Here is a 143,309-nt window from a genome sequence, read left to right on the forward strand (position 1 = left end):
CCAGGTATTTACTTGGTAATTACCTGGTATTTACCCAGTAATTATATATTACAGATTGTAAATATCCACTATCACCCATCAATTTGTCTAAATGTGACCGTGTTAGTGTGACAATAACTCAGATATTTACAAGGTAATTACCAGGTATATATATACTCGACAATGGACAGGTATTTACCCGGTAACTACCAGGTATTTACCTGGTAATTAGAAGTATCTCCTGGGTAATAACCTGGTAATTACCAGGTAAATACCCGGTAATGACTAGATATTGTCTTGACAACGTATTTACCTGATAATTACCTGGCATTTACCCAGTAATTATAAACTTGTACCACATACATTTCCAAAACGTTATCAAGTAAAACCTCACAAGTTACCCGCTAAGTAAGGTGGAACTGTACTGTAAAAGGAAGCATGGTTTGTTTCCCTGGTATTACCTTGTACTTTCCCGGTAATTGTAGATTACAATCCTCCACTATTACCCATCAGGTTGTGTAGTTTTGACCGTGTTACCTGGCAATAACTCAGATATTTCCCCTGTAATTACCAGGTATTTACCCAGTATTTACTAGGTACTTACCAGATAACTCCCAGGTATTTATCTGGTAATTACCTGGTATTTACCCAGTATTTACTTGATATTTACCCTTTAACTCCCATGTATTTACCTGGTATTTACCCAGTAATTAGAAACTTGTACCACATTTTTTTCCAAAATGTTATCAAGTAAAACCTCACGAGTTACCCACTAAGTAAGGTGGAACTGTACTGTAAAAGGAAGCGTGGTTTGTTTCCCTGGTATTACCATGTACGTTCCCAGTAATTGTAGATTATTACCAGGTAAATATCAAGTAAATGCTGGGTAAATACCAGGTAATTACCGGGTAAATACCTGGGAGTTATCTGGTGAGTACCTAGTAAATACTGGGTAAATACCTGGTAATTACAGGGGAAATATCTGAGTTATTGCCAGGTAACACGGTCAAAACTACACAACCTGATGGGTAATAGTGGAGGAGTGTAATCTACAATTACCGGGAAAGTACATGGTAATACCAGGGAAACAAACCACGCTTCCTTTTACAGTACAGTTCCACCTTACTTACAGGGTAACTTGCAAGGTTTTACTTGATAATGTTTTGGAGTGTACGTGGTACAAGTTTCTAATTACTGGGTAATTACCAGGTAAATACCGAGTTACTGGGTAAACATCGATTAAAGGCTGTGTAAATACCAGGTAATTAGCTGGTAGTTACCGGGTAAATACCAGTCCATTGTCAAGTATATAACTGGTAATTACCTTGTACATATCTGAGTTATTGTCACACTAACACGGTCACATTTAGACAAATTGATGGGTAATAGTGGAAGGTCTATATTCTGTAATCTATAATTACTGGGTAAATACCAGGTAATTACCAAGTAAATACCTGGTAGTTTTCAGAAAAATATCTAGTAATTACCAGGTAATTACCGGACTGTAAAAGGAAGGGTTACCGTGTTTTTTGTGTGAGGTTATAGACCAGTGCATTGTAAACTAGGCGACTATGTCTTAATTCAAGTTAATGATGAAGCCTTCAAAAATTGTCTGGTGGCATGGTCTTATATATTATATTCATGAGTCACAACTCAAAATAATTTAGGAGGCGTCCCTGGTGGCTCACCCGGTAGAATGCATACCAAAGGCTTAGTCCCCTGCCCGGCCGACCCGGGCTCGAATCCGACCCGTGGTCCCCCGGTGCACGCCATCCACCCACCCCCTCCCTCAAGTCAAGTCAAGTCAAGTTTATTTATATAGCCCTAATTCACAAGCATGTCTCAGAGGGCTTCACAGAAAGTATGTCTAGCTGATTCTAGCTAACACACAGTAACAAGAATATACAGAATAAAGATAACATTTGAACATTTGAAGAAAGCAGGAGAGTGGAGGAGGGAGGGAGAGGGAGGAGGGAGGAGAGGGGGGAGGTGGGGAGAAAATAGGAAATGTGGAGAGGTGGGAGGGCGCAGGGGAAGGAGAGCAGTGGGAATGTGAGAGAGGGGAGAGGACAGAGAGGAGGAGAGAACAGAGAAGGAGAGGTGGAAGGGTACAGGGGAGGTAGAGTAGAGGTAGGGTCTAGGGTGGAGGGAGGGAGGGAGGAGAGGGGGGAGGTGGGGAGAAAATAGGAAATGTGGAGGAGGAGAGAACAGGGGAGGAGAGATGAGGGTGCAGGGGAGGGAGAGCCAGGGTAGGGGTAGGGTCTAGGGTTGGGGAGGGGAGGAGAGAACAGGGGAGGAGAGATGAGGGTGCAGGGGAGGGAGAGCCAGGGTAGGGGTAGGGTCTAGGGTTGGGGGAGGGGAGGGAGTAGGATACGGGCCCGGATTAGGGCGAGGGTGGGGAGAAATGGGAAATGTGGAGGAGGAGAGAACAGAGAAGGAGAGGGTGCAGGGGAGGGAGAGCAGGGGGAATGTGAGAGGGAGGAGAGGGCAGAGAGGAGGAGAGAACAGAGAAGGAGAGGTGGGAGGGCGCAGGGGAAGAAGAGCAGTGGGAATGTGAGAGAGGGGAGAGGACAGAGAGGAGGAGAGAACAGAGAAGGAGAGGTGGAAGGGTACAGGGGAGGTAGAGTAGAGGTAGGGTCTAGGGTGGAGGGAGGGAGTAGGATACGGGCCCGGATTAGGGCGAGGGTGGGGAGAAAATGGGAAATGTGGAGGAGGAGAGAACAGAGAAGGAGAGGTGGGAGGGTGCAGGGGAAGGAGAGCAGGGGGAATGTGAGAGAGGGGGGAGGACAGAGAGTAGAGGTGCAGGGGAAGGAGAGCAGGGGAAGAAGAGCAGGGGGAATGTGAGAGAGGGGGGAGGACAGAGAGTAGAGGTAGGGTCTAGGGTGGAGGGAGGGAGTAGGATACGGGCCCGGATTAGGGCGAGGGTGGGGGGAAAATGGGAAATGTGGAGGAGGAGAGGACAGAGAAGGAGAGGTGGGAGGGTGCAGGGGAAGGAGAGCAGGGGGAATGTGAGAGAGGGAGGAGGACAGAGAGGCAGAGAAGGAGAGGTGGGAGGGTGCAGGGGAAGGAGAGCAGGGGGAATGTGAGAGAAGGGAGAGCAGGAAGTGGCAGGGATTCAGGAAAATAGGGGAGAAGAGGAGAAGGAGCAGAGGGGGGGGAGAATGAGGAGAGAGCAGGAGAAGGGAGGGGGGGGCGGTGGGATGTGGGGGAGGAAAGAGCATGGAAAGAGAGGAGAACAAGAAGGGGGAAGAAGGGAAGAAGCGGGGAAAGGGGGAAAGAGAGGGGGGGGGAGAAGATCAGACAACTGACTACTCTAAGCATTAACCAGAGCTAACTGGGACATAGTATCTAGCTAATCTACAGCCTAATCTGGCCTATCCTACCCTGCTCTAGTCTGATTTTAGCCTGAACACTAACAGGTCAGCCTTAGGCTGTAGCTAATCTATCGCCTACCTAAGCTGTTCTAAACCAACCGGCAGCCCTCGACCAGTGATGAAGAGCACCGATGCCCCCCGACCCGGCCCCCGCCCACATATGGCGTGGGAGGGAAGGCCAGGCCGGGACACAGCGGCACCCCCTCACCCCCAGTGAACGCAAGAAAACCTTTCCACCATATGGATCGCCGCATGGATTGCCCCAGTGACTTGGCTGAGGAGGAACCTTGTGAGGTCGTTGTGCTAGGGGCCAATTGCTGCGGCCCAGGCGGACCCAGCCCCCACGCGACCCGCCCCCCCAGCCCCCAGCCACCAGCATAGTGACTGAGAGCGTGAGAGCAGGCCACGCGGGGGACGGGCCCACCCACCAGGCCACAGCAGCGGACCCCCATCTGGGGACTCCCCTCCGAGACAGGCCGAGAGATGCCGGGCTAAACCATGCACAGAGTTTCCGATAATGAAACTCTGTGAATGGTTTATTATGGAAATAAAATGTACAAGAGAACAGAAAATTGAAAATGTAAAAAAGAGTCCAACAGAAGGGATATAAAAATGTAATTTTTAAATTATCCTAAGATCAGGGAAGGGAGTTGAAAATCTAAAAAGTAGAGTCCAAAAAGAAATAGAAAATGCAGTCTTTAAGTGTTCGTAGGTTTAGAGAATACTAGTTAATTAGCTAGGTGACAAAAAGGGTAACAAGATTGGGAGTTCCATGAGGATGATCTGAGGAATCCATGAGTCCGCGTTGGTGACATGGATTAAGAGGAGGGGAGGGGAGGATAGGAGTCGGAGGTGATGATTAAGAGGAGGGGAGGATAGGAGTTGGAGGTGATGATGAGGCGGCGGGGGGGGGGCTGGGGGGGCGCCCCCCCCTTCCCTTAGGCAAGCAGGTGACCAGGATGATGAGGATAGGAGTCGGTGATGGTGATGAGCCCGGGGTGTCAGACAGTAGAAGGAGTAGTGGGTAGATGGCCTAGAATGACGACAGGTGGCTAGGACGATGACGGCCGGACCTAGGGCTGCAGCGGTGGGGTGTACGTCAGGCCAATGAGGACACCTGAGGGGGAGAGAGAGAAGAGAGCGGGGGAATCTGCGCAGAGGTGGAACTAACTCTATAGACAGCAATAAAAATTAGGTCAAATCAAAATTTATTAGGATTATTTAGGATGACTAATATTATACTGCTAATTCAGGTCTAGGTAGTCTAGGTCTAAGTTTATACTGATATAAATACCAGTATACCCTCCCCTGCCCAACCATCACCCCACCAACAAAGGCCATTTCTGAAGAAAAAAATTGCATGGCATTTGATAAAGTTCTGGATATGAGTCATGAATGTGTTGTAATAAAAAGCTGTACAATTCAAATTGTGTGAATTTTGTTGAGTGCTAGAATTGGGCTTCAACTGCCTCTTACTGTAGCTTCTGCCTTGACATGGAGTTCCTCCTTCACAAAACAATATTGTAAGAGCAGTCACACTATTTCCAGTGTTGGGGAGTAGTGAACTACATGTAGTTGAACTACATTTTGCAGTAGCCTAGCTTGTTGGTAGTTCAACTACATTCATATTTGCCTAGTGAGTCAACTATTAAACTACTTTTTAGTCATTTTTGTGTAGTTCAACTACTCAAACTACAATTTTGGGCAATAAAATGAAAGGAACAGGCACGGCTCCAGGATTTTCTCTAAAAGGGGCGGCTCGGGGGAGGCTATTGATAAAAAGATAGTATACAACTGCCCAGCAGGAATACATACAGTACATTTAAAAAATCATCGAGGTTGAGAACACAAGATAACACTGGTCACAGATTAAGGTTTAAAGCTACAATATGAAAATGTCACATGAGGAGGTAGGGTATAGCTCACTCAGATAAACCTGTGGCTGTTGTGTGATGTTCAAAGGTTGATTGTTCAATCCCTGCCTCAGGCAGCACCAGTGATCCTATTTTTTTTAATCATCATCAGTAGTTTGAACACTGATAGAAATAAGCTGATGTAGGAGTCTAGTCAGTTTCTGACTCAGATAAACAGCTGCTCAGTCGTTGAATCCCAACCTGTCTCACTCTTTATGCTCTCTGTGTTGTTCAATGTGAACACAGTGTAGAATTCAGAAGGTGAACTCAAAACAGCTCATAGCTCAGCAGGATTAGTAGCTGTATTGGTTCGATTCCCGATGGAGATTTATCACAGCACCGCCCTGTCTTTAATGCCACCAGGTGAGACTTCTTAAGAGTGGTTTTCACTCTTTCCTCTGGCTGTTTCCATTCAAAGGTGACTGAGGCTTGGGCTTGGGCGGGCTGACTGTCTGTAGGAGGTGCTCTGTCAGCCGGTGTTTCCAGCCATGTTAAAGAGATGGGAGAACGGTTTGAGGAACATTTCTCCTCCATCGGGAATCAAACAGACACTCAGCCCATCACCCATCACGCAGAGACAGAGAACCTGCCGCTCATCCCGCTGAGCTATTCCTCAGTGCAGGTGTTAGCACCTGACTTCTACAAGTCTTCATACTGACAACAACATGGAAGGTATAAAGTGTTTGACAAGTGGGTTTTGAACCAATGAACAACTACATGACAAGCAGCAGTTTATCTCACTGAGCTAGAGTCAGAGAGACTTGTTTATCAGCTTATTTGCTTACAGTGTTCAAACTACTGATGATAAAGAAGCATCACAGGTGGAATCCTACAATCTGATGCAAGGATTGAACCAACAACTGGCCCACGTCCTCCAGAATAGGGCAGGGTGATATGGCCCAAAAATCATATCTCTGGATTTTTAGGCTGAATGATGATACACAATACAATTTATATCTATATTTTCTATTCTTTTAGCCACATGTGAGATATCACAGGTAGGGCTGGGCAATATGGACAAAATCAAATATCACAACTTTTTTGTATCCCCCCCCCCCCCGATTTTTATCCCCCGTTAATGCTATTTTTTATTTTTATCCTGGTTGTTGCTCCACCCTCTGCCAATCTGGGGAGAGCTGAAACCGGCTCCATGCTTCCTCCGAGACATGGGCAGTAGCCAGCCGCTTCTTTTCACCTGACAGGTGAAGCTTCACCGGTAGGACATAGCACGTGGGAGGATCACGCTATTCCAATGAGTTCCACTCCCTCCGAACAGGTGCCCCTAACGACCAGAGGAGGCACCACATCAGCGACCAGGATATTGCATGTTTTGGTGTGGGGTTCCTATATGAAGGAAACCCCCAGGGGGCATGGGGAGAACATGCAAACTCCACACAGAAAGGCCCTTTTTGACGACCCCACCCCACCATTACTGAAAGGCCATTCAGTAGGCTACAGCAACATTACTTTTAACATCCTGTTGGGTATCTCTATTTTACATTTGGATTGGTCAGTGGAATACTACTTTTTCTAGACAATATAAGAAGTGAAGACAGATGCCCACAATAATGTACTCCGATTGACTTAGGGAGGAACAAATCATCAGAAGATGAGCTAGTGTCTTTATTTCAACAGCCTAGAAGTTATGTAGCAATGTCAAGCAACACAAAATAAATCAAATATGCATTCAGTTTTATTTTCCTGAAAAAGTTGATGTACAATAGTGAACTGAAATGATATGGTACCACCTTATTTGTACATAAATGTACATATTTGTTTTAAATAGAATATTGAAGTAGTGCTTTACTTGTTAAATTCAATTTGTGTATAGAGTATATTAAGCAGCTATGAGGCTGTTTCTGGATGTGATGCATCCAAGCATAAGTAAAATGCTATATGCATGGTGAAATGTGGCTATAATAATTCATGTCTGACAGTGGTCCCTTAAATAATTTTTAAAGACATTACTCACGTAAACATTCGATTAATTTATCTGGCTGGCCTAATGGGGGATTTAATGAGGCCAACACACAATGTCATACATAGATGTACAGATGTTTTTAAAACCATTTCTGTTTCAGTTGAAGCTCAGCGAGCAAATGGAACCATGATGGAAAAACATGTGGCCCTCTGGTGCCAAAATGCTAGCCTAGGTAAACCCAGCCCCCACGTGACCTGCTCTCTCAGTTCCCAGTCATAGCAGGGTGAGCCTGAGAGCAGGTCACTGGGGGCTGGGTTTACCCAGGCTACCAAAATGCCTCTATGCACTAAACAAGCTGTACCGCTCTTACAGTAAAGTACTGAATTATCTCTGAATATAACTTTGAAAATTAAGTATTGTTCCAATATATATAATTGAACAAGTCATGACATGTGGCTCTGCCATTTGGACCGTCTAACAAATGCACAGAAATCATCTGCCAAGTCCAAAACAGCAGAATTCAAGCTCATATAACTTATGTCAAATAATTTCTAACACACAAAAGAGAGAATGGAGAAAATTCACAGCATTACCTAGGAAGGACCTCGCATACATAAGCTGATAACGGAAACATGTTGGTGTGTATCTGATGTTTGTCTTTATTTGAATGAGCCTCTTTGGAAATAATATTACTCGGGGAGAAACTTATTCTCACAGCAGACAATCAAAATAAAACAAGGCGACTTGGGTTTATTCTTCATTATTCCTCGACTGCCCCGGCCATCTCAAATCCAGCAGGGGGTTTCATGGGGGGAGCGGCATTGGCTGCTCAGGGCTCCTTCAATCACGGATTGAAGGGCTGGCTGTGTGTGTGTGTGTGTGTGTGTGTGTGTGTGTGTGTGTGTGTGTGTGTGCGTGTGTGCGTGCGCGCATCAGGAGCATGGCAGCAGGCTCTATGGCTGTGCCCTTCATGCCACGACTAGGCCAATCATCACAACATCTGCCACTCAAAGGCATACATGACGTTGACCACCTCCAGGCTGCGGGCGATCTCCTCCAGGATGCAGTGCTGCTGCCACAGCTGGTTCAGCTTCCTGTAGCGCTCTGGACACAGGTGCAGCGGGTTGCCCCTCCTGCGGGTTCAAACACAGGCAACGTTACATGAAGGCCCCGAATGATTATTCACTACACATTTAATATGACAACATTAGAACGTTACCCTATTCAATTCAAGAGCAATGAGAGGAACATATAACAACACTGTGTCTGTAACACTTCACAATATCTACTACCTGAATTGTGCTGTGGTGAAAATGTGATCCTTTGAAAGGTAGCGATGACTCAAAGAAACTGATCACTCTGACTCTAGTGCATCTTCTCAGAAAGGATTGCTGCCAGAAAACTAAATTGTTGCCAGCAAGTCAGACAAGTAAGGGAGACTCCAAGAAAATCTCCTTTCCAACATGCAGAAGCAGGACTCATTCAGAAATAAGGATGAATGGTTCTTCAGTCTGGGCATAGTATGATGATATCAAACCCTGCCAGGCCTTTGGTGGATTAGCCTAGCGTCACCGTGTCCTGCATCGGACACCTCCTTGCCTGTTTCGTCACGTCCGGGTCAGAGGTCTCTCGACGTGGTTTCCGGTACTTTAGCGGGCATTGCAGATGCTGGATCGCCGCTTTGTGAAAGTGGAACTAATTTATACATCTATATGTGTCAATATGTGGAATTTCATATGAATATGTGCATGGTAACATGTCAAATTACTTTAGGAAAGTGACTTTGATGACAGAAAGCCATAAGACGTGCTTGGGCGACGAGAGTTACTGATCTTTAAAGTTGCTAGCTTGCTAGCTAGCTAACGCTAGCTTTGTCTAAAACACAACAAGGCCAGCTAGGTGGCAATAATGCAGCAAAATGGGACTCAGCGACCACTACAAGCCACTCTCTTTGTTGACTATTACTGGCTTGCTAACCACTGGCTTGCTAACCAGCAGAGCCGCAGAGTGAGCTGTCCGTAACAGGACAAGAGCAGCTTCCAGTTAAGACGCCAGCGGTAGCGTCCTTTCCCCGACTCTGGTAAATCAAAGACACAACTAAAATAAATTATTTCAACGGTATGTTGCCAGAAAGAAGTTCGACTTAACGTTTTCGCCGTTAAACTACACGGAAACATGACATGATCATTGTAGCAGTGTTTGAAGCACAATTTTAACAGAAGTTTTGTAAAAAGATTGTCCGATGCAGGACACGCTTCCGTTAGGAATTAAGGACCATGTGGGCTTAATTGCTGTTCTGCTCCACTTTTTGATCTGCATACATTTCTTAAATTAATATTCACCCCCCCTCCCCCACCCCAAAAAACAACAACAAAAAAACAACACGCTTTGCCCATGCAGTGTAATCTCAGTGGATCAGGAGACTTTCAAAAGGTTAGGCATTTTCACTTGCAGGGCTTCACTTGCACCGATGTCTACTGGTCCTACTTATAGCTTCAGCAGATGACATCACTAATGATGTAATTGACTTAACTTATGACATCATCAAGGTTTTGTCTCTGATGATGTATCGGATATTTTGGCAGCTAATGGAGATATGGGGGTGGGACTCCTGTGAAATTAGGTGGAAGGCCAGTATGGTGGGTCTTTGGAACAGGCTGCTGGGTTTACCACCCAACAGGGTGGCTAGCCATATTTTCTTTTGGGATTTGTTTGTTGATGGGGAATGGGTCTCTGAACTGTATGACTTACTACAGGAATGTGGTCTGGAAGACCATTATTTTCAAAGAAAATCTGTGAATGTGGAGGAGTTTAAAAATCGAATCCGGGTTAAATGTCTACAATCCTGGGCTGAAGAAATTTGGCAAAAGCCAAAATTAAGAACATATTGTTTATTTAAAAAATATTATAAATGTGAAAAATATGTTTTGTATAATTTGTCAAAAAGTCAGAGATCGCTCTGTGCACAGATAAGATGTGGCATCCTACCATTACATATTGAAACAGGAAGATACAGAGGGGTAGCTGAGGAGGATAGAATATGTGAATATTGTGAGTTGAATGAGGTGGAAAATGAAATTCATTTCATTTTATATTGTCCTTTGTATCATGACTTGAGAGAAACAATGTTTAAAAGAGTCCATACTCCTGAGCTAAATATGATAGATAGTGAGAATGGAGTAATACTCGAATTTCTTTTTGATAATATTTTTGCATTCTCTGAATTTCTTTCTAAAGCATGGGACAGGAGGAGAAGGTTGACGTATAACTGATAAAGTAGAGTTTTTTTTTTTTTTTTTTTTTTTCCCCCCCCCCGTTTTTTTTCCGTATTCAGTGCAGGTATGTATGAATGTATATGTATGTATATGTATAGGCATATTATATCTGCATGTATATATACTCTCTAATTTGGGCTGCACTGAAAGCTTCTGGTTGGGTAACATACCAGAATGTTATGTTTTGTTAAATATTGAATGTTGATGTGTCTGATAATCCCATGTGGGATGGGTCATGTAATTGTCCTGACACGAAAATAAAATATTCATTCATTCATTCATTCATTCATTCGATACTTTTTGCTCTGATCTTTGACGATGACATCATCAGATACTTGTCGCTAATGTCCCTCCGGCCGATCCATTCTAGCATCGACAATTTGTCCTCAGGATTGTGAGTCAGGCAACTTCTAGTCTCGCTGGCCAGCCTCCGTGCCCTTGGAACATAGTTTCCAACAATCCAACTTGCAATTTTCAGCGTGTAGCAACGAGTTAGCATGTAGGTTTCTTCCGTTAGCTTGCTAGCCAGTTAGCGTTGTTGTTTTCCCTTCGGTGGCCGGGAACATTTACAGCGACACACAGGGAGGAGGGAGCGGAAGCCGCTCTGAGTGACATGGTCGGAGCCAATGACAGAGCTTGTTGACATGGTTGGAGCCAATGACAGAAGCTTGTAAGCGGGGAGCAGAAACCCAGCGGCGACTGAAATGGACGCCTCCAATGGGAGAGCAGCTGTAGAGCTTATGCCAGCAGCCTGTTTCCATGCAGCCAGACTCCTCTCATGGAAGGGAGGGGAGGCTGCCAAGCGAGACTAGGCAGCTTCAGACAGAGCTAGATTTAGGCTGGCAGCTAGGTGCCTTTCAAAAAGAGTATAGAAGACATGAACATTACAGCAGCACACAGAAGAGAAGTCAAGAAGAGCCTCACGTGAGCTGAGGGTCAGTCTCCCCGTAGTCATCAAGGTAAGGAGCAGGGTAGGTGCTTCCTCGAGTCTTACTGGCCATTAGCACGATTTCACACTCCCTTATCCTGTCAACATAGAGAAATGAATATGAATTTGATGTTTGCAGATATTTCAAGGATGTGATCAGGAACACAAGAAGGACAAAGGGAATTAACAAATGCATGTTCAAGAATACCGTAAATTCCGGACTATAAGCCGCGGCTTTTTTCCCGTTTTTTGGCCCCTGCGGCTTATATAACGGTGCGTCTTATCTATGGATTTTTTCAGAAAAAAAAAAAAAAAAAAAAAAAATCTCTCTTTTTTAGCACTCTTTCTAACTATAAATCCACTTCTGTTTTAATTTCCTCTCTTGCCCTCTTTTCACCACACCGCGGACACTGTGTGCACTGTAAAAATAAACAACGGTGGTGTTGTGTTATGTTGTTTTGTTGAAATGTTACGGTAATACGGTAAATGGGAGCTTCCTCAAACAGCCATCTCTTTCCCGACAATCCCCTCTGTGCGTGACCACTTACATATGGTAATTACGGTAAGCAAACGGCCACAAGCCCATCAACTCCCTCCCCCGACTACCAGGAGAAAATCACAAACTTCGGCGAATTCACACAAAGGAAGATCAAGGAATATTCCATCGAACCGGAGCAGATCATAAATATGGATGAAGTGCCTTTGACGTTCGACCTGCCACTCACTCGGACTGTTAACAAGAAGCGCCCTGGAGGATTCTTTCACCAAAAAAAAGCTTTGCTCGTTCTCGACAGCATGAGAACGAGCAGTAGATGATCATGAGGTGGTTTTTCAGACGTGTCGATATAGCAGTTTATCGCAAAAGTGTAATGGAAACACATTTTTCGCATTTGCACGTCATGTGACCCATATTATCCCTTGGAAAAGGAGCGGAAAATAAGTTTGGTAAGTAAGGTTCGATAGCCGTGTCAAAACCTCCGCAGCAAGTGGAAAACTTTGAAGCAATGCTACCTAGCAGAAAGACGAGTGTTGTGCAAAAGCGTAGCCGGGCAAATTAGATAATGTTTAATGGCAGAAATCGGTCCATGGTGACAGCAGGCTGCCTGTGTGCGCGCATTTGGCACAGCGGCGAGATGAGAGGATGAAAAGCACACACTGGTGCGGTGGTGCTGTCTGAAGTGAATACAGTGACTGTGAGTAGGCTAATACATTGCACACGTTTCAGGTGCAATTATAGAACCAAATCAGCCTTTTCCCCCCTCCATCTCTAAATCGGACCAGTTGTAGGCTATTAGGCTACCTTTTTTCCTCTGCCTGTCGCGCTGACTGCATTCACGCAGCCAGCAACATTTTGCGACTCATTTTCTTTTGAATTGATAATCAGGCTCGTTTATATGCATTGTAACTTCATGTTGGGATTTCCATTGACCATTGGTTGGATTTGAGCATGCAGGGGACGGGATATGGGGCAGATCCCCGTGCGTAATCACTGTGGCAGCTGCTGCAACGGGGAATCACTCAAACGCAACTTCAATGGAAACGCCTACAAGTCGCAATTGTACATTGTCGAAGTTGTAGAAATATCGCAATTCTTTTGCGAAAAACTGTAATGGAAACACAGCTATAGATGAAGAGGAGTTCGTTGGTTTTGAGTGACAATGAAGGAGAGAGGAGAGTGGTTGACGAAGCCACCCTGAACCTGTTCGTTTCCGACACTGAAGATGAGGACTTTGGTGGTTTCAGTACGCAGGAAGAAGAGGAAGACGAGCATTAGTGACTTGACTTCTCTGGTTACAGGTTTGCTGCACATATAGCCTATTGTTGTGTGATTTTGTCTGGGGATTAGTGACCTGACTTTTGTTTTGTTTTGTTGAAATGTTAATAAATGGGAGCTTCCCCAAACAGCCATCGCTTTCCCGACATTCCTCTCTGTGCACGAACCCTTTCATATGGTAATTAAACATCAAAACACCCGCGGCTTATAGACCGGTGCGGCTTATAGAAGAAAAAAATAGTCAATTTTGGTCCCGCGGCTTATACACCGGTGCGTCTTATAGTCCGGAATTTACGGTAAATAAATCCAAAAGCATGGAAAAAATGCTTAAAACCACTCCCTTGATACTGAAGCTACAGAGCCTTAGTCCCTGACCCACCTGAGGAACATGCCTACTCCGGCACCACAGGTGGCAGCGTGGGCGGTGCAAGCTCCCACATCCTCCCCGTCCAGCTGGCTCTGACAGCAGTTGCTCTGAGAGCACAGCATGGTCCCACAGAACAGGCAGAGGGTGGGGTGCTTCCGCTCGTCGTCTGTAGACTTGGGACACCTGAGGACAGAGACCAGAAGAGACAGGCAGAGGCTCAATGTCAATGGCAGATTCTCCAATGAAAGATGGCAGATGAAACAAATTAAATCCCCCACTCACTGAAAATGACTGGCTTGATTGAGAAGGGCACTGTAATCCTCAGGAAGCTCAATCAAATGATTCCTTCTCCTGGGATGTCTGCAGAATTATTATATAACATTTACTATATGGCGTATTTATTTATTATTGCATAACAAAAGTAGTACTGAATGGAAACAATGCAAGTGTACCTGATTGTCTGGATTTCGCCTTTCAGCACTTTGGTTATAACCGGGCCACCACACCACCTAAGGAACAGAAACCATAATTACTCTCCTGTCCAACAAATACCAAAACATGAAAAATCCAATACATCTGCCTTGTCAATATATATATCACTTAACATACAGACATTAACAGTCAGGCCTACCTCTCTAGCAGCGGAGTAACAGTCAGGCCTACCTCTCTAGCAGCGGAGTAACAGTAACAGTCAGGCCTACCTCTCTAGCAGTGGAGTAACAGTCAGGCCTACCTCTCTAGCAGCAGAGTAACAGTCAGGCCTACCTCTCTAGCAGCGGAGTAACAGTAACAGTCAGACCTACCTCTCTAGCAGCGGAGTAACAGTAACAGTCAGACCTACCTCTCTAGCAGCGGAGTAACAGTAACAGTCAGGCCTACCTCTCTAGCAGCGGAGTAACAGTAACAGTCAGACCTACCTCTCTAGCAGCGGAGTAACAGTCAGGCCTACCTCTCTAGCAGCGGAGTAACAGTAACAGTCAGGCCTACCTCTCTAGCAGCGGAGTAACAGTCAGGCCTACCTCTCTAGCAGCAGAGTAACAGTCAGGCCTACCTCTCTAGCAGTGGAGTAACAGTCAGGCCTACCTCTCTAGCAGCGGAGTAACAGTCAGGCCTACCTCTCTAGCAGCGGAGTAACAGTCAGGCCTACCTCTCTAGCAGCGGAGTAACAGTCAGGCCTACCTCTCTAGCAGCGGAGTAACAGTCAGGCCTACCTCTCTAGCAGCGGAGTAACAGTCAGGCCTACCTCTCTAGCAGCGGAGTAACAGTCAGGCCTACCTCTCTAGCAGCGGAGTAACAGTCAGGCCTACCTCTCTAGCAGCGGAGTAACAGTCAGGCCTACCTCTCTAGCAGCGGAGTAACAGTCAGGCCTACCTCTCTAGCAGCGGAGTAACAGTCAGGCCTACCTCTCTAGCAGCGGAGTAACAGTCTCTCGGTGCTCCTGGAATAGTTGGAACACATTGGATGGCAATGCCAAGTAACTGCACAGGGCCTCCATCTGTCCTTGAGAGGTACCTGCAATAGAGGACCCAGAGCATGTCACTGAAACTCACACATCACCAGCATGAATTCATGAATCATCATACACTGTCTGTGACAATGATATGATCCTAAAGCTACCAGCAGTAGTGGAGAGCTCCTCTGGGGGCGGTACTCCTGTAAGGCCATTGAAAAATAGAACAGCACATCGCAGGAAAGGCGTGATCCCCCTCTTCACTCTTTCTGCCACAGAGCTGCCCGACACATCCGAATTCAGCCTGATGAAGAAGCCACAGAACAAGCTGTCAAACAAAACTGATCTGAATTCAGCCTGATGAATAAGCCACAGAACAAGCTGTCAAACAAAACTGATCTGAATTCAGCCTGATGAACAAGCCACAGAACAAGCTGTCAAACAAAACTGATCTGAATTCAGCCTGATGAACAAGCCACAGAACAAGCTGTCAAACAAAACTGATCTGAATTCAGCCTGATGAACAAGCCACAGAACAAGCTGTCAAACAAAACTGATCTGAATTCATGCCTGATGAACAAGCCACAGAACAAGCTGTCAAACAAAACTGAAGACAGGTTGGATTATAATGTACACACTACACAGCGCTGAACACACAACACCATGGAGTCAAGCTGGTTTCTTAACTTTTAGGCTACCGCCAATACTGACTGAAATTTAAATCTACAAGTAATGCATTATACTCAAAGATTTAGTCCTTGGGGACTTTTTGCAACCCAGTACAAATTTCAATTTAAACAAGAGTAGTTTTCTCCACTGTTTCTACACATAGCTAATAAGAGGATGAGAGGTACTTGTACCCGGCAATGTGTCGTGACACTGTAGAATAAACCTGGGCTGCCGCTCTGGCCTCCTCCCCCTCCTCTCCACCTGCCACTGCAGGGAAATCTGCACAGAAGGGAGACACTTCTTTGAGCACCATAATCATCCATTTTATACAGTTCTATTATACATTATACATTATACATATTATGCTTGTTGAGGTTGTTTAGGGATTGGTGCACCTAGAAACAGTGTCAGCAGACGTGTTAAGATGGATTGTATTGTTGGGGCTGTTACCTGTAGAAGAGAGGAACACCTGCAGCATTGGCATTTCCCAATAAGCTATAATTGCATACACATAATGAATGCTATAAGTTAACGATGACATGACATACACATTATGACATGACATCTGACATATAGATTCACCCATGACATCTCACAAATGCATATTTGCACTATGCAGAGACACATAACTAGCTTATCAAGCAGGAGATTTCTCCCCTTTGCTCTGGCCTTCAGAAACTCAGCATGACAATGGCCATGAGACAGGAACACTTGCTGATACAGACAGGCAGCCCTGTAGGCTCCAAGTCAAGTCATCACCCCCTCCTCTCTGCCTTTTCCTCCTCTCTGCTCTGCCTACCTTTGCCTATAAAGCATATGTTCACTGTCGGCCATTGGCTGAATATTTGACTCTGTATGACATATCAGAATTGTGTACATTGAGGTTCAGCCCTCTGTCAATATACATGTATTGCAGAGAATGTAAAGCTATTAAATATACTTTTATGTTAAATATTCCAAGACTCATGGCTAAATTCATTTGGTAGATAAGCTGTTACAAATAATCACATTTAGCGGATGAAATAGAATTTATTCTCTATCAGGGCTGTTACCTGTAGAAGAGAGGAGCACCTGCAGCAGGTGAGCCATGGTGACCAGATGCAAGATGTGGAGGTGGTTGTAAGCAGAGCTCACAGCAGATGGCTGTAGGTCTACTGCCTCCTCCTGGTACAGCGATGGAACAGACAACACCAACCCCACCTGACACACACACACACACACACACACAAATCAGGGGCCTCATTTACAAAAGGTTCTCAAACACAAATTTTGGCCAGTTACGAAATCCAAATAAAACTTCTGATTTAGAGAAAAGAAATTGATGGCAAAATTATTTTCTCTTCAATTTTCTCCAGTGACGTATCGAAATATAGAACTAGTTCCATTCATGATCCAAAACATTTATTTGTTTTTGATTATATTCTTTGAAATGACAGAATCAAGAATAAAGTCAAAGAACTTGTTCAGAGAAGAAGCCCAAGAAAGGTGGGTGTCCTCCACTCTCAACAGAGCTGTCAGCATTATGAGAGACCTACCAGCAGATGGAAGAAGTCCACCTCGAGAAGCGAAGGGGTGTTCTCTCTGCTCATGGCCGGTAGCAAGACTGGGTAGAGAGATGAAGGTCATAACCAAAGAAGACAACTACACAACCAGGCCCATTAGTGAAATAAATAGGAGACATTTTAAGTACACTTGGATGGAGCATGTACCTCCCAACATGTCGGCGAAGTGCCTTTGGACGACCGCCTGGGAGCTCTTCAGTCTCTGGGCTGCTGAAAACTGAACAACTGCCTTCAGTCCTGCCAGCTGAAACAGAGAATAATCACATTGGTAAAATCCAATATAAATGAAAGGGATAGGCCAACTTTTGGGGAGTTTAGAACGTACATGGCTTTATTTTCAATCTGCGTGCAGTACAAACTGTGGTAGAGCCCTCACTGCTAATAGCTTAGTGCTACAATGGCAGTTTATGGGATTTTGGCCTACTCCCATTCAGTCGCCCAAAATGCACATTCCAACAGCGCTAAAACACTCACATGTACATGGTGTGACTCGTGTACTCACCACGTGATGAAATAATAATCCAAAGTTATGTTAAACGGTCATTTTCATAGTAAATCCACACACCGAGACCTAAACAAAGAGTAACAGAACTAACAGGAGTATAACCGAAGTTACTTCCTTGTTTGCCATGTGGGGCATGTGCTGTGTGCAGTCATCAGTATAGCGCATGCCATGCGCTGTGTGCAGTCATCAGTATAGCGCATAACATGCGCTGTGTGCAGTCCGAAAATAAAGCCATGTACAGTCTAGTTTTAATATAGGCAATATGGCAAATCGCCTAAACTCCCAAAAAGTTGGCCTATCCCTTTAAAGGATGGGTTTTCCGTGGGGAATATGAATATATATTAAATCTCACGCCCCTAAGGTTTTCGAATCCGTTGAAATTTTTGAAATTGGAGGTTTACTCACAGAGATATCAACCGAAATCCACTCTGTGTGTGGGGGGGGGGGGGGGGGTGGTGGGGGGGAGGTGCGGGGACTCGAAATACTACATTTCCCACAATGCACTGGGCTCGCGTGGCCTTCGTTTCCATGCCCACCCCTCAGCCAGGCTGATATCAAACTCCAGTAGGTGGCGGTAATGCACATATATGTTTGCCAACCGCCATAAAACTCAAAGAAGAAGAAGAAGAAGGCTTCGACAATAATAAATGGAGAAGAAGAAGAAATAAATCGAAAATAAATTGCCTCCAAATTGCACCAAATTTAAACTGAAGTATATATGTCGGGAGATGTCTTCATAAAAAAAAATTCATGCATTTTAAGGCATTTTCGTAGGAGTTACGCGCATCTGATGTTGTAACTATTTTCTGTAAAAATGTGTAAAAACGGGTACATTGCTCAGCGTTGATTTCGTTACTTCAACCCACCTACTACTAGATGTAAAATTTGACGAGCTTTCCAATGCCGCCAGTCCCGTGTCGCTACGTGCTTCCGTTCCCGAGATCGGGTTAGTTTGCAAGGAACTATGGAAAGCTAATATTAGCTACAGGAGGCTATGCGGTTGAAAAAGATGGCTGCCTTTTTGTTTTTCTTCAGACCTCTGAAGGGGCGTGGAGGACCTCTAGAGGCGGGACCATGGCTCACAACAGTTGTAGTTCATAGGTGCACGACTTCCGCAAGGCGGGGGGTGTCGCTCTGACGCGTTTTGCGTCAGAGCGACATGGAAATAATGTGATAGATGCTTGATAGGCATGGCAGTTAATAACCAATTTCAAAAATTTCAACGGATTCGAAAACCTTAGGGGCGTGAGATTTAATATATATTCATATTGCCCACGGAAAACCCATCCTTTAAACACTGCTAAAAATGATATCACTAACTTGTAACAGCTGTATGCTAGTTAGTATTTGGCATACAACCTGTCTGTTTTGCAAGGACCCAAAGAGTGGCTTGTCCTCTCCTTGCAGTATGTTTTCTGTTGAGACACAGAAATATATTCTAATGAGAATTCTAAAAACATGGACAGAAACACAAAAAACAAACCCGTACTGTACCTATGGCCTGGATGGTGAAGGCACAGGTGTTCCAGGCCATAACGGGCACAAATGGGCACAGCTCATTGGGTGCCGTCTGTAGTCCCACCCTGTGCACCGTGGTGGCACAGACCACCAGCATCTCCGCTATGCTGTCTGAGAACTTCCTCCTGAAATCAACCGGCAGTAGAGAGTTCAGAGCCCTGCGCTCCAGGAAAGGTAATAATGACTAATTGTGAACTAGCTGACAGTGTCACTCACGGCTCTTGCACTCCAAAGCTGAGAATGGATCTAAAGTCTGGCTGGCCCTCTCCACAAAGCCCTGACTCCATGTCATCACTGTTGCTCTCTGCGTTGCAGTCGGCAAGGGAATTAAAAAGAAATCTCTCACATCATATCATCACTGATTACCAATAATTAGACACAATGATATCAAATATCACAGTGGTCTTCTTTGATTAATCAGTAAGCAACTATGGAATTAGATGAACGAATTGAACAAAATAATTCAGTATCTATTCTTACCAGTGTCCTGAGTGACTGACTTGAGTCCTTTAATTCGGGCAGAGAGGATCTGGATCCAGCGAGGCAGGGTCAGATGCTGTCCAACTATCTCTGCATTCTCACTACACAGAGGAATCAGGCATTCAAATAACCAAATAACCTCTACACATCTGCACACATGATAGCCCATGACAGACTGGCCTGAAGAAAGTGGAGAGGACTTACTAGTTGAGTGTGAGTGGTTCCAGTGGGATGAGAGGGACCACAGTATTGCACAGAGACTTGCAGAGGGGACATAGGTACTCCCCGTTTTCCAGGTCAATGATCAGCTCAGCGTGGAGCCGATTCCTGGTGGTATTCTGGATCGCCTCAAAATACCTACAAAACAGGAGGATGATGCCTCAAAGTGAAATTTAAACTGACCAAAAGGCGACAGACCACAAACACATGACAGGCACTATAAGAAGAAGAATTTGAAAAATTGGCTCCTGTAGTAACTCACTTCTGCCAGCAGGTGGCATGCATGACGTGTCCACAGCTGCCAGTGTGGGTCCCCACTGCCAGCTCAGGTGGCATCAATAGGGGGTATGATGTTCCTGCCCCTTCAAGAGATACATATTATGAATATGGGATGCATGGGTGAGATTTGCCCCCCAAATAAATTGTATTCATCAGTAATGTAGAGGAAATAATCTGCGAATGGAGACTGACCATCTGCTTTGTTGGGAGGTATCTTTCCCCTGCACTGCGTCAGCACTGTGGAGCGCTGGACGCAGGCGGTCAGTACCATGGCTGGAGCCTGGGCTGCCACTTCCTGCTCCTCCTGGCAAAGAATGCAGGTCAGCACCTCCCTGTCGGACGGGGTGGACCCGCGGTGAGGCCCGACCGCGACACATTGCTCCTTCTGCTCCATGGCACAGCTGGAATAGAGAAATAAAACAGAACTTCAACTGTTACACAGCTGTACACTTGGGATCAACAGTCATTTTGCAATAGTCCTTTTAATGCAGAGGTGCCCAAATTCTTTCCTATGAAGGGCCAAAATAAATGTTGCCGTTATGTGAAATTTATAAATAATTTACATTCTAAATGTAAAATAATTTTTAAAAATAATAAAAACACTAATCGTTTATCTGTTTAACAGTAATTTTATTAGTTCGATTTAGAGTTGATTGAAAGGTCAAGGGACCCCTTTTAAAATAGACATGCCAGTTTTTCCCTCGCCAAAATGTAGCCTAACTTTGGAGCGTTATTTAGTCACCTTCCCGACACGCTAGTTTGACATGGTTGGTAACTTGGTATCAATGGATTCCATAGGTCTTCTAGTTTCCTATGGTATAAGCATCATCATGCTACCTTTAAACAATCACACCCAGGTGTTGAAGTAAGCTGTGCAGATTTGCAGGTCCGACCTTTCTGCTCCACTTCCCTCCCCTCTCTCTGACACTGTGCGTGCGCATGTGTTTCGGGCCGATCTGTCCATAGCGTGCCAAAGTCTTGCCAATGTGGAAATTAATTTTCCATTCATTTCCAGACATTTTTCAAATTGCTTGTGCGTGCGCATGTGTGCATGTTTTACCAGCTTTAAATCGCTATCGACCTTGAGACAAAAGGCGTACTCTCTCTCTCTATGCTGAATCTGCCGACCAGGGAGCTGAGGGAGTGGCCTAAGCAAAATCTCTTCCACACACATCTCGTGCTCACATCCCGTGCTTTAACACACATAGTCACTTATAGAAACGGCTGCACCGCTTAAAAATGAGCCTGTCACAGCCTCTGAAAGACAATAACATATCGTCTCCCTCCCCCCCCCGGGCTGAAACAAACTGGCCCGCAGGCCCCAAATTGGTCAGCCATGTTTTTCTCCCCAATTGTATTTGGCCAATTTTTCCGCCTGCTGCCCTGGTCGCTGCTCCACCCTCTGTCGATCTGGGGAGAGCTGAGACTAGCACCATGCTTCCTCCGACACATGCGCAGTAGCCAGCTGCTTCTTTTCACCCGACAGTGGGAGCCTCACCAGTAGGACGTAGCACGTGGGAGGATCACGCTATTCCCACCAGTTCACTTCCCCCTCAAACAGGCGCCCCGACTGATCAGAGGGGGCGCTAGTGCAGTGACCAGGACAAATACCGTCGATCCGGCTTCCCTCCCACAGACAGCAGCCAATAGTGCCTGTATGGACGGCCGACCAAGCCGGAGGTAACATGAGTATGCGAACCTTGCGTTGGTAGGCAGGGAATCTACCGCTACACTACTACTACCAGACACCCGGTCAGCCATGTTTTAATGTAATCAAAGGAACACACTATGAAAAAGGACGTTCTTGCTCTTGGTTCTCCTTCTCACCTCTCGATAGATATAATGGTCTCTCCGTGTGCCCCGCTCTCTGGCATGTTCTCATACAGCATCTTGTTGGACTCTATGAAGTTCTTCTGCATCGCAGACATCTGTGCCATGATCTTCTGCCGGTGGAGTTTGGCTGCCTCCGCCTTCCTCTTCCGCTCAGCTTTATCTTTGTCCTGGACACTCTGGGCCAATAACAAGTCAGAGGGAAAGAAAGAACCACAATGTGATTGCCATTCTGAATTGCCAAGATTGCTGCTTCAATCAATCAATTGAGACCAGTGATTGAGACCAATAATGAGGTTAGAAATGATCTTCATAGTTAGCCCTCTGGACCTAATTCAATAGCACATATGTGCCAACCTGATAACCCCAGCATCATACTCGCATCCCTTGTTCCTCTGACACCCAAGCTATGTTTTCACGCAGGTGCTCACTCAAAATAGCACAAGGGATAGTTACATCAGATCCAGTGGACTTGTAAATGTTTCACAATCATTCTCTGGTTTTACTTTACCTCTTCAGGTTTCGTTGTCTCCATGCTCACTGAGGCTGTTGGGCTTGACTTCTCTCTAAGGCACTTGACCACCTCAAACATCTAGCAGAAATAGATATTAACATTAATGGGTGATCGTGACTGGAAGATAATTGTATGTCTAGAAATGTGATAATGACTGTAGTCTATGACAGAAATGTAGAATGACAGTCAAATGCATGAACAGCGCACCTGCAGAATCCACTTGATCATGTCTTTCTGGGCTTCGAGGGAAGGAAGCGCCTTGACCTTGGACAACAAGTGGAACACAGATTTGCCGTGTTCTGACCCGATTTCTAAAAGAGCAGAAGAAGAGAGATTTATGCCACAAACTGTAAAAAAAGACTCTCTGATCTGCATGAGATCAAGCCATGACAAGGAACTAAATTGGTTCAATGGGAGAGAACTTGTGCACATCCAGAGCGGGAGGTGCTGGTCACAGTAAGAAAGGAACGTTGCTAAATAAATGAACTTTTTTTATTATTATTATAATTCTTTCTGATTTTCACACACCATTTTCTCCCCAATTGTACTTGGCCAATAGGTTGAGCCGATGTCTCGTCATAAACGCTGGGGTAGCTGGTTGGGGGCGTGGTCAGGGTGGGGTAAATCCTCCCGTTCTCCCCATTCAGCATAGTTAGCATTTTAGCTGCTAGCCCAGCCCAGGCAGACACGATCGGGGATTTAACCTCCACAGTACTTCTACTCAAGTAAAGAAAAGAGTGTGTGTACTTAAACATTTCCGCGCGCACGCACGCACGCACGCACACACACACACACACACACACACACACACACACACACACACACACACACACACACACACACACACACACACACACACACACACACACACACACACACACACACACACCTACCTACAGGCTCTTTCACACCGGCCTTGAAAGCCGAAAAATGCACGGAAAATAGGATTAGCGCCTCCGATGTGAAAGTCGTGAACGGGCTTTGGTGGACAATTGTTTTACGCCTTTTGTCCCGCGACGGGAGGTAGTAACAGCGCCGGGTTACCTGGCAACCCGCCTCCACTTGAAAGGTCGTCGCAGCCAGCCGGAAAAGGTGCGAATGGTCTGCTCATTCATAAAAAAAATTACAGGGGAAATCACCTCATGTATCAAGAAAGTGCACGAGTGAAAGTAAAAAAAGTAGCCTATACAATCATGACTGCAGGGACGCCAGGAGGAATGCTCCGTGCGGTTAGGCTTTATGCTCAAACGATGTTGACATTAGTAGGTAGGCTACAATTAACGGATATAATAATAAGCTTCAGAGGGCTATAGCTGTCTGTGGCGAGTTGGTCTGAGGTTATTCCCTCTCGAAATCAGCTCTGTGCATTCCCTTACAAAACTACTAACATGTGCATTTATAGCCTATACTATTCCCCCGACGAACGTTATGCAGACTGCAGCTGTTTGATATGCGGGCGGTCGTGTATCGTTCCAATTTTAGTAGGACACCATATCGATCTGCCCGCCCACCATGCGAGTGCACTATCCTCCCTGCTCAGCGGACTAGGAGGGAAGTCTTGTTGAATGAATTCGTTCATCATACAGTAGCCTAGGCTACACTAACCTATGAAAATATTCATTTGGGCTAGGAGGAGCAGGAAATCCGCTCCGTTCGCCTTTCAATCCGGGAGCAGGGGATTTCACCTGAAAGTACACAGCAGCACGGTAATGTGGCCGTGCTGCTTGGCTCTGTGTGAAAGCAATTTCTGTGGCGAGGCGGCTGGCTTTACGGGACTCCTAAACGGCAATTTTTGCGCGATCTGTGTGTGAAAGAGCCTTTTCTTTCAAGCCCTTCAGCTCTTGATTTCTTTTCCTCTCTCTCTCCTTGTTCTCACCTTGTTTGTGTGCGCGCGCGCGCGTGCGTGTGTGTGCGTGCGTGCCTTTCTACTCTCTCCTCTCTCTCTAGTCCCTCTCTCCTCTCTCCCTCTCTACTCTCTACTGCCTCTCTCCTCTCTCCCTCTCTACTCTCTCTCTCTCTACTGCCTCTCTCCTCTCCTCTCACCCTCTCTACTCTCTCCTCTCTCTCTACTGCCTCTCTCTCCCTCTCTACTGCCTCTCTCTCCCTCTCTATTGCCTCTCTCTCTCTCAAGACCAGGAAGACCGCTTCAGAAGTCAGATAAATGAGCAGTGTTGGTGGACCCCTCTGGAGCACGCAGCGACAGGCGGCTCCATGATGCCATCTGTTTGTGACATCTTCAGTGATGTCATTAATCAGGGATTGTGATGTCATCAGTGATGTCACTTGCGCAATTGTGATGTCATCAGTGATGTCACTTGAGAATTGTGATGTCATCAGTGATGTCACTTGAGCAATTGTGATGTCTTCAGTGTCATAAATCCTTCCTGTCTGCATGAGGCTATATAAGTGGTGGAAGTCATCCAGTCTGCCGGAAATAATAACGATAATTCAACATTTCCCACCTGGCAACACTGATACTGCCTTCTGTGTGAGACACAGCTACAAGTCAGTGTGGTACAGTGACACATCTGAAGGAATGGCTGTTCGAGCAGAGCATGGTGACAGGCAGCAGCTTCATGATGCCGTCACGGCAGAAGACCTGGACACACTGAGGAGCGTGCTGCAGAGAGACCACTTCAGAAGGCTGATCAATGAGCAGTATCTTTATGGGAGGAGGACTCCTCTGTGGCACGCAGCCTGGTGGGGTCATGCTGCCTGTGTGGACTACCTGATCACACAGGGAGCACAGGTAGACCTAGCTGATGAGGGTAACTGGACACCTCTCGACTGGGCCGTGTACAACGGTCACCTGGACTGTGTCCGGATCCTCCTGGAAGCCGGGGCCGACCCTAACAGAATCATACACGGCTCATACACCCCTCTCTAGTACAGTGCTGTACTCAACCACCTGGACTGCTTCCACCTGCTGCTCCAGGCTGCTGGCGTTCTGACCCGTGATGTGGCTTCTCGCCTGCTGCAGGTGGTGCTGCTTAAAAGGTGCAACACGGCCTCCGTCCAGCTGCTGCTGGACCACGGTGCTGACCCGGCCCTGGTGACCACAAAGCAGGCACAGCTGGAGAAGAGGGCGGATCCTGAGGCTCTCAGGGTCTTTCTGGAGGCCAAGAGATGTCCTCGCAGTCTGGCCCACGTGTGTCGGATCCGGATCCGCCAAGTGCTGGGCACACATCGCCTGAACCAAGTCCACTCCCTACCACTAACACAAGTGATGAAGGACTTTGTGCTCCACCAAAACTGACTTGAAGGGAGTCAGTTTATTTCATTTAATTTCCTAGATTTAGTTCTTCAATGACTGTGTTTCAAACAACTCCAGGAGCAGAGATGATATACCATCAGCATACACCTCCTGTAGCCAATATTAATATGATGTGAGGTTCAGTTCAGCTTTGCACAGAAACAATTGGGAGAAATACTTTTTAATTTTAGACTTGATTACATTTCAGAGCCTGTAATTATTTTACTTTTACTTGATTAAACAAGTTGAATCAGTACTTCTACTTTTACCAGAGTCTTTATTTAGACAAGTAACTGTACTTCTACTCAAAGAAAAGAGTGTGTGTACTGTTGAAATAGGCCGCAGATGAAGCACTGTGTACGGCCTAAATGTTACGGCTCAGCATGAGTCACCCAGAGCTGTGGGGCCAAGCTGCCCGTTTGCGCCGTAGAAATGCACAGTCCAGCCAAAAGCAGAAGTGTGGAACTCACAGAGATGAGATCTTAGTCATGTATAATGATTGATTATAATTAACAAGCTAAGCGATGCATAATGATTTGTTATAATTAATAGGAATGATAGCCTCCATATCATGTCATATAATTTAATCTTATCATGTATCACCTAATGTAATAATATTATAATTAGGGATGCACGATATATCGGCAATCATATCGGTATCGGCCAGTATCGGCCGATTTTTTAACATATCGGTCATATCGGTATCGGTCAGATGTTGCAATGTTAATATCGGTTATCATTATCAGCCAAATTCTTCACATTGATATGAAATAATGCAGTAAATCTATGATTTATGGGCTTTTCCAAAGGCTTTGCAAATAAAGAAATGCATAACTTTTTCAAATTCAGTGTTAACATGTGTTTTTCAGTATGTACAAAATGTGATGATCATAAAAATGTGGTTTTATACAGATCATATCGACATCGGTAAATATCGGTTATCGGCCATAACAGCAATGTTAATATCGGTTATCGGCATCGGCCAAAATTTTCATATCGGTGCATCCCTAATTATAATTGTAATAATCATCATGATAATAATTATAATGAAATGTATCAGTGTAATCAAGAAATGTGATAATGAACTATATTACGAGTGATTCGATGCAGTGAATGATTAAGGGAAGTATTCTGAAGCACTGTGTTAAAGGTCAAGCCGTGATACCTAGTAATGAAATATAGGTCACGAGGGATTAAATGATTGGAAGATGTGTTGATTAATTGTGACGACAATCGATCAATACATATTACAATCAATAATGAGCCATTATTACAATCAATAATGATGATTATTATTATTAATGATAAGCCATTATTGATAATTGAGCCATTGTTAATTGTTAGTTATTGAGAGATGTATTGACTGACTAACATGAGTATTGACACCGAGGTATTAAATACTAAAAGATGTTGAATGATCAATAATCAAAAGTGAATAGAGATGCATCTAGTTTTGTGAGGCTATTACACAAGAGACACCAGTCTTGTGACTTTTCGGACTTGTAATGCTGACACAGCGTGTCAACCGAATACGGGAATTTCCATTAGTTGCGAAATCAAGACAACGCGATAACCATATATGGAATGAAGCGATGTTGAATGGCCAGCACCCCAGGCCACTGTGTATAGGGGGGATGGACTCACACAAACATTATAAAAGTAATTGTCTCAAAGATATCGGGGCCAGTCTGCACATAGAGGATTCCCACACAGAAGAGGGCTTCACTCTGGACCCTGTAATGGATTAAGGATTGCGAGCATTTACCATCGGAGTACACACAGAGGATTATTTCAAAGTTATGTACAAGGACAGAGCATGAATCGCGGACTGGACCATTTCCCCTTAAAGACTTTGGAATACTTTTGGACTCTGTGCGTCACTCTCTGCTCGCCTCCAAGTTAGCGTGGAAGTCGGGAACCCAACGAGGTGGCCACCTCAACGGGTCTTGAGCAAGGGGCTTTCCAAAAGGACACTCGCTGCTCGGAGGAGACGGGCCCCGGCTGGGGACCCTGCTCTCATCCTCTCTCCACCCAAAGTAACTTGATGAGTATACCACCAATAGCATTAGTTAATTAGTCTCTATAAAATGACATTGTATGTAACTGTATTACTGGATGAAATCAGTTGTATAATCAATGCTAATGCTGTACCCTGCTAAAGCTTTAAAATAAAACAAATCAATTGGATTTAAAGTAATGAAGTGGACATTGAATTATGTATATTTTCCCTTGATGGTAATCATATGGCTAAAGGTGCGTGTAACATACTAAAGGCTCTTAAGGGTTATCCTGGCTCAAACAAAATAGCAATGCCCCTATGACTTTACCTAGTCATTAAACATTTCCTAGTCGGTAACAAGTGCAAGATTCAAATAGGGAACGAGCTGCCATAAGAAACAGACTCGACTGTTCTAGTTATGCCCGGCTCCAGGCTATTCAGCCGAGGCCGCTAGTCAGTGGAAGAGGGGTAAGGAGTTTGGAATGAACACCCGGCAGTTAGAGCTAGGCTAATCGTTTCCCGCCCTACAGCTTAATTAAAGTAGCAGAAGCTAGGTGGAGTTATACACATCAAGCTGTTACTTTCGGACCCGTTGATTGGAGAGCTGTACTTCCAGTATCAGGATCGGTCTTAACTATACTGAGGATATTGGCAGAGAATCGCGACAGTACTTAAACATTTCCCATCTCTGCTCCCTTTACCCCCGCGTGCACGTGCACGCACACGCGTGTGTGTGTGTGTGTGTGTGTGTGTGTGAGACGTGTAGATAAGATGCTGTTGGTGAGAGAGTGTAACATGTCCAGGCTGTGGTACAGGCCTACAGCCGGTGTGTGTTTAGCCACATTTAGTTCAATGTGTGTGTGTGTGTGTGTGTGTGTGTGTGAGTTGATGTTCAAAATGAGAGGCGGAGCCATGTCCTCTGTGTCGAAGGCCCAATTCCAATCCGCCTAAAGACTCAAGCCCTGAACCCTCAGTCCCTCTAATGGCCGCCATCTGAAAGTGGTTGAGTCATCAAGTGTGGGAGGGATCCACATTGGATAAATAGGAGGATTGGGACAGCAGAGCCCTTTGCACTTGACAAGATGATGTTGACTTTGGCAGGTTTGGGGTTCGCTATATATTGTTTATTGTCAAGACGCTTTGAGGGATAGACTCCCTGATGAGTCTGTTCTCATCCAGGCTCTGGCTCTACAGAGTGGACAACAGGTCATTTAAAAATAATAAATATAGCCTACTGCAAAATCTGCAATCTGCAACATGTGTAATTATAATTAAAATAAGCATAATAATGACATGTCACCCAACATTATACACAATGTCAATACTGTACAATACAGATTCGGTAAAACTATTTCTCATTCATCAAAAAAGTTGTGGATTGCAATTGTAATAGAAATGATCGATGATTATTCTAGGATTGTGTAAAATAACTACTTGCATTCCTCTGATATAATATTTTTGTCTAATCTGAAATCCCTATTAATGTAATGTTTCATTGTCAATTAAGGCATTCCAGCGCACTCGCAAACACCGCGTTCGTTTCGCGCGTGTTTTTTTTTGTTTTTTTGACAGATATTTGCAGCCTTCCCTGTTTTATACGTCACAACGCTATGCATTGTGGGCAATTCCCTTTCCGTAAGTGGCCACAGCTTCTCCCTTACGGTAAGGAGGCAGATAGGGCTCACTCCGAGCCATCATTCACTTTGCGATTTCACCGTGGGACATCCCTAAGCCCTCACTCCCTTCACGTGAACGCGCCTCTAAGGGCTTGAGTCAGTAAGGGGGCGGATTGGAATTGGGCCATAGTTTCACCATCATCTCTCTCCCAAAGTGAACGTCACTTCCTGCTTCAGCACTGTACCAGAGATTTTCATCCGCCATTTATTTTCCCATAGACATTTCATAAAATGCTTATAAAAAGAGTTTTACTTGTTCAAACCAAACGGTTCAGATATATTTAGAAACAGGAGAGACAACATAACATTTTACAAAATGTCTATGGGAAAATAAATGGCGGATGAAAATCTCTGGTACAGTGCTGGAGCAGGAAGTGACGTTCACTTTGCCTCTCTATACTACAAAGATAGTAACGGAATTCTGGACAAAATCCGATCTGCCAAAAAAACTATAATCTTGCATTTTTTGGTCTGAGAGACAAAAGTGTCTAGCGGTCCTTGATATGGAAAAGGTGAATGAGAATCACTGATTTTGATCTAACTACTAGAGGAGTGCACAGGGATCACACACACACACATACAAACACACACCTACAAACACACACACACACACACACTTACAAACACACACACACACACACTCGACCATTCATTAAAGCGATTACAGTGCGCACGGCCGCACGCCTAATCCAGTTGAGCTCCAGACGACGCTGACCGCCGGCAGGGCCACTCGATTGGCTAATGCGGAGTAGAGCTGCAACTATCGATTCTTTTAGTAATCGAGTATTCTACCGAATAATCCATCGATTAATCGAGTAATCGGATAAGAACCCTTTTTTGTGTTTTCAAAGGCTTATCGTAACTATACACCAAAAAATAAGATAAATCTCTTCAAATAAACAACTACATTAGTTTCTTTCTTAGAAAAAACAACATTTTTATTTTTAAATTGCATAGAACTGGCAGTGTCATCTTTTCAACCTGACGTTTGAGTTCTTCCAGTGTACAGCAACCGTTAAATATTATGAATGAATGGCTTACTAGCTAGTTTACATCGTTCATTTACCTTACAGCTGCATGAGGCAACTTCACACATTGCTGCTTCCAAATGGCAGCGGGAGATAACTAAAACATTTGAACTTTAAGACCCAGAAATCCTGTAATGTGATGTCAGTAAACTGTGCACAAGCACGCTGGTCGCTGTATGATAGCTTCACAACAAAGGAAAATGGAAGAGTACACACATTAGTGGTTTATATTGGAACACTTTCAAACTTGCATGCAAAAAGGGGGAAACCACAACCAAGTTAAATTGTAGAAAACTGTATTTATTAACTCAAGGTAATTGCACATATTTACTGCTTTAGTTTTAACATGAACCCAACCAGTGCTTTTTTTTCTTTTTTCTGTCATTATTGAACGAGGTGACGTAATCTGGGCCTTGCCTTGCTAAGCAGTGCCTAAAAAATAAAATAAATAAAAATAAATGTCTCTACACATACTGGTGTGTATTAAACTAGTGTCTTCTTCAGCTCAAGTCCAAGTCAAGTCCCAAGACTTTGAGGGCTGATTTTTTTATATATAAAATATTGAAGAAAAAAAAATCCAAGTCCCTCACAACACTCTCTCTCCTTCACTGCCTACTTCCTTTAGCCCTTCACCACCTCACTTCCTCTCTCCTTCACTGCCTACTTCCTTTAACCCTTCACCACTTCACTTCCTCTCTCCTTCACTGCCTACTTCCTTTAGCCCTTCACCACTTCACTTCCTCTCTCCTTCACTGCCTACTTCCTTTAACCCTTCACCACTTCACTTCCTCTCTCCTTCACTGCCTACTTCCTTTAACCCTTCACCACTTCACTTCCTCTCTCCTTCACTGCCTACATAACCTCTTCAATCCACTCTGCAATATGTGCACCCGTGTGTCTCTCTTCAAGGGGCATGGTTGTAAGGCAGTGGGACTCCATTTCCCAATCCTCTCTCAGAAAGTGACACGTCACCCCCATATAGGCCTCTGTCGCTACACTTGTCCAAATGTCAGTAGTGAGTGCCATCATGTTTGGCGTCTTAAGCCTCTCGATCAACTTGCCTTTGACCTCCTCATACTTTTTCTCCATCTTATTCGTGAAGAAGGTCCTTGAGGGAAGTGTGTAGTTCGGGTTGAAACTCGAAATCATCTTTCTGAATCCTTTATCTTCCACCATGGACAGAGGGCGCATGTCTGTCACAATCATATTCAAAATGCTATTGCTGAACTCAGCTGCTTGTTCACTTGAACATGATGGACCCGTCCTTATAAAGCTGTCCATTGTACGCTGTGATCCGCTGAAAAAGAGGTGAAATAATAATTAATATTGATATTTATTAGGTAAGTTCATAACAAAACTGGAGAATGCGCATTTACACACCCTAGACCTGTTGCCTATTATTGACACAAATATCAGAATAGCAAGATAACAGGTCAGGTGGTGTAATAATTGGAGCCTAAAATGCACCAATTAAATAGTTGTTTGCAATCATCATGAGAAGAGTCGACCGGTCTAGGGTGTGTAAATGTACATTCTCCACATACACACTCTTTCTCTCTCTCTCACACACACACACTCACTCTCACACACCAACAGGCTAGTGTGATCACACACACACACACACACACACACACACACACACACACACACACACACACACACACACACAACGCTGTTAAATTAGCCGCTAACGTTAGGTTAACGTTAGGTTGAGCTTTGTATTTCTCACAGAAAACGGCAAGCCACATCAAAGAAATGCAGCGTGAATGCAGTTACTAATAGTCATATTGGCAACGTGGCAAGCCAGCAGCACAACTACTACTAGTCTTAATATCAAGTAGCAATCATTAGCATACATTTACATTAGCGTTGTGTATAGTTAACGTTACGTTACCTTGCTCCGCTCGACGTAGATGCGCTGGTGGATGCGTAGACTGGATGTTTACGGTTCAGGTGCTGAAGCATTGACGAGGTACTGTTGTGATATGCAAGGATCGTCTTACAGTACTTGCACACCACTGAGTTCGTGTCCTTTTTCAGCGTGAAATGATCCCACACTTTAGACAGTTTCGGTCGCTTTTTCGGCCCTGGTTCTTCCCTTCCCGGCTCCTCCTGTCTGCTTTCTCCGCCGCCTCGTTCCATTTTGCGGGGTCCGCTCGCTATAGCTCTGCCTCTCTGGTCTGTCTGCGATCATGTGTCCTCACGTGTTTACACCGGAAGAGCGCTGTGCCACACCAGTAAGCGTCCGTGAGAAACAGTCTCTCTAAATGCCGTGTCGAGGCGAATCATTTTGGCCTCGATCAATTTAATTATTCGAGTTATTCGAGGTACTCGAGGAATCGCGACAGCTCTAATGCGGAGCAGGACACCTCTATCTCAATAGCCGATCGCATTAGCTTCCTGGTTATCGACCAATCAGAAGTGCCCCGGCCACCATCCGGCCATCATAATGGGCTGAGAGTATTCAGACTGACAGGGGGAGTCAAGTTGTGGAGCAACAGCTGAACCAAAGAGGCCACTTATGATGAGAGGCATCATTTCACCAGATCAAATCTCCTGATTTGATCAGTACTTTGATTCATACATACACTGCTAAACATCCATTTTGATCAAAACAATCATTACCTGGAGTCAGTGGATATCTGTACGCCTGTAGGTAGGGATGCACGATAATTATCGGACCGATAAATTATCGGCCGATATGGCCATTTTGCGTTATTATTTATTATTCCGATAATGGCCTTTTTCCGATAAATTATCCGATAATAATCCTGCTTTATTTTTTGCCTCGGAAGCCGAGCTTTTGTTGTCGCACACTTGTGACATCACAGCTGCGACGCAAACATGGCTGCTGCCAGTGTGTTGCTGTTTTTCAGTTTCAGAATGATCAGAAAGCTACTGTAATTTGCAATCCATGTCCCACACAGGTTCCGAGAGGAGGAGAAACCTCTAAGCTGGCGATGATGCAGCTGATATGTTTGTTGTTTTTGTTAGCGAGTTTTGTTAGCATTAGCTCGTAGCGTGGCCTACCCTGCAGGCTCGTCCGCTTGGCAGACAAACTGCTTGTGACATTTACAGTCTGTGGCTTGTGATTAAACAGCCCCGCAAAGCACTTAATACACAGAGCTGGCGTAAACTTATAGAAACTAATGGAAACCCCTTTACCCGAAATGAAACATCCAGGGATTGTGTATTTACATGTAACTCCAAAAAACCTCTCGCTAACGTTAAGCTAACCGCGCTAGTTAGCGTTAGCTGCTGGACAGAGCCATCTAACAGAGCCAATAATGAAAACAAAGGCGCAGTCGCGCACATTAGGCTACATAAAAAGCATCAGTCAACATCACATAGTGTCTTTTCTTTTCTCTTTCTACTCTCTCCCTCTCTACTCTCTCCTTCTCTCTACTGCCTCTCTCCCCTCTCTACTCTCTCCCTCTCTCTACTGCCTCTCTCCCCTCCTCTCTCCCTTTCTACTCTCTCCCTCTCTCCTCTCCTCTCTACTCTCTCCCTCTCTACTCTCTCTACTCTCTCCCTCTCTACTCTCTCTCCCTCTCTACTGCCTCTCTCTCTACTGCCTCTCTCCTCTCCTCTCTCCCTCTCTACTCTCTCCCTCCTCTCCTCTCTCTACTCTCTCTCTCTCTCAAGACCAGGAAGACCGCTTCAGAAGTCAGATAAATGAGCAGTGTTGGTGGACCCCTCTGGGGCACGCAGCGACAGGCATGATGCCATCTGTTTGTGACATCTTCAGTGATGTCATTAATCAGGGATTGTGATGTCATCAGTGATGTCACTTGCGCAATTGTGATGTCATCAGTGATGTCACTTGAGAATTGTGATGTCATCAGTGATGTCACTTGAGCAATTGTGATGTCATCAGTGATGTCATAAATCCTTCCTGTCTGCATGAGGCTATACAAGTGGTGGAAGTCATCCAGTCTGCCGGAAATAATAACGATAAATTCAACATTTCCCACCTGGCAACACTGATAATACCTTCTGTTTGAGACACAGCTACAAGTCAGTGTGGTACAGTGACACATCTGAAGGAATGGCTGTTCGAGGATGTCATTGCTACAGGCAGCTTCATGATGCCGCCTGTGCAGGAGACCTGGACACACTGAGGAGCCTGCTGCAGAGAGACCACTTCAGAAGGCTGATCAATGCGCAGATTCTTTATGGGTGGAGGAGGACCCCTCTGTGGAGCGCAGCCTGGAGGGGTCATGCTGCCTGTGTGGACTACCTGATCACACAGGGAGCACAGGTAGACCTAGCTGATGAGTATAACTGGACGCCTCTCTACTGTGCTGTGTTCAACGGTCACCTGGACTGTGTCCGGATCCTCCTGGAAGCCGGGGCCGACCCTAACAGAATCATATACGGCTCATACACCCCTCTCTACATCAGTGCTGCATTCAACCGCCTGGACTGCTTCCACCTGCTGCTCCAGGCTGCTGGCGTTCTGACCCGTGATGTGGCTTCTCGCCTGCTGGATGTGGTGCTGCTTAAAAGGTGCAACATGGCCTTCGTCCAGCTGCTGCTGGACCACGGTGCTGACCCGGCCCTGGTGACCACAGAGCAGGCACAGCTGGAGGAGAGGGCAGATCCTGAGGCTCTCAGGGTCTTTCTGGAGGCCAAGAGATGTCCTCGCAGTCTGGCCCACGTGTGTCGGATCCGGATCCGCCAAGTGCTGGGCACACATCGCCTGAACCAAGTCCACTCCCTACCACTAACACAAGTGATGAAGGACTTTGTGCTCGACCAAAACTGACTTGAAACTTGAAGGGAGTCAGTTTATTTCATTTAATTTCCTAGATTTAGTTCTTCAATGACTGTGTTTCAAACAACTCCAGGAGCAGAGATGATATACCATCAGCATACACCTCCTGTAGCCAATATTAATATGATGTGAGGTTCAGTTAGCTTTGCACAGAAACAGCCGGGAGAAATACTTTTTACTTTTAGACTTGATTACATTTCAGAGCCTGTAATTATTTTACTTTGACTTGATTAAACAAGTTGAATCAGTACTTCTACTTTTACCAGAGTCTTTATTTAGACAAGTACGCACATCTGAACAGACATCTATGTACCTGCTCTAGAATCCTCAATCCTGTAGTGTAGAACCGCAGCACCATCCTTTGGTGAGTCAGCCCATCCCCCTGCTGCCCCGGTCGCTGCCCCACCCCCTTTACTCTGCCGATCTGGGGAGAGCCGTAGACACACACATGCTTCCTCCGATACATGTGCAGTTGCCAGCTGCTTTTCACCTGACAGCGGGGAGCTTCACCGGCAGGACATAGCATGTGGGAGGATCACACTATTCCCACCAGGTCCCTTCCACCCCGAAGAGGCACGCTGACCGACCAGAGGAGGCGCTAGGACACATACCCTCATTCCGGCTTCCCACCCGCAGACACAGCCAATCGGGCCTGTATGTAAGTGTGTGCACCTTAAATCTCTACTGTGCACTTTAGATCGCTGCTACGGTTGTCATATTTGCACTTAACTGTTGTGCTGCACTTTAAGCTGCTGCTCTAGACTGTTTTTATAATGTTTTTATGTGTCTTATCTGTTATTATGTATGTACTCGTATTATGCTTTTTGCAACCCAAATTGCCCTTTTGGGACACTTAATAAACTTGAATCTTGATCTTGAATCTTGGACACCCGACCAAGGATGCATCGAACCTGCGACACTCGTGTTGGTAGGCAGGGAATCTACCGCTACATTACCCGGACGCCCAGCTAAATAAACCTTTGAAGTTGGTCTTCCTGCACATTTGTGGAGTTGGCGCTATGGATCTGTATGCTGAAAAGTTTTTATCCAGTATATTTTAAACCTAAATTGGTCTCCACTTACTGCGAGCCTTGAGGCTGAAATCAAAGGTCACTTCCTCCATGGTACTGTCCTCAAGCTGAATCTTCTCCTCCAGCAGTGCTTGACCTATCAAGTGCAGGGCCTGGATGGGAAAGGCATACCGTACATTTAGTTACTACAGGTGGTGAGAGCAGGGATCAAAGCAAAGCAAACAAAAACTGAGTGAAAGGTTTTCCAGGCTTATTTGAGCTATTTCAGGCTTTTTAACTCATTGAGTGCCATGGACGAGTATGTTCGTCATTTCGTTTAGTAACGTAGAGTGCCAAGGACGAGTATGTTCGTCAATTGCGTTTTTTGACGGTGGGACGTGGATCAAAGCCTCAGGCATCTCCTGTACAAATATGGGAGCTATTGAAGGTGTATAACCTATTTTACGGACTCATCGGTGGCGACAGTGCTCTCCAGATTAGAGAAATGTCCGAAATATAGCCTGAAAAAGCCCCGTGATCAAAGAGAAACCGCTCATGCTGCAGCCCAGAGCCATGTAGATTGCTCTGGCTGCAACTGACGGTGCCTGGCAACAGCAGTCAATCCGCGCACACAACTGAGCTCCTCTGCCTCTGTCTGTCTGTCTGCATAGTTTCTTCACACGATTAGCCGCCAGAAAGGCAGCACCCGACGCCGAAGTGCCAACCCTTTCCCTGCAGTCCGGCTTGGCATTTCCTTGTCGCGCTGCCTGGGAGGCGGCGCACAAAAAGCACTCCGAAAATAGACGCTGGGTGCGTGAGGCTGTGTGTTACTAGTGTGGGGAGGAGTTTGTAGCTGTGGGGGGGAGAGGGGGGTGGGGCACCCAGGGCAGCACACAACTACACCACGTCACTACATCAGAAAATATTAGCTAGAGTCAGTGAATGTGCTTGAAATGCTGCATTTCACAAAAGGCTGAATATCTCAGCTTCTAGATAGAAATGCCTGTATTTGCTGTTTTTGACCTATCTTCTCCGGCTGATAACTAAAGAACGGAAAATGGTATCAATAAACTTTTTTTTGCTGATGATACAATAGAGTCTCCTTGTTCTTTTTGCGTGTTCGGTGTTTACATAGTAATATCAAACAATATTCTGTGGGCCTCGAGAAATCACTGAAAACGCTCTGCAACTCTGGCACTGGGAGCGTCCGTTCTCCAAAAGTGGCTGGCACTCAATGAGTTAAAGTGGCCGTTCCCCCCCCCGCGCTGTGCGGTCGCTTCCCATCGGTTTTCATGTAAAAAAAAAAATAAAAAAAAAGAAAGCACTCATTTCACTGTAAAGTCCCCAAACACCCAGTAATTATGCATGAATTGTGTTCCAGGCTGAATCAGTATGTTATAGGTTCCAACACAGACATATGCAAATTAGGGGCTATAGTGAATCACAATTAATATCTGTTGTTGTTGTTGTTGTTGTTTTTATAAGGTCAAAATGATTTTTTTGTAAATAAAAGCTTTCATTCAAACTCAATTCAATACACAAATTGAAATAAAATAATATACATTGGGGCTTTAATTTTTGTACTTTTCACATTTCATATCTGACTCCAATTGACTGAAATCCGTCATAGCTATTGAGAACTTTAATCCTTGGGTGAGAGTAAGAATAGGGAAAAAAGAAAGAGTAATGTAAGGTGTTACCCTCTGGATCATGGCCTCTGTCCACTGTGTGGCCCGGTACTCCACAGCTCTCTGCAGGACTCGTCTCAGGACGTGGATGAGGACATCACAGCAGAGAAGGTGCACTATGCTGGAGAAACGCGGGCAGAAAGGTGGGGGCACCGGAGGGGGCAGAGCTGAGCGTGGTGGTGGGGGGGGGTGGGGGGGGGGGGTCAGATAGAGAATTCATTCATTAGAAATGGGGAAAACAAAGTTCTCGCATGTTGGGACAGTGCAGAGGGTAGACATGTTGGGACAGTGCAGAGGGTAGACATGTTGGGACAGTGCAGAGGGTAGACATCAGTCACCTTTGTCATTGCCATCCTGAGCTCTCCTCTTCTTCTGAGAATCTTCTGCCTAAACAAGTAGGATAAAAACTGATCTGAGCAGACGATCGAGAGAAGCTGTTTCGAATAGAGAACAATGAAATGCAAAAGTGTTGTTAGGCCTTTGTTCTACCTTGCTATGCTGGGATTTAGAGTAGTGGTAGAAGAAAGGGTTGAATTCTGCCATACACTCTTTTTTTACTTCATACAAGCCATGTCCTGATACGCCCGGTTTCCTGAGAAGGGAAGCAGAACAGCCATATTAAACCTCTTCACATTCATCAGCAAGATAAAACTCATGTGTTGTTTCTCTGTCTTCACATACTTGAAGGTGGCAACTTTGGGCATCACAGTCTCCAGGCCTGTTTCATGGCTCTCCTACAAGAAAACATTTGACAGTAGTTTAGTTTTAAATATTTCTTCACTTGTGAATGTGAAGAGCTTAAGGCTATAGAGATGTTGCATTATATATCTCACATTCTCTGGCAGGCCTTTGACCAGGCTGCTATGAGCCATGGGCTCAATGCACAGCAGGTGGATAACCTCCCTCATCGTCACATCCTCTTTGGTCACCTGACTGATCCCTGGGACATAACGCTCACCTGGACACACAACAGACATCAGTCTGACATCAGTACAGCAGGGAAAGTAATGGGGCAGCCCCCACCCCCTAGCCCCCACCCCCTGCCCCCCAGCCCCACCCCCTGCCCCCCAGGACTTATTATGTCCAGTCTACTATTCGGCAGGCCAACGACATCTTAGATGACCCCTTGCATGTGCTGAATTCCTAATTTGAGATCTTAAACTCAGGAAGGAGGTACAGGGTCCCTCTCTGCAAACACAATCGCTATAAAAACTTGTTTATCCATCAATCAATCAAGCTTATTAATGATCAGCTAGGGGAGGGCAGACGGACACGTAGGACCTGAGAGTTCCTTGAATAGCGTGATTTGGGCATAGCCTACGAGATACACATTCATGTATCTATAATATGATGTGTCTGAAATGCAACTCAAATTGGAGTATGAGTGGGAGTGTGCGTGGGTTGTAAGGATGTGTGAGGTATACTTTGTACTGTATATGAAATAGTAGATGTGCTGCTGCCCATGGTGTTGGGCTGGTTTTGCTCATTATGTTCACATTATGTCTTCTTGCACTATCTTTGTATTGTTGTTTGGTCCGCTGCAGCATGGGCTTGTCCTCCAAGACAATTTTCTCCTAAGGGAGACCAAATAAAATAATCTAATCTAATCTAATCAGTCAAATACTGTAGGTTCATATCCAACAAACTAACTATCCAAGATTGAGTTTAAAATGTACACAGTGCATTCCTTATTTTGAAAATGGAGAGAGATGAAGCTACCGACGATGACGATTAGAAGGAAGAGCATTTCTTCTGTCAGCCGATTCCACTGTTTCAAGACTTCCTGCAAATTGAGTTTGATTCCATGAGTTAGTATAACAGTATACACGTCATCATGTTTATTAGTATATACAGTGCTGCAATGACTTTTTCCTGAATTATTCTTGATTTTTTTCCTCACCTGGTCTTTGCTTGAACAACTTCCATTGAAAATATCAAAGAGCTCAAATCTCAACAAGATCAGCATGAGAAAGTGGTTGGGGTCCATTTTGGAAGCAGCTATCTGTAAATAAAGGGGGGGGGAATCACATAATGTCACCACACTCTGTACAAAGGGAAGATTTGAGAGCACGAGGAAAATGCTGTGACTGATGGACACTAACCTGAAGCATGAGAATGTCCTTATCATACATCTCGTCCCTGCATTTCGCATCCTGATAGTAATAAACCTGATCATGTGAAACAAAATTTAATTCAGTTACAATTGATCTTAAAAAATAATAATACAAATAACAAAATGGAGATGATTATAGAATGAAAATGATGCCTAAAACGCCTGAAGAATGTTGTCCCATACCTGGCTGACCAAGGAGAGGCCGTTCCTGCGCCACATCTCAGCTGAGACCTGGGCAGCTAGAACCACACAGCGTAGAGGATGCTCTACGAACTGGGTGTAGTTAAAACTCTCCTGTAACAGACAGAATGTTTTATTCATTGATAAAAGTACAACACAGCACACATTGACCACTTGCTTGCATGGACTAACGGTAGTAGCTTACTCAAACTTTCTCAATGAGGATGACTGAATGAGTGACTGTAGGCAGAATTAAAGTTTATTTTCATGTCACTTACAGGATCAGCAGATTCGTGCAGATGTTCAACTGCTCCTGTTCTACACAGGTGTACATACAGGCCTAGGAATCACAATGTACAAAATATTAAGTTCACAAATGACAGAAAGAATACTGAAGGATCAGAAACGTCCATCATCTCAAATAGCAAATCACTGAGAGACTCATATTCTAGTTCTCTTACCAGCAAGCAGCCTGGAGATGGGCAGATGTATGCTGACAGGCTCTGAAGACACTTTGTATGGACGGACATGGAGGATTTGCTTGCACATGTAGTAGTCAGTGGCTTCGTAGTAGAAGGGCTGGTTATTGCAGCGCATCAAGGCTTTGTGGCACTCCTTAAATGCAAGGAGCAAGACCTTTTCCTGAGGGGAGCAGACATAAGCAAGTGTCAGTCAGGTACAGGTGGGTACTCCCTCCTTTTAACCAGTACTGGTTTGGAGATGGACTAGTTGCAGGATGACTCACATCTGATGAGCACCAGTCCTGAAACATGGCAAGAATGTGGCGGAGCTGGATCTGGATAGAAAAGCCAGCCTCCCATTCTGGCTCGACCTCAATGTGTTGACCAAACTGCCGCTTCACCTCTTCCATACCCTGATAAGGAAAGGTGAAGATTCATCCAAGTTGCCAAAGACCATAACTCACTTAATAGTCACGCACGAATATACATTACAAGCCATGGAAGAATGGATGAGGGCTGAGATGTTTGGTACTGTACCTGCATGCAGTTGAGGAGCCCAAGGAAGATTTTTAAGCCTTCTAGGAACTCAGTCCTCAGCTCGTCAGTCCACAGTGAGGGCTTACTGATCAGAATATACCTGAGAGAGACAAAAGTTACATCTTGGATAAGGACCAAATGTATTGATTAATACCAGAAACCTCTGTTAAATCAGAGGGTTGTCCTAATCACCTGAGGTCGTGAAAGATGATCTGAATGCGGAAGAACTTGTCAGAGTTGTAGCCTTGGAAGTGGAAGCGGTTGTTGGCATCCAGGTGTTCACACAGCAGTTCCATGACTGTGTCAACTATCACCTTAATGACATTGCACTCCTCGATCAGCTGCCTGGCCTAGTGGAGGGACAGGCATGTGAGAACAAAGATGGATGATGGGTTTTTTTCTGTTTTATTTATTTGCAAATATCAAAATCAGAAACAGACAAAGGAAAACAACAGACGATTGTGCCGGTAGAGACAGGAAACCCTAATTGAGCTTATTCTGGGTCTCTACCTAAGAAATTACACCAATATTGATAATAATCTGGAAAAATTATAAGTAAAGACATGGGAACATATGGTCTTCATGAAGAAGCACAAGTGTGACACATGTACTCAAACTCTGATAGAATATCTAGATGCTGCTATAGACCTTATTCGCTAACCCCGGACAGCGCCATATTGTTGACATACCGTCCTGCAGCTGACAACTATAGTAACAGCCTTATTGTCGTTTCTGTTCCATTACAAAATAGGGATAGTGATGACAGCAATAAAAACCCCAGAGTTGTTGTTTGTATGCTGCCGTTAATGCCTGTAATAATAAACAAAAGAAAAAACGAGGTGAACAGACTTTGCTGTGAGGAGCTGTCAGAAAGTTTCACCTGTCTCTCCTAACTATCCACACATCTCCTGTGCTGCTGAGGTATCCTCCGTCTCGCTCCCTTCACGTCTGTGGACGGTAGAGATAGAAACAAACCACGGGGACTTTATTGCTGTCGTTACTACAGCCGTGTGTAACGCAGGTCACCATCCGAACACAATTGGAACGATACAGGTAACGCTAACGGCGGCTAGCTTCCTATAAACTCTGCTCTTACATAGGCTGTCACTTAAAGCGGCTGCGCTATGTCAACAACATGGTGGCAGTGGGCGTGCCCGTACGTGAGTGACGTCAATCGAATAAGGTCTATAACGAACAATACGTACCAGTGGGTACAGTGAAGATCTGATATCTAGATGGTGCTATAACAAACAATACGTACCAATGTGGGTACAGTGAAGATCTGGACAGACAGAGCAGTGATGGATATACTTCTTTCATGGTCATCATTGATGAAGTCCTTTTGCAGCTGCTTGTAGTGCTGAAAAGACAAAGTAGCAGCATGTAGGTCATTCATAGAACAGAACAGATGATAAGAACATGAAAACATTTCAATTTTTTTTTTACCTTTGTAAACTCAATTGCAAACAGTCTCTTGAACTCTGTCTCCATTAGCAGACTGCAGAAAATCAATTCATGCACTATCTTGCGAGCCCCTTGTGGAAATAAGAGAGAAAAAAACGTCATGTTAGTGTCACAAAACATGGAGTTGACAAGATCAAGCTGTTAATCAGTATTAAAAATCAATCCCAGATCCACTTGCCTTTGTACATCCTGGCATCGTGCAGCATGAGCCTGCTGATGAGGCATGGGTGGTCTGGCTCTGCACTGGGCTCTAGTGCCACATGGCAGAAGGCCTGCCTGAAGCCCGCTGGATCACACACACACACACACACACACACACACACACGTCACATGACATGAGATTATAAAGGTCCAACTGGGGAAGCTGTGCAGGCCTGGGACTCCCTGTTGTCACGCCAATTCAGTCAGGAGTAGTGCCTTACATCTTACAGAACACTAAGTGCCATGTGCACGATCCATGTGCTGCACATTCTCACATTCAAAACTACAGCATACTAGACTACTCAAGTTAATGAGGTTATCAAATATGAGGTTCTTGATTGTTACTGTTGTTGTATGCCCGTCGCAACAAATGATAATATATATATATATATATTTGTTTCCCTTTCTTTTTTCTTTTCTGAAAAATTTCCCCATTTTCTCCCAAATTGTAGTTGGCCAATTTCTCCCCCCCTGCTGCCCCGGTCGCTGCTCCACCCCCTCTCTCTGGGGAGAGCCATAGACTAGCACCATGCTTCCTCCGACACATGCGCAGTTGCCAGCCGCTTCTTTTCACCTGACAGTGGGGAGCTTCACCGGCAGGACGTAGCACGTGGGAGGATCATGCTATTCCCACCAGTTCCCTTCCCCCCGAACAGGCACCCAGAGACAAATGATAAAATATTTAAAATTTTTCTTTTCTACTAGTCAGAACAATGTCTATTTGAACTGAGTATAGCCTTTCCAATATCTGAACTGATGTGGCTTAATGCGCAAAAAGGTCACACCTGGTAGTACTTGACTTCAGGCCTTTTGCAAATCTTTACCAACCACTTTTCTAATGGCATGAAAATGGGGAGTCCCACTTTGGCCTGGCACACTGCCAACAACAATGTCTGGATGGTAAACAAGCAATAGGGAACAACGGGCTGGGAGATTTGTGTGGTGTGTGAGTGTATACAGAGATCCTGAGCCAATTGTAAGAAATGGTACTAGCATGGTACTAGTCTCCTAAATGGTCACGTGGTCACCTCTCCCCTGAAGTGTTGTGAGAGAGAGAGAGCCTGGTATGACGCGGGGTTAGTGCTGACCTAGCAAGTTAACTTGAACTTGAGATTGTGAGTTCCCAAACTCCGCACAAACCACACATAAACACAAAGCTGCCCCTTGTTAGCTCAATATAGTTGTAACTAAGCTATTGGATTAAAAAATATTTTTTCCAACCACAGATTTAGCTACTACATCAACAAACTTCACATGTAGCTTTAGCTAATCGCTCCCTGCTAACATGAGTTCGTGTTGCTAAATCTCGCGTTTGTGTTGTGTTGCTGAGACAGAGACAGGTCTTGAACAATTACAATTTTCTCCGGTCTGCCTGAAAAATGCCATTTTAGTGTCAGAATGTTCAGAAGATATGTGGCTTCGGAACTTTGATGACTATGGGGTCATAATCTGAGATCACGTTCACTCCTCCCATTGACTCCAATAGACTCAGGACCTGCCACAAGTCTCCTAAATGAACGTGGCTGTGGAAAACCATGGGTAAAACCCATGTGACACAAATCCAGGAAGTGACTCAAAGATGGGGTGTCTCGCTTTGATATCCCATTGTCTCTGGTGTGTAGTGACGGTGGCTGCAGTACCTGAGTAACCTATGATCTGCTGGAACCAGGAGCCCAGGCGCAGGGAGAAACTCTGATGAGCCATTACTGCTGACTGGAGGATCTCCACACGCAGTGGCTGCAGGGAGATGTGTTCCGAGTTGGACTGGAACACACAGCAGTGCAAGAGACATACAACACTGAACGACAATGGTTTCAGGTGCAAAAATATTAAATGATTCTACATGTCATATGGCAGAGTAAATGTATAATGTATAATTTACCCTGATAAGGTCTTTCGCTTGCTGGCAGGAACGAAGGGTGCCTCGCTTCACGGCCCGTCGTCCCTGTGCATCAGATAATAACACTTTTATATAATCTGAAAATCTAGATACATGTATATCGGAATCGGCCAATATGTTGGCCGATATTGCGCATATATATATATATATATATATATAAGGTATAGACAGCATGTTGTGTATATTTGATCCTTTTTCTTAACTCAAGTTATATATATTTGTTATATTTGTGTTTTTGTATTTCTACTTATTTATAATTGTAAAAATTCCCAGTGAAGTTTACAGTTTCATTGCATTGATGTCATTTTAGACAATGAAGTTCATTGTTAAACTGTAAAATATCCTGCATACATTACATATCTCAAGTCATATCTTTGTAAAGTGTTTAATATTTGAGGAATCATTGAGAAGAAATTGTGTAATATAATGTGTATATATAATATGAGAATATCGGCCGATATATCGATATCAGATTTTTTTTTACTCCCCAATATCGGTATCGGCCCCAAAAATCCAGTATCGGTCGGGCTCTAGCTGTGAGTGTGGTTTGGGACTAGGGATGTTCATTTTGAAAAATTTCCATAATCGAAAGTCGGGAAAATTAACGATCAATTATCGATCATATTAATAATAATATTTTTTAATATATTTTCACAAAATGAATGCCTATGGCAGAAAATACGAAAGACAACGTGTTCTCCTCAATGAACTCTTTATTTCAATGTGTCTCCTCTCCAACACTCTGCTGTCCCCGGCGCATGCCGGTGTGAATTCCCCATGTTTAAAACAGTTTTGTTGGCACAAAGGCCCGTGCCCAGCCAGAAAACTAGAGACTATATGAAGCTCCACCTCACGTTAGTCGACGACTGTGCAATGGAGTGGGGCGAGGAGGAACGAATTCCACCCAAACCTAGTCCACAAGTTTTTTTTTTTTTTTTTTTTTTTTAATAATAACAATAATCGATAAAGATTCCACATGATAGATTCAATTCCTTAACGATCAATTATCGATTTTCGATAATTGATGAACATCCCTATTTGGGACATCATAGCTAATTAGCTTCCCTTCTTCATGACTGTAAAGTGAATGAAACCAAAAAACATACCTCTTTGTCAATGAGGGCTGTCTGCGTCTGTGCTTCAGCATGATCGCAGTGAACAGAACGCTGCAGGGTGTAGATCACATGGTCGTACGAGTGGTGCTCATCATTGTACAGCACACAGTAGTGTGCGTTCTCTTTCACCCTGCATGTGTGGGGAAAATTCATTGTCCGGCTGTCTAAAAGTAACAAGGGTGCTGTGCGTGTAACTGTGTATGTGTTCAGACTGGCAGTACCTTGGCTGGAGTTCTGCTGGTAGATCAAAATTCTCCTCCCAGACCAAGAGATCTGTGGCATAGTGCAGCAGTACCTGGAACAGCTTCTCAGCTCGCTCATATAAGCCGGGCTCCAACACACACTCATCCTGCAAATTGATGAGGGAATCACACCAGTCAGATTTGAAGAACACATCCCTAGTGTCCCCCCCACTTTGAAAATGTCTGTGAAATGCTGTCAGATTTGTCAGAAACGTCCTCAAACATTGCAATTCCCTTCCGTTACTGAATCTGGTGTGATCAAATAGAAATGTCACTTGGATACGAGTGAAAGTTTCTTTCTTGCTATTGATAATGTTATTTGCCAAGACAGGAAGGACAGAGAAACAAATAATCAAGATTCAACACAATGTGTAACTTGGGAGAAATCTGAGCTAGTGACACGGTCAACTTTGTTGAAATAACTTTTACTAATCCCCTGCTTCCTATTTCAGCAAAAGCTACAATGTGACAAGGAATTTGTCCACATATTTTACCTTATAAGAGCAAAACAGGCTGGTTAATATCAAATCCCTTGAGAGCACACATCCCACACAGCAGCAAAGCATTTCATACAGATGTCTGACATTTAACACTTCAACCAAGCAGTGAGTCTGTGTATAGATCTCAACAGTCACGTGACTTTCCGTGACATTTCCAGCCCCAGAAGAGAGTTCCCCATTCATTTTCTCCATAGACATTTAGAAAAACCCTTATATAACAGTTTTTAGGGCTGGAACCAAGCCAACCCATGACCTACTGAATCGTGAGTGACCATAAAACATTTCACTTGGAGCAAAAACAAAAAATAACTAGAACGACCGCAACGCGGACTTATGCCTCCGCATTAGTTCATTCTGGAGTCCAAATCGCCATTTGAGGCAAATTGGAAGAGATTCCGTCAAGGCGCTCCTGTGATGTTGCGTTACAGAGCTTGGAAATTGGGTGTGTGAGAGGTCACAGTGAGCTTGAACTTTGACCACCAAAATGTAATCAGTTCATCCTTGAGTCCAAGTCGATGTTTGAGACAAGTTTGATTAAATTCCGTCAAGGCATTCCTGAGATATCGCGTTAACAAGCTTGAAAATGGCGTTCGAGAGCTCACCTTGACCTTTGACCTTTGACCACCAAAATCTAATCAGATCATCCTTGGGCCTAAGTGAATGTTTAAGGCGAATCTGATGAAATTTTGTCAAGTTGTTCCTCAGATATGGCGTTAACAAGCTTGAAAATGGCGTTCGAGAGGTCACAGTGACCTTGACCTTTGACCTTGGACCACCAAAATCTAATCAGATCATCCTTGGGCCTAAATGAATGTTTAAGGCGAATCTGATGAAATTTTGTCAAGTTGTTCCTCAGATATCGCGTTAACAAGCTTGAAAATGGCGTTCGAGAGGTCACAGTGACCTTGACCTTTGACCACCAAAATCTAATCAGATCATCCTTGGGCCTAAGTGAATGTTTAAGGCGAATCTGATGAAATTTTGTCAAGTTGTTCCTCAGATATCACGTTAACAAGCTTGAAAATGGCGTTCGAGAGGTCACAGTGACCTTGACCTTTGACCTTGGACCACCAAAATCTAATCAGATCATCCTTGGGCCTAAGTGAATGTTTAACCCTAGAACACTAACGTGATTTAAAGTCACACCATCACTAATGTCGGGTGTATTTCACCCGATGCAATATACCCCATAAAACATACTTCTCATCAAAATATCTTAACGTACAACAATACATGGCAAATTGAGGTACTCTTCTTTTGTTTTTAAATGTGAAATATCACAAAAAACACAAAAAAGTTTATTATGGGGGACACTATAAAAAATATGTCAAATTCGGGAAAAATGAGGTAATCGTTATAAAAAAAATCCCCCCCCCCAAAAAACAGGAGTTCCCAACTTCTCCTTCGGTCCACCCATTCATGGGACTTGTGTGGTGAAAAAAAAAAAAAGTCACCACAATACCATTAACCCTAACCCGAAGATATTTTACCCTCTATCACTAACGTCGGGTGAAAATCACCCGAACGCGTAGCCGGTAGAAAAAACCATGAATGGGAGCAGGGAAACAAACCTACATTCAATGACGTCAGTGAGCATCCTGAAGGTACCTAAGGACCCGCCCACCTCAGACAGCAGCAAGACAATGAAAATCACGTGAATTCAATTGTCCGGGTGAAAATCACCCGACGTTAGTGTTCTAGGGTTAAGGCGAATCTGATGAAATTTTGTCAAGTTGTTCCTCAGATATCGCGTTAACAAGCTTGAAAATGGCGTTCGAGAGGTCACAGTGACCTTGACCTTTGACCACCAAAATCTAATCAGATCATCCTTGGGCCTAAGTGAATGTTTAAGGCGAATCTGATGAAATTTCGTCAAGTTGTTCCTCAGATATCGCGTTAACAAGCTTGAAAATGGCGTTCGAGAGGTCACAGTGACCTTGACCTTTGACCTTGGACCACCAAAATCTAATCAGATCATCATTGGGCCTAAGTGAATGTTTAAGGCGAATCTGATGAAATTCCATCAAGGCGTTCCTCAGATATCGCGTTAACAAGCTTGAAAATGGCGTTCGAGAGGTCACAGTGACCCTGACCTTTGACCTTGGACCACCAAAATCTAATCAGATCATCCTTGGGCCTAAGTGAATGTTTAAGGCGAATCTGATGAAATTCCATCAAGGCGTTCCTCAGATATGGCGTTAACAAACATCCGTACCGGCGGACGGACGGCCGGACAACCCGGATCCATAATGCCTTCGGCCTGGCTTCGCCGGCGGCGGCATAAAAATGGGGGGAATTGATTTTTTTCTCTCCCGCTTGTTATTATTTGTTTTTGCTCCTAATGAAATGTGTTACGGTCACTCATGATTCAGTAGGTCACGCGTTGGCTTGGTTCCAGCCTTAAAACTGGTTATACTGTATACGAGGGATCAGCCAAGCAGCATTTTGGTAAACAAACCGCGTTTCCGGGGGGAAACGGCAATGGGACCCTATGGAGTCAGCCTTGAGTGCTCACTCTAGCCCCGGCTATGTTGTTTACATTACAAAAACTGTGACAGTTCACACAACTTTAACACGACATGCATATATTATACATCAAACTCTTGAGCTACTTCTGCTACTATTAACTGCTGTACTTCCCGGGGGATTTGCGGTGATTTGTTGTTGTTGTGACGTCACGCTGATTCCTCGTATTATGCTGTGGTCAAGCAACTTCCAAGCCAGCTACTAAACAACATTGCATTTACACAAGCTATACGTTTTGCAAGCAATTGTTAAGCATTGATGGTTTGTGCTCCACCAAGTGCCTTCTAAGTTTTACTATACCTCAAACTCTTGAGCTACTTCTGCTCTCACTCAGAATGTCAAAATATAAGCGATGTCATGTATAGTTTTTGAGATATTAACGTTTGTTTGGCACAACTCATACAAGTTAACTGCTGCGGGGTTCCACATTTCTGGGGGATTTGTTGTTGTTGTGACATCACGCTGATTCGTCCTATAAGGATTTTTCAAAATGTCTATGGAGAAAATGAATGGGGGGAACTCTCTTCCAGGGCTGGAAACATCACGGAAAGTCACGTGACTGTTGAGCTCTATTTGCCACCATGTCACACGACTGTGTGACAACAACAAATGGAATCTCTCTCTCACAAAGTCAAAACAAGGAGACATCTAAACCTGCACACGTGCTTTTTCACGTTCTCTACTGAGACGGTGTGGTGGTCATGTGGTCATGTGGTGTGTCTCTAGTGAGACAGTGTGGTGGTCATGTGGTGTGTCACTACTGAGACAGTGTGGTGGTCATGTGGTGTGTCACTACTGAGACGGTGTGGTGGTCATGTGGTCATGTGGTGTGTCTCTACTGAGACGGTGTGGTGGTCATGTGGTCATGTGGTGTGTCTCTACTGAGACGGTGTGGTGGTCATGTGGTCATGTGGTGTGTCACTACTGAGACGGTGTGGTGGTCATGTGGTCATGTGGTGTGTCTCTACTGAGACAGTGTGGTGGTCATGTGGTCATGTGGTGTGTCTCTACTGAGACAGTGTGGTGGTCATGTGGTCATGTGGTGTGTCACTACTGAGACAGTGTGGTGGTCATGTGGTGTGTCTCTACTGAGACAGTGTGGTGGTCATGTGGTGTGTCTCTACTGAGACAGTGTGGTGGTCATGTGGTCATGTGGTGTGTCACTACTGAGACAGTGTGGTGGTCATGTGGTGTGTCTCTACTGAGACGGTGTGGTGGTCATGTGGTCATGTGGTGTGTCACTACTGAGACGGTGTGGTGGTCATGTGGTGTGTCACTACTGAGACAGTGTGGTGGTCATGTGGTGTGTCACTACTGAGACGGTGTGGTGGTCATGTGGTGTGTCACTACTGAGACGGTGTGGTGGTCATGTGGTCATGTGGTGTGTCTCTACTGAGACGGTGTGGTGGTCATGTGGTCATGTGGTGTGTCACTACTGAGACGGTGTGGTGGTCATGTGGTGTGTCTCTACTGAGACAGTGTGGTGGTCATGTGGTCATGTGGTGTGTCTCTACTGAGACGGTGTGGTGGTCATGTGGTCATGTGGTGTGTCACTACTGAGACGGTGTGGTGGTCATGTGGTGTGTCTCTACTGAGACGGTGTGGTGGTCATGTGGTGTGTCTCTACTGAGACAGTGTGGTGGTCTTGTGGTGTGTCTCTACTGAGACGGTGTGGTGGTCATGTGGTCATGTGGTGTGTCTCTACTGAGACAGTGTGGTGGTCTTGTGGTGTGTCACTACTGAGACAGTGTGGTGGTCATGTGGTCATGTGGTGTGTCTCTACTGAGACGGTGTGGTGGTCATGTGGTCTTGTGGTGTGTCTCTACTGAGACGGTGTGGTGGTCATGTGGTCATGTGGTGTGTCTCTACTGAGATGGTGTGGTGGTCATGTGGTCATGTGGTGTGTCACTACTGAGACAGTGTGGTGGTCATGTGGTGTGTCTCTACTGAGATGGTGTGGTGGTCATGTGGTGTGTCTCTACTGAGACAGTGTGGTGGTCTTGTGGTGTGTCTCTACTGAGACGGTGTGGTGGTCATGTGGTCATGTGGTGTGTCTCTACTGAGACGGTGTGGTGGTCATGTGGTCATGTGGTGTGTCACTACTGAGACAGTGTGGTGGTCATGTGGTCATGTGGTGTGTCACTACTGAGACAGTGTGGTGGTCATGTGGTCTTGTGGTGTGTCTCTACTGAGACGGTGTGGTGGTCATGTGGTCATGTGGTGTGTCTCTACTGAGACGGTGTGGTGGTCATGTGGTCATGTGGTGTGTCACTACTGAGACAGTGTGGTGGTCATGTGGTGTGTCTCTACTGAGACGGTGTGGTGGTCATGTGGTCATGTGGTGTCACTGCTCGTTAATCACAGGTTCAGATGTAGCGTAGAAAACACAAAGCAGCCCAGCAGACCATGGGAGCAGCAGGCTGGCACTTAATAGAAGCACCTGCTGTTTATGGAAACAGACACAGAGCACAGGTGAATGATCCAATCAGAGAAAAGCTCAAACACTATGACTGCTTAAGAAAGGAAGGACAAACAGCACCTGGACTATAATAACCAAAGCCTTTACAAAGTTTATGTGGTTGTGCGTCAAAGCCCTCGCCAAATGCGCCGCGGCTGGCCAGCCTGTCGGTGCAGCTGGTGTGCAGCTCCTCGAAAATGTGACTTGACGCAGCTGACGTAAACAGCGCGAGTATAATATAATATAGATGGGGAGATAACAGGAGAGAGTGAAAGCTATGACCAAGTATATGCACTACATTCTCTCCTTGGGCTAACTTCTAGTCATTGAAACCCTAGTGGTGAAATCACACAATTTACTCATTTTTGCTGGGGACTCCCCTGCAACCCCTCGTCAAGCTGACGTTCGAGTATATGGGAAATAAGGGCTGGTCTTCCATTTGTCGCCCCAAATTGTGGACTCATTGACGTCAAATGATAACCGCACCTCTTCCACGTCTTGCAACTGGCTCTCGGCACCAGCCTCCACTTCAGAAATAGACTTTCTGACAGCTTCTTCCTTTATCTCATCCCCATCGTCCACATCCTCACCTTCATTCTCGCTGTCAGTGGCAGGTTCAACAGTCAGAACTAGGGCCTGTACATGCTGCTGGCCAGTCAAAGTGTCATGTGGTCCAGTGGAAGGAGCCAGTCTGAGGATCTTCTCTCTCAGCAGCCGCCCCTCCCCCCCTGAAGGCTCTTCTGTTGTTCACCATCATCCACCGTGGCTGAAAGCTCAGTCTGTATGCAGCACTTCACAGTCTTATCAATTTTGTCACTGCACCCATCTAACGCTTATGTGATCTCCTCTTTGATGTCATTAATATGGTTAGTGTATGGTTGTGCTCTTTACAATCTCTGTTTTGATATCACCTCTGATCAAAGGAGAGCTGTCACAAGTATTCTTGCTCAGCTCATTGCCTTGATGTTTGGCTGTAGCCGTCCGCTTGCAGACTGCGGACGGAGATGCTCTTCTAGTTTCATCTGGAGGAGGGTGCAACATTTCTATTACCACCCTCTGCTTGTGTGCTTGTTCATTCTTTCTCCTCCTCTGTTTCTCCTGTGAGAGGGGTAACAGGTGCTCCTGTGAGAGGGGTAACAGTGCTCCTGGGAGAGGGGTAACAGTGCTCCTGGGAGAGGGGTAACAGTCCTGGGAGAGGGGTAACAGTGGAGCCCTTGGGTGTGGTGAAATCAAAGATTTAGGCCACTTTAGAAAGGCTGCCTTCTCTTCTCATCCACCAGCGTATTTTTCCACTTGATTATAAGCACTCAAAAAAGTGCCAATCTCTTAACCCAGTTCTGAAATGTTCTTGTCAGTTCAGGTCAAACAAGTGCCTTTCTTTCTTGTTTCCGGAGCCAAAGCTACGGCCAAGAGAGAACCATCCAGCTTGAGAGGGGAAAATAAGCATTCTGGGGTTCACTGACACAGAATGGAAAAATAGGCCCCTCCCACCTTCCAGCTATTATGTAACTCACCGTTACCATGGCAGTGGCTGCCCCTGGGTCGTGTTTGGAGCAGCAGGGGCCAATCTTCCAGGCTTCGACATCGCCACAATCACAGAAGCCCCCGCCTGATGACGCGTGCATCTGGGAACAAATGCATGTGTGTGACAGAGGAAAAGTAACGGATAAACACAGCAGAGTTACATCATTAGCAAAGGTTGCACAGTGACATTAACTGGGGCTATGGGACACACACTGTGTATACAGTATGAAGACACCAAGGTCCGGACCGCAATACGTTTTCCCTGTAAAACGGAATATTTCCAAAAAGAAATGGAGCTACTGTATATATTATCATAAAATTGCTTCTAAAAATGTTGCTTTTGTTTTTATACATTTGTGTGAAAAAGCAGTTGTTGCTTTGCACAGGACTCAAACCCTGCATACTCAGCAGCTCTTCAGGAGGAGGCTACCTGACAAAACCCCACATACAATTTATAATAACTGGGATGCTGTGATCCCTTGAACTGAAGGAATTGAATGAGAATGTAATTTTATTCTGGAATTCAGATGGACACAAATCATGTAAATCTATGTAAAGATTTAGGAAATTGGCTTTAATAAATAAACATAAAGTTTTCAGGGGAGGACGCCCAGACCACAGCACTCAAGGTTTGGGATGTGGCTACAGCCGTGACGGGATGCAGAATCATAGGAGCAGCAAAAGCACAGTCCAAAATAAAGTCATAGTTTGAGTTAGACCACAAGATTTAAACCGGACAATGCTCATAACAACCCCAGCTATAAGCCTATGTGAAAACATGGTTTCTTTTTCCTCAACTTTGTGGGAGATCAGAGCAGTTAAGCTGGCTGACGTCACATCATGGCACAGGGGAGACCAGCAAACGACAGGGACAAGATATAAGGATGCTTTAGCCACTACAGTACAAGAGAGAGGAGACCCTCCTTATCCATCTGTGCCGTCAGACTGGCCTTCCCCCACCCACTTAGCCTGGGTAACTAACTGACTTATTACTTCAGATGATATATATATCCTATCACCATTTCCCAGAACCGTTGATATTATAAAGTTTATGCCATTCTTGTTTATTGTTCAAGGGGGAATGATTTGAATGTGATTGATTAACGTACTAAAATAAAACCTGTATTACCAACATCAAGATGAATCAAGACAAAATATGATCAGTAGAATCCCTTTAATTTGATATTAAAATGTAAACGTGTATACCTTATAACGGTGGCCTTTGTGCACACTATCCTGGAAGCAGTCCATGCACAGCACACAAGTGGGATCAATTGCACAGTCCCTGCAATCAGTAGAAGAGGATTGTTATTTGATCGTGCAAATGTCAACAGCTGGCACAAGCTGCACTGTTACCCTACCAGTGAATGTGAATGTACTGTAGCAAAGTAATGAGTAACTCAAAGTAACTCTTGTGAAAAGTGCATCTTCTGAAGTTGGAAAACCTGCCACTCAAGTCCATTTGACCAACCTCTACTATAGTCTGCACACTCCCTACCTCAGTCAGTATATGATCTAATGCCTACTGCCAATCAAGCGTTAGTGTTATCACCAATTGTGGGCATTGGGTGTATTTATACTGATTATAGCATCATTTTGAATGTATTGTTTTAGAGTAAACAACAGGAGCACACTGATTGTTTCATTACAATCTCAGGTTTCTCTGTTTTAATGTCTTTGTAGGCCAACTCTAATCATAGAACATGTGTTTATTTTAGATAACATGGCACATGCTCATTTAAGAGGCGTACATGTGTGCACAACCTTGTGACCGACGCTGTTTCACTTAATTCAACTCTGCTCACAGACTGCATCTTACATAATGAAACCTGAGAGTCTACTCATAAACTATTCATTTTTAACACTTAGCCTAAATACTGTGGTGTTGTAGTGTAATAAGATCACTTGACTGTAGATATAAAACCTGAGGCCAAACTCTTCCCACTCAAGGGACCTGATAACATGTCAATGCCTGCACGGGGCTGCTTATCATTGAACTTTGTGGCTTCTTATCTCACCCACTAACCCAGTTCTCCACCAGCTAAAGTTCTGAAATGTTTTATCAAGTTATCACCTGCTGCTCTATAGACCTAGATACATTTAAAGACCCCATGAAATGGAATTTTTACTTCCTGGATATGATGCTGATCCTGTTGACACAGGATGTTGGGGGTGGGACATAACACAGTTAGGGATCATTCAACAGTCTAAACCAGGGGTTCCCAACCTTTTTTGTGCCAAGGACCGGTAGATACATGGAAAGAAAAGTCGCGGACCGGTTGTCAATTTTAATGGTTTTAGTTACATATATATTTACTCACCAGGTGGCGACAAAGGGTAAATAACAGCCTTTTGTGTTATACTGTATGTAGCCTATACGTATTTATGTTTTTGTTTTAACTACAAACATAAATAAACATCAACTTGAAACTATATTTCAACTACCACACACAGCCTATAATCTTATAGCCTATGTTTTTTTTTTGGGGGGGGGGGGGGGGGGGGTACCGGCTCGCGGCCCGGTACCAAATGCGTTGCAGCCGGTGGTTGGGGACCACTGGTCTAAACCATTGGTTCCCAAACTGTGGTCCATGGGGCTCTGCCTGGTGGTCTGCCAGAGAATTGATTGATTTTTTTTTTTACAGACAACAGTTTTTACATATACACATTAACCCTGAGGAGTATGCGGATTGGGCCGATTTTCGGAAATATCGTGATATTTGGGAAATATCCCAATTTGGACATTTACTTTCAGAGGCTGCAGCAGGCTCAGTTTTAAAGCCAGAGTGAAGTTTCTGGTATCATATGAAACTAGAAGACCTACGGAATCGATTTCTATCAACCATGTCATGCTAGTTTGTCAAGAAGGTAACTAAATAACACTCCAAAGTTAGGCTAAATTTTGGCAAGGGAAAAATGGGGTCCTCTTTTTCACAGCCTAAGGTTGGCAGGTGTGTGTGTGTGTGTGTGTGTGTGTGTCCGTGTGTTTTGAACCAGCTAGTAGCCTTATATTGTCATTTAGCCTAGCTGCTGCTATTGCATGGTTAAATCATCTTATTTTATTTTATGGGGTTGGTATACGCAGTGGAAGTGGTCCCTGGGAAATTTGGTTTGGTACGTAGTGGTACTTGGATGGAAAAGTTTGGGAACCCCTGGTCTAAACTAATGGAATATGAGTCAGGGAGAGAAAGGCAGTTTTATTTGATGGGAGGGGTGCAGATGGACAGGACGTTAAAAAAAACTGATTTTATTGGTTAGAAAATTATATTTATGCCTACTAATGCGGCATGAGGTCACCATGAAAGACACTCTGTTTTCCAGGAAGTAAAAAATAATGGGATTCATTTCAGGGGGACTTTAGGAACTTTATTGGGGGGTGATGATTATTGTAGCAGATCTGAGGGTCTATGCTGACCTGCAGGAGTAGACCGTCTCCCCCTCCTTGAAGACCCGTCCACAGAGCTGGGAGGAGGTGCTGCCCTGTTTGAGCTTCTCCAGGCCCTCCCCAGGGTCTTCTCCAAACAGGAAGCACTCCAGAGGGTGGAGGAGCCGCTTCTGCACCAGCGCCTCCTCCTCCTGAGGGCTGGACTCCGTCTCCAGGCAGTAAATCTGTGGCACCTGCTCCTTCAGGTAGCGGAGCAGCTCGGCCCCGCTGTCCACAGCGTCCCGCCATTCCTACAGCACAACAGAAGAGAGAACGCTGCTTTGCATTGACGGCATTAACTCACATCTGTCTCCAGCTAATCACGGATTAGCAAATGGATTAGCCTTGAATCTTTGCTTGTGTCCATGATTAGGTGGAGGCCTAGCCTTTATTATCATAGGGATGCATCGATTCCACTTTTTCTGTTCAGAAAAATTCAGCTTACTACCTTTAACAGGGTTGCCACTGTTTTGTAGTGATACATTTCAAGGACTTTTCAAGGACAAATTATTTCAAAATTACGGGCCAATAATTCACAGATGTTCACGAGTGTATTTTGTGACATAGGTACAGTAATGTGTTCCAACAATAAGCGTACAAGAGAGCACAACAGCCAATGACAAAAATCGCTGTATGCAGGGGGTTCCCCAAGCGCCAGCTGCAGGCTAAATAGCCACCTACTGGCCTCTATCTGGCCGGCTACTATTTTAGATTTAAAAAATGTAGGGAGTTGTCAAGCTGTACTGAACACGATGATGTGTGTGAGTCCTTCTTTAGGGCTATAAGTATTGTCTTGGCTGAACATCATTCCAATCAAAGTTAGGAAATTCCCTTGTTATTTTACTTTTGTTTATGCCTAGTTGCCTACAAAGCAAATGCTACTTTGAGTTCTCCCCTGGACATGATGTTGGTATAGATGGGCTATTGTATTTAAGCAGCAGTATTCTACTATTTAGTGACCTGTAAGCAGAATATATATTATATATTTCTGTAATGAAGAGACTAGATCTATGAACTATACACATCACGATCGGGGTACTAAAGTATAATTCCTTTTTCCTTTCTAATTCAGACATGAAAAATGGTCAAAAATCTAAATTGAAGAACGAAAATATAAAATAAAATTGAAGCTGAAAATCAATTTTCAAACAGAATCGAAAAACACAAAAACTATCAAAGTCTGACCCCATTTTTCATTTTGGCCATTCCCTTTTCATCATTTTGGATTGGAAAAATGCAAAATTAACATTTCAGGCCACATTTCAAGGTACGCCCATTGACAGACAGAAGCGCGGGTCGATGACAGTTTCTGGGCTGAGAAACAATACCTAAAATTGATATCCATAGTAGCAATCATGAAGTTAGCTAACACTATTTAACTGAGCCTAACACAGGATACCGGTACTTTTATTTTGACTTTCAGCAATTTACTTCCATTTTCTGTCTGTCTGTGGGCGTACCTTATATGATGGGCATACCCTCAAATGGTCACGTGACTTCCATTTTTCATTTTTCAATTTTGTATTTTGAACTTTGAATTTTACTTTTCAAAGTTAATTTAGCATTTTTTCAATCCAAAATGAATAATGATAAAAAGGGAATGGCCAAAATGAAAAATTATGGGAGCCCAGGGCTCCCATAATGGTGAGTTACAATGTTTTTAGGTTGTATAATAAAGTGCAAGTTCATGGAAGGAAAATATGTGCTGTGTGTCTAATATCACCATTTAGTCATTAACTAATTTGTCTGCTATTTTCATTACCTTTGCTTGACTATGGACTAGAGAATTGCACAGTTGCCATCAATTGTAATCAGTGGTGTCATGATAAACTACCGAAAAAGTGGTGTATCCCTTTAATACAGAGAACATGAATAGGCAACTTAATATTTAACTTGCTCCTGAAACCTAGTACCTCTTAGCATTCACAAGTGCATCACATTGGATTGAAGGACCTCTCAGTGCAATTTTCACACTTTGCAAAGTCATCCTTTGGGCTGGATTGGACCCTTTGAGGGGGGCGGATCTGGCCCCCGGGCCGCATGTTTGACATGCCTGCTCTAAATCCTGTGAGAATTTGTATATTTTTTTCTTAATGTTTTCTTTGTTCTAACAAATGTACACACTGCATATTGCAAATGTTGACCAGTGGTTCTCAAAGTGGGGGTCCTTGGGGGGTTCCAGGGAAACCCTCGGGTAAAAGTTGAACAATTTATTTTCACTAGTATAATTCGATCGATATTTCATAAGTAGCATAATAACAGAATATATGACTATTTGGTCATTGGTTTTATATATTTCCTGAATTAAAACATCTAAAAGCAAATATATATATATTATCAGGGGGTCCATGGGGAAAAAAATCTTATCAAATGGTCTGTGGTGTGTTAGTTTAGGGGTCCTTGATGTGAAAAAGTTTGGGAACCACTGGTTTTGACGCCTGACAACTAATATCACTATTGATACTGGCATATGTTTATATTGCATAAGGCACAGACAGTGCAAACCAAAATTAGCTTGATACCATGTTAATGAGAAGGCCTTTTAATTTCTCAAAAGAAAAGAGGGTGCAATTTGGATTGACAACAAATATCCAAGCAGTGACTGGAGGATGGTCTTTGGTAACAGTAAAAAAAAAAAAAACAAGACTCAATGCGTTTATGAAAGTTTAACCATAATAACTAAACAGCACACTTTCACTTACACGTGAGTATGCTGTGTTAGCTGAATCAGGACTCTGACCGTGACCGATTTTGGGGTCTGACAACAATCGGCCTGTATGGATGGACTGGCAATGGTGAGGCGCTTTGGCCACAAAGCGTCCACCAAATATCAGACAGACATATTTACACCATGTTGTCTATCGTCACAAGTCTTCACTCAATATTACCATACACTGCTATGTTGGTGAGCAATAATGCAGCATTGTCTGGTAACGTTTAATTACGGTTACATACTGCAGAGAGATTTAACCATTTAACGTTAGCACAGGCACTAGCTGCGATTGCTAGCTTCCAAGTAAAATAACGTTCCACTCTAACGTTTGAACTAACGTTATACTGTAAGTACAAATACATGATCTTCTATCCTCCGTACTATCCGCTATGTGTAAGTATCAACTGTCAAATTGATCGAAAAGCATACCTTGCTGAGCTCCAGCCCGTTTGGGAATTTCTCACCTTCCGCCATATTCCATCTGCCGTAAAGGAGGTGTCGCTAGGAGGAGATCCTCGTAGTCTCGTTTACGACTCTGAATTAAGAAATAACATAAAATGTCAAATAGACTGATGCATTCGATTATGAATTAAAATTGACATTTATTTGACAAAGTGGCTCATTTTTGCTAACGCTACTTGAAAATGCGTCAAAAGATTGAATTGTATAACGTAAACAACAACAACAACAAACTCCTGGAAGCTGATAGGCTATGGTGATGAACCCAGGAGGGTTAAGGGTCAAAGTTGAATGTTTGACAGAAAGCTATGGAGTCCATATTTCACGAGAAAGTAAGTTTATCCGTCGTATTTAACATATTTAACCACTAAAATGCGTCTTGTTTATTCTGACAGCTTTAGCTCTTACGTCCGCAATGTATGTTGCTTCGCTATCTGGCCGGTGTTGGGTCATTTGTGGTGGTAACGTTATTTGCCAATGTTGTTGTTGGCCAGACAGCTAATGCAAGCTAATTGCACCTGCTAGTGAGATAACATGGGAAGTTCTCTTCGGCTAGCAATAACCATGCAAAACAACTGCTAACATGTTACTTTATTAAGTGAACTAAGCTAGGTGATAAGTCAAAGTGAACTAACGTTAGAATAGATACGTTTACGTTTTATAATAGTGTGGGCCTACATTCAGAGCAGGCAAATGCGTCCGCGCGGCTAGCGGGCTGACCCAGTCCAGTGGATATTAAGACATGCATGATGCAGTTCCCCTCCTTTCGTGGGGGCCGAGAGATCCTAGGTTCGAAACAACCAGACTCGGACGCTAATGAAGCTAGCTGCTGTACTTTGTGCATGACTTTTGCCCCACCCTTGCTAAGAAGCTAGCGTTAATTGATTTGTTAAGCTACACGTGAACGGTTTTGTTTCTTTGTCATATTAGGACAGTTATTTGGTCCGGTGGTGGCTCTAGTCTACAGTAACGTTAGACCTAACTGTAAATTCTTTGTTTACAGCAAGAGGGCTCGCTTTGTGCCCAGCACTGTCTCAACAACCTCTTGCAAGGTGAGTATTTCACGCCTGTGGATCTGTCCTCAATTGCTCATCAGCTTGATGAAGAGGAGCGGATGAGAATGGCAGAAGGGGGTATGGCCAGTGAGGAGTACAGGACCTTCTTACAGGTGAGGGGACACACATGTTGTTGGTTCAACAGTCATTTTTTTTACATGACTGTTAACAGAATTGTCACGAAGTTCATGTCCCTTTTATGTATTTTAGCAACCATCTGGAAACATGGATGACAGTGGTTTCTTCTCAATACAAGTGAGTTTTAGAAATCTACTTTTCATATTGTTATTCAGTTACATCTCATTAATCATTATGAGTCTAATATATAATTCCCTTGTCATATAATACCTCCAGGTTATTAGCAATGCTCTGGGAGTGTGGGGCTTGGAGCTAATCCTCTTCAACAGCCGGGAGTATCAGAGTCTAATGATAAATCCAATGTAATTTTCTTAATCAACAAGTTATGTGGGCTCTATATTCACATACATACTTTTCAGTTTACAATAGTTTGATTGTTAGAGCTCATGTGTCTTTCTCTAAGTTATCCTACTTTCATGTTTCAGAAATGAGAAAGCCTTTATTTGCAACTACAAGGAGCACTGGTTCACAATACGTAAACTTGGACAACAGGTATGAGTTCCAGATGACAGTGTGTGCCTTCAGTAAAAAGACTATATAGCCTGATTTACTTCTCTCTATCTCTCGTTTTCCGCAGTGGTTTAACCTGAATTCACTCTTGACTGGACCAGAGTTGATATCAGACACCTATCTAGCCCTTTTCCTTGCACAATTACAACAGGAAGGTAAAACTTACTGCATGACTTGTGGATGGTATAGCATTTATGGGCATAATTGTTGTTAATATTAAATCTAAACCCTGGATATGGTCTTTAACCTTTAAAACACATTTGCCTTTGTAGACCTTGTATGTTCACATGTTGTCATGCAGAGAAGAGTACAGAAATTGTCTTTGTGCAGGTTATTCCATATTTGTGATTCGAGGAAACCTCCCCGAGTGTGAAGCGGAGCAGATTCTTGGGATCATGAGAGTGCAGCAGCTGCAACGGCCCAGACTTATCGGAGAGGATGAGGCCCAGTCAAGTAGTGGCCAAGGGTAGGGAATGTGCAGACTGAATAACGGACCCACAATGATTTATCACTTAGACTCCACTTCAAGTTGGCTAAACTTTGTTTTGATTCAGGTTTTGTTTTTGAAATGACTTTATTGTGCTCACTTCTACTCTGAGCAGCAGATCAGCAGCTCTGGGCCAGATGGAAATGGGGGTGGGTCTGGAGGATGAGCCTGTAGATGAAGATGAGGAGGAGCTGAGGAAGGTCTTGGCACTCAGCCGACAGGACATGGATGTGGAAGATGAAGAGGCTGACCTTCGTAGGGCCATACAGCTCAGCATGCAGGGTAAGGAGTCATTCAAACGGTTTAAAATACTGTTCCCTAAACATAGCGCTCACTTCTTCCCCGGCATTGCTGGGCTGGCAACTATATAATTGCAGTGTTATTGGTTTGTATCCAACCCACAACATTTGCTGCATATCATCCTTTTTGTCTGTAGTATATTTCCTCTCAATGAGAAAACTGACACTGTGGTATCGGAATTCAAAAGCAACAATCGTGCCAGTGTCAGAGACCAGTAATTGTACTCAGTTATTTCAGAAATGTAAGCCAACAGGCAACAAATGTAACTGCAGGCAGGCAGCATTGTCTTGTGATGCTTAATTTGTTTTTAAAATCCTGTTCTCCCTCTCTTTCTCTTTCTGTCTCTCTCTATCATATGATTGTTCAATCATGTTGTCATGATTACTACTGTAATTGCTATTCTTGTGTCAGCTAGATTTAGCTAGACATATTCTCTGTGAAGTCCTAACGTGACTTGACTTGACTTGTTCAACAACAGAGCCTCTCCAGAACTAAAAGGATAATTTATAAGTATGAATAATTTTAGTTTGTCCAAATTAATTGCATTGTAAAAATAAATGTATGAAACCAGATCGACTTGAAGCTTGGGGGATCAATATCTGCACATTATACTGTACAACTGCTTCAGGTTCATATAGCTTTGATTATATCACTGATGAGTATTGGGTCTGTTATGTTCACAGCACACAATTGTCCAACTTCGCATCACTGATGACGGTGTCATAATGCCTATGACATCACTGATGATGTCACAATGCCTATGACATAAACAGTGCCTATGACATCAGTGATGTCATAAGAGGATTTTGGTCAATAATGTCACCGATTACTGATGATGTCATAGACATTGTGACATCAGATCAGTGCGCTATATCATTTTTCCCTTATTTTCTCCATTTTGTAATTGGAAAGAAAAAGTTACAGCAGATGAATGTTGGACATTTTTGCTTCTATCATTTTCCAGGAGCAGTGATGAGCAACAAGCCTTCGGAGTCCAAAGTGGGAAATGTGAAGGTCAGTGTCCAGGCAGCAGGGAGCGCTGCAGGAGGAGGAACAGGAGGCGCCCAGACTGAGGCACTCACAGCTGAGGAACTGCGGAGGAGGAGACAAGCCTACTTTGATCGGTAAGTTCCAACTGTAATGACACAGGATGTCGGAGTATGGAAAATAGCTGCATAGATTTCAATACAAATCTCCTCTGCTGACCACTTAGGCAGTCACAGCAGCAACAAGTTCAGCCCAGCATTCCTCAACAAGCAGACAGTAAATTGTCGGGGGGCTCAGGTAAAGAAATGTATATTCTCATCTTGCATACTGATGAAAGCATTTGATTAAATAGGCCATCTGAGACTCAAAGACTCAGACTTAATCTCTCTCACCTTCTTCAGGATCAAAGAGCAGTGGCTCTGAAGATGGTCCACAACAACACAAACCCAGCCAGTGAAGTGGAGGAAGGTCTTCCGATGGCCTATGTTGTTTACCACCTGCCTGGATTGGCAACCTCGCCAAGGGGTAGCTTTGCTCCTTCTTCTAACCTTTTGCACATGCGAACACAAGGCCAGCCAGAAGGCTGACACATTTCCCCTGGTTAGTTCGCTGACAGGCTATAGAGAAGAGAATAACAACAAAGAAAAGGCAACAAGTTAGTCTAATCTAACTTTGAACTGGCACTGAGGCTGGGAAAAGGGTGAATACAGAACTCTTGATGCCGTTGATCCAAGTCTGTAATGGCATTTTTACCATAGCGCCTTCGATTTCTAATTTATAATGTTTTGTTTTATTCTTACTTGTTTTTACCTGCAAAAGATGGAAAAGTATCTTCAGCGTACAAATGGTGTTTGGTTGTTTGGGGGTGGAAACAAACCATGATGGGTGTTCTGTGGAAGCCATAAGGGACCACTAGTTAGACCACAGGTAGACTCTTGATAGTGAGTAACAAAGCCTCCTACCTTTGATTGTACCTGGGTTTGTAGGTCCTAACATGTGATCCAGCCCCGCACCTGTACCCCACTCCACCCCACCAGAATATTGTAGTTTTGAAGTCATTTCTTGTTGCAATCTACCGAAATATCTTTTAACCACCACTAATGTATGGGTCACTTTATCCTGACATCATTAATAATGGTATTTGTCTTTTACAGTGAACTCCAAAGGTATTTAGACAACACATTTTTGATGTTTGATGTTGATGTTACCTTTTGAGTTTAGAATTATACCTTAAAGTACATATATCTTAAAACCCTTGATTTAAGGGTGCTCTCAAAATAACTGCAGAGCTACTTGTACATGTTGATAGAGAAAATTGTATATTTTTTCATATATTGCCCACAATTATTCATATACAATGATGGATGAAGTTTGCAGTCCATAATCACAATCGAATCACTGCTGATAGATGAAAACGTTGTAACACCAAAGTCAAGAGAACTTCACTTTGCTCACATTAAGAATTTAAAACTACTATGGGTCTACTACTTCTACTATGGGTCTTGAATCTTGAGTCTTAGGAAAACAAGACTAGGCAAGCCTAGTTAAGCCGGACCCAGACTGCTGCCACTCAGTGTTGTGCAAGTTCACATAAGCTCAAAGTTCAGTTCACACAGCTTTAAACGTATACTAATCTATGTATAAGAAAAATTGGGGCCCTTCAAATTTTTCTTTTTTTCTTTTTTACATTTTAAAGTATATTTTAGCTTGAACAGAGCTCTTGATACAAGGAATATCAGTTTGTAAGTGCTAAAAATTAGTATTAGCTATACACTAGAAAAAAGCCATAAATGTTTTGTTTACAGTTGTATTGTTTGTAAACATTGGAGCAAAACAGGCTTGTGTTTTGAGTTACGGTGAAATAATAATAATTAAAAGAGCACATTGTCTATCTAGAAGTCCTACTCTTCAAGAATATGACTTTAAGATGTAAAAAAAAAAAAAAGGAAAAAGTTTGTTCACGTTTGAAGAGCCCTAAAAGAGTTGCATAGTATACCTTTAAAATTAACTAGTTCACTAAGTTCACAGTCCCAAAACATGAACAGTTCATGTTCAATTCTTCATTTCTTATGAGCTGCTTCTAGGCCGGCCCTCCTGGGTCTGGCAAAAAGTATGGATACGTCGCTGCAAATCGAAAAGGGTCTGAGGTGTCATAATGGTTTTGCATAATGGGGATATGACTTCATCAGTTGTTTCTCATCAGTGTTCATCATTAACCTGATAGGGAAATTATGAAGAAGGTGTTACATTAATGCCTCATGTGAAGCTCAATTGCAGGCACTTGATGGTTTGTTGGACGTTCGATACCTCAAAGTGCTGCTTTAGAGTGAGGACATATACTGCACAAAAATGGTTGAATATCTTTAGCTTTTCCTCAGAAAATTGAGGAAAATACATTTTCAATTCAAGCTGACTGTACTTTAATCTTGTAATCTGTATCATTTAAAATCCAAAGTGGAAAGAGGATAGACTCAAGACATCAAAAATGTGTCATTGCATAATACTTTTTAAGAGTTCGTTGTATTTTTTATTTTTTATTTTTTCATTATGACCATGGCTGATTTTGTTCTACAAACATTGATTGGTCCTACAAACTACAATTTGTGGTGGCAAGACTATTTTGATGAATGGATCTCAATACAGCGTTACAGCAATCAATATTGTTTAGTATTATTCTGTTTTCATGGAATGGATACATACCATTCAAAGTTCAGCATACATCCCTTGTCCTCACAACAGATGCCTCCACAAAAACATGATACATCATTTAAAGCATGACTTGTCATCTTGTGCTGGTTGACTTCCAGGATAATTCCATAATTGTATTATTTTTCTTGTTTTTGTTTCTTCTTTGACATTTTCTCTGGGTTTGTTAGGCTTTTTTTTTTAAATTCAAACTGCACTTGTGAAATAATATAAATCAATGGTAGTTGGGTTTTATTTGATTACATTATTTTCACTCACTTCTTTACATTCTTACAATAGGTACTAAGTAATCATTTTTCTTATACTTTATATCTGTGTTATTACAGCACATGACTTTCATTTACTTTATTAGATTTTTTTCCAGGATTAAAGTGACATTCACTCCTACTGAAGTTTCTCATGTCATTTCTAGTAGTGTTTAATTCAAAGTGTACTTGTTAGTCAGTCTTGTTATAGCTACACTCCACATCTGAAGGTAAGGCCTTGAACGTTAGAAAAACAGTTCTAAATCCATGTAGATCAACATGACAGCTGTTCACCATGGTTAATATATAACTCTTAGAGCACACTTGCACTTTGTTTCCCCAAATAATAGACAGAGTTTTCAGATGTAACATCTTGCTGATACTCAAGCTGAGTGGTATGTATGTCAATTACAATTTATCAAGAAAAGAAATCATTTAAATCACAGCTGTCTACTGCGTCTTAAACATAATTTGTTCTAGTGGTTATGCTGTTTATGTAGATGGAGGAAAATCAGTTTTAATCCAGCTAAGTGTTTATCTGTGTGTATCTGCTTTATCGTGCCTCTGAAGTATTTGTTTTCAAGTGACTGTTCATTTATGCTTCCTGAAAACCTTTTGACATTTATATTACAGCATTTCAAGTTGGGAGCGTAAACCTTCCCAGGAAGAAACGATGGCAGTAAAGAAAATTAAGATGGGATTTATTTTCATCCTAACTTGTATGTGCATCCTAACACCGGTTTACCAAACGCAATCGCAGAGTGCCACCATCACAGACCTTGCTTTCAAAAATATGGACTTTGCAATGAGCCTGTACAGAAAAATATCCACTTACCACGACAATAACATCTTTTTCTCACCCCTGAGCATCTCGACCACTTTTGCTATCCTCTCTATGGCCTCTGATGGTGCCACACGTGAGGAAATACTGAAGGGGCTCAATCTGGACCAGCTAGAGCAGAATGGCCAACAAGAACTCCTTCCAAACCTCTTCCATCTCCTTCATGGAAACATCACACAGAATGGATCAATGGAACTGGACCAGAGCACATCCCTCTTTGTTCAGCAGACTTTTGACGTAGAGAAGACATTTGAAGACCAGATCAAGAAGTTTTTTAATGCCGACATCAACAATGTAGACTTCAGAGACACGAAAGCCAGTATCTGCATAATTAATGAGTACATCATGCACAAGACTGGGAACAAAGTGCCAGAGATGATAACCAGCTTGGATGCACTGACCAAGCTCATGTTAATCAACACAATTTTCTTTCAGGGTAAGTTGGTGATGGGGTTAGGGTTGGTAGATGTCAGAGCATTCTCTGTGTCTCCTATGTATGTTTTCTCATTGGACTTTAAGCCTATAGATTAAACGGACTTAATTTCCTCCACAGGAGCGTGGCAGATGCCATTTAACCCCAATTACACAGAGAATGCACCCTTCTACATTGACAACTACAATACTGTCCCGGTGCCGATGATGTTTAAAGAGGATCGGTTCTACACGATGGAAGATGTTCACCTTGGCACCAAAGTGCTGAAGGTGCCGTACCAGGAAGGTGTTGCCATGCTCATTCTGCTGCCCAACAAAGGTGTGGACTACACCTTAATTGATGATGTGATCACTGCTGAGAGATTCCAGTCCTGGATCAAAAAGCTGCAAAAAATGTATGTACACACAGACACTGAGTGAAAAAGTATCGGCTACTGACATTGAGATACTGAGAAGCACACATGGTCTATAAATATGTTGGTCCGCTGTATGATATGGACATTGGGACATTCTTGTTCGTAGGAAACTTGAAGTCAACATGCCCAAGTTCAAGATGGTGCAGTCCTATTCCCTGCATGATCTTCTACCAGATTTGGGTGTTGCCAGTGTCTTCAGTGATTCAGCCAATTTGACAAGGTTGAGTAAGGACAAGGGCCTCAAAGTGTCAGAGGTTAGTTTTTGTCTTATGTTTACTGAGCTGTTATTTTTTTATACATGTGAAACAAGGTATTTATCATTCTAGACTCAATAGATAATTAATTTCTCTCTGTTATGTAAATAATCCAGGTGCTGCACAAGGCTGTGATTGAGGTGGATGAGACAGGAACCACAGCAGCAGCTGCCACAACAACCGGCATCACTGCATTCTCGTTACCCAAGACCTTCATCATCAACAGACCCTTCTTCTTCTTCATCTACCATGAAGACACCAACAGTTTGCTGTTCATGGGAAGGGTGATCGATCCCACCAAAAACTAGCTGGCTGTATTGATTCAGCACTGGAGTACTCGCTCAGGCATTGCTGCCAAATTGCTACAAAATTATGTATTTTTGTATCCGAAATGTGAATGGAATACAGGTCAGTTATAAAACCTTAATAAAAGTTGCCATATATGTGATGGTCTATCTAGCCTACCCACTTTGAGACCCCTTTTGTGTGTGTGTGTGTGTGTGTGTGTGTGTGTGTGTGTGTGTGTGGGGGGGGGGTGGGGGGGGGGGGGGGGGGTGGGTTGTGGTGGGGGTCTTTAAGTTCTGACTTTAAACTCAGAACTCAAATAGGCCTACATTTTTCACTTGTGGCCCTAAAGCACACACAGTAATTTAGCATAATGACTAGTAGCCTTTACTCTCATATTAACAAGTAGTGTAGCAGATTGCATTAATTTCAGCGAGAATATTACATCAAATAGCCTATAGCCTATAATGTTATGCCTTTACTTTTCATATTCACCCCCCCTCTCAATATCAGCGAGGTTATTCATCAAGTCGCACTCACACACAATTCATATTCTTCTTCTTCTTATCGTGTCCACAAAGAAATGTCAGTTATAATGCTAAATGTGTTTCCGCCACAGCTGAACACTGCTGTCCTTTCTCATTAAACTCTGCCAAGTCCGATGTTGTGCAGGGGTGTTCCAGCAGGGGGCATATCAGGAGGTGCTGCATGGTTTGTGGTTTGGTGTCGCAGTCACACACAACGTCCCTCTCATTCAAATATCCCCATATTCTTATGATAGGCAGACATGCTAACTTCAAGGAATAATTGTGTAATTATTTTTATTTTATTTTGAAAATTGAGCACAGACTCACTGTTTTGACAAGTATTTGAGCTAGCCTGGGCACCTTCCACCTATGCCTTCCACCCCGCTTTTTGTCATGGGGGCGTAAACCCCGGACCCAGAATTAACACCGGATGGCAATGCGCCTAACAACGTCTTTGTTGCCGTTAGCTTGACGCGGTGATATTACCTAAACTAGAGTCTGATGATCAAAACAAAGCTAGCGTTACATAAAACAAAACGTTTATGCAATATGGCATCTCCGCCACCACCGCCTGACACACCGGTCAAAACGGTGAAAGAGGATTCTGATACTTGGGTCAAATTGTCAAGTTAACGTGAAAGTTGACGAGCTAGAAACGCTGCCATCCGGTCTAGGGCGGGCTCTAGGCGGGAACCAGTAGGGTACCAGTAGGGTGACAAAATCAATTGTGGGCGGGAGCCAGGCTCTTTCTCGCCGAGAAGAGCCTGGTGACGCGAGGTTAATTTGAGCTATCCTCATTTTCGAGGTGCGCCCACCACGCAGCACTCTGGCGCTGCATCGCGGTCGAGGGCTGTGGCGGCACCTTGAAATGTCGGTAGAAGAAGAAATGTTTCCATCCTTTGTTTGCCAACCGCCATAAAACACTAGAAGAAGAAGAAGAAGAAGAATGTTTCCATCCAGTGCGCATGTCTCGGCTGACAGACGCTGGGCGAGCAAAAAGTAGCTGCATTTCACCCTATGATTTCACCACACTTTGTATTTTATAAAAACCGCTCACCTACCTGTGACTTCAAAGTGCAGAAATAAGGTGAGTTTAATGCCCGCGTGTGTGTCTGTCTGTCTGTCCGTTCGTTGTCTGACGAATAAAGTTTTTCGAACCACGTGATCAAACTGGTAATGGCTGCGCCCTCATGTCATGCGTGTGTGTACTCAAGTTGACTAACTAATATTTCGGTATTTCAATAACCGGTAGCGTCTCAAGGTAGGTGGCAAGTTGTTGTTTTTCCTAGTGACTCTTATAGTTCTTGTATGATTCAATATGTTAACGTTTTTTCATGATTTGGATCGGATGCGGAACACAGTTGCTAACTTAAGCAAACGTGAAACAGTTAGCTAACATGCTATATGTTTGCGTGAACAGCCCGAGTAACTGTACTGAATAATATACCCATGCTGTTTTATAGGACAGTGAAGACATGAAGATGAAGATGAAGATGAAAAACAAGCGTGGATCGTCGAGGCCCAGGCTACTGAAGTCAGACAAAGTGAGCATACATATGAAAGGCAAATGGAAAGCAGTAGAGCTCGACCCCAGTCTCTTCTCCGAGGAGGCCATGGGGGGTCTGGTGTGTTTTGAAGAGCTGACAGATTACCGCCTGGTAGACACGGAAAAGGCTGCAGCTAAAGCAGCAAAGGAATTGAAAAGGGCCAAGAAAAGAAAAGCCAGCGAGGCAGAGGAGGGCGAAGGGGAAGGGAGTACATCTGAAACATCTAAGAAACCAGTTAAAAAGAAGAGGAAGAAGAAAAAGAAGAAACTGTCTGGAGAGAAATCAACCAAATTGTGTGACATTCCTCCTGAAGATGATTCCATTCCTCCTGAAGATGGGCAGGTGGAACAGGAGGAGGTGGATACAGGTAGGGAGAGCGGAGAGGGTGAGGCCTCTAAAGAAGAGCCAACAGATTTAGCTGCTTGCTCTGAAATTGATGCCCAGTCACAATCAAAGACTACAAAGAAGAATGACAAAAAGAAGAAGAAAAGGAAAAATAAGCAGCAGGCAGAAAAGGAGACAATCCCAGAAGCACAGCCCGAGCTGGAGTCTCCCACAGATGTTCAGGTTGAAGCAAAAGAGCAACCCTCTCAAGACAAAATGGAAAAGTGTCCCAAAAAACAGACCAATCAAAAGAATTGGTCAGATGGTTCTGGTTCTGGTTCTGTTGAGCAAAATGTTGATGTGAGTGCGTGGAAGGGCCTGTTCGTTCCCTCCCCAGTACTAAAGGCACTGAGCAGCCTGGGATTTGGTTCACCTACACCTATTCAAGCCCTGGCTTTGCCCCCAGCCATCAGAGATCACATGGATATTGTGGGTGCAGCGGAGACAGGTAAGATTCAGTTGTGTGTGTATATATCAAGAATATGTGTTATATTGTGTTTTTGACTCATAACAATCCATCTCGCATTTCCATTACTGAAGCAAATGTGTGCACTGTAATTACAGGGAGCGGTAAGACGCTGTCTTTCGGTATTCCCATGATCCACACCATCCTGGAGTGGAAGAAGGGCTCTGAAATGCAGGGTGACTCCACAGAGATCAGTGCTGATGATGCTGCGACAGAACAGGACCAGGAGCACAAGATGGACGACGAGGAAGAAGAGGGTGAAGCCAGTGCAGATCAAGTTGACACAGATGGCGAGGATGAACATGTCATTGAAGAAGAGGCTCAGGATGAAAGGCTTGGTTGTGTTAAAGTAATTGACAATATCGAGTTTGACTTTGACACCACTGCTGAAGCAGAAGAAAAACATGCTGGTAGTCAGAATCAGCCTCTGCTTGGACTGGTTCTCACCCCGACCAGGGAGCTGGCTGTTCAGGTCAAGCACCATATTGATGCCGTCGCAAAATTCACTGGTAAGTCATTGATCACATTAGCCTTAATAGCCTATTTCACATCCCACCCAAATCACCCGTTTTGTCTCTAAAGGGCATGAAGTAAAGCAGGTGCAAGCAGAACAGAGGGTTTCCAACTTCCAATCCATTTAGGTGTTCCAGTGCCAGGGCTCTAATCAATGTCTTGCTGGCACCTGTTTTTACTTCCTGCCTTTTAGACACAAATTGGGTGATTTGGGTGGGATGTGAAATAGGATAATTGTCATTATAAGGGTTGGAAACAGATCCATGTGTACCTCAAGCTACATGTTACTGGTTTATAGATATAAAAACCGCTATAGTGGTGGGTGGAATGTCACAAGACAAACAGAGGAGGATGCTGAAGCGCAGGCCAGAGATTGTTATTGCCACTCCAGGACGCCTGTGGGACTTGATCCAGGAGAAGCATCCACATCTTCTGAACCTCAAACAGCTAAAGTAAGTCACAGTTAAAAGTCACAATTACGGTAACTCCTCTATTGCTTTTCAGTCAACAGTTTATCAAAAATCCAGTCTTATTGATTTTGGATGTGGTTTTACATCCTTCTACAGGTGCCTTGTCATTGACGAAGCAGATCGCATGGTGGAGAGAGGCCACTTTGCAGAGCTGGAGAGTCTGCTGGCGATGCTAAACACCGATCAGTTCAATCCCACCAGGCAAACATTTGTGTTCTCCGCCACCCTGACCATGGCCCACAGCTTGCCCACCCGCCTCCTGCAGAAGAAGAAGAAGCATTTGGACCAGAGGAGCAAGCTAGAGGTTCTCATGGAGAAAGTGGGGATTAAGTCCAAACCCAAAGTCATCGACCTGACGAGGAAGGAGGCAACAGTAGAGACCCTGACCGAGACCCTCATCCACTGCGAAAAGGATGAGAAGGACTTCTTCCTGTATTACTTCTTGCTCCAGTACCCCGGGCGCACCATGGTGTTCGCCAACAGTATAGACTGTATCAAAAGGCTCAACTCCCTGCTGGTCATCCTGGACCATACTCCACTACCGCTTCATGCCAACATGCACCAGAAACAGCGCCTCAAAAACCTGGAAAGGTTTGCTGAGAGGGAGAGGTGAGTTATACACACAGCATGGAGTTGCTGTCTTAATGCGTTTGCTTCTTTAGGTTTGGCTTTATCTAGTTATTGCGTAATTATGATTAAACAGAAACACTTGACTGTGATTAGCTTCAGATAAACATTAGGGATGTCACAATATCAAAACGTGACAATATGTATCGTTGAGATGAAATCTCATATCGTGAGAAAGAGAAGCTGAACATGGTGGCACTGATCTGCATCTGATTGCATGCTCGCTCTCCTTTTCATTGCTTTGTTTGAACAGACGAGGGACGTTACAGACACGGAGGATGAAAATGGTGAAATTACTCAAATTAGCGTGGAGGATGCCCCCTCAACTTACAAATCGATCGCACAAAAATATTGTTAAAGTATCGTTATCGTGAACCCAATATCGTGTATCGTATCGTATCATGAACTGAGTGTATCGTGACACCCCTATTAAACATAAATAATTATTGACTATGATTTGCTTCAGGGTTTTACTTAGCCCCATAACGTGACCCTGCTACTGTAATAAATAATATAATAATATACTTGTACAAAGACTGCCTTTAAATGGTTGTTTCACGCAGCAGTATCATTTAACAGCACCGGCTAAATTACTGGATTCCGTAGGAGGAATATCATATCTTCGGATCTGCAATCGGACGTCGGAGAGCGTTTTGAACAGCCTTTCCCCCTTATTGCCTATAAGAAGGCTGTGTGACCCTGACTGCTGTACGAGTATATTATTATAATATACGGAGTATAGTAGCAGAGTCATGTTATGGAGCTAGGTTTTACTTGGCTAGGCCTGGCTTTTTTTCCCTCACCTGTAGTCCATCCTCGAGGCTTCTATGGTTAACCACATATACGTATATATAACATATTCAATATCTCCAGAAATTAGCAATTTTGCACTGTTATATTAAAGCCGTCAATTTATTCACCCCTATGGTGAAGTTCAGTACACTTTGCACTACTATAGGTTCCATGTTGAGACTTTTGTTTGTACACTTTTAGTCAGAACACAAAGTCCACCTCAACCAAAATGAGTTTTTAAATTGAACTCTCTCATACACTCTGCCTCTCTCTCTCCTTCCTATATTTTATCTTACTGTATTGTATTTTATGTATTTTTTTTATTTTTTGTTACATGCTGTAATGTCTATTTCTGCGCTGTCTTGGCCAAGTTGCCCTTGTAAAATATTTTTTAATATCAGTGGGACTTAAATGTTTAAATAAAGGTATGTAAAAAAACAGCTTTTATCATAAAATATTAAAATTGACAGATTTTATTTGGCGCTTACTGTGCAGGTGCAAAGGTTAAGGTATATTCGTCAAAACTGGAATCCAAGCGCAATATTATATCATTTAAGCCATGTTTTATTTTCCTGTTCAGAAAATCTGAAGGAGTATTTCCAGTAGTTTCTGTGATATGCAGGAGCACTTTTGCGCCACTTTTCCCCATGACTTGCGATCTTTACCTGCTTCTGCAAATGTACATTATTTTGATCATAATTATAACAAAACAATGAATGTCTTGAATGTTATATGTTCCTTTACACAGTATCTATCTTGTGTCAAATACTCAGCTTTCCAGCATTGTTGAATCCTTTACCATGTTGACACTTGAATTTCATAATCTCATCCACAGTTGTGTTCTCCTGACAACTGATGTGGCAGCAAGAGGACTGGATATCCCTAATGTTCGGCATGTTATTCACTACCAGGTGTGCTTTTTGAGTTATCCTTACAATTTACCATCTTTGAAAATTATCACATTTGTTAAAATAAATGTCTAAAGTATAACATTACGTTACCACCAGTATTCTGAAGATATATACAGTATAACACTGAAAGGCCCAAATGTTAATCCAAATGTAAACAAAGGGTATGAACTATAACCGTACCTCTGACCCTAACCACCATAGAACACTGAGACATGAAGTAGGATAAGTTTTATTCTCATATCTGGAACTAATCTGGAACATCAAGCCGCATACTTAAAAGAACATCTTTGGGTATTATGGTCTGATTTGTTCATAATTAATAATAATTGATTGGATTTATATAGCGCCTTTCTAGATACTCAAAGCGCTTCACATATCGGGTGGGAGGAGGAGGGAACTCAATTCGTCCACTACCAATGTGTAGCACCCACTGGGTGATGCACGGCAGCCAGTTCGCGCCAGAACGCTCACCACACATCAGCTATCTCGATGGAGAGTTGAGGACTGAATGTGCCAATTAAGTATTGAGGGATGATTAGGTGGGCATGATTGAAGGAAGGCCTGTGTGGGAATTTAGCCAGGGCACCGGGGTTACACCCCCCAGGGCACCGGGGTTACACCCCCCAGGGCACCGGGGTTACACCCCCCAGGGCACCGGGGTTACACCCCCCAGGGCACCGGGGTTACACCCCCCAGGGCACCGGGGTTACACCCCCCAGGGCACCGAGGTTACACCCCTGCTCTTACAAAGAGTGCCAATGACCACAGAGAGTCAGGACGTTGTGTTGATTAAAGAATACAATTGCCTAGTTCCAGCTACTTCAGAAGAGTAAAAACTAATTTATACTAACTGCGGAGTGTCCGGTGTTCGCGGAGCGGAGGCTCTGTGCGGCGAGCGCGGCGCTCCGCACAGGCTCTGCGGAGGGACTGCACGGAGCTCCGCGCTCCTCTCAAAAAATTTAACTCCGCGGAGCCGCCGCGAGCTCGTGCAGTCAATTCCGAGGCTATGATTGGCTAATGTTTGCTATGGTTTGTATAGGGAAGAAGCCTCCACAAACTGACCAAGTGACTGGCGAAATCAGTGCAAAATGAATGGGTTTGAGCATCGCCTGGTAGAAGAAATACAGAAATTTGTATGATTCATCCACCCGAGACTACAAAGACCTACAGATGACTAATAATTTGTGGAGGGAAATTGGTAGAGTTTTGTCAACAGATCCTGACATCTGTAAACAAAAGTGGAAGAACCTTTGGGACAAATTTGTGAAAGCCAAAAAAAAGGTGAAAGGAAAGAGTGGGGAGGCGGTTGGAAAATAATTCACCATTTACCATAAAAGGATGTGCCTCTGCGAAGAGAACGGTCTTGCCGTGAACACCGGACACTCCGCAGTCAGTATACATTTGCTTTAAGATGTAGATGCTGTGCTAATTGCTTGTTTAGCTTTAAAGAGGGCCTCACTGTAGTGTGTTTGTAAGACCTTCCTCCTGTGAATGGCAGGTTCCTAGGACATCTGAGACTTATGTCCACCGGAGTGGGCGAACAGCGAGAGCCACCAAAGAGGGTCTCAGCCTGCTCGTCATAGGCCCAGACGACATGTTGAACTTTAAGAAAATCTACAGGACTCTTGGGAAGGATGAGGAGCTTCCCATGTTCCCTGTACAGACCAAATGCATGCAAGCCATCAAGGTGAGATTAATCGGCATTTAGCTCCTGTATTTGTGTGCCTGTTTTTCTGAATTCAGTATAATGTTGAGTGTCTGCCTTCACAGGAGCGGGTCAACTTGGCCAGGAGTATTGAGAAGATTGAGTTCCACAACAGCAAGAAGCAGCATCACAACTCCTGGTTCAGACAAGCAGCAGAGGCCCTGGATGTGGACCTGGATGATGATGTTTTGCTCGGTAAGACCAATGTTAGCCACATAAATAAATGATGCTGCTTAGGATGAATATCAGGGTTTTACATGGCTCAAAATGAGGCCGAGGTGGTACTAGAGCCCAACTGATATGGGATTTTTAAGACTGATACCGATTTTAGTAGGTAAAAATTCACTGATTACCAATAGGTGGTCGATATAGTGATTTTATTTTAGCTGGAATGAAAATAGAAATGTTCTATGTGGATTGTGCGTATGATTATGCAAAGCTACTCAGAAGGTTGCTTTATAACACTAGAAGGACCAGAATTCCATACACAGCAGCATTCATTGTGTTAAGATATCTTTTGAAAATATTAAATAACACCAAAATGTGCATTTTAACAAGTTTAAAGAAGTGGCAGATGTGCATTTTAACAAGTTGAAAGAAGTGTCAGAATTCCATAACTACTAGACTGGTCATTTTGACCACTAGATTCCAAACTCTATAAATACCCAATTGAGAATGCAGTTATTGTTTGAAGATGTATTTTAAAAAGATAAAATGCCACCAAAATGTGAAAATATAGACTAAAAAATAGGCCTAGAGCCCTGGGAAATTCAGTAAGGTCAAAATGACCGCCTAACTCTGGTCTTTCTAGGTAAAAAATTATATTTTCTTTTCCTTTTGTGCAATTCATATAAAAACTATTTGAAATGATGACGCAGTTTTAGTAAAAGTCAGGCACCAGCAGTATAGAGAGGCAAAGTGACTACTTCCTGCTTCAGCACTGTACCAGAGATTTTTGTAAGCCATTTATTTTCCCATAGAGATTTCGTAAAATGCTTATAAAAATAGTTTTACTTGGTACTTGGTACAAACCAAACGGTTCAGCTATATTTAGAATCGGGGGAGACCATAGAACGGACCAAAACTTAAAAAACTAAATTTTTACGTTTTGGTCTGAGGGAAATGTTATGTTGTCTCTCCTGTTTCTAAATATATCTGAACCGTTGGGTTTGAACAAGTAAAACTATTTTTATTGAAAATCTTGGTATAGTGAGTGCTGAAGCAGGAAGTAGGCATTCACTTTGCCGCTCTATAGTACTTTTTTAATTCAAAGTTATTGCACATATACATTTCAACAAGATAAAATTACTCCTGTGATCTTTCTAATGTTAAATAATAATTAAAAAAACTTTATTAAAGAATATTTAACATTAAATTGTCAACACATCAGCGTAATGCCGGAATTACAAATGACAGAACTCCACAGAGCGCAACGAAAATGCTTTCTTCCAGAGCTGGAGGTGGCATAAACTTTGATGGAGGTGGCTGCTGCCTCGTAATTTTCTGCAGGAAAAACCCTGAATATGCTGTTGATGTTCTCAGGTAAAGGAAGAGATGAGGAGGATGACAGACAGCAGCAGAAGATGGTGAAGGGGATGAAAAAGCATTTGAAGCATTTGCTCTCCCAGCCTGTGTTCAAGAATGTGATACAGACCAAGTACCCCACCCAAATGGGAAAGCTCTCCCTGCCGCAGATGCCCCTTGCAGGCGTGGAAAGTGCCATAACCAGCATCGCCGTAGAGATGAAGAAACGGAAGCAGAAGAAAAAGCAGCAGCAGTGACATGTTAAGGGTAAATGGTAAATAAGGCAATCTGTGACAGGATTTATGTTGTTAAAATTTTTTACACATAAAATAATTTTAAACTATCGAAGCCAAGCATCTTTGAGTACTTTCTATGGCACAGTGTGCAAAAAGATATCACCTGATGTTATTGAATCACCGTAAACTGCATGATCTTATAAAAAGCTATTTTCAGAAACCTTTCTTAAAGCCTGTTTGGCATTTCTTCAACTACCAGACAATAGTCCTCGTGAGGTGGGTCCCAGTGGACTGCTGGTCAAGGGTGAGGATGTGGGTAGAGAATGTCGTAGTGGGCTGTTTGATAGAGGAGGTGCAGGGAGGGTTCAGCACCCTCCGGAATGATGTGATGAGCCAACTGTTCATCACCCTCCATAGAAACTATGTGGATGCCAACATCCAGGGCCTGCGACAGAGCCAGGATGTCCACGTGATCGCACTCCATCGCCATGGTCTCCACCTCCTGGATGGAAACACAATGCATTATCTAGTCTGGCAGTCTAAAATGCTGCATGTTCTTGACCAATCCTCTGTAAATGACCACAGTAGTGAGAGATGCTCTACTGTTCTGTCACTAGAGGGCAGCAACACTTTGTCACTAACCTGTTTACAGTAGACCTTCAGATTCGGTGCCTCCACAAAGTGGCAGAAGAAGTCTGCGTGGTTTTGCAGGTGTGCTGAAGTGAGCAGCCTGAGATACTGCACCATGCTATCAGAGGCAGACGGCTCATTGAAGAGTCTGAGCAGTGCGTCTTCCTGCTTGTCAGCAGCCTGGCACTGCTCCAAAACATCGATTAACTTCAAGACAACACAAACATTTATCATTTTTAGCATTTCATTGTTCACTCCTTGCTCATTTTGAAATGTGAATGTGGGTGTTATTATTTTGACTTTTCAGGTAGCCTTGTTTCAGCTTTAGCACATCCCCAAATAGTGGCACGCCAACATTCAAATGTAGCCTATAAGTGTTGGATCCGAAATAGAGCGTCTGATCTGTTGGATTTTTATTCTTGTGACATACATAAAAACCCTTTACTGTGAGGACCTCGACCAGCAAGACTATATTCTGCCATCAGGTTAGCCACTCCTTACAGGACGTAACACGTAATACCTATTTGTCTATAAACTCATCTCCATCCCACCACATTAAGAACTCTTATTGCCTTTATGGGGCACTCTTCATTGCGGTTTGCTTCAATTAAATATTTCCAAAACGCATACATCCTGAGATTCCAGCCAGTTACTAAACAGTCATTTTGATGTATATACTATGCCCCTTTTTCTATGTATGCCAGGGCCTATCTGTATTATGTCAAACACATGAGCTAACGTTACTATGTGGACAACCATTGATTATGTAGATAGGGGACTCAATCTGGAAATAGAGGTAACTAACCGTTAATACAGCTTATTTACAATTTCCTACTGTCTGATAACTTACTTTGAGGAGTGGCCTGATAGATTGCTGTACTGTCGTATTCTCCGACATGTGATTTATGTGAGTCAAATACCCCAGCTCTTCTTTGCTGGACCTACCTGGTTATACAAATAAAATGTGTTTGGAAAAGTAAACGCAATGGATATTCACTGTATTCAGGCGATCCCTGAAGGAGCTTTGATCAAATCCCGCATCTGTTGCATCTTTCTCACTCTCCATGATTTTGTCCTTGAATCTGAAATGGAAACCAGTAAAGACATGATATGAGCACCTCATTCTCTTTTGTCACAGTGCTACATACTCATAATTGCAATATTGATGATGACTGACCTCTGCAAAGCCCTGGCATTTTGTAGAATCGATTCCAAGTGTGCAAAGCAGAAGGCTCTGTAGAAGCAGTTTCCATCCCCGCGGACCTTTCTCACGGATGAAAACTGGCCGCTCAAATCCTAACAAAACAGCAATGTATAGGTCTGATTAGTATGCACCCGTCCCGACCCACTGAGTAAAAGGGGTGACTATGACCATATGCAGTACCCCATCCCCGCCTACATTATGTTTGGAACCCGGCGTTTGCTCAGGCAACAGCGAAGAAATGTCCTCTCTGCATGAAATGAGCCTATAAGAAGGCTCCATCTGCTGCTTGTAAACAACTTCACAGTCTGCCAGCCCAAACATGCAACTTCGTGTCTGTCTGACATAACGCCCGACATACCATACTGTCGCTGTGTAGCGTAGCACACTAACTCTGTCGCCTAACGTTAGTTGTCCAAGGCATGCTTGCCTTTAGGACAGAGCAACAACACGATAGTAATACTTTAAGATAAATAACAGTTTGGCAAAATACCAAAACGTCAAACAAGCCGTGTGTCAAAACATTCGCGCATTGTTTCCATTTTCTGACTACCGGATATTTGCAAGTACCACGTGTTCTGTTGCGTTAAAGGGACAGTACCGTGCCACAGTGTCAGAATTGCGCACTTACAGGCCTACATAATTTTTATTACATATTATCCAACTATGGCTTTAATAATATTGTTCAAGCTCGGTAACGCCATATCTCAGTAACACCTTGACCAAATCTCTTAACATTTGGTCAAACGTCAAAGCCTAGACAGACATGCAAGTCGACTGCTGACTTGTTGGCGGAGGCGGTGCCGTCGTTCTATTTTTTTTTTACAAGAATTGTATTTGTTTTGTTTGATTATTTGTTTATTTGTAATTTATTTATCAGTCGAAGCAAAACAAGGCGCGTCACATCTCCACATTTCTTTGAATGTCTTAGCAAGTTGGTTGTCAAAGTGATTATTGTTCCTGCTTTGTTTAATGCTTCATAAGATTGTTGACTACACTTGCTGTGTGTGTGCGTGTGTGTGTTTTGTTCTTTTGTTCTGCTCTTTTTGTTTAATGTAGTTTGTGTTGTCTATATTCTTCCTTAGTTTCAGTTAATACTGATACTAATACTGAGTTTTACTTTGGCATATGACTCCCTCTTCCTTGAGCCGGATTATAACATATGGGGGCTTGTGACAATGTTACAACCCGGCTCTAGGTTGGAACAAAGAAGGGGGAATCCACACAGTCCAAATTAAAGTGATAATCTCTCAGATTTCCGTTTTGTTCTCTTGGGTGACACCTATGGCGATGAGTGGTAATTGCAGGTGAGATCGCACAGTGTTGCATAATGTGACATTAGTCAGTTTGTCCGGCCATAGTAATAATAACCACCCGTAATGCTAGCAGAGACCGGAAAAAACTAGCTTGTTATCCTACTTCACACAAGAGTTGTCGGGAACCTACAGTAACAGTATATTGTGTTTATAAACGCTGCAGTACTGAAAATGCAAAGGCTTCCGTCAATAGGCTCAAACAATCACCAATGTGTTAAGTCACTGTCAGATAGATAGTGACTTAACAGACATTTATTTACATGAAAGTCTTTGAGATTATCACTTTAACAATTCAACACAACAGTCTCCCTGACCAAGCAGCTCAACCCAGCTATACCTGCAGGACACACCGTTGTTTTGACACTTGGTTTGTATAATAGGCAAAGGGGCATAATTGGCAATATCCTGTGCTTGGCAGAAATGAGAGATAAGAGCCGTCAAGGAAAATGTGTGCTGTATAATTTGTATTAGAACACGGCTCTCTCGAATACTCGATTCTGATTGGTCAATCAACAATATTCACCGGTCATTATTTCTCGACAACCGACCGCTGCTCTGCCACACCTGGATTAATCAGTTGATAAGAGCTTTTTGTCAGCAAACACTACTAATTAGGCCAACCAGTTGCAGCTGTGGTGTCTTGTGTGCCAATTACGAATGAATCCGCTTTGCCCTTGAAAACGCTATTAAAAAATCTATTTGAATAATTATTTTTGTCAGATTATTGAATGATTTAGTTGTAGGCCGTGTTCTAAGCGGGATAATGTATATTGAGGCGGTGATTACTGGGAAATAATGACCTTCAGGTGAATCATTAAGCCCTCCGCTGCGCGTCGGGCTCAATCATCACCTGTCGGTCATTATTTACCCCGTAATCACCGCCTCAATATACATTATCCCTTACTTAGAACACGGCTCTCTCGAATACTCGATTCTGATTGGTCAATCAACAATATTCACCGGTCATTATTTCTCGACAACCGACCGCTGCTCTGCCACACCTGGATTAATCAGTTGGTAAGAGCATTTTGTCAGCAAGACACTACTAATTAGGCCAACTAGTTGCAGCTGTGGTGTCTTGTGTGCCAATTACGAATGAAACCGCTTTGTGTTGAAAACGCTATTAAAAAATCTATTTGAATAATTATTTTTGTCAGATTATTGAATGATTTAGTTGTAGGCCGTGTTCTAAGCGGGATAATGTATACTGAGCCGGTGATTACTGGAAATAATGACCTTCAGGTGAATATTAAGCCCTCCGCTGCGCGTCGGGCTAAATCATTCACCTGTCGGTCATTATTTCCACAGTAATCACCGGCTCAGTATACATTATCCCTTACTTAGAACACGGCTCTCTTGAATACTCGATTCTGATTGGTCAATCAACAAGATTCACCGGTCATTATTTCTCGACAACCGACCGCTGCTCTGCCACACCTGGATTAATCAGTTGATAAGAGCTTTTTGTCAGCAAACACTACTAATTAGGCCAACCAGTTGCAGCTGTGGTGTCTTGTGTGCCAATTACGAATGAAACCGCTTTGTCGTTGAAAACGCTATTAAAAAATCTATTTGAATAATTATTTTTGTCAGATTATTGAATGATTTAGTTGTAGGCCGTGTTCTAAGCGGGATAATGTATATTGAGGCGGTGATTACTGGGAAATAATGACCTTCAGGTGAATCATTACAATCATCACCTGTCGGTCATTATTTCCCCTGTAATCACCGCCTCAATATACATTATCCCTTACGTCTACTGTTCTTTAAATTAATTGTTTTGCGAGGTAGATAATATTGAAGGGAAATAACTGTGCTAGGGTGCTGACAGAATGAAAAGTGAATAGTCTACAAAAACTTTAATTCATTATCAAGATATGAAACCACAAATGCTTTTTTCAGTTACATTAATCTTCAAATACAAAATTTATTAGATAAATGCAGGCATAGCTTAGCATTACACCATATTACAGTACAGTATAACCTCAGCTACATTATTTCACACATTTTACAAGCAGTATGATTTGTCAACAGGATCCAATAATCCCATTCATTTTCTTTGTAGGCACACGTGCACACGCACGCACACACACATTCAGATTGTAAAGTCCCGAAATGCCAACACAACCATACATATCTGCTTGCTCCACCTCACCTTACTTTTAAACTTGGCTTTGCTTTTATGGGCCTTTTCCACAGCAGCCATTTTGACGTGTCATAGGAGGGTAAACACAGGTGTAGTAACATTAATGACAGTTCCAGTGACCGTTGTGCATGCTGGCTCGTTAGAATGCACTGAAACACCAAAATAAAATGGAACCAACATTAATGTTATTAGTTACACTGTGTTGTTTACCCTGCTGACACATCAAAATGACTGCAGTTAAAAAGGTTATTGGCTGCTGGTAGTCTGCTCCTGGAATTAATCTCTGATTTGCACTACTTTTAATGAATGTTAATAATAATTGTAACAAATTAAATGTTATTCTTCTGCAAAGCAATATGCATACAGTAGTTATTAAACAGCAGCTAAACAAAATAGTTGCTCAGCAACACATGAGTACCAGTATGTTCAGTTGGCTCATTAATATTTAAGTTAACTATTGTGGTCACAGATGTGCATTTATCAGTTACTTTACAACAACTTGTGACTACCAATCAGAACTGAGGCCTGTTCACATAATACCTGCCACAACATAAACGTTTGAGGCAATTTGAAATCCAACAAAAATTGCATTGACCATTGCATTAAAAACACAAACATATACGTTGTAAAACAACAACAACAACAACAACAACAACAACTATGTCTCGCTCTTCCCACTGACTTTACTTGAACTTTTGAGTTGTGTTTTACTAGTGATGTTTTTAGATGATCCTCTCTCTCTCTTGTCTGGTAAATCTGTTCCACTTGCCACTGCAAAGCCACAGTCCATCAGTCTCATTGCTCTCTTCTCTGTATCTGCCTTGTCCATAATGTACTCCTGAAAAAGCAGAGTGTGTTAATCAAGAGTTGGGTATAGGCAGTGTAAATTATCAAAATACTCATAACCAACTAATGCCTGAAGATATTACCTTCATCATGTCCATCATCACCAGTATGCTCATGTCTTCTAGAGGCCCATAGGTTTTTAAGTAGCACTGCTCTCCCAGGTTCCTGATAGCGATGAGCAAGCTTCCAACTTCCTCAACCTGAATGGTAATGGTGTGTTTCAGAATATTTCCATCCAAAACTCCAGTCTGCACATTAGCTAAAGCCAAGCTTTAAACGATAGCTACCTGGTCTCTGGACTGGTCTTGATCCATCAGCAGGTTAATCTCCCTCTGCTTGTTCTTCTCTTTGAGTCTGTCCCACTGACTCTGGAGTTCAGACAGTTCCTTGTTGGCCATCTGCCACAGACGGATAGAAAACCTTAACTAGGCTGTTCAGTCTGCATCAAAGTCACTCATCCACTCACTATCCATGGGATAAATGTTTATGTACTGTACCATGTGTGTGTTTGTGTGTGTTTGGCTGACCAGCTTGTTTGTGTTATGTTCCTGCTTCATCATCTCCAGACGTCGCTGGCCCTGCTCCACCTCCTCCGCCAGCCGCCCCACATGCTGCACCAGGTCCCGGTGGGTGAGAGACAGAGTCTCGTGCCGCCGAATGATGGGCATAACCATGTAATCTGAGCCATAATCAAGGTAATCTGAAACAGATTTGGTACTCAGGACTGCAGTGTGTAATTAAGTGGAGTGGAGGCAGGCTCAACAATCAGCATTTGCTCATGTATAATTGCATGCATGGAAGGAGATAAAACTCAATAATCAACTTACTCTCAGGGAGATGATCTAGTATTTTCATCAAATAGGCTTCATAGATTTTGTATTTTACCACTCTCTCCTTTAACTCTTGTTGTCTGTAGAGTAAAATACAGCGGAGGTGAAAAGTGACCAGGTGAGCAATATAATCTATATAATATAAATATCCTTTTCTGAAGGCTAAAGTTTAAAGTTCTCACCTGAGTTGAAGTTTGTTCAGCTCTTCAGTCAGGTCTTCTATCTCTCTCTGCTTGGAAACGTTCTGCTCCCGCGCAACCTGATACTTCTTCAGAGCTCGACGTCGCTTCACTTCATTATCGTCCACAAACTTCTCAAATTTCTTTGCTTTATCTCTGGTCTGGATGAGAAAACAAACCCAGAAGGGAATTAGAACAATGTCTTTTTGCCTGTCACTGATGGAAATCTACTATATAATTATAGCTGCTGCGCACCAATGGGTCGTGGCCGGGCAAGTCTCAAGGCTTTGAGCTGTTATGACATCACAATTGCTCAAGTGACATCAGTGATGGCATCACAAGGCAGTGCATCAACATTTTGATGCATCAACATTTTGATGCACTGTGGGCTCAATTTCTGACCAATCGAAAATCTGTTTGAGACTTTTGTGTAGGACAGTCTAACGATGCAGATGCTGAAGGTGGTGTCGTTTGAAGAAAAAATGTGGGAGGAGTAGGGTTTAATTAGTTTGACAGTTTTTGCAGTTTTGCGGTCTTTCGACTTCCTAATTGGCCATAGGTTGCATTGTACAAAAGTTTCTCCTCATTTGGGCCCACATTTAGGTGAAAGTTGCAAAGCTGTAGCACGTATGCCTGATTTTTTTATGAATTTTCAAAGTTTGAAACTTTAGACGGTTGCTATAGTGCCACCGTTAGGCCTATTGGCGCCAAATTTGCGTCAAAGACGTTTGGCATGGGCCTGGACCTTTGTGCAATGTTTGGTTAGTTTTCATGCATGGGAAGTCGAACTTCCCGGGAGAAGAATAATAATAATACAGGCAAATACAATAAGTGGCCCTGCCGCTTCGCTGGCCCGGCCACTAATTATGCTTGCATTCAAGGACTTTTTCTTCTTTCTGCTTCCTCTGATCACATAATCCCAATATCAGTTTGAATAACACATTAAGGGCAATGTCTGCATCTCACCTCCTCTTGTTGTATTTCCAGCTCAGACCTTCTCTGAGCGAGCGCCTGCATATGCCTCTTAAACTCTTCTCGTTTCAGTGCTAGTTGCCTGTCCACCTTGTTCAGCTCATCCTGCTTCTTCAGCACCAGGGTCTTCTGCAAGGTGTTCACTCCTGCCTCCAGGATCCTGCCTGGAGGCTACATAATGAAATAACTATATTCAGCTGCATAAAGACTTAAACACCTCCCATGTACCAAATATGCTTAAAAAGTGAACCATCAACTTTTGATCTATTTTTTATGAAGGAAAACGTTTGAGAAATCAATGTGCACGCACAACTCAACGAAAAGACTGGCTTAAGGTGCACAGCCAAAGGGTACTTGGAACAGAAAGAAAAAGCCAGCACTCAAAATGTCCTTTTGGATATTTAATACCACTGGGTCAGACCCAACGTCAACGGACATGTTTCAGCACAGAGCCTTTATCAGCGTTGAGTTACATACATACATTTAAATACATGTCAGATCAATCAAAGGAGGAAAACACAGGTGCATACAATGTAATCAATAATTCAATCAATCCCAAAAAATTCAGGGACAAAAGAGCTGTCAGAATTAAGGCAAAAGTTGAAGGCATGAAGGCAAAAGTTGACAATAATTTGAGATGATCACATGTGCTATTGTTATTCACTTTCTTACCTCTGTTATAACAGGTATGTGATTGCATTTTTCTTCCTTTCTATGTTTGAGGAGAAAATTGTTTCATTGTTAGTAACAACAATAGGCTATAGGCTACAGAGCTATATGTTATAGGCTATATATAGCCTAGCTACATAACAAAATTGCAGGTTTACATTTTGAGTGATAAATTGTAATTGTACTGCATTAAAACCAGCCAGGTTGTCAAAAACACAATTGTAGAAAAATGAATGGTGCTTAGGCTGGCCTTGTAAGGACGTTTAAACAAGAGGGAAAAAATGACGTTACTACTAGGCTATATAAAAGCATAGGCCTACCTGGTGTCTTCCAACTGCGTTACAAAAATGTTTCTCATTCTATTTTCCACCGTGAGTTTTAGGCGAGAATCGTTTTCATCTAAGGAAGGAAGAGCTAAATTCTCCATGTTTTTAGCTTTCCCACTTTATTTTCCAAGTATCCTGAATGGTAAACAGTCCTGGAATTATTCACAACTGCGTTCTAACTTCCACTTCAGAAAGACGACAAGGGTCTTTCCGGGTGTTTTCCTGGATTTGTGTTACTGTTGCCTGGGAACCAGAGGCGAGAGCGCGGAATGTGCCGGGATCGTTTCTCCGTTGTCATAGCAACTGCCGGGGAGGCGTTCTGTTTCATTGACAGAGAGAGGAGCATAGAGATGAGGTTAATAGAAACCAGAGAGGTGGAAAAAAGAGCGCTCACTCTGTTTCCATTTCCGGGAACCACAAACAAGCTTGTGCTGTCCCTTGACAACATTTATCATGCCCAGAATGAAGTCAGAAGTCTTGAGTGTAATGTCAGAATTCTGAGATAACACAGAATCATTACTTCTAATCTCAGAATTGTGACTTAATCTCAGAATTCTAACTCAGAATTCTGATTTTTAATCTCAGAATTCTGACTTTATTCTCGGAATCAAATTTTTCATGTGACCCTGTGCTGCACTCTTAAAATCACTATTTACAGCTTCCATAGCCTAATGTAGCTGCCATATATTTTTTTAATCTGCATGGTCCTCCCTCACATATTCATATTTCAGTAAAACTCAAAAGAAATTATTTGCTATGCAGTGGTGAGTCGGCCTGGACATTTTGAGCAAGCGGAAGAAGTAGAGAAGAAGACGGATACATGAGGGTCCATCAGCAGAACTTTCCGGACCAAGAACATCATTATGATTAGACCTTCAAATATCTTGTCTCTAACTCACACAGCACAATGTCTGAGTAGGCATAGGCATGTTGATTCTCCATCCCTCCGGGGCTCGAACTCACAACCTTTGCTACCACTGGCAAGTTGTGATCTAGTTGAGCTTCTTGAGAAGTGTGGAAATTAGAAGAGGCTTCGCACTGACTTAGCCAACCACCAGGGTGCAGTATAACTGCTGTCCATGCAGCTACAGGCAGTTTTCAAACTAGTGTCAAATATTCAGTATACAAGACAAAATGCTGAGAATTTGCATACTTCATCTAGAAAAGATAAGAGATGTCTGTAATTTGTTTTTACAAAGATCGATTGCTCCACAAGTGAAAAACTTATGTTTAAATATGCTCTTTTTTAATTGAACTGCAATAGTATACATGAGGGCAGAACTCAAAATAGTCAAAAATTCTGTTTTTGAGATAAAATTATGAAATTTTACACACTTCAACTACTGTGACAGCAACATTTTGACACATTTGTTCATTTCATGAACATTCAAGCTTTACTGGTATTTAGAGAGAATTTGCTGAAGCTGTTTACAGTAAAAGATTTTGATCCACTGTGGGTTAAACTTTTGATAACTAGCAATCTTGCGCGCTATGTGCGCTTGATTTCTAGGGTGGAGAGGCGATGTGCCATGTGCGCAACATGTTGTGGGATTTATGACATCACTGATGATGTCACGATTTGTGTCAGAAATCACTGATGTCAGTGTGTAGCGCGCATTTAAATAGTTTGTTGCAAAGCCGTAGCACATACGATTGATTTGTTATAGATTTTCAAATCTTTTAAATTTAGACGGTTGCTGTAGCATCACCATCAGGACTAATTGGCCCCCAATTCGTGTTGAAGAAGTTTGGTATGGGACTGGACCTATGTGCAAAGTTTGGTTTATTTTCATCCATGGGAAGTTAGATCTCCTCGGAAGAAGAAGTTAGATTTCCTCAGAAGAAGTGAAACTCATGAAACCTCTTCACGTCACTTCCGGGTTGGATGTCTACTCCACAAACACAGGCTAATGAATTAACTAGTTTACATGTCTCAATTGTCAAATGGCTACACTTGACATGATTTAACAACATTTATTTTATACCACATTTTTGTGATTTGTAACTGAAAATATAAAGTAGTAGCTAATAGCCTAATAAACAATCAATAATTGATATTGTTGGTGCCCCCTGAACCTTACTGGCTTTTAATGGGGATCACTGGAGCACATTACCTTCTCAGTGTTGTGTACAGTGTTCTTTCTTAATTGCTCACTGCAATTAAAAAAATGTTGCTCAAAGCATGTTGGCTAGTTCCACCAGTTGTAAAGAGATATGCAGAAGGACTTGTTTTTGTCAGACAAAAACCAGAAGCAATTTGGATACAGGAAGAACAAGCACTTCCAAAGAAGTGTTGTGAAAATGTCAGTTCTGAAAGCAGTGTTGTCTGACTGTCAAGCAAGTTTGCAGCCTGCATAATGACTGTTGGACTTTAACTGGCAAATTGTATTCAAATGAAGGACTTAATGATTTCATGTTAACAGAATATTGCACAGCATAGCCTATTTATTCATCTTATCAAGCTACATTGAAGGACTCCATCGGATGAATGCTGCTACTGTCAATGTGGATGAGAAACATTGTGGCATGCTCTGGAGCAGAACAGACACAGGTCAGTTGTCATTTCAAAAATACCATGATGGCTCTGCCAAGCTTTTATGCTGGATGCTATGCTACTCTCGGCCACTACTTTCTACTATATTGTCATGTTAAACAGAAAATATGACTAAAGCAGAGTCAAATTTCAAACCAACAGCAGTGTGTTTCAAATCATCCTTGGTCATCAACGTGTCCAAAAACTCTTGTAGCCTTGTATTTGTCTTTGCTTTGTAATTCATCTTAGTCGAGAAGAAATATATTTTTTTAACTATGTTTTCTTAATCATAGGCGAGTAAAAAAAAAGCTTGAGACTCCAGCTCAAGATCTGTGTGTAATTGTAATGCTATCCTGCTACATAACGCTCAGTAACACTGCACACGAGCTCACATCAGTGTAGACTTCAAGTGGAACCAAACAAAGTGGAACATGCCCTTAAAAGGCAGCTATCCTCCTCGCTGGAGTTGCTGCTCTGTGTTTGGCAGTGCAGCAACTTCTTTCACTTATTTCATATAATCAGCTTGGTTCCTGCACCTTATGCCTGTGTGTATGTGTGTTATGCTCTGTCTGCTGAGACATTCTTCTCCATTTTTGGGAGTTTTGAAACCAACTTTTACCATTCTGACATGATGTGTAATTGCACTGGCTGATGTGAAGTGTAATATCTTTGTGTTCTGATGTGTTTCAGATCCCTGTTTGTCAACTTCTGCATGATCAGCCTCGTCACTGGGCTATGAGGACAACAGTTGTTGGATATCCAGGTCCTTGGATCTGACAACAGATCTCCTTCAGTGATGCTGTCAGCCAGGACTTTATACCAGAGACTGATCACTGAAAACAAAAACAGGCCTGCTGCGTACTCACAGACTCTCCCCCCTTCAGCCAACACAGTAAACTTGCTCAGGTGAGTCAACATCACATTATTTTTAGGTCAATGGTATTTGTTACTAATCTAAATCTGAAGACAGTTTTGAAACCAGCTCCTTCATGTTGTTGTATACAAATATTTTTAGATTGCATGAATGAAGTCATGAAATGCCATGTCATTGATCAGTATAATAAAATGCATGCAAACACTGCTGCTGATAATCTGAGACCTGTATGCGTACATGGCTATGTTTTTTTAGGCATTGCCACTAGGGCCCGAGGCATCTAGAGTGTCATCCCAGAAAGTGGGCAGTTTGTCGATGGTCGCCGATGATGTCATACGTGTTCTCTAAATTGATGTCCCCATGAAAGAGAGGCCAGGTTGCTGATTATGTCATACGTGTTCTAAATTTATGTCCCCAGGAAAGAAAGTGACCAGGTCGCCGATTATGTCATACTGTACGTGTTCTAAATTTATGTCCCCAGGAAAGAAAGAAAGTGGCCAGGTCGCTGATGATATCACCCGTGTTCGAAATTTATGTCCCCAGGAAAGAAAGAAAGTGGCCAGGTCGCTCTAAATTGATGTCCCCAGGAAAGAAAGAAAGTGGCCAGGTCGCTCTAAATTTATGTCCCCAGGAAAGAAAGAAAGTGGCCAGGTCACCAAAAGGAAGTGGGCAGACATCAGTGATTTAGACATCACTGATGATGTCACAATGTGCCATCATCAGTGTTATCAGTGTCTGTCACACATCACTTAGCCATTGTGACATCATCATCATCACCCTACTAAGGTTATAAATTGGACTCTTGCTCATAACCCAGCCAATAAAGCCTGAACCTGCAGTAACAACATAGGGCATCGACCAAGCCACCGAGTCCAATGTCTTGTTTGGATTCCTAGAGACATTTGATCACAGCACAGTATCCAAGAAATAGCCTACATCTGATAGAAAATTCTGACTTCTTCTGGGAGTTTCAAATATGGCTCCTTTTTTGTAAGCAAAAGACAACCTAACTTTAACATGTGCACAGTGAGTCAGTCAGTGTGATCACTCTAGCTTGTTTCTGATTGGAGAAATTCAATGTGTTACAATCATCGACATATAAATACAATGCCTTGGACAGGTAGCCTAGATCTTGTGCTGTTGAAAAATGCAAAGTAGATCTGAAGTGTAAAAACGTTAGACACCCATGGCCTATAGAGTATATAAGATGACGTTTGTATTGTGAAAATACCAAACCCATATGAGGCAGGCCATTTGACCTCTGTTAGGGTCATTAGTCCATTCAGACTAGCCTAGCCTACTACCTTTTTTGTTTCCATTGTAATGCCAACTTTAACCTGTGGCGGGCAATAAATGGTACAGATTAGTTGTTTGTTTGTTGATTTAAGATTCATAAGGCAGCAGGGACATAGGCCAGTGAATGTGGAGCTCAATTATAGAGCTAGTGAATTTATACTGTGACACTTTTATCTCTTATGGTATCAACACTATAATATTCCTAGGGATTTGTAGTTTTTCTGTGATATAGGCTACACACTACAGTAGGCTGCTGTCCTAACATTCTCCTGTCCTGGCTATAGGATTGCATTTATTTTTCATTTAGAGCTACATGCATTGGGTGATCTATGGAAGCGGATAAAGGCTAGACTAAATGCAACGAAAAACAACTATACATAGATCCCCATTATCTTGACCGCTGTCTGCCTTATCTGTGGATGTGGGAGAGTCTTGACATATATGGATAGAGACCCACCGCCTGTCTGACAAATACAATCCCAAAATAATCTGAGCGAGCAGCTGAGCCCCCCGCGCGCGGCCGCGCTGCTGCACCCGCGCCGCTCTACACTGAAACAGCAGTAGGTAGCCTATAATGACGAAATTCAGCTATTCCGATTATTTATCACAGTTCCGTAATGTCGGGAGTAACGCTAGAGGTCATCCAGTTTTGTCGAGACCGAGACGGCCAGGCGATGGGAGGAGATGTGACAGCAGCGTTACGTCAGAGTCATGCACGGAGTGAGTCTTTTGTTGTGTTTGACACCGCGGCATGCGCGTTGGGATCACTGAGCTATAGAAATACTTTTATTTATGTCTATGGTTGGGATCGTATGTGTCTGTCAGTGTATTAGAAAAAGTGGTTAGGATAAGATAGCCTATGTTATTTTCATTGTCTGAACCAAGCAAAATTGCTTAGAAATAGTCTAGCAACATTACCTTAATTAGCCTATATCATTCAGACAAAATCAGACAATCACCTAACGTTATAGCAGTGATTCCCTAATGTAGCTCACATTAGGGCCATGGACCCCCATTTGATGAGATGTTGGCTCTCTGACCCAAATGTAAGATTTTTATTTATTTATATGATTTTGCCAAGAATTCCATGCCTATCTAAGAAATAACAGTGAAACTATGATCAGAACATTCTACATTCTCTAATTGCTGTATGCCTTCTTGTAAATAAAATAATAGTGAAGTTGATCAATTGATCAATTTACTGGGGAATTTACCTGGAACCTTCTCAAGGACCGTTAGTGGCCCCCGGACCCCACCTTGAGAACCACTGACCTATAGGCTTAGATGTGTTCAGGGTTGCATTCCTTGATAGCCTTCATGCCTATTGTATCAAACTGCAGAATGGGTTTAAATGAATTAAAGTGGTACTACTCTTTTCAAGGGACGATGAACCAGTGGTCTGTGCCATCAGGAGAGGGGATGTGGAGGCTGTTAATGATCTGGCAGCATCTGCTCCACACAGCCTGATGAAGGAGAACAAAGATGGGTGGATACCATTGCACGATGCTGCCTATTGTGGAGCGACGGAGTGTATGAAGACGCTGCTCAGGGGTAAACACTGAAAGCTCAGCCTTTGTAGAGTTTTAAACACACTGACTCATCATGTGGCAATGGAAATATACTATTACAATTTTCAAAGATGTGAGGAGTGCTACTGTTTGAACAGTTGCTAAATGCAAAACGACTCACTTAACCAGTTTGTGTGAGCTCTGTGTGTTTCCTGCTCTAGCCCATCCAGGTTTAGTAGACAAACGCACCCTGCAGGAACAGACGGCCTTGCTCCTGGCCGTGTCTTGTGAACACCTGTCCTGTGTGCGGTGCCTTCTGGAGGCAGGCGCTGATCCCGACATCAGCAGCAAGAATAAACAAACCCCCTTATATAAAGGTACAGCTATGAAATCAATTTGATAAAACATTCAGATTTTATATTTTGATACAAAACAGCAACCTATAGTCTGGGTTGTATAGAAAAAGCACTCGCATACCACCGCGGAGACCCAGGTTTAATCCCCTGTAGCAGTACTTGGTACTTGGTCAGACGTTCCTACAGACACAATTGGCCATGCCTGTGGGTGGGAAGCCGATACGGGGGATGAGTCCTGCTCCCTGCACTAGTGCCTCCTCTGGTTGGTCTGTTCGGGGTGGAGGGGAACCCGGGGAAATAGCGTGGTCCTCCCATGCGCTACGTCCTGCCGGTGAAATCCTCGCTGTCAGGTGAAAAGAAGCGATTGACAACTGCACATGTGCTCGTCTACGGCTCTCCCCAGATTGGCAGAGGCGGGGGTGGAGGAACGAACGGGACAGCAAGGGGAATTGGCCACGTCCAATTGGGGAGAAAATGGGAGACACATTTTTTTTAAATAAAAAAAACAGAGTGAGATGAGAGAGAAACTAAAGTGTATTTCTGCCCATTATGTGCCAATAATGACTTTGTGTGTATACCCGTCATGTGTGGTGCTGCAGCCTGTGAGCGGGAGAATGTGGACATGGTGCGTCTCCTAGTTTCCCATGGTGCCACTGTGAACCAGCGGTGCTGCCAGGGCTGGACAGCCGTCCACGAGGCGGTGTCCAGGAACAACAGAGAGATCTGTGAGATGCTCCTGAGGGCCGGGGCCACAGTGAACCCACCCAACACCTACTGCATCACCCCGCTCACTGTCGCAGCTCAGTGTGGACAGCTGAAGGTGCTGAGTTATCTGATTGGCAAAGGTAGGTTGTAATCAGTGTTTCTACACAGACTGTATGTTGTTGATCCCCACTACTAGTCATTCTAATGGTGTTAAAGGGATACTGTTTTTCTTTAGGTGCTGATGTGAACATACAGACATGCGATGGCGTTACAGCACTGTATGAGGCTAGTCAAAATGGCCACAAGGAAATCGTAGCCATGCTGCTTGCTAAAAATGCAGACGCCAACAAACCCACTAACTCAGGATTGCTGCCTCTGCATGTTGCTGCCCAGCATGGACACCACGAGTAAGTTACAGCCTGTTATTAGGTGTTCATTTATTGTAATAAAACATTGGTCATAATTGTAACATTTGTTTATACATACCCATTTTGTAGTTGTGTAATATATTTGAGTGATTAGTGTAACTGGAGCTATCTATCGCAATGTCCATACAAAGCTGCTAAGCCTGTTACAGCACACTGCATTTGTTGCCTCTTATGTATTTTGAGTTCTCCTCATGTTGTGTCCAGGATTGTATCCCTGCTTGTCCCGGTGACAAGTCGAGCCAGGCTTCGCCACAGTTGGATCAGCCCCCTCCACCTGGCAGCAGAGCACGACAGACCCTCAGTGGCAGCTGTGCTGCTCAAGGCAGGTGCAGATGTCAACGCCGCACTGTCCCGCAGTCACTCCATCCAGTATGCTGATCAGCGTTCAACAGCCCTCTGCTTCGCTGTTGCCAACGGCAGTGCCGAGACAGCACAAGTGTTACTGAAAGCTGGTGCTAGTGTCAGCCTGGACCCAGTCAGCCCGTTACTGATGGCTGTAAGGCAAGGCAGCGTCAGCACCGTCTCCTTACTGCTGGAGAACGGGGCTGACATCAACGCCAGCATCCCTTCTTATCCCACTACGTTTCCTGCTGTTGTTGCACTTTGCATGAATAATCTACCTCTACTCAAGTGCCTTTTAGACAACGGGTGCAGCCCCCTCGCCTGCTTTACCTGCACATATGGCAGTTCCCTCCACCCAGCCGCCGCAGGATCAAACAGAAGTACTGCTGGTGGCAATGGATATGATGGCATACCTCCTTTAACCTGCACCAGCACAGAGCCATCAGCAAGGGCAACACAGGTGTGCTGATTTAATAGTCAAGAAAAATCTTATGCATTTTATGATAACTGAAATCATTATATATATCTTTTTTTTGTATAAATTGTTTCGCTTTTGTCAAGTCATATTCTGTTCTTTTGATCCTCAGTTCTGTGAGTGGCTTTCCAGCCCGGCTGTGTGTGACTGGGCAGGACCTATCGTAGACCTGCTGCTGGAGCATGTTGCTCAAGTTCAGCTGTGCGCCAGGCTCACTGAACTCCTGGACAGCCGAGCAGAATGGCTCACTGTAAGCAGCAAGGCGTGTAAGTGTGAGACAACCTCATCCCTCACATACATCCCTACATCTCTCTCTGTCTCTCACACGCATACCGTACGTACATACAAACAAGACAAATGACAGTCCTCCCTGTGTCTCTATAGTGTCAACTCGCCCCCTGATGCACCTATGCAGACTAAGGATCCGCACCCAGTTGGGGAGCAGACTGAGATCTCTGACAAGCCTTCCTCTGCCAGACAGACTAATCAGATACCTGAGCCTCATCGACTGATTTTAAGACCCTGGCAGGACTCACTGCAAGTAATGCAGAAGCTGGTATCTGAGACATCTAGTTAATTTTTTGTTTCTTATCATTTGTCTTGTGCCCTGAAACTGTAAATTATGTTCTCCCAAACTGTAAATATGTCAAGATTATGTTTTGTAAGACATGTAATATGTTTGAGTGGGATGTGACAACAATGTTCTTATAGTTGTCTAAATAGTTTTTCTAGATGAAAACTAGAAAGGCTCAGTGGAAAGTGAACATGTCTTGAGGCCAAAAAGAGTTTAATCACTTTATTTATTTAAAAATAAATGTAATTGTTTCGAATGTGCCTATCAAACATTATTTTTGAGGAAGAGACGCAATCTATGTCCAACATTCTATTCTCATAAGATACAACTCAAACAGGACGTTTTGATTCATTTGCATGACTTTGGATCCTCATACACCCTGGAAACTGTCCTATAACTTACTGTCGTTTCTCGGAAATTGGGTGGCATCAGACTGTGGCATTAATATGAAGTTGATGAATTCATCCCATGTGCAAGACAGTGCAATTTCAGCCTATAGAAAAAAAAAGGCTCCAGCATTCCAATAAGTGCTTGAGAAAGTGTCCCATCTTAAACTGCTGGAAAAGAGTTGGCTAATAGGTAAAACACAAAATCAAAAAATAATTAGCCCTACTATTTACACATTTTTGTATGACGTCTTCTCGGCTGTGCCTCTATTAGTAGGCTACTTAAATGAAGCCAAACACACTGAAAAGAGATGAGGGCTTAGTCGGTATGGGCTTGACCACAACGTGTGTGTGGATTTTCTGTCCATAAGGATGTTCAGGAAGCTCAGTGTCAGTGCCTGCCGCTTTGCCCCACAGTCCCAGGGGCGAGTGGGGGACAACAATGTGGCTGTGGAGGACCTGGTGACCGTGGTACTGGAAGGGGCAGCAGCCGCACACACTCACACAGTGATGAGAGGTCAGGTCCAATTTCAGCGTGTCTCTGTCCGCAGAGCTGCGTCGACCTGAGGCAGATGTGGCTTTTGCATCATTATCATCATCGCAACCTTTTTTCCGCTTTTCAGTTTGACCGGCCTCGGGTGCCTTTTTCACTCCTAAATGTGAATGGTCCCTCGCAGTTTGGGTTAACTTGGGTTCCTTCCAAAACGAGGCTGGTAATTGACGTTTTCTCATGGGCACCACCTGCTCCACGGTGGCCCCCACATGATTCTCCACATCTTGCGCATCCGAGCCGGCCTTTTCAGTGCCCTTCACACCCTGATGAATGGCCCCCACCGGTTTAGCGCCCCCACATTCAGGAGATCTGTGCGTGTGGCATCTGGGGACTCTGGAGTATTTCTGAGAGAAGCGCTTCAGTTGCTTCTGCAGGTATTTCCTGTGATCCACAGAGCGTCTGCACGGAGCGGACTTGTCCAGAGCCGCCTTGATGTCGCTGGATGCCAAATTTACAAAATTCAGCAACGTTTTGACCTCACTGTCTGCATTTGCCATTTTTGCTATCGAATTTACCCAAATTAATCCATACTAGAACCGGTTGTCCATCTCGAAGACCTATATTGAAGGGAAATCAGAAAAGAAAGGGAAAAAATCAGTTTTGTGCGTAAAAGTGCGCGCGTCATTCTCTCAATAACAAAACCCACATCACTGTATGACATATTCTGGAGTTGAGCCTAGAAGACCTGGCGTGATGCAGCTCATTTTACATCATTTTACAAGGAATTGTCCTATACTCACAGCTGTTGGATGGACCCAGGCTCTCCAAGCCTCTCCAGTGTGAGCGCAGAATTCTCTCCAGGCTGCAGTTTGAGCACTTCAACAAGTTGAATGAATATAAACTCCTTGTAGTTATGGTGCTTTGCTTGAACCAATCAGCGACCCCAGGCCCCTCACAATGTACCCCAATCAGCCTCCAAGCGCCCTGCTATCGAATTCTTCACCATTGCAAATTGTTGTCATGGAGATCCTAAAAAGCCGCTGAGGGGATGCAATATTTCTCTTACATGCTGATTTCGGTCCCGCGCGCAAGCCATCGCCGAAAAAACGCAATGCACATGGATGAATATGCGTGCGTAATGTGGTGGAATGCACATGCGCCACAATATATCGGCTAGCCTATTTAGCGGTTAAAGTCGAGTTTCAACTGTTCCCCTCATGCCCTCCCAAAGAGTGATGTCAGATGTAGGATTTTGTGCGGGGGGGATCTAAAGAGTGCATAACCATGGAAAAGGGCTTGGACGCTCAAGAATCTTGTCTTTCTGTTTGCCCCCTCAATCGAGCAACACAAAGGCTGAATTACTCATTCAAACCAAGCGGGACAAAGGGGAAGGAGCTGGATAGCACTCCTGCATTTGTAGTCAAACATTTAGAGACTTAAATCGAGTCGTCATGAAGGAGAAAGAGTCGGACAAAGCCCATAGAATTGCCATCAGCAAACATTTTCCTGTGTCATATTATGGGGTCTCCATGGCTCCCTCTGGCCCGCGGACAATAGCACAAGTTTGCACACTCGAATACTGTCACCCTGCCAACGGCAACAAGGGCCCAAAACAGGACAATCCCCAGAGAAAGCATGGGCTCCGCGGGGAAGGCTGCAATAGAGGAGGAAAGGGGGACTTGTGAAATGCTAATTGAGCTCCATCCCCTTATTGAAGTGGAAAAAGAGTACCTATCATTCCATTGAAGCACGTCCTCTTAGCAGCAGCGGACTGAGATTTGAGGAGACTGTCTGGTAAGTAGCCTACCACCTACAGGCCTACACTGTGCCCTTAACCCTGCACCCTGACCAGTTGTGCACCCTTTGTTAAAAGTCAGGCCTTGGAATGCTAAATGGTCTGTGTGTAGGCTATCATGCAGGCATTAAGGTTTAGGTTGTTTGTTTTCTCTGAAGTGCAGGCCTATAGGCTGCAATGATTGATTATTGTCCGTCTCTGTTGTGTGAGAGACCCACGCAGGTCTCTATATACTTGCTCGGAGCAGGGCAGCTTTAGAGGGGGCGCATCCCCTCGCGCTCCGGAGAGGCAATAGGACCCTATTGTCCTCTCTGCTTCTCCCCTTCACCTCTCTGTTCAGCTGAAAAGGCCAATTAACAATGGGGCTCCCCTCCCCTGGCCTGTCACCCCACTCCTGTGCTTTTGAAGTGAGAAAGAATGAGAAAGAGCGAGGAAGCACAGTGGCATAAATAAATCCCACTGTGTGTCCCTGTCCTTGTGCCAGCTTGGAAGACAGGTGGATGAGAAGTTGGTTGACTATTCCAGATTGGGGGGGGGGGGTTTAATCTATAGACCTCCTGAATAAAATGCAAACACATCAGAAATCTATCTTATTTATATATTCATGTATTCAGTCTCTACCGGCTCAATCCTTTTGACGGCCGCAGGCGCCTATATTCCAACTTATAGTATGTGTAAGGCAGGGAGACACCGTGGACAGGCCAACAGCCCATCACAGGGCTAACACAGATAGACAGACCGTCCCATTCACACCTTTAGACAATTTAGAGAGTCTCCAATCCACCTGACACTGGAATGTGTGAGGGAATTAGGCAAGTGGGAGCACATGCAAACTCAACACAGAAAGTGCTATGAGGACCTTCCTATAGGTTCTCCATTGAATTGATTGTATAATGCACATCAACCGTCTTCTGTCTACTGTATATCAAAGGTTTATTCATGCATTTCAAAACAGAGAAGGACAGCAGTGTTCTGAAAGAAAATCCAATCACTCTACAAGGCCAAACACCTAGACAAAGCAATGTCTGATGATCACACTACTGCTCCAGGAAGGACATTTAGTTACCTTTGTTTAGCATTCCTTGTTATAACTGTTCTTTATGTCAACTGTGTTTCACATGCAAACCGCATGATGACATGTGACATGTGATGCACCACAATATTCCACAAGTCGAACTAGTCCTCCTTGCTATAAGGCTGAACCTCCATGTCTCACGATGTTTGATACTGTCACAGAAATGTTTATTAGCTGCCTGATGGAGCTCTAATTTGAATTACACATTATCTCCACTCCAATGGCACACACTCCATGACAGAGACTATATGTATGTAAACGGTCTTCATTTGAAGCTTTTTTTATGTGGATTTTACATTGTGTCAAATAAACTACTACTACTACTAGACACACGCCATGAGTGGCACCCACAACAATGAGTGTAAACAGATTTCTCTGTCTCACCTACAGTTGTTGTCTCATTGCTTTCCTCAAAATAGCTCTGTGTTTTTCCCTCGACAGTGCAACACATCTTCTTGCCCTTTGGCTCCAGCTGGCTTCATTTCTGCTCCTGTGCCGCAGCAAGGTTTGAGGTAGATGACCCTCCACATCCTCCACACAACAGCAACACAAATTCAAAGAATGCCACAACAGCAACACAAATTCAAAGAATGCCACAACAGCAACACACATTCAAAGAATGCCACAACAGCAACACAAATTCAACTAATGACAACACTTTTAAATGCCATTATTTCCCCTGTTAGTCTAAAAGCATTTAATGTTAAATAATGCTTTTTGCAGAGGTGTATTGTATTATTTGGGCGGTACCGTTTGCAACATACAGCTGAGCAAAGAGGGGTGTTGCAGGACAGTTCTCTGAAGTTCTTTTTTCACTTAATTTAATAATCTATACTATACTGTTAAATCCAGTTACAAGGCACCTAGTGTCACATGCAGCCTTTGCCACTAGATGGCAATCTACCTCCATTATGATAAAGCCAAGCAGGACTGAGGACAATAAAGGGGAAATAGATAGTTAAGCTAAATGCTACTGAGTGAATTTCATCTGAAAGTTAATATGCCTTGATTGACTGAGGTGTTAAAATTACTTTCACTGAGATACAAGTAGTATCATGTCCATGGGTTTGTGAGCAGGATGTAAATGCTGGTTCATCGCAATAATATTGCTGCAAGAACAGATGCAATTGTTTATTGAAGCAATGGTTTCTTTTCTCTGACTTGAGTCTGTAAGGGCTGTGATGTTTGCTGTAGCAGATTTAGTGTGGCTGTTGGAATGAGTTGAGCCAGCAGGAAGGAACCAGGTGATGTATAGTGCGTCCCTCCTGTCAGGTAATCGATACTGGGATAGACTGTATAGGAGAGGATGGAGGAGCTGAGCCACTATGCCTATATGCCGAATCCACACTTGCACTTCTCAGACTCAGAAAAGGGCTGTGTTGTATGTGCCAATAATCAAGCGCAATTCAACAGCACCCATGGAATTTCCCCCACTAAAAGTCATCCACAACTCTTGGGCATGAGCTCGCCCATCAGCTTTTGGAAAGGCTTTTTAAGAGACATAACAAATAGCTGCAACATAATGACCTTATAAGGCTAGATGCTTCATTCATTGATCTTAATCCAAAACTATTTTAGTACTTGGCTCAGATGTTAGTTGTAGGCTATTTTAGATGAAAAAGCTGGCAGGTTTTATGAAATGTATCTCTTATGACACAATGGGCTGCCACTTCTGTTATTTGAACCTCAAGTATAACTTTCAGAGAGCACCTAAGCCATCCAAAGGAAAAATTGTCGTTTTAAAAATGCATGAATAAGATATCACAATACTGTATAATGATACACACCTTTGGCAGCGGGTTGGTGTGAGTGTTCCTATGGTGATTAGTATTGCTGTTACAAATTTGGGAATGTCAAGAATTGTCTTCCCACCTATTGGAAAGAAATATGACTAAATTTAAAACATATTCACAAGTCACACTTTTAGGCTATGGTACAGCAGCCGCTTTTCACAGTCCTGTCCTAGCAGTCCAGGTCAGTCCTGACTAGCAAACACTGCAACAGGAAGTGAGCTGGGGTTCAATTTAGAATGTTTATGTCAGGTTAAAACCGTCTATAGATACAAAACAAGACACTGAGTCTAATAACGGCGTTATTGGACTCGGTGGCTTGGGTTTGGTCGATGCTGCATGTTGCCGCAGGTTCAGGCTTTATTGACTGGGCTATCTATGAGCAAGAGGTGTCCAATTTGTAACCTCAGCAGGGAAGGATTTATGAGAGCACTGATGATGTCACATTGTCTATGACATCGTGGGGCCATAGAACTGTATGACATCATCGACGACCTGGCCACTTTCTTTCTGCGACCTGGCCACTTTCTTTTGGCAGCCACGTATGACATCATCGACCTGCCCACTCGGCCCCTAGTGGCCATGTATGACAGCATCAGTGACCTGGCCACGTATGACATCATCGGCGACCTGGCCACTCGGCCCCTAATGGATCATTGGCGACAGACATAAGCTGCATACAGACAAACAGACCCTCTTATAGACACCTCAGCCCCTGGGTGGCCACACCGTAAAAAAAATATCCATCATAATGGCTTTGTGCATCAGCTTTGCTTCTTCACTGGTTCTTAGTTAACTTATCAACATTAATTAATAATAATAACATCTGACCAGAGCAAGTTTTCTCACAATGCACCATTTGAACCAAGAATGCACAAAGGTTTTACTCCCATGTGACATGATGTCACACTAACCAGGTTCCACTCTAGTGTCTAGTGTTTTTTATACAACTAAAGTGAGAATGTCACGTTGGCATTCTTGTGTTGTCTGCATGGCTGTAGGCTGTGGGGTAATTTCATAACTGTCTCCACTGAAGACCACCAACATTATGCAACTCTCCTCTTTACAAACTACCCATTGCATTCTGGTTGTTTGCACTCTACTACACCCTGACCTACCTACAGTATCATCTCTTCTAGTCTACACTAGATACATAGTGATACAAAAAAGGATACATTAAAAATGCAACAATGTAAGCTTATTTTATAATATGCTAAAATAGACATGGACTTTCCTTATACAGTAGTTCTAATATGAATCATAAATGCTGGATTTGGTGTAAGTGTATTCATATCACCGAGACAGTGGACCACAGATATGCTACATTATATTTGCCCTTCTCATCTTATCTTTCTATAACCTGTGTGTGTGTGTGTGTGTGTGTGTGTGTGTGTGTGTGTGTGTGTGTGTGTGTGTGTGTGTGTGTGTGTGTGTGTGTGTGTGTGTGTGTGTGTGTGTGTGTGTGTGTGTGTGTAATCTCTCTCTCGGTCTGTCTGTCTCTCTCTCCCTCCCTCTCACTCTCTCTCTACTCGACTTTAATTCGGTCTATCAAGCGTCATCCTTTACAGACTCGCCTCCATGCACTGTGGGCTACTTTCAGCTCTGAGCAGTAGGCTACAAAAAAGCCCAGTTAACATCCCCGACGCATTCAAATCCCTACCCCTTCTCCGTGTTTGGGGGGGGGGGACTTTGGAAAGAATTTGAGATCGGGGGATTTGAAGCCCGCTACTGTCAGGATGCGCTGATGTGAGCGCTGCATCAAGTGCGCGGTGGTGATGCTCCTCTCCTGTATAAAACAGCCCGCTGTATTTTGGCACAGAGGGGGATGCATCCGTTTAACCCTCGGCTCTGCCCTCCGGACTCGCCCGTACATGATTTAGCCTAGATAAGTTGAGATGTGTGATGCTATTGTGAGGAAGCCTATCGCACGACATTCCTGAGGATCTCTCTCTTCGTTTTTTCTACAACTTCGATGGCTTGAGTGGCCCATTGGCACTCATGTTTGCAGCCGAGGAGGGATGTAAGGTACCGGGCCATCTACCGCCCTCACACTGTACGGAGTAGCGGCGTGATTCAGGTCGCTATCTGAGTGCCAATAAAAAAAAAAAAACTACTTTCGAGATATGACTTATCGAGATTTGCAGCTCATTCCACCGTCTCGCTTGTCCTATGCTACCGACAACGGGATTTCAAGAGGAAAATGATTGTGGCATAAACTATTTCTGGAGACGCCTGTCACAGATATCGCCGTTGAACTGGACAGGGTGGATGGTTATTTCCCAAACAGTCCAATCCTATGTATACTGCATTAATTTGTTGGAAACGCTGCCTAGTGTCTTCGAGAACAGCGCAAGAGGAATGCTGGTCCAAGATCTAATGCCATTTACTTTAAGTTTTTGGCCTTTTTTCTTCGGTCATTGCCTTCTCTCACTGTTTTTACTCTCATGCCAGGTAAGGATCACGTTCAGGCGCGCCACTTGGCATTTTACGCATGAGAAGATGTTACACACAAGTGTATTTTGAGTTTAATTTACTGCTGGACTATGCGGGTGGGCTGAGGCGGCATGAGCATTGCCAAAGTAAACTTTATAATTTATGTACGATTAATAATTATACAATGTCTCATATCTTATTATCTGCGCCTGTGTCTGCACTAGTGGATAGGTCACAAGTCCAGCATACATCTGTCTTAATAGTGACAGACATGCATGTGAAGTGAGTTTCCAATAAAGCATGAGAAATATACACAGTCACCCTATTCTATTGTGGAGTAGCCAACTCTTTCTCTGATAATAACAATATTATGTAGTTATCCCACCAGGATCCCTGCAGCAGGCATATGTTAGTGATGAGTATTCTAACCTCTGCCCCATGCTGCTGCCTACAGATAGTGGTGAGCCGTTGCTCACACGCACACAGTGTTGCCAGGGTTCATGTGTAATGTGATCTGCTTCCACCCACGCACACTCCTCGTCCTCGGGGCAGCCGGCTGCCCACTCTGTTAGTGGGTGGCTTCTTACAGGGAGCGTGCAGCAGCCATAGACATGATACTTTTCCTGCATGTCTTGTGACAACAACAGCGGAGCGGTGATAGCCTATCCACTGGGCTCAATACTACGAACAACCAGGACGCTGCTGTTGGCGGAATCATCTCCATTTATGATGCACGATACTGCAACTGTTATTTGTCAGTGTTCCTGAAACATTTGAATGTCTCTCACTCTTGTGCTCTCTCTCTCTCTCTCTCTCGCTCTCTCTCTCTCTCTCATAAGGGAGAACTCCAGAGGTCATGCTCGCAGACTGTGGCGGAGAAAGTTAGTGAACAGTGCCAGCTGGCATGCCACTGTAGAAGCTACCCTCCCCTTCCTCCACCACCTCCTCCACCACCTCCCCCGCGGCTACTGGGGACCACAGGTAAGGGGTCCCAGCTTGCACCTGTCTCACTCTCTCTGTTTTGCCCACAGTTGTCTCACGGAAACCCCCATTCTCAGCCAGACAGATGCTGACAGGTGCTGAGCAACTAGTCAGATTTTTTTTTTGCGTTGTTTCCTTTTGAGAATAGAAGAAAGAATTCAACATTCAAGTCCCAGAGAGTAACATTTGCGTGTATGCACGTTTTTTGCATGTTTTTGTCTGTGTGTGAGTGTGTGTGTGTGTGTTATAGCCGGCAGGATGTTGACAGCTGAACACAAGACTAATTTATGCTGGGCCTGACCTTGGGGAGTACCCAGCTGCCTGTGAAATCCATGCCTGCTGGGCTGCCAAGCTCAGTGGTTCCGTGGTAGGGTTTCCCCCGGAGGACCCCTGATTAAAACACAGATGAGTTAATTAAATTAGCTTTAGTTTGATAGAGATAAGGGGCTAATGAACCGACCCAGGAGTTCCAGCTTCGTTTTGATGTCGAGCCGGCGGCAATCAGGGTCTGCGTGGGTATGCGGTTGTGTGTGTGTGTGTGTGTGTGTGTGTGTGTGTGTGTGTGTGTGTATGCTTCTGTGGATACGGTGCCTGTTGTAGCATAGTTTCCCCGCTACACTCCTGTTTTCGTCCCATTCCAGAGATGTTACAGCCATTGACAGATAGCCTAATTTATTTCACCAGTCTGCGTGCTGAAAGTTGATATGATTTGTATGTAGTCACAAGCACCTTAATGAGCAATGCTGTGAAATATGGGACAGGCGTTGCTGATGATGCAGCCGTTCGGAGCTTTTACCATGACTCTTTAGCATCACTCACCCTGAGCCCTTAATGTTATGAGTAGGGAGGAGCACTTAATCATCAAAGTCTCAACAGACAGCGGTGGAAGGCTTTCAATCAATCAGTTTCAACGATTTCTTTCTGTCTGGTCAAATTAGATGGACCTCCTTTTCCCCCTGACTCACCATGTGAGCCACCTATGAATAGAGTTATAGACCCTTCTGTGATTGTTGTCAAGGTCACTGCATAAATGCTGTCAGGACCATCTGACTGAACTGTATAGGTGGGGGTTTGAATGCCCAATTATGGCCGACGCATAACTACAACTCGTTAGCGAGCGCTGCTTCTACAGGCTTTGATGCCTCAGTAAACAGTGTTATGTTATGATAAATATGATAAGCATGCTGAATTTTGTAGATTTCTTTAGTTTACAGGATGTAAGTGTTTACAGAAGGCGGAAACAGCATAAATAACTGGCCGATAGCGAGTTTCCCAATCTAAACTATAGAGACACATAATTATTGTAAAACTGCTTCACTAGCCCAATTTGCACAACTGTTACAGCTTAAATTTGGTCTTAAAATTTAGTATTTAGAAATGCAATGAATATGCATAGCTAGCTGGCATGAAAAACTGGGACAATAACTAAGACCTTATCTATCTGATAGAGAAATTGGCAGTCTGTGTGCTAAAAATGGTTCAGAAGTCCCTTCAAGGGAGTGAGCTTTATCATAATGAAGTAGATCCTTAGAGAGAGATCCTAGAACCACTGACTGTTTAAAATCCTGCAGCCGTTGACAAAACGCAGGATTAAAATGGAAGGTTTGGCTGAGGGGAGCTTTCAGATATCACAGTGACTTATGAGGTGCTGCACTGGCCAGAGCCATGCTTTGTCATTTGCTCAGGAGAAATCTGCTGTGTTGGAAGATAGTCTCTACAGCATTACTAAGAGCTATTTGTTACGATAGGCTCTACAGCATTACTAAGAGCTATTTGTTACGATAGGCTCTACAGCATTACTAATAGCTGTTTGTTAAGATAGTCTCTCTACAGCATTACTAAGAGCTGTTTGTTAAGATAGTCTCTCTACAGCATTACTAAGAGCTATTTGTTACGATAGTCTCTACAGCATTGCTAAGAGCTATTTGTTACGATAGTCTCTACAGCATTACTAAGAGCTATTTGTTACGATAGGCTCTACAGCATTACTAAGAGCTGTTTGTTAAGATAGTCTCTACAGCATTACTAAGAGGTATTTGTTGCTATGGTGTAAAACCCTCCCTCCCATTCACAACACAGCAACACTAAATGGAGGAGCTGTGTGTACATGTTTCAGGACAATGAATCTGGAACAAACCAGAGCAGATATTGTCCCAGATTGATGGAGTGGCAGGCAGGGAGTACTGGAGGAGGAATGTGAAGCAGGGGAGAGCAGGACTGGATGGACAGATAGACAGACAGACAGACACATAGATAGATAGATAGATAGATAGATAGATAGATAGATAGATAGATAGATAGATAGATAGATAGATAGATAGATAGATAGATAGATAGATAGATAGATAGATAGATAGATAGTGAGAGAAAGACAGAGATGAGACACTAAGTTGCTGATGCACATATTGTTCTACAGTGTTCCTCGTAGTAGTCTCACTCCACAGATCTAATGTGGAAAGAGCAGGAGGTTCCTGCAAGTGTAATTGGTGTGGACAGGGAGTGCTGGTGTAAGGAAGGCTGACGGGACCTTAAATGATTCATGGTGTCGGCTTGGATATCTGTGAACGTTGAACCTAAGACCTACAGAACAGGCGAGGACACAGCTACTTCCCTACTGAGAGAGCCGGGAAGACAGTCACTCCCACAGTGCTCCGTTATGCACTCGAATATTACAGGCAATCGATACGTCCATGGCCCAGTGCATCTGAACATGGGAACCGAGTCAGTGTCTAGGCTAAAGCAATTAGCGTTGCAAACACAGTAGCTGATTTTTGAAAATTAAATTTGTTTCTTATCATTTTTGCTCTTCATCCTCTTCTTCTATATCATACCCATCCCTCCCCCCCCCCCCCTCCTTCTCTCTCTCAGTGGCAGAGCCCATGGAGCCCTTGAGGCCCTGGTGGATGGAGATGGAGATTATAGTGCTCGGAACAGTGGGCTGTGCTTCAGTTGTCTTCCTCCTCTCAGCCATCATTATTTGCTACAAGGCCATCAAGAGGTTGGATGTCACTATTGCAATTCTTTAGAAACTGTTGATGTAGTATCACAATTGCATCGTACTGTCATGCGTCTATGGAGAATAACCCTCTGTGAGAGTCTTTGATGTCAAAAACCTAGCAAGCATATCGGCAGCGTAAGTAATTGTGCGTGACAAACTATCATAGGCAGGCTACTCAACATATGATTTGTGATTGGACCCATGGGAGATTGTGCCATATCTCTTCCATCTGCGAACATGTGGATGAAGCAGAAGGCTACTGTGACCCTGTCATAACCCTCCTGGGTCACACTAAGGTCAGAGGTTAGGTAATGGAAGGGGTTGTAAATGTCACTGAGGAAGAGTCACAACAGCAAGTCGTGCAGATATATAATATATGACTCTCTAATTGGAGCTATGGTACATGATGATTCCACTTTGCAATATTGTGCAGATTTTAAATTGCACAATTGTCCCCAGCTTCTTTAGAATGGTAGCTTGATGCATGTGAAAGTGAAGGCATGCGAGGCTAGCAGAGGAATCCCAAGGCCCTGCTGTTGCAGTGGCAACCCCATTTGATTGGCTTATTAGAGAAAAGGCTGTGTGAGCTTTTCGCCTGCAGCACAACCAAGACCCAATTCCCTGTATGGCATTCAGCCAGCACGGTGTCACACATGCAAACTGACATGCACGTTCATGTTCGCAGACATTTTACAAACGCACACACACCCACACACCCAAACTGACATACATGTTCATGTTTGCAGACATTTAACGCACGTGCGCGCGTGCACGCACACACACACACACACACACACACACACACACACACACACTGGGCCAAGCACTGCACGTGCACAGAGAGGCATGAGGAGCATACGTGTGTGCATCCACCCACATACCCAAACACACGCAATACACTCATACACATATACTGTATACATGCATCATTTTAGCATAACAGACTGTATCAAATGTAGCATAAACCAGTGATCCTCAACCTTTTTCATATCAAGGACCTCTAATTTCATCCGCATTAGAGCCACAGACCCCCATTTAATGAGATTGAAATGAGATTTTGTGCCTCAGGCACAAATCTGAGAAGATTGTTTATTGTTCTATGATTTTGTCTAGAATTACATGACTGCCTGTATTGTACAGTATGTAGGCTAGTAGAGAGATAACAGAGAAACGACGACCAAAAGCAGCCATTCTTCCTTATTCTGTAATTGTGTTACAGTAACTTAGTGTAAATTTGAACAATTCATCAATTTGCTGGGGACCCACTGGAACCCCCTCAAGGACCCCTGGTGGTCCCCGTACCCCACATTGAGAACTACAGTAGAAACTACATTGGAATTGGGGTGCAAAGAGCTTAAAAACACATAACAAATCACACTGACAAAATGACAAAATGTTTAGATAGACTAAATGAATATTCTATATTTTATGTAATTTATATTTATTATGTTATATTAAATATCTTATCATACTCATGAGACTATATACGAGTGCATGCCCACTATGGATTTCCTCAGTAGGATTCTATTTCTCTTTTCTTCAAATAAGAAATAGGCAAAGTCAGGCAGCGGAAGTGGGTGGTTGGCTCAGGAATTCATTATGGCAATTCTCCAGCCTGCTGTGTAGCCAAGGGGCACCTTTTCTCCAGCCCGCTGTGTAGCCAAGGGGCACCTTTTCTCCAGCCCGCTGTGTAGCCAAGGGGCACCTTTCCTAATGCAGCAGTAGTAGGGAAGGGAAGTGTTGTTGCAATACGCTTCTCACCCCAAACCCAAGTCATTATTTATGAATTAATTTGCGCAGTCATTCATCGCAGGCCACATCTTTTATAGATGCAAGCGGGTCGTGTCCTGAAGCTCTGTGGGCACAAGACAGCAGACTTACAGCCACGCCGAGCTGCCCTCCACTCTGAATGAGAAGGGGGGAAAAAACACAGGTCCAGCCAGACGGGCCTCATTAGACATTCATTAGTCTCCGGCCAATAGGAAAGCAGTCTGAGGAGAAACTGTGGAGAAATAAAAATGATTCATCCATGACAAATTGGTCATGGATCCTCTAATCATCCATCGTTCCTGAGACGAAGGGAGAACAACACAGAGAAATGGAGAGATAAAAATGTTGTCTACCAAAGCAGGGGAAGGCAGGACTCTAATTGGGTGTCTTAGTCAATAACGATGTGAGAGAGGGTTTGTCAGTGAGAAAAACACAGCCAGTTATATATAGCCCTTCCAGCCCCTCAGTGCTCAGGGCTTTCCCAATGAAAATGAGCTGGCCAAGGGCCAAGGCCTGAGCAGCACAGACAGCAGAGCAGCTAGCTCTGCAGGTCCCAGACCTCCTGGACTTTTCCTCTTTTTTATCATCTTTGTCTGCCAGTCATCTGTCAGAGGCAAAGGGGTTGGAAGAAAACGACGACGATTCCATACAATTCTATTCAGCGGAGTCCACCACACCAGGGAAGCTGCGAGCATGGAGAAGAGGATTCAGACCCACGCTGCGTTTCAGTGCTGCTGTGCCATTCAAATCAAAAGACATGATGCTGCAGTCCAGCCTGTCAGCCATCCAGGAAGCCAAAACAAACACAACGGCCTAATGAAGCTAGAAGCTTTTCCCAATCACTTAGTGCGCTGGCAGTCTTGTCCAATGAAGAACGATACATCACAGCCGGGCCTGTCCAACGCCAATATATCACATATATTCAATCACACATGCGGAAGCAAAAGGCTTTTGTAAAGCAAAACGGTTTAAAATCCAATATTTGCTCATACATAATTCATCTACTCTGTTTTTATATTCCCAATTACCATACCAGCACTGTCCAAAAACGAACAGGTGAAAAGCAACACAGGATTTTTAAGTCTGTTTTAGAATACTTTTCATTTGAACCATAGCATGTTAATCTAATTTCCAGATGGCTGGAATAATTGTAAACAGCTCAACACATGTCCCAATTTCAACATGATCCATTCCCCAAACTTCAAACAGGTATGTGTGCTGTGATTGCACAGCTTTGATATGAAATATTCATCTAACCTGTGAAGTGTTGTGTAGCCACCTGCCATGTGTCAACAGCATAGCATCTATTATTGAAGGCCTGGCTCGAGGTCGGTCTGAGGCCCACAGGCTCTGCCCTGTGTGGTGGCCCCAAGCGACACGGTCAGCCTAACCGGAGAGCGATGAGATCTTATTAGAACTGAGCAGGACTGGAGCGTCTCCCAGCAGTCAGTGGCGCACCAATGTGGCCAAAGTTGAAACCAGAGGTGAGCCATGGAAAAGTTGCATAACGCTGAATGACTATGGACCCCCATTGACTGCCACTTCTATTCACAGGAGATTTCCCAGACTTGCTGTAAACAGTACAGACCGTCCCTTAGAGAAAACTTTGGTATCTCCCAGTTCCCCTAGCTGCAGCTACAGTACATCAGCCAGTCATCTTCCAGGATGCGTTTCCACCCCGGGGCCGGACGGTTTCCTTTCCCAGGCTTTCCCAGGTCCCACTGGGACAGAGCAGCAGCATCTGTCCTACATGGCCAGCCTGCGTCCCCCGGTGGCTTGCACCATTCAACCCCACCAGATGAAGCAGTCCCACAGGAAGTCTGAGTCATCCCCCCACGTATTGTTTACAACTTTGCTCCAGACCCACTATTAACATCCCCACCTTCCAAAAATAGAATGCGGCTCAGGGACATTTGAGTGTATGATGTTCACAAGTAGGCCGTGATACCTGTCGTCTATTTTGGGGAACAATTAGTCAGAGCTGACCCCCAAAATAGACATATTGAAACCATAAATACAAACACAAAAAGACACAATGTCCGTGGAGCGTCCAGATGTTTCGCATGACTAAAATTAAAAACCTTCGATGCCATTTTTCAGCCTAAGATTGATTATAATTCAGTAGGTGTCTTAAATGCCGTAAATATTTAGGAATTTCCTCGCCGCATGACCACTAAGAAGGGAAGAGGCTGGTGCTGGACCGGATGTCAAGACGGACTGGCCAGCCAGCGCTTTCAGGAGACCGGGAAGGAGACACAGAGTTAAGATGTAGCTTAAGGGTCCTGTGTGTGCCAGTGGAGGCACTGTACAGTGTTGAGTGGGACAATGACTGTACTAACTGTATTCAGATCCGTCTCTGAGTTACGTAAGCCAGAGCAGAGGAGAGCGGCTGGGGGAGGTCGGGGCAGAAGCCACAGTACACTGGACAAATATAATAACCACAAAAGCACTGAGGGGTGCATGAAAAGGGCTGCATTGAATGATACTGCTCTTCACAGACCAATGGCAGCAAGAGGATCATGTGTTGCAGCTTTCCTTTTGCCAGAAAGTACTCCCAGAAAAGGGAAGAGTATTACAGAGGGGCGGATTTCACATGAGGTTATGTATCGATGTAATTCCCAAGCTGTTTTGACATCCACACGTACTCATCACTTAGGGGGAAGATTTCATTTACCAAGCCGCATATCTAATTGCCTCGTTCCCCCGTGTTGCAATGTATCTCTCCCTCCTGTCTCCCCGCGCAGATCCAACAGCAAAGTGACCTTTTAACATTGAGCTTATTAGAAAGGATAGCTATCCAACCAGAGCAGCCAGCGTAATCAAATCATCAAATCATCCTAAAGGTTAACAGGCTAGAAACTCTGTTTAATGACGTGGCCTTTAACCGGGGGCCAATGCAACATCGAATCTCCCGCGTCAAGGAACGAATCCTCACTTTGTCAAACTGTTTGTTTTCCACAGGAAACCACTACGAAAAGAGGAGAACGGGACAAGTCGCGGGGAATACGCCATGAGCATCCGCAGCAAGAAGGCCATGGGTACTAACAACACTGTGGTATAGACTGTCGCCCCCGACAGACACCGGAAGTGACATCACCATTGCCATCTCTCACCTTACCCCAAATACAACAATCCCTTCTCACCCAGAATGCAAACGGGGTTTTACCCGAGCTTCTCAAACGCATATACCTTTCCTCGTCTCTCGGCATGTCGCCCCGGACTCAAGTCACCGCTCGGCTCAAGAAAGGGCTGTAAAAGTTGGACGGGAAAAAAATCAAGCGAGGGAGGATGGAGAGAAAGATCTACAACAAACCCCCATGGTGTCAAAAGTGGCACAGCGGGCCCAACATTATGCTCCAATAGTAACAGCAAGTGTTGCTGACAGGCTGGTTGGCTGCTGGCTGGAGAGGGACTGTCTGCCAGTCTGCTGCAGATCCACACCTCGCACACTGTTGACATCTGCAAGGGACAATACAGCAGCCCCACTGTCCCACAGGACAGCCTGTCACACACCACAATAAATTACATGCATGCAGTTTTTACGGAGAATGCAACATTTTTATATTCCTCACACTGTCCATCTTTTGTTGTCCATTTTTCGAGGCAGATGCTTTGTGAGAAGCATGATTTTATTGTTGGCCCTGGCTCTGAGATGTGGATTCATCTGACTATGCAATTTAAAGAAATCCATGTTAAATAAAAAAAAATCTATATATATGTATGTATATATATATGTATATATATATATATATATATATATATATATATATATATATATATATATATATATATATATATATATATATATATATATATATATATAAATAAATAAAAGAGGATCAAAGTCAATATAGGACATTATATGGTTATTTGCCATCCCAGCATTGCCACTGAGGACTTAGGCTCAATGTAATATATATATCATTCATGTATTTATTTGCTCTATTTATTTACTTCTCTACCTTTGAATTTATTTTTCTACTTAAAAGATACTGTCCTGTTAGTTATTCACATCTTGATCAATTCATTTTATTTCTTGATAGGTCTGTTTTCTAAGTGAATTATTCATAAACCATATCATTCATTTGTGATGCTCCGATGCTTTAAGCCCGCTGTCAGTTTGTTGAGACACTGATGCAGAAAACACGCTTGCTCGGCAAAGAGTTTTGGTATCAGTTGTTTTGTCTCTGGCTGTTTGATACGCCTTTCTCTGCTTCCCTGAGACTTCAGCAAACAAGTCAGGGATCTCTGTGATGTGCTATGTGAATGTGTGTTTTCCAAATATTTCTGTACTGCATCATAATCCAGCCCCCATCCTTGATTAATTTATTGTCAAGGTGCAAGCTCCCTACAAGATATCAGATATCACGATTTGTTTTGTTAAAACTCATTGGTGCAGACAGAGGCTTCGGGTCTTCGGGGTCAGCTAGATGCCTTCAGCCGTGTAGTGTTTGGATTTGACAATCTTCATTTTTCCATCTGTCAAGAAAGGGCTCTTTGCCCATCATCACTATAGAAACAGGGGACTTGAGCCCAGGGCTGACCTTGTGACTGGTGAGAGACAGGAGGCTTAGCCAATAGCCAGAGATCAGGTTGCACAGAGGATGGCCTCAGCAGGGACATGTGTGACTCAGTGCTGTCACAGGCGTCCTCCACATCCCCCTCGCCTTGCCTCGGAAAAACACAACTGAGCTGAACTGGAGCATCACTCAACGCTGCGCTGCTTTTTGACTGAGTGTGAGTGTGAGTGTGTGAGTGTGAGTGTGAGTGTGTGTGTGTGTGTGAGTGTGAGTGTGTGTGTGTGTGTGTGTGTGTGTGTGTGTGTGTGTGTGTGCGTGCGTGCGTGCGTGCGTGCGTCTCTGTGTGTGTGTCTGTGAGTATGCATGTAGATGAGAGTTCTCTGTGAGAGCGGGCTGTACTCTGTGATTGTCAGTGAAGTATAGCTATTGGCTAAACTGTTGAATTTTGGAAACACACACTTGCATCGAAACATGCACAGGTATTAGCAAACAGTATACCCTAAAAATGTACCCATATGAGAGAAATGATGGATGCATGAATGTAAATATTGATATTTAAATATCTGCCTTCTGGACTGTTAATGACATGTACAGTGTAACAGAACATCTGTTTATACATAGTAAACATTAAACAATGTGCTACCAGAATTATGTCAATGTTGTCATGTTGATGGAGCAAGCCATTCATGTATGCCAATCAATAGTAAACACAATTTATGCATTATACCAAACCGATAGAAAGATGTGCATAAGTTGATTTCATTGCTGAGTTTTTCAGTTGTAAATAAAACTGTACATAATGACAGACCTGCAGTCTATTGTGTGTAAAGACAATGCAGATAGAAATGGGCTGTCATCGCTGTCACCCGATGGCAGACACACCTGTCCGTATGTGGCCAAGGTGATAAGAGTGCACTGTTCTATTGAGCCTGTGCCCGTCCTGTCTGCACTAGCCTGTCCTGTGCTGTGTTGTGCCGTGTGTGTCTCTCAGGCCCCCCACAGCCAAGGACATGTTATCAGTCTGTCTCACACAGTGCATCTTTAATGAACTGCCATTATCAAGCACATTCTACTCCATGGTGCTTAATGACGCAAACCAAGACAACTTATGGGTCACATATTGCGCTAGTTCCCGGCTCAATCGATAAAAATGTCACAAACATCATGGCCGTGTGATTGAATGATATGTTTTCTGCAGCTAAACCCAGACTACTTCCATGACAGAGCTTCTATTCTCAGACTAAACCATTAAGGATCAATTTGGCTATTTTTCTATTAATTTGTACATTACACGTTGAAACGAGGAAGGGGGAGAGATGAGTGTTGTGCAAGCTACAGTAAGCCATGTAGCGAGAGCACAAGAGCACCAGAGAGGAATGTGAATGAATTATAATGTGAATGAGAGACTATAGAGAACTTTGCCTTCCCCGCTTTAGATGTGCCACTTGACGGTAATGCCAATGGACACTCTGAGCAATTTAAACATTCATGCATTGTCCGGCCAAGGCGCTGTGGATTGCGCTGTAATAAAAGCAAAGTGACAGCACTAGGCGGAGGGCCGGGGATCTTCACTATCTCAACAAGCGTTGTGAGGCTCTCACAAGGTGTTTCCATGCAGCACAAAGGAAGATGATAAACAAATTCCTGGAATTTGGATGACTCAAATTCTTTAAATTCCAGTTGTATCTGCACAAAAATCACTAGCTGGTTTGATCTGCTGCAGTCTGTTTGACACTTCCTTTAATCAAGGAATGTCACCTATGCATATACCTGGTGATAATTGTGCTGGTGTGTGTGCGTGTGTGTGTGTGTGTGTGTGTGTGTGTGTGTGTGTGTGTGTGTGTGTGCGCGTGCGCGCGCGCGTGCGTGTGTATGTGTGTGAAAGAGCATACTTGTGCCCGCACACAGTCCTTTTCAAAGCTGACCTTCACAATCTTTGAGGACCCACTCACACCCTCTCTGACTGAGAGGCCTTTGGTCAGCGTTAATTACCCTCAGTATCTCCAGCTGCCTGCTCATCAGGTCACTGCTCCCATATGGTCCTCCAGGAGGCAGCAGGCAGGCAGGAGGGGCGGTCCTCCAGGAGGCAGCAGGCAGGCAGGCAGGAGGGGCGGGGAAAGTGTCGGATACCTGTGGGACACTGATTACATAAGCTGCTGCTAATGAGAGAGGTTCTTTCAAAAAGAGCTGCGAGTTCAAACGATCACAACGGTGGCGGTGGCTCACAGATGCAACCCCAGTGCTGGGGGACTTGATTGTACACATGCACGCACACGCACGCACGCACACACACACACACACACACACACACACACACACACACACACACACACACACATACAAACACACATGCACACACACACACTTGCACCTAGCATCACAATTTAATACACACCACACACATAGGCACACAGTAAAGAGGGGCTCTTTGATGAGCCAAGACTAGAGGTTGATGAGAAGGGGCACTGCAGCCTGATTCAGCTAGCATGGGGTCACCAGCGATGAGGGTGTGTGTGTGTGTGTGTGTGTGTGTGTGTGTGTGTGTGTGTGTGTGTGTGTGTATGTAGGTGTGTTAGTCACATTGTGTGATATCATTAGGCAGCATCTTAAGCTAGTGACTCATTAGTCACATGCCTCTCAACATGGCTCCTCATACATGCAATGACAGGGAAAAAATATTCATATCAAATCAAAAATGTTTTGTCCATAAACGAAGTTCTTCACACAGAGTGCATTTATGCCATCTGATCTAATTAATCTCCAAGCTTGATAATGAAATCCTTGCAGCAGCATTGGATATCAAAACAAAGATTAATGTGCTAGTCAGCTTTGTAGCCCTGCTGTCATGTCATCTGTTATTCCCAGACAAGGGCTTCGCTGTAATGTGGTTAAACCTCACAAAAATGCTTAATCACTACAAACCACATTAGGCCAAAGGTAATTGTGTTTGCTTGGTATATGCGCGGGCCAATCTATTTCACTGCTGCCAATGAAGGGGGGGGGGCTCTTCACTCGGGCAGGGGAGGGGGGAGGGCGGTGAGGGGCACAGCCGAAATAGTCTTGTTTACCTCCGATGTCTGCCTTGACGTTATCGAGTTACAGAGCTGCCGCCGCAGCTCAGATTGGCCTCTGATCGATCGGAGCTCTGATGGCGAGAGGCAACATGACTGACAGAGCCTGACAAGGATCTCAGACGGGAGCCCGGTAATACCTGCCATGTCATTTTCCCGGACAGCTGAGGCTCCGTTTCTACTCAGACAACAGGGCTGGTTTCAGCTGGTTTTTCCATCTGCATAATGGTACACTGGCCATTATCCACATCTGTCAGCATAAGTGCAGTCGATATCAATCTTGAATTTTGAATTAGTCTGCACTTTCTTAGATTAAATGACAGGGTGTCCAAACATTTAGAAAACTCATACTTTTATTATCCAGCTTGCAACCAAGCAACTTAAAAAGGGAAAGAATACGAATGTCACAGAGTGAGCGGACAACAAGCATTTGCTTTCAGACCCTCACTATTACTTACATGGGTCTAAATAACTTCTCTCAATCATCTACTGACTTCTCAAATCTGTTGAATAACAGTTAGGCACCTGATACAATTGCCCACACAAGCCTACCACACCTTTTATTACCAGTTCCAATGATAGCACTTTAAAATACCTTTGATTTACTGTATTGTACATTAGTATCATACTAAAGGTGCTGAAGATGATTCAGTCCAAACAAGTCCCAGACATTAATTGCCAGTTCATGTACAGTAGGAGTCCTTTTTGGTGAAAGGGGTCAGCCGGATCAGATGCATAGTGGTCCTGATGAGGACTTGTGCTGCATTAATATGCTCCTCCGAAATATCGTATTTACCGTATTTACAAGCTATGAGCACATGAACGGCCCTCCAATGTCATATTTACGAGTGGGAAACTGGGAAATTTTGATGATACCCGAGTTTCCGAGTTGTGTCTTTACGTTACGTTTCGGGACTACAAAAATGGCGGAAAGTATGCAGTCTGTGTCACCAATTGACATTTTGTTATTCTGTTCATTATGTAGCTATCATTTATTTTAGTAGTTGAACATTATGGCCTATGTACTGTAGCTACCATAATGACCCACTACTTGCTTTTGGTAAGAAAACATCAGCCACGAGAAAACAACCTTACTTCTGACATCCATGTTTGTTGCTCTTTCCGACTAAGAGCACTTGATTGGTGTCATGTCGTAATTACGACTTCACAACTGGTAAGTAGCAGCTTCTGAGGAGCACATGAATGCAGCATTGTCCCTGGACGACCCGGGAGGTGACCAGAGAACAGCTCACATGGGGTAGAACTGCGAGGCGGCCTCTGATGATTGGATCTCCACCTGAGCCATCTTGAACTGGGTGCACTGCAGCCATTTGCGCAGGGCGATCGGCAGGGCTCCCGGGGCCTGGCCCTGCACACACTGGTGGTTCACCCTGTTCTGGATGGCCTGGAGACGCAGCTGCAGCCCCGCAGACAGATGCTGATGGCGGCGATTTAAGCAGTGAGGAGGAATGTTACAGAAAGTTGTTTTAGTGTGGGATCATCTGAAGAGACAATATTTACCTGCACAGTTTTAATCTCTATCTATAATAACGTTCAGTCGTAAGTGATTTATAAGCTTTTAGATAATGATTAACTAACCATTTACAAAACATTAATATACATTTGTAGATGATTAATAAATGCTATGTTAACATATCACAAATGTGTTGTAAGTCATCTATAAACCTTTAGTAAATGCAGTGTTCCTCACCTGTTATAAATGATGTGTAAATCATTTACAATTCATTTACTAGGCTTTCTGCATCCCCTAGTCTAAAGTGTAAACCATTCATCACACATGTGTTACATACAAGGGGGTAGCTCCGTTTGTGAAAATTGAAGCCAAAGCAGAAGTGACTAAAAACCTGTATTATTTTGAATGGTCTGCAGGGGGTGACTCCACTGGCTCTAAAAAGAAGTTGATTGTATGGAAGTCAATGGGAAATTGATGCTGCTTCTCACTTGAGAACTTTATGGCCTCAGTAAACACTTTCCTAATGAGTTTATGGTCTCAATCAGTAGTTTCAGACTATGTTGTAGTTGCAGACAATGTTTTGGGGCGTGATTGACAGGTTGCTTGTCCATTGATCGCACAGCTCGCTGATCACGGACCAATAGCAGGCTGTGCTCTGTGGGAAACCCCTGGTCTCATGTCGAGATCCAAGATGGCAATGGCCAAAAGCCATTTGAAAGAATGCAGGTTTAAGTGCACTTCCGCATTGGCTTCGATTTTGACAGACAGAGCTACCCCCTTGTATGTAACACATGTGTGATGAATGGTTTACACTTTAGATTAGGGGATGCAGAAAGCCTTGTAAATGAATTGTAAATGATTTACAGATCATTTATAACAGGTGAGGAACACTGCATTTACTAAAGGTTTATAGATGACATACAACACATTTGTGATATGTTAACATAGCACTTATTCATAATATACAAATGTATATTCATGTTTTGTAAATGATTAGTTCATAATTAACTAAAGGCTTATAAATGACTTACGACTGAACATTATTATAAAGTGTTACCAACATTCCTAAAGCCTTACCTTGAGGTTGGATTGAATCATGGGTAGCCACATGGGAATTAGCTAATGGGAAGAACACGGATAAGAATGTGTTAGTTGTTATAAGGTGATCACATGAAGCATTATGCACATAGAAGTAATCGTGTGGTTATAGCTAACCTTGACAAAAATGGTTGAGTTGCACTCCTGTAGCGCCTCCATCAGACTAATGACATGAAGACACACCATCTCTACCATCTAAGAGAAAAGATAGCAATCAAAATTCAGATGTATGGTGCACAGTACCATCTATAAAGCTGAATAGTAATAAAACAGGGAAATCTATTACAAAAGCAGACATTGAACTAAAATGGCAAAGAAAGGCAAGTTTATTTGTATATCACATTTCTAGATTAAATTTACTAGCTCAGTCGAGTTTTCCTAGAATATCTTCCTGCCTGTATCCACTCTTGCCTAACTCCTGTCCACTCTTGATCAGATATTCAGATCAGATCTCACTGCCACTTGCAGATGCAGTCTAGGATTTTCTGGTAAAAGCCTCTTCCATCCGTTGATGGACAGATATCAGACAAGGTTAAACCTCCTATATACAGTATACTATATACCAGGGGGGGTGGCCAATTATTTTTCATGGGGGGCCACATGAGAAACCCAGATTGTTGCCGGGGGCCGAACAAATATTGTCATGCCGTAACCCATGGATGGGTAACTTTGATGATAGAGAGGGCCACAAAAAATGTCCTCGCTAACCAGGTTTTGCTGAGGGCCGAACGGCGCCAGCGTGAAAAATTTGGTGCATTTGATCCACGTTTAGAGGAATAACTCATTTTAAATTAACAGTTGTGATGTCATTATTCAGTCTTAACCACCAATATTTCATCCTTTTCTCACTCACTCCTATGTCACCACCTGCTCTCAGGGCTTGAAATTAACTTTTTTGACCACCTGCCAATATGGCTGCTAGATTTTAAAGTTACCAGCCAATTAGAATTTCCACTAGCCAAAATGTTTTTCTTGAAATAAATCAGAATATGAGTGGGTTAATTTAAGCATAAGTATCAGTAAGTGGCCCGGGATGATCAAAGCCTGTGTTGCGGGTCACACGAACAAAAATGCAGTCTTGAAGCTAAATAAATCCAAAACCAATGAGTTAATTATTTAAATTTCTAATTCAATGTAGCCTTTTAGTCATAAAGATTATTGAAAGATATTCCATATTCCAGACTGAAATGCTATAACAGAAGTGGAGTATTGGCCAGAATGACATGAACATTTGGACACTTATTCAGCGGGTATCTTGCATGTTGCGTTCAGGTGCACTGTGTAAAAAAAAAAAAAAAAAAAAAAAAAATGCAATTCCATCGCGGGCCACACAGGTGGTGCTCGCGGGCCGGGCCGTAGTTTGCCCATGTATGCTATATACTGCATATATATATATATATATATATATATATATATATATATATATATATATATATATATATATATATATATATATATATATATATATATATGTGTGTGTGTATATACACACACACACACACACACACACACACACACACACACACACACACACACACACACACACACACACACACACACACACACACACACACACACACACATATATCTATACCAGAAGATATACATACCAGATTTCGAGGCCCTTGTTTTCCCTTTGCTAAGCTGGTTCTCTGGTTCGAGAGGAAGCAGGTGGGACACTCACCACTTTGTTGTGGGCCATGAGCTGCAGGATGCTGGGGGTAACACGGCTCCAGAACTCCAGGCCAGTGAGGATGGCGCTGGAGGAAAACTCTGTCTGGTTCTGGTTCTGCAGGGCCGGGGCAGCTGCTGCCTGCTCGCAATAGATGGTCCACAGCTGGGCAAACATGAAGGCGTGGAACAGAGAGCACATGTGCAGCACCGAAGTCTGGGGACAGAGATCAAAAGAGCAGAGCAGACGGGGTCAGTGACCATCTCTACAAAACATAGAGAGAGGACCATTTGAACGGCCTGGTTTGTGTCAGACCTTGGACTGCTCTGGGAAGCCAATGAGGATGACGATGAGGTGGTCTGCGATGTGGGAGCCAGCGTCCAGAGGGATGGGCATGCAGGAGGTGGAGCCCTGGTGCAGGGCGCAGTGAGTCAGAGAGCCCAAAAGAAGCCAGGACAGCTGACGGATGTGGGACACACACTCGATAAACTCTTTGGGACTGCAGAGAGAACACAGTTGGAAGTTAACTCAGTTTTATAAATGAGTGCACACATATTGTCTACAATACTAATTTCATATGTCTCAAGCTTATGCACAATGTATGTACACATGAAGCAATGCCATTTGTACCCTTGCTGCATGGCAGAGGGAGGATGATAAAGCCACGGAAGGTAGCGGACCGCAGCCTTGTTGTCACGGTGATTGCCTTTGCTGATCTCCATGGCAGCGACTTGTGCCAAGCCCACTTTCAGGTTCCCCCCGAAGGTGTCCTCGTGCAGCGGCTGGCAGCAAGCCTTCATATGGCTCTGAATCAAAGGGCGGGGTTTGGAGGACGAGAGAGAGATGCTGAGCCACAAACAAGATGCTAAGGCAAGAGCTTCAAGGCCTATGGAAATAATATGAGAACATACAAGTGGTGACATACACATACACATACACATACACATACACATACACATACACATACACATACACATACACATACACATACACATACACATACACATACACATACACATGAGAAACCAGACTTACTTTCAGTTTGGTTAGCGTGTGCATATCTGCAATGAAGTCCAGAAGCTCACTTATGTATTGCCTCATGCATTCCATTGCTGCTGTGGTGCACTGGTGAAAACAGAAGGGTTTCTCTTTGATGCGGAAACACAGTTGGGTATATCATTATTCCCTGCTGTTTTATGAGACTGATTCTAATTGGATCCCAAACCAGAACCACTCAAGTCTTACCCCCGGCAGCGTTGCGATCATGTGCTTTTGGATGATGGTGGATTCTGCTAGCCGTGTACCAATATCTGCACAAACGAACTGACAACATCCACAGCACAAGTTTTAGCATTGCATTCGGGACGAAGCGCTGTGATTTCTGTTTGAAATGTATTGGGGTTCGTGTAGATTGAAGGATGTTTACCTGAACCAGCAGTAACAAGTTTGTGTCGGGCAGAGAAGACTTGAACTTGAGAGCCTGCAGAAGCTCTAGCACCACAATGCGGGACATGTAGAACTTATCTCTCTCCTGGATGCAAAGAGATTGGAGTAAATGTAATGATGCAGCAAGAGCGCCTTTCTTGATCATCGCTCTCCCTTACTCACGCTGTGAGCAGAGCATAAACTCTGTTAGCCTGAATAGAGGGGGGAGGACAGGCAGGGAGAGGGAGAGAATAGACAGGGAATAGTGAAGCGGAGGAGTAGATTTAGGCCAGTCCAGATCTCTCCTCCCTGAGTCCCAGGCAGCTCAGATGAGCCTGTCAGGCTGCCTCCTCCCTCCCCTGAGGAGAGACTGCTTGCTTTGTTCATCCCTTCCACACAAAGCCGAGCTGCCTGTTTACAAACCACACTGTCATCTTCTGGCTTCCACTTTGCCCCTCTCTCTCTCTCTCTCTCTCTCTCTCTCTCTCTCTCTCTCTCTCTCTCTCGCTCTGCAGTCACGTTTGTTTATGTTAGGCTCCTAGGCCCACATGCTCCTCTGCCTCCTACAGAATGCCGAGTTGCTGCTGACATTTCTCATTGTGTTGCTTGTTGATGCTTACAGTACATACCTGCTGTACACGGCACTCTCGTAATTAAAAGTTAACGGAGCATGTCCGTGGCAAATAGCAAATCATAGGCTGTTCTTATAGGCCAGGGAAACCCAATAACATTCAATGTAGTGCAATGCAGTTGTGACAAACAGAGCATGACTTGAACAAAGTTTGGCAGGTCTAAAAAGCCTCACTTTCTATCCTCAGAACCCGACGAGACAAGCGAACGGGTCTAAAAGCCCTTCTGTTTCTCCCTGAAAGCTCTCCTCACCAGTAGACAACCGCACAGGACAGAGTCCAAAAGCAATTGCTCACACTGACTCGGGGGTTTTGAAAAGCGGATATTATACGCTGAGGAATTAAACAGGGTGCAGAAAATCAATACTGCAGAAGACATAAAGCATGCAGTGATGACAGTGGTGGAGGACTGAGGATCCATCTGGCCTAACAGTGCAGACAGTCCTGGCTCCATCTCTGCCCTGAGACAGCCTCTCACAAACACACCATACATCCTCGGCCCCCGACACTGCAACTAATCATGGTAATCAATAGTGGCTGATTGCCTAGTTAATCATGTGTGACACACAGACACATTTCTGGCTTACTGGAGAGTCAGGGGACGAGGAAAAGCACCAAGAGTGACAGAGGCGCCGGCAAACAGGGTTTTAACATTTTTAACACTGCAGAACAGTTTAACAGGTTTAACTTAGAGAACATTGCTATTGGGTACCAACATAATGTCTCCCCCCATACATATGAGCATATCTGTCTTATTATTATCACATAAAAAAAAAGTGTAAAGTGTACAGAGTCAACAATACCTTGTTAAAGGTTTTGTAGCACAGGCCACATAGTTCTACCAGGTAGGAGAGACTGAACATGCCGTACTGGATAACGAAGCTCAGCAGCTTGGAGAAGGGCTCCAGCAGGCTCTGAAGAGGTGGTTGAGGCAAGGTTAGAGGTTATGGTTTGGTCTAGGAACGGTAATGCCAAATTTGTCAAATCTCCACTCAAGTCTTACCCGGGTGGCATTTGTGGTCGGGATTTTCAACAGACAAATGATGATCCTCAAACTGGAATCCATGGGACACTGTTAAGACACAGATGACAAAGGAATAATTGAAATATCAAAACTATCTTTGAAAGTGCAAAAGTTGCGGAAAATCATTACTTGGCACAAAACCAAAGTGCTGCACTTTGTGTTTTGGTTTGTCTGCAGAAGATCATTGATTCACTCATCTGACCTCCAAGGTCAAAAGCAGCAGTCCGTCAAATCAATGACCACTTTAAGACTCTCAGCCGTGCCAAAGTCCACAAATGTGCAGTAAAGAGGCCCTTTGCATTCAACATAATCACATCAAAACATATCAAAGCGTGACTAACTGCATGGTAGAGCTCATTTATCTACCTTCAGAGGAAGCACAGAGGGCAATTTGGTGAGAAAGGTCTGGAACTGGTTGCAAATGGTGGTCCACAGGTTGCTGGGGGAGTCCATGGGGAGAGCCTCCATGAAGGTGGCGATGTTGTCGAGGCAGTGCAACATAGTACCCCCTGCTGGCAGACTCTTCTTGTTGTTCAAACCCTGGAGGGCACAGAGGCATAGAGCATAAATAACAGGTTTATATAATGAAACTATATACAGAGATATTTCCATTTTGCTGATCGTTCACTTCTGATCAATCACAATGCTCATTTAGACAACAGTTGATGGTTGTGTTTACTAGAGCGAGGAAAAGCATCGATGAGCAGTCAGACGGAAACATCCATCGACAATGGTTTGATTGACATTGCTCATTTAGCTTATCAAGAGGAACTAACAAAACTACGATAGTGGTGTAGAGTCAAGCAGATTTTTTTTTAATGCCCTGATGATTTGTTATTTCAAATAGACTTATGCTGTACATTGTAGCTTCAAATATGGAAGCTTCTGCTTTGACAAGAGCTCCTCCTGCTGGTTAAATCACTCCACATATATCAGGACTAAAATGTGATGTAAAATCCCACCTCAAGTAGCATGTTGAGGGCAGCAACAGAACTCAATTCATTAAAGTCTATCAGCGAAGATGCAAGTGTTCTTAGAAAACTTCCATCTGGAGAAGAGAGAAAGGGAGAAAATTAAGTTCACAAAGGACCAAAGGAGAACATCATAAAGTACAATGCTTGTCACACGCTAAGAGCTCTATCGTCGCAAAGGCGGTAATTTTGCGTTAGCGCCCGTTTTGCGCTGGAATAGCGCCGCGCAAAGCCCTAATTGTGGGCGTGTCGGCCCGCTGCGCTTATAGCTTCATCTCGTGCAAACCTCCATATAGGCGTGTTTATGCCCAAAACAGTATTCATGCCCAACAGTATTCATGTCTGTGACAGCAGCTTCTTTCTTGCTGAGTGCCGTGGGCAAGCAGAGGGACAGAGTGAGAGAGAGAGAAAGGGAGAGGGTGAGAGAGAAAAGAGAGATGGGGAGAGAACGAGAGAGGGGGAGAGAGGGATAGAATTGGAGGATGAACTAGTTCGGATTCAGATAAACCATTAGAAACTATTGGAAATTGGTGCTGATGGAACAATATTCCATTTGAAACACACCAAAGGGCTGCCGCGCAATATTCCCATTATGTCCCAAAGTGTGTGCTTACTGTAATTAGTCATTTTGTTCATATAGGCTATATAACATACACATTTAAAAATATTAGTTTCTTTAATAGGGTAGGGATGTGTGAGAGAGAATTGTCGACTCTGGTTAAGCTATTGACTGCGGTCACGCCATCCGCGCTGTGGTCTTGCATGCGTGTAATTGCAGGGAAAGAGGTTACTGTAGGCTACTGGCCGGCACAATAACTTTCTCAAAAGTAATCTACTGTTAGGCTATAGGCCTACACCTAACACCACAGACCTGTATGGTCGGGAATTATGTAGCCTAATAAAAACCATGACAAACGAATTCTCATTTTTAAATCAAGGTGTGTGTTTTTTCTGCAATGTAGTTGAAAATCAACGTGACATTCTGAAGAGGGAAGAGTGTGTGCGCGCGAGGTGTTGGAGAGAGGACGGACATCCATGCCATGCGTAATGTATCCAAGCGAGGATTCCCTGCACTGCGCGGAGAATACCGTGTGCGCCCCATAGCACTCAGGCGTAGTGTTTTTTTTGCACTAAGACCTGCTATTAGGTGCCATTAAAATTGAGAGCACCCAAGGCACTTTTTTATAACACATTGCACTGGAACGCCTATTTTGGCCTGTGTTTACGCTCAGAACATGGCGATGGTATCTTCGCCAGAGCGCAAAGTGACACTTGCGGGAGGCAGACGATAGGCTAAGAGGCACACGGACATGCCTGGGCCACACCTACACCGGTGTCTGCGCTTAGATTCCAGCGCAAAACTGGAGGGTCGAGGCAGAAGATAGCTTAAGATGCAGGGAAGATAGCATAAGAGGTGTGCAAACGGCTGCGCAAACGATAGCGCCGTACGACGATAGGGCCCTGAGCCCTATTGTACATAAATATTACAGGACTATTCTAATGATTTTTCAGTAGGTTAGTGAGCAGTATGAGCAGACCTTTGATGTTACTCTGGAAGAGCTGGGGCAAGATGCCATTGGGGGCCAGCTGGTGGAACATACAGCGGAGGAACTGCTTGGCTACACCAGCTGCATTCCCTGGGATCAACATACTTGCAAAACAACACACGGAAAATGGTCGTGTTACACTGGCAGTCACACTTCACACCAAACATTCAACTGAACTCACTAAACACAGCAGGCGTTGATGTCTCATACCTCTCTGCTTGTCCGGGAAAATTGGCACTAGATGCCAACCTGAGAGAATTTAAAGCACTGGATTAGAACTCAGAAATGAATAACGCATGCGTTACAGCGAGGTGAGTTATGAAACTTCATTTAACGGTGAAGTACTGTGTGGATGGAGTTTGCGTCACCATACCTGCCCACAGACTGCATGATGTCGAGGAGCATCGGAGCAGCCAAGTCAGGGCTGAGGTGGATGAACATGGAGAGAACCACCACCGCTAGGCCCAGAGTCTCTTCATCGTATTCCTCCAGCACGGCCCCGCAGTCACGGCACCTGGTGTTTCGCACAGAAACACGTCAGGCCGTTTTAAGCAGCGTCCATCAAGGGCTTTGTATATCTTACACATCTTACACATAAATGAGCAAACCTATGTACCGGTATATCTGTATGTATCTCTGTGTCTCTGTTTCATTTTCCTCTGACACTGACAGCATTCATATTTGGCACGGGTACCGGGGGGGGGGGGGGGGGATGGATTTTTTTAATTAGTTAGGGCTGACTAAATAAGTAAAAATGGCTAATTAGTGGCCAAAATGAGTGAACACAGGTTCAGCATCATGGAGAGCTCCATGTGTTAGCTACTGATGGAGTTGACATGGGCGGAGGTGGAATCAGCCATGGAAGTGTACTATGAAAGCCCTCTGGGAGAGAGGAGAGGCTGCATGCCAACTGTGTAAGCGAGGCCTGACTAAATGGCTTGTGTGCTCCAACGGGTATCAGAACTATTGTTGACAAATTCAGTAGTATATATGCAAATTAACAATGTTTAACTTGTCTCCATCTTGCCTGGACCGAGAGCTCCCCGTTCATTCACAGAACTTACTATCACACTATCATTATTGCTCTCTCTACCTTAATTCGCAGAACTTCCTGGTCCAAACGACATCATTATGACATCATTTGGACCAGTTAAGTTCTGTAAATGAACGAGGAGCTCTCGGTCTAGGCAAGATGGAGGGAAGTTAAACATTGTTCATTTGCATATACTACCGATTTTGTCGTGATACAAAGCTGGTTGAAAATCTACAAAGTAGCCCTTTAAGTGGGCTTGGTTGAAGACCTGTTGCTGCTGGTTGACTCATTCACCTGTCAGACATGGTGGTAGGCTGCTCGTCAATGAACTCCTCGGGCGCAGGGACAAACATGCTGACGGTGCTCGGTGCAGAGAGGAGACTGGTTTTCGTCGGGCCTATGGAGGGAGAATAGCAACTATGAAAGTACCACAGGCTTTCAGGGCGACATTCAGTTGGATGTTGCTGCAGTGGCTGACCTGTCTCCCAGGTGTTGATGTTGTGTGGCGCACTGGACTGGTGCTCCAGCTGTCTCTTCATTAGCTGGCTCATGGTCAGAGCTCCCAGAGAGCCTCGCTTTGCCTGCCGGTACTGAGCTAAAGGTCAGACACAGAGAAAACAACCTGGCTTAGCAGTGCCTGCTAAGCCTGTTCCAGCTATAGCAACAACCTCAGAGGATGTGGGTTGACATGGAGATAGGGAAGATGCTCACATGAAAAGAAAAGACATGGTTAATGTAATTTCTATTATCAAACTAAGGCAATTCAAGCATTTAACTCAGTGCTTTTTGAAGAGGTGTGTCATTATAACAATAATTTAAGAGTGAAACTAATTAGAAAATTAAATGATCTAATATTAGTCAAGCATTCTTTCAGAGTTCTTGGGAATTTGATGACCTTATCAATAACATGTCAAATAACTGAATTTGCTTTTATTTCATACTGCCCAACAATAAATGAAATTACTCCCGCTTAATTTCAAATTAAGTTAACAAGACTGCAGGATATGGATTTTCTGTTCACTGCATAGAGATTAGAGAATGGAATGCAAAACTGGAGAAAGCGAACAAGTAATACAAAAAAATCAATATTGAGGCCCTAGAAATGTTTGACTACCACCACATTTCCTTTTAGTGAAGTTCAAAAGGAGATTGAAAAGTAATGTATTTGGATCCTACTTGATACTGAAGAGCGGTGGCTTGTTTCGGGTATAGCAGCTTCGAGGGTGGGGGCTGAGGCAGATTCTCGTGGCTTTTCCAAGGTAGACAGAACTTTGTGATCTGCAAGGCAATATGGGTGAATGATGGGCAGGGCTTTGGCATCAGCATTATGTGCCATCTTATGCCAGTGAAAAACTGTATGGGGTATACACATCCAGCCCCTGGACAAATGTGCGTACAGTATAAATTTAGTGTAGCAGCAGTAATGTTGCATAAAAGTATATCAGGAAAGAGTTAGTGTAGTTATAATTTAGTGGTCATTTAATAATAGTTTTATGTAACATTTAGTGTATAGTTATGTCGTTGTCAATGTCAGATATCTATCAAATTCTGCAAATCATAGTTTGTAGTTTGATATCGAGCTATCAATCTTAAATTCTGCCTGCCTCTTTAATTTCTTTAATTTAGTTTTCAGCGTTTATTTTCACAGCTATTGATGTGTGCTGTAAAGTGCTTTGTATTGAAGTGTTTGTATGAAGGAACAAGTGGAAACATACATAGAAAAACCCCACAGGACACCATACAGCTGGAGTGGTGCTGAGTTAGGTAAAGATTTGAGGTAGCTTGCACATTTGCCAGTAGGCATTTGTGTGATAAGAAAACTAAGATGAAAACTTTATTGAAATTTTGCGTCACTCCACTATACAGTGGCGGCTATTTTGATTCAAAGTTCTGAATACTATGCTTTTAAAAAGCTTTGGGATAGACTCCTCAAATCCCCTTGAAATAAAGATAACTTGGAGACAGATTACAGAACACATGGACAGCAGACAGGTAAGGTAGTGAGCCAGCCGCAGGGGGCCTGCCTATGCACCAGGACCCCTAAACCCCATGCAGGGTTTTGAGCCTCTGGCCTCAGATCCCCATGTTCCCTGCCTTCTTACCGGTTTCTGTGGTCTGCTCACCACCCAACTTGTCCAGAGTGTTAAAGGAGATGTCCAGATATTCCCTCTGGATGGCGCTGACAGCTATCTTCCTCTGCTTGCGTTGTCGGGGAACAATCTGAATTTTAAACTCTGCCTCGTCATTGTCATCGTCATCAGGTTTGGGGTCACTGTCCCCTTCATCACCGATGTCATAATCATCTTCATCATCGCCGTCCTCTTCATCATCATTGCTATTGTGGCCTTTTTCTGGCGAGGAGAGAGGCTCCACTGTGTCCTCTGGGATGTTTAAGAAGATAGTCCTGCCAGAGGGACTGGTGCCGACCGCTGCCTTCAGCTCCTCGGGGGCCATAGACATGTCTTCCAGGGAGGTGTCAGGGACATGCGGAGTCTTCCTTAGAAGGTCTCTCTTCTGTTTCAGGGTCATGGGGCTTTCGTGGCAGACATATTCCGGACGGTCAGGAAGCTCCAGAGAGGAGCTGGGAGTCACTTGATTTAGCTTCTTGTCCGCAAATGGTTGCACTGAGCTTGCCTCTCCCAACGGAATGTCTGGGGTCTTTTTGTTATTGGAGCAATCCTGCACACTCACCTGCACCACCGGGGACATTTGCAGGGTGTTGCTGCTGATAGGGGAAGCATGGGCATTGCTGCTCCCATTGAGCCTGGGGCCCATGAGCGCACTGATGTCGAATTCCTCGTCGCTCTCCACAATCCGCAGAGGAGGCAGTGGTTCAAACACCAGGGAGTCACTGTCAGACATGGAGAGCAGCGAGTGTTTCTCTGGAATGGAGGTGCAGTCAGAAGAGAGGTCAATGAGGTCCGGGTCCTCCTTCTCCTGAGCCGATCCCCCGGGGGAGTCCTGGTCCAGCTTGTCCTCGAAGGTCTCCATGCAGCTGAGACGTACCTCTGGGATAACGGGTTTGGAGCTGTCGGAATGGCCGCCTCGAGAGCCGCGCCGGTCCGTGCGATCGCTGCCCTCCGCCCGGACCGACGAGCCGTCGGACGAGCCTTTGCCGTGATGCCTGCTGTGGGACGTGGCAGAGGACGGAGGCAGGACCACAGGGGGCGCTTGCAGGTCGCACCGGTCGATGCAGGACTTGCGTCGGTGTTCATCCAGATTGAAGAGGATGGAGTCCGTGTTGGAAATGTCCAGAGACTTCTGCTTGTGCATGGCCTGTAGCCGCTTCTTCCTACTGGTCTCCTCCCTCACACAGTGCAGCAGGCTGTCCTGAAGGGCACTGGCTTCACGGTACTCTGACAGCTCAATCTCACCTGAAAGACGCACACACAGAAGAGGATAAGACTTTATCTCAGCGAAAGCAACAAGCCTCCTGCAATCACAAAAATATTTACTGAAAAATATTCAATCACTGCACTGTAATACTATACTTGACTCGACAAGGATGTGCTTCTTACTTTTCTTGGCATTCATCTCTACCGGCTGGTATTTTACAGACTTGCTGCCACCAATCCTCTTCAGGCGGGCAAAGAAGGTCTGTGACTCTTTATTAGCGGCTCCAGTAGGTGTGTCATGGATGTCTGACTCATCAAATACACTGTCCTCCTCTAAGATAGAGAAACATATGGACAATATAAAGTGTTTAATGGGAAGAATTCATGTTTCCTTCACGTCTTGATATCACAGTAGCAGTGTGTTCAAAAGTAACAATATGTGATTCTAAATTATATCCATAGATGACATCCATTTTGCTTGGGAAAAAAATTCTACCTAAAATGTATCAAAGTATACTTCAAAAATGCAGATGATTCTGTTCTCAGTAACATAGCTATTTTGTAATCAAAGGTCTTAAGATGACTCATAGCTTTAAATAATAACCCATACTGTGCTCCACATCATCATGTCATTGTCATGTCATCTTGCCATCTTTTCTGGAGGCTGCCAGCCACATTTACGCACGGGGGCACCATGCCCACAATTAACAGGATATGCGTAATGCAGTTTTACTTCATTAATACCTCTTCAGAAAATGGGCTGTTTCAGCAGCTTAAAGCAGCTACGAGCAACTTTTTCGATTGTTATTAAACAGTATAATTACAATATTGATGCATCACATCTTACCTATAATAGTAGCTGAGACCAAAGCCGTGTGTATCTGAGATTGCTCCCTTAGGTGATTATTAAGTCTATGTCTGTCTAAACTCGCGTCAACAGGGGGCTCTCTAGAGAGACCGGACCGGGTAACCCGGAAGTGAAACGCGGAAGTGAAACCCGGAAGTGAAACGCAGCTGCCTGCCTACGCCGTTCGCGCTGCCTAGCAACATAGCATAAACATTGTGAACGCCACGCATACTCTCGGGAACATCTCTCGTTATATTCTAACAGGTTTTTTGGAAGTTATTTTGTGGTTATGGCCGAAGTGGCTGCTGCAAACCGTTTCATTTCACTTCCTGATCTGCCCTGGCTACAGACAGACTAACACTGGCCGATTCACTCGGGGTTCAAGCGAGACTACTCTGCGTTGGTCTCGTCGACTATTAGAGGTAAGATGTGATGCATTGATATTAAATTTATACTGTTTAATAACAATCGAAAAAGTTGCTCGTAGCTGCTTTAACACTTGATGCTGTCATAATATCCTGATATTCTGGATCACCAGTGACTGCCAGGAAAGTCACCTGGAAAGACAGGCGGCATCCAGGAATTACTGGAACCTGGAGCATAGAGGGTTGGTAGCCCAATATGCAGTTTCTTTGAAGAAACACTCACACATCTAGCTACTAAGGAAATTTAAGTGCCAATGTGGCAAGATTTGTAGGAATCTTCAGGGCCTCAATCAAGATGCCCCAAAACAAGGTGTGGATGGGTGAGGGACAGGGGGAACACTGGTCAGAGAGGGGAGGACCATAGCCCGCTCTAAAACCACAGAGCTGACAACCTCTAGAAATCTACTCAAGTTGAGACAAGCAGGGTTCTTTATTTGCTTCACCTTTTTCCTTCTCGCTGTAGCGGCTCATGTTGGAGTTGTCGCTGTAGAGAGGCCCTGCTGTGGCGTGGGGACGACAGCTGTGATACTGGGCGTTCAGTGTGTTGATGGTGATGTGAATCAGATGGAGGACTACTTTACTCCCGTCCATGTCTCTGTAAGGGTACTATGGTGGATAGATAAACATAATAAGCTTATGTTGTATAGATCTCATTCTCCGCCTCATTGCAATTCAGATATATGAAGAATATAAATCAGTATGACATACATGCAATAATAAGCAATCATTTAAAGCTCACACTCATTTCAAGAAAGATGTGACCTAGGAGACTAAATTAATAATGCCTCATGCAATGAAATCCCACTGTGCTTTATGCCATGTGGTGACACATAAGATAAAAAAGACCTTATAGAGGATGACCAGCAGGGCTTTGAGCCACATCTGTCTGATGTGTGGCCTCAGTGCCCAAAGGGAGCATCGGGGCGGCTGCTGGAAGTAGTGTCTCAGCTGGGGACAAGTGCAGTATTTCAACACCTGGACCACCAGGGGGAGCAGCTGCTTCCCCAGACCAATGTTATAGTCCATCACCTGGGAAAAACAGCATTGGAATTCATTAGTACGCATAGCACATAGCGTAATAATCATCATAGCATACTATTAAATATACGATTCAAGTTAAATAAGGGCTTATATGTCAGTCACTTGTGCGATGCCAGCGATGAAGGCGTTGAAGCAGGTGGAGGTGCGCATCTTCTGAGGAGCGATCATGAAGCAGCCCTCCTGTTGGTCGTACCCCAGCAGCACGTGCAGGTGGCGCTTCACCGTGTTGAAGGCCTTGGCACTTCCGATGTCGGCCTCGGCGCTGCTCTGGTCCTTGGCCATGAATTTCATGAGCACCATGATCAGCTGGTGAACCGTCTGGTGGTCTATGCCAGCGTCCTCAGGGAGCACGTCTCTGATGATCGAGTCATCCTCAGGGGACGGTGTCTGGCCTAGGAGAGGGGCTGAAGCTTCAGGGTTAAAGGGTGGGAGGAAGCGTGCTGCAGACAGGGCAGAGGATGGGGAAGAGGGAAGGGTGCAGGTGCGTGGGGGAGGGGGGGGGGGTGACACAAGGGCGGGGCAAGTCAACTCATCTTGTCCACACATCATCATGAACTGTACATAGACGTCACTGCAACGTGTTCATGAAAGAAGGGGTAAACAGACAAACATGACAAGCTAGCTATAGCCTATTAGCAAGTGTTGTATTCGTTCATTCCAGTGTCAGAATTTGTTTAAGCTTTAGGCCGGCTACTTAACATGAAAGAACAATGAATGTCGTCATAGACCAAACATTGCTTTTTCATATTTTCACATAGCCCATCAGCTTTGTTGATAGTCAATACATATGTTTTTGCTCCAATGTTATGCAGAATAATATGATGGAATTTGGATTGTTATTTACCTGGCAGGACTTTCTCTATCATATCTCCCAGTGTCGGGGCAGAGTGCTCTTGCCTCGTAAGCCTTAGAGCTAAAAACCACATATGAAGAACACAATTAAGGAGAATGCTCAGGGGAGACAGCACAGGACACGTGTCTGAGCTTTCCCACAAACCAACACGCACGCGCGCGCACGCACGCACGCACGCAGGCACACACACACACACACACACACACACACACACACACACACACACACACACACACACACACACACACACACACACACACACACACACACACACACACACTCGTCACTGTTCACTAAAAACACACTACATGGCCCCAAAACAATGTGGATGCCAAGTACTCAAAATTTTGAGGGCTTTCATGAAATAATCTGGACAAATCACAAATAGCCAAACAGCTGCTCAACAGCTACATTATGCTTGACCCAACAGTATCTCCCAGAAACTCAGACAGCCTTCTGTGCAGAGTCAATGAGAAAATGAAAGACATGGTGAGTCCCTCCTTTTCAAACAAATGAGTATTTGGACATTCACATGAAACAAATGCTGCATAAGAACAAGACATGCAAATGATTGAGGAAAGAAACATTAGGAAAATGGGGCCAGACTTTGATCAAATGAGTATTTGCAAAGTTTCATGTTCAAGTCTTTTAAAAGTGTTTGCAAACACTATTTGACCTTGGTCTGTATGGTGCTGACACAGGATCAGACTAATAAACAGACAGACTGGCTGAGCTGTGCTACTCACGAAGTCGGTTGCTCAGAGACTCCGGGAGTGAGAACGCCCGTTTAGATGCTGACGGGCCCTTCACACTGTCCCGGAGGGAACGCACACTCTTCTGGCGGTTCCTGGCGAAACGGGCCCGCCGGATCTTCCACATCGCTGCGTCGCTGAGGTTGGCGACATTGGTTCGCACAGCTGTGATAGCTGACAAAAGAATTAACCTAATTTTAATGCAAATATATATATATATATATACATATATACTGTATAACATATTATGTCTGCCAAGATTTTTCTTAGTAGGTTACAGGTAACTATGTCAAACAAAAGTCTAGTGTAGATGCACACAGCTGGGGTCTAGAGTAGGCTGTCTGAATGGGGACATCGCAGCTATACGTACTAGTGGGGAAAGGGAACTCCTTGTTGCAGTCCAGGTGTAGCTGGGCTTCCAGAGATAACGTTTCGAAGCGGCTGACAAAAAACTCCCAGCTCAGAGCAGGAACCTCCTTCTTCAGGCAGTGCAGCAGCAGGAGCTTGCTGAGGATGATGGGCCGATCCCTCACCACAGTGTCAAACTGGAAGTCCAGGCACAGGCACAAGCCCTAGATACCAATACAATACACACACAACAGAAAGACATTACAGAAAGACCCAAAGAAAGAGTTTCCATGGTGAATCAATCTTTACATTGTCCCTTTGCTTGGTGTAATGCAGTGATTCTCAACCTTTTTCATATCAAGGACCCCTAAATTAGTATACATTAAGGCCACAGACCGGTGTCTCTTGGACCCAAATCTGAGAATATTTTTATTATCAGTTATGATTTTGTCCCGAATTCTGTGTTGTAGGCAAAGAGATAACAGAGAAACCATGATCAAAACAGACATTCTTCTACATTCTGTAATTGTGTTAACTTCTTGTAAATGATATAACGTTAATGGTGACTAACAAGTCATAAGTTTGTTGGGGACCCCCTGGAACCCCCTGAAGGACATTACATTACATTACATTACATTACATTACATTACGTCATTTGGCAGACGCTTTTATCCAAAGCGACTTACAATAACACATTTTTTGTCAGCAATAGAGCAATCAACTATGGAGCACAGTCTATGACAACTACAACTTCTGAAGGAACAGTGGTACAAGTTTAGGTTAGTGGTACAAGGTTATTTATTTATTTATTTATTTATTTATTTTTTTTAATAAGGAAAGAGAGAGAACGAAGTTAGATCAAGAAGGGCCCAGATGGAGCCTGAAAAGGTGTGTCTTTAGTCTTTTCGGAAAGATCGGCAGTGATTCAGCTGTCCTGACCGAAGGTGGAAGCTCGTTCCACCATTGAGGTAACCTGACGCTGCCAGATTGATGAGTTTGCTTCACATTCTGATTGTGAATTTGTGGAACAATGCCGCCCCCGTCTGGTGGAGTCAGGCTACCATTGAGGTGCCAGGGACGAGAAGAGTCGAGATCGGGATGAGCGACTTTTGAGCCCCCGTAGCGAAGGAGGGGCGAGGCGACCTGCACTGGTGGAGGAGCGAAGGGAGCGCTGAGAGGTTTGGAACCTGACCATGGATTGCAGGTACAGGGGAGCTGACTGGTGTACTGCCCTGTAGGCCAGTACCAGTGTCTTGAATTTGATGCGGGCCGAGATGGGAAGCCAGTGGAGCTCCTGGAAGAGGGGAGTGACGTGAGAGAATTTGGGTTGGTTGAATACCAGACGGGCTGCAGCGTTCTGAATGAGCTGAAGTGGTCGGATGTCGGTGGCAGGTAGGCCGGCCAGGAGCACGTTGCAGTAGTCCAGGCGGGAGGAGACAAGAGACTGGACCAGGAGTTGAGTCGCTTCTCTTGTGAGAAAGGGACGGATTTTGCGGATGTTGTAGAGAGAGAACCTACAGGAGCGTGCTGTAGCAGCTATGTTGGCAGAGCAAGACAGCTGGTTGTCAAGGATCACCCCAAGGTTCTTAGCTGTTTGGGAGGGAAGTACAGTGGTGTTGTCAATGGAGATGGAGAGATCTGCGAGAGGGCAGTCTTTTCCTGGGAGGAAGAGTAGCTCTGTCTTACCAAGGTTGAGCTTGAGGTGGTGGGCAGACATCCAGTCGCCAATGTCTTTGAGGCATGCAGAGATGCGAGCCTCGATTTGAGTGTCGGAGGGGGGCAAGGAAAGGAAAAGCTGGGTGTCATCAGCATAGCAGTGATAAGAAAAGCCATGAGAAGAGATCACATAGGCAAGAGATCTGATATAGAGAATGAAAAGTAAGGGGCCCAGGACTGAGCCCTGGGGGACACCGGTGGTAAGAGGACAGGATCTGGAGAGGGACCCTCTCCATGAGACCTGGTATGAGCGGTTCGAGAGGTAGGAAGCAAACCAGGAGAGTGCAGAACCTGAAATGCCGAGGTCAGACAGAGTGGAAAGAAGGATTTGGTGGTTGACTGTATCGAAGGCAGCAGACAGGTCAAGGAGGACAAGAACAGAAGAGAGGGTGAGGCCTTAGCAGTGTGAAGGGCCTCTGTGACAGCAAGAAGAGCTGTCTCAGTGGAGTGAGAGGCCTTGAAACCGGACTGCAGAGGGTCCAGGAGGTCATTTTGGGAGAGATAGAGAGAAAGTTGTTCGGACGCTGCTCGTTCGAGGGTTTTGGAAAGGAATGAGAGAAGAGAGACAGGTCTGTAGTTGTGAATAGCAGTAGGGTCAAGGGAGGGTTTCTTAAGCAGAGGCTTGACTCTTGCAGTCTTTAGAGCAGGCGGAACAAGACCAGAGGACAGAGAGGAGTTAATGAAGGTAGTGAGGAAAGGAGATATGTTAGGTGAGATGGTTTGAAAAAAAGTCTGGACCCCTGGTGGTCCCCGGACTCCACATTAAGAACCACTATTTTGTATATTTTGTTCTGAGTATAGTATGTGTGGTGCTTCATGTTGCGCTGCGCTAACATTTCCCATTTGGAAAAAGTCTGGAACTAGTTGTGAGCAGGTCACCTGTAAGGCTGGCCTCTTGATGGTGTCCAGCAGCAGTCTGGCTCGGGTGGCCACGGCCGGGTTGACGTCCTCCACAGAGGCCAGGAAGCAGCAGAAGGCATGGGCCAGGGCATACTTCAGCAAGTGGTTCTTGGTCACTGAGCTGATGTCCAGGAAGCGACACAGCACCGCTACCTTCTCCACTGGGAGATTCAATGACAATACAGGGCAACAAGAAACATCTCAGCACCACAGACAGCACGCAATATAAACAACAGCCACTTGAGCTGCCTAATATCACCACCATAATCACCACAATATAATAATCGTTAGTAATATCGTTAATAATAGTTATGCTAATCAGGTCATTCCTTAAGCTAGTTCTATGACAATATGTGTACATAACACATGGACGGTATGAATATGAATTCTGTATCTTTAAGCATTGAGGCGTTATCGCAGTTTATAGTATTTTTTCTTCTTCTGATTTTCCTCCTTTTTTCTCCCCAATTGTACTTGGGGAGAAAGTACACCAAATTTCCCCCCTGCTGCCCCAGTCGCTGCTCCACCCTCTGCCGATCTGGGGAGAGCCGAGGCTAGCACCATGCTTCCTCCGACACATGTGCAGTTGCCAGCCGCTTCTTTACACCTGACAGGGGGAGCTTCGCCAGCAGGACATAGCACGTGGGAGGATTAGGCTATTCCCACCAGTTCTCTTCCACCCCGACCAGGCCCCCCGACCGACCAGAGGAGGTGCTGGTGCAGCGCCCGGGGCACATACCCCCAATCCGGCTTCCCTCCCCCAGACACAATCAATCGTGCCTGTATGGACGCCTGACCAAGCCGGAGATAACACGTGGGTGTGAACCTGCGACTCTCGTGTTGGTAGGCAGGGAATCTGCTGCTACACTACCCGGACGCCCCAATAAAATCTGTTTTTGCTTATCGATATGTGGATTTATGCAGCAAAGTGCTCCAAAATCAAATCAGATCATCTTCTACTCTATAGGGGGAACCTGTGATGTAAGTATGAAGTTTCTATCATGTATTGTTCTTCAGTTATGGAATTCATAATCATGTTTTTCGACACAGACAGACATGCCACCATGACAACATAATGTCCAGCACACCATGCTCCATGGTGGCTGGACATAATGCAGCCTTGGGGAGTAACGGATTACATGTAATGGGATTATGTAATCAGATTACAAAAAACAGTAAAAAAAAAATCTAGATTACAGTTACATTTAGTAAAAAAAAAGATTGCTATCAGGATTACAATTTTAAACTGAAGAACGATGTGCACACATTACAACACTTGCCTCACACAACATCTCTCTGGTACACCCCAGTCTCATGGCAGTTTATGAAATTATCTGTAGCCAGTTGCACAGCTGACATTGTGTTATTTTTCCACTTTGTATTATTATTAATGAGAAACAGATAACACTAGGTAGATTGGCTGAAAGCCTGCTGTAACAAACACAGGCTCTGAAAGAGCTTTTTTTTTTCTCTTTTCCTTTTTTTTTTTTAAATATATCCTCCTGAGGAGCATGCCCCTGACTCCAGCAGTAAAATGCAGGAACTTTGTTCAAAATTAATCCAAAAGTAACCAAAAGTAATCAGTTACATTACTTTAATATTGTGATACTTTGATTACGTTACTGATTAAAAAAGATTACAGGTAATTAGTACGGTAATTGTATCGGATTACATTTTTAAAGTAACCCTCCCAACCCTGTAAATTATGTATACAATGATGTATAAAAATATATATATACACAAAAGCACAACAGGTTGCTGCTGTTAATTATTGGCTCTGTTTATATCACATCTCAGTTTGAAATCTAAAATTATAATCTAAAAACAGATGAATAATTTGAGTCCTGAAGTAGCATCATCCAGTTTGTGCTGGTGGACAGTTTTGGCCACTAGGTGTCAGTGTGGTAGAGAGGCTCAAACCAGGCCGGTCATGGCCAGATTGCCTGCCAGTCACAGTCACTTTTTTTGCATGATTTCCGCCACACAAGTAAATGTGGGACTGTCTGCTAATACAGCTGCATAATAACATTCTCAGAGCTCATGTTCATGACACATCATTTCACTTGGCCACCAGACTGAATGGTTTGCAATGTAATGTGTCACCCTTCATTCCGCCATTTTCTATGGTTTATATATGTAAAAAAAAAAAAAAAAAAAAAAAAAAGAATCAACACTTTCTGAACAATATGCATGTCTAGCTCATTGTCACTTTATAGCTTCTGTTTGTGTTCTCGTCCTGTATCCATATAGCATGTCAGAGGACCTGTCCTCTGCCCCTGTCTCAAGGTCATACAGCTCCTCTCTACCAATCACAGGGTGAGGAAAACCTTATTAATCCCGCAATTCCTCTTTGCCGCCTGTATGAGCCGCATGGTAACCATGACAACAAAAGGGGGAGACGTGGGTAGGTGACGGTTTATGGAGGAGATTATACAAGCGGACTGGGGGTCTTCCTCTAACGTTTCATTCATATAACTGCGACCAAATCACTCACAAAAGTCGGCATGAAAATCACAAATACAACTCACAATCATCATGTTGACCCTCACACAGTGTATACACCTGTATATGAGGCCATATATCCTCACCATAAGCAATACGTGCTGTATCAGATATACAGTACCACATATCAGACCAATCCTGCTGCTCTATATCCCTCACCCGCTTCAAATCGTATCTTCCAGTCCTTGCTGTTGAAGTTTGTGTCGATCAGGTTCCAGAAGATGTCCGCTCCGTGGGAGAGAGAGAGGGCGTGGAGGAGCTGAGGCACAGCCAGCGATGCCAGCTGGCAAAACTCTGACTTCAACATGGACCACAGGCTGAAAACACATGCATCAAATTAGACACACTCACACATGCACAAACTAACATCCTGAAGTGGCCGTTAAGTAGCTGATCGAAATACAACTGTCACAAACAGATATATTCATCACAATGATCCAAGTCAAAGGGGGGGGGGGGGGGGGGTAGGGTGTCTTATCTCTTTTTTTGTATTTATGTGTATAATTTGTAAATGTAAATGTTGAAAACCAAAAAAGGGAAAAGGGTAAAAAAAAGAAGAAGAGAAGAAGATCCAAGTCACTTTGTGTACGTGTCTCATAGCTGGGAGGGTGTCACCAGTCAACACACACCTTGGGATGAGCATCTTCTCCTGGACGTAGGCCAGGAAGTGGGGGTGATCCTTACGGGCGAGGTAGAGACACTCCCCGTGCAGACACAGGATCCTCAGACAGTTCAGCATGTTGAACAAGATGTCAGGCTCCTCAAACTTGGCCATTTCCTAAAGAGAGCACAGGATGACGACGAACGGCTAACCCATAGAGTATCCACCATATTTACATTCAGGCCAATAACACTGAAATACTACTGAATGGCTCCAGTCTATTTGTATCTGGGTTTTTATATGCTGTTATTCAGAACAAGTACCTGCAGAATGGTGTAAATAAGCTTGAAAGACACTGGAAGCTGCTGGTAGGAGAACTTCTTATCCGAGTTATTTGTCATTGCTGGAAGGAAAGGCTTTCATGTTAGAAACAAGTACCCAAACAAGGGAAACATCTCCGGTGCTCTTTCAAGTTGCTCTGCATGTTTGCAGAACAGGCTTAGTTTAGTCTTTTTTGCATTCAAATAGAACGTCAATTATCCAAACCAATAGGGAGCGGATGTTGAGATTGGGAGTGTGAAATGTTTGCAGCACAAAATGTATTGCAATTCTGTACCAGAGGCTATTGAAAATATGAAGGGTTAGGGTTATGGGTTATAGGGTTAGGGCGCATACATGAGCTCTGTTCTAATTTGCAATCAGTTTCCAAAAAAATAACACAATTGATCATTCTGTTTTTGTGTGTGACTATTTTCTATCATTGTGCCTGCTTGGTAAACCAGCTTGTCAATATTTGTCTGTATTTCAGATTATTATCATCACAGGTGACAGCTCTTCATTTTAATCTGAACATTTCATGTGAAACACATTGAGTATACACATGTGGGTTATCAGGAGAGTGGTTACTGGTGTTGAGTATACACACGTGGGTTATCAGGAGAGTGGTTACTGGGGTTGTCGGTGTGTGTGCCAGTCGGGTTGTCTCCTTCCTCAGTTCCCTTCTCGGCCACCAGGGAGAAATCTGTCTGAGGCAAGAGCAAGGTCTCCTCCAAACTATCAGTGGCTTCCTAGAGGGCAGATGAGAAGTTTGGAAAAGTCCTCCCTCCTTCACTTCACATGACCAGTAATTTAGCATGCATGATATTGGACCATTAGCCCTCATTCACGTTTCAAATTTCGAGTTACCTATTAGTGAGTGTGTGTCTGCATGCATACAGGACAAAGTGCATTCGTAAAGCATGTCACCCTCCAGGATTGATGTCATCTGCAACAAGATGGCTGAGCCAGACACACAACAGTGTTTTATAATTGCACTGTGGGTTGGGACAGGAGGACCGAATGGCATCAATCTTGGAGGTTGATATGTTTTACGCACGGGGTCGGCGTCTCACCACCAGGCGTATCTCTTCCCGGGGGGTCAGCCTCTCCAGTAGCT

General features: G+C 44.0%; 10 protein-coding genes across 19 annotated transcripts in view; 5 read left to right on the forward strand and 5 right to left on the reverse strand.

Annotated features, from left to right (window-relative positions):
• Positions 1-7,478: 7,478 nt before the first annotated feature.
• On the reverse strand, positions 7,479-59,820 carry ubr1 (ubiquitin protein ligase E3 component n-recognin 1; the record flags this gene model as incomplete). Of its 4 annotated transcripts, none has more annotated exons than XM_083633667.1 (48): positions 7,479-8,320; positions 11,387-11,488; positions 13,544-13,714; positions 13,814-13,891; positions 13,984-14,040; positions 14,935-15,043; positions 15,149-15,285; positions 15,842-15,929; positions 16,101-16,145; positions 16,703-16,850; positions 17,186-17,253; positions 17,360-17,456; positions 19,077-19,132; positions 19,212-19,360; positions 19,452-19,539; positions 19,716-19,816; positions 19,920-20,072; positions 20,197-20,296; positions 20,406-20,614; positions 22,041-22,222; positions 22,555-22,635; positions 22,765-22,868; positions 36,374-36,473; positions 38,001-38,155; positions 38,327-38,375; positions 38,478-38,580; positions 38,670-38,722; positions 38,822-38,946; positions 39,708-39,771; positions 39,889-39,990; positions 40,091-40,156; positions 40,285-40,395; positions 40,560-40,621; positions 40,743-40,923; positions 41,027-41,155; positions 41,280-41,379; positions 41,472-41,629; positions 42,541-42,639; positions 42,726-42,814; positions 42,922-43,029; positions 44,585-44,708; positions 44,827-44,889; positions 45,951-46,089; positions 46,181-46,308; positions 53,200-53,310; positions 54,416-54,494; positions 56,625-56,884; positions 59,776-59,820. In XM_083633667.1, the coding sequence occupies 48 exons, from the start codon at positions 59,818-59,820 to the stop codon at positions 8,179-8,181; spliced, it is 5,268 nt and encodes a 1,755-aa protein (XP_083489793.1). In that variant the 3' UTR covers positions 7,479-8,178. The 4 variants fall into 4 exon arrangements, with proteins under 4 accessions (XP_083489793.1, XP_083489792.1, XP_083489795.1 ...); XM_083633666.1 differs by having other exon boundaries at positions 15,836-15,929; XM_083633669.1 differs by lacking the exon at positions 16,101-16,145.
• A 293-nt stretch (positions 59,821-60,113) lies between these two features.
• atxn3 (ataxin 3) lies at positions 60,114-66,236 on the forward strand (the record flags this gene model as incomplete). The annotated part of the gene is made up of 11 exons (XM_083633426.1): positions 60,114-60,137; positions 60,809-60,973; positions 61,071-61,115; positions 61,215-61,300; positions 61,424-61,490; positions 61,576-61,663; positions 61,839-61,974; positions 62,111-62,277; positions 63,260-63,419; positions 63,509-63,579; positions 63,684-66,236. 11 exons carry the CDS (start codon positions 60,114-60,116, stop codon positions 63,737-63,739), a joined length of 1,065 nt encoding a protein of 354 aa, XP_083489552.1. The 3' UTR covers positions 63,740-66,236.
• Positions 66,237-66,906: 670 nt separating this feature from the next.
• serpina10b (serpin peptidase inhibitor, clade A (alpha-1 antiproteinase, antitrypsin), member 10b) lies at positions 66,907-68,484 on the forward strand (the record flags this gene model as incomplete). The annotated part of the gene is made up of 4 exons (XM_083632974.1): positions 66,907-67,510; positions 67,628-67,901; positions 68,029-68,176; positions 68,293-68,484. 4 exons carry the CDS (start codon positions 66,907-66,909, stop codon positions 68,482-68,484), a joined length of 1,218 nt encoding a protein of 405 aa, XP_083489100.1.
• A 1,452-nt stretch (positions 68,485-69,936) lies between these two features.
• ddx24 (DEAD (Asp-Glu-Ala-Asp) box helicase 24) lies at positions 69,937-78,187 on the forward strand. Of its 3 annotated transcripts, none has more exons than XM_083632687.1 (9): positions 69,937-70,075; positions 70,452-71,367; positions 71,484-71,894; positions 72,197-72,350; positions 72,465-72,977; positions 74,623-74,698; positions 76,197-76,385; positions 76,469-76,598; positions 77,946-78,187. In XM_083632687.1, exons 2-9 carry the CDS (start codon positions 70,464-70,466, stop codon positions 78,182-78,184), a joined length of 2,616 nt encoding a protein of 871 aa, XP_083488813.1. In that variant the 5' UTR covers positions 69,937-70,075; positions 70,452-70,463; the 3' UTR covers positions 78,185-78,187. The 3 variants fall into 3 exon arrangements, with proteins under 3 accessions (XP_083488813.1, XP_083488815.1, XP_083488814.1); XM_083632689.1 differs by having other exon boundaries at positions 70,017-70,075; positions 70,457-71,367; XM_083632688.1 differs by lacking the exon at positions 69,937-70,075 and adding an exon at positions 70,148-70,249.
• A 274-nt stretch (positions 78,188-78,461) lies between these two features.
• On the reverse strand, positions 78,462-80,528 carry LOC310772770 (ubiquitin thioesterase OTUB2-like; the record flags this gene model as incomplete). The annotated part of the gene is made up of 5 exons (XM_083632690.1): positions 80,193-80,528; positions 79,971-80,089; positions 79,791-79,875; positions 78,806-79,000; positions 78,462-78,665 (listed from the first exon to the last, which is right to left on the reverse strand). Exons 1-5 carry the CDS (start codon positions 80,316-80,318, stop codon positions 78,462-78,464), a joined length of 729 nt encoding a protein of 242 aa, XP_083488816.1. The 5' UTR covers positions 80,319-80,528.
• Positions 80,529-84,114: 3,586 nt separating this feature from the next.
• Positions 84,115-86,721, reverse strand: ccdc197 (coiled-coil domain containing 197; the record flags this gene model as incomplete). The annotated part of the gene is made up of 8 exons (XM_083632975.1): positions 84,115-84,294; positions 84,386-84,502; positions 84,590-84,700; positions 84,830-85,002; positions 85,130-85,212; positions 85,315-85,472; positions 86,278-86,454; positions 86,692-86,721. The coding sequence occupies 8 exons, from the start codon at positions 86,719-86,721 to the stop codon at positions 84,115-84,117; spliced, it is 1,029 nt and encodes a 342-aa protein (XP_083489101.1).
• A 5,877-nt stretch (positions 86,722-92,598) lies between these two features.
• On the forward strand, positions 92,599-96,354 carry LOC310773054 (ankyrin repeat and SOCS box protein 2-like; the record flags this gene model as incomplete). The annotated part of the gene is made up of 8 exons (XM_083632976.1): positions 92,599-92,678; positions 93,363-93,532; positions 93,711-93,866; positions 94,445-94,690; positions 94,786-94,957; positions 95,183-95,780; positions 95,908-96,061; positions 96,180-96,354. 8 exons carry the CDS (start codon positions 92,599-92,601, stop codon positions 96,305-96,307), a joined length of 1,704 nt encoding a protein of 567 aa, XP_083489102.1. The 3' UTR covers positions 96,308-96,354.
• A 683-nt stretch (positions 96,355-97,037) lies between these two features.
• Positions 97,038-97,805, reverse strand: LOC310773784 (protein FAM181A-like; the record flags this gene model as incomplete). Its single annotated transcript, XM_083633736.1, has 1 exon — positions 97,038-97,805. One exon carries the CDS (start codon positions 97,803-97,805, stop codon positions 97,038-97,040), a length of 768 nt encoding a protein of 255 aa, XP_083489862.1.
• A 6,272-nt stretch (positions 97,806-104,077) lies between these two features.
• Positions 104,078-113,318, forward strand: prima1 (proline rich membrane anchor 1; the record flags this gene model as incomplete). Its single annotated transcript, XM_083633477.1, has 4 exons — positions 104,078-104,359; positions 105,181-105,322; positions 108,191-108,320; positions 113,052-113,318. 4 exons carry the CDS (start codon positions 104,078-104,080, stop codon positions 113,149-113,151), a joined length of 654 nt encoding a protein of 217 aa, XP_083489603.1. The 3' UTR covers positions 113,152-113,318.
• Positions 113,319-118,930: 5,612 nt separating this feature from the next.
• The window catches only part of unc79 (unc-79 homolog, NALCN channel complex subunit), a gene marked incomplete at both ends in the record, with an annotated part of 44,655 nt that continues 20,276 nt past the window's right edge, over positions 118,931-143,309 (reverse strand). The window contains 32 exons of one of the 5 annotated variants that reach the window (XM_083633811.1): positions 118,931-119,119; positions 120,233-120,274; positions 120,371-120,448; positions 121,938-122,141; positions 122,241-122,424; positions 122,556-122,731; positions 122,961-123,050; positions 123,171-123,248; positions 123,352-123,456; positions 124,783-124,893; positions 124,983-125,051; positions 125,370-125,543; positions 125,966-126,051; positions 127,513-127,625; positions 127,732-127,770; positions 127,895-128,035; positions 128,849-129,149; positions 129,731-129,832; positions 130,657-131,928; positions 132,073-132,222; positions 133,605-133,767; positions 134,008-134,190; positions 134,305-134,594; positions 135,047-135,115; positions 135,802-135,981; positions 136,178-136,379; positions 138,751-138,932; positions 141,433-141,590; positions 141,903-142,051; positions 142,198-142,277; positions 142,800-142,941; positions 143,266-143,309. The exon at positions 143,266-143,309 is cut by the window's right edge and continues 184 nt beyond it. In XM_083633811.1, the coding sequence (XP_083489937.1) occupies positions 118,931-119,119; positions 120,233-120,274; positions 120,371-120,448; positions 121,938-122,141; positions 122,241-122,424; positions 122,556-122,731; positions 122,961-123,050; positions 123,171-123,248; positions 123,352-123,456; positions 124,783-124,893; positions 124,983-125,051; positions 125,370-125,543; positions 125,966-126,051; positions 127,513-127,625; positions 127,732-127,770; positions 127,895-128,035; positions 128,849-129,149; positions 129,731-129,832; positions 130,657-131,928; positions 132,073-132,222; positions 133,605-133,767; positions 134,008-134,190; positions 134,305-134,594; positions 135,047-135,115; positions 135,802-135,981; positions 136,178-136,379; positions 138,751-138,932; positions 141,433-141,590; positions 141,903-142,051; positions 142,198-142,277; positions 142,800-142,941; positions 143,266-143,309 (5,546 nt within the window). Of the gene's footprint in view, positions 119,120-120,232; positions 120,275-120,370; positions 120,449-121,937; positions 122,142-122,240; positions 122,425-122,555; positions 122,732-122,960; positions 123,051-123,170; positions 123,249-123,351; positions 123,457-124,782; positions 124,894-124,982; positions 125,052-125,369; positions 125,544-125,965; positions 126,052-127,512; positions 127,626-127,731; positions 127,771-127,894; positions 128,036-128,848; positions 129,150-129,730; positions 129,833-130,656; positions 131,929-132,072; positions 132,223-133,604; positions 133,768-134,007; positions 134,191-134,304; positions 134,736-135,046; positions 135,116-135,801; positions 135,982-136,177; positions 136,380-138,750; positions 138,933-141,432; positions 141,591-141,902; positions 142,052-142,197; positions 142,278-142,799; positions 142,942-143,265 lie in introns of all 5 variants that reach the window. The other 4 variants (XM_083633810.1, XM_083633809.1, XM_083633808.1 and 1 more) reach the window with 4 other exon arrangements.

The sequence above is a fragment of the Poromitra crassiceps genome (assembly GCF_964638095.1).
Source record: "Poromitra crassiceps genome assembly, chromosome: 3".
In the NCBI taxonomy this organism is placed as follows: domain Eukaryota; kingdom Metazoa; phylum Chordata; class Actinopteri; order Beryciformes; family Melamphaidae; genus Poromitra; species Poromitra crassiceps.

Excerpts from the sequence above, each read along its gene's own strand:
- ddx24 (XM_083632687.1), top strand. The coding sequence starts at position 70,464 with ATGAAGATGAAGATGAAGATGAAAAACAAGCGTGGATCGTCGAGGCCC. Across the intron at positions 72,978-74,622 it reads AGGTTTGCTGAGAGGGAGAG|TTGTGTTCTCCTGACAACTG; the intron begins GTGAGTTATACA and ends TCTCATCCACAG. Across the intron at positions 76,599-77,945 it reads GGATGATGATGTTTTGCTCG|GTAAAGGAAGAGATGAGGAG; the intron begins GTAAGACCAATG and ends TGATGTTCTCAG.